At 44.4% G+C, this 144179-nt stretch overlaps 1 protein-coding gene across 5 annotated transcripts; it reads right to left on the minus strand.

The window, feature by feature from the left end:
- Positions 1–18587: 18587 nt before the first annotated feature.
- On the minus strand, positions 18588–98625 carry trub1 (TruB pseudouridine (psi) synthase family member 1). 5 transcript variants are annotated; one of them, XR_011592751.1, is made up of 10 exons: positions 98444–98625; positions 91010–91105; positions 88017–88072; positions 43121–43202; positions 39357–39429; positions 37875–38014; positions 29027–29083; positions 28626–28877; positions 19550–19691; positions 18588–19334 (listed from the first exon to the last, which is right to left on the minus strand). XR_011592751.1 is itself a non-coding variant. In XM_070876577.1 (9 exons), exons 1-8 carry the CDS (start codon positions 98574–98576, stop codon positions 28663–28665), a joined length of 852 nt encoding a protein of 283 aa, XP_070732678.1. In that variant the 5' UTR covers positions 98577–98625; the 3' UTR covers positions 19375–19691; positions 28626–28662. The 5 variants fall into 5 exon arrangements, 3 of the variants coding, with proteins under 3 accessions (XP_070732678.1, XP_070732679.1, XP_070732680.1); XM_070876577.1 differs by lacking the exon at positions 18588–19334 and having other exon boundaries at positions 19375–19691; XR_011592750.1 differs by lacking the exons at positions 18588–19334; positions 19550–19691 and adding an exon at positions 23301–23529 and having other exon boundaries at positions 26954–28877.
- Between the last annotated feature and the right edge of the window lie 45554 nt (positions 98626–144179).

Below are 144179 nucleotides of genomic sequence, written 5' to 3' on the forward strand. Positions count from 1 at the left end.
TGTCATTCACGAAGACGAACCTACCATCCCTGACAGTCCTTTCAGACCGACTGCTCCACAATGCAGCAATGGTCCTAATAACTCACCCAAGCTTGGGTTTGAACTGAAAAGATCAACCAGGGAGCGGAAGGCCCCGGACTGTCTCAACTTGTAAATATAACCTGTACCAAGGACTTTGGGGGGAATGATGTTATGTATGTTAACTGGGTTTTAACTGCCACCGGAGGGCGCGACTGTCGGAGTCCTAATGGTCACTGGCAGACACGTGCAAGCCATGTATGTAATGTTGGCAGCCATGTTGAATCCTCACTTTGAGAATAAATAAACTGGAGTAAGGTCATGCCTGAACTAGCTCACCGTACTTAGCCACGTGGAGTTATTCGATACTTAACAACTGGTTTCTCTAATAAGGAACCCTGCATGCTTTATAATCAGAAGGTTACCTTTATTGCCTAATATCCAGTTATACCACATCTTTGGGATCATGAAAATGAAACCCATGATACATACACTGAACACTATAATCTCACACATCCATTACTCCTATCGCCTGATACATACTGTAGTGAGAATGGACCAGCTGGAAACCAAGAAACTGGATTATTTCACATAAAATACAGGACTAAACAGAACAGAGGTTTCAGTGAAATGCAATCTAATCTCTATTACTCGTCATAACATTGAAAATATCAAATTGCACAAACAGCTCCGTAAACAGGCTTAGCTTCACTTGTACAAATCAGTAATCACTGAGCCAACTGGTTCTAACCTTAAAAAGGCCTTCACCTCTGAGAGTGTTGCCACTCCAAGCTCTTACACATTGTCTCCCTCCTTGTGTGTTTCTGTATATTCTTTCACAACTGCTTAGGAGGCCAAAAACTTAACCTATGACCCACCCTCAGCTCTCCATGCCTGGAGATTGGTTACTTGTGCTACCATTCAAACTGGCTACTGCCCTCACTCAGTGTAAGCATCCGAGGCATAATCCCTTGGTGGGCTGACATAAATGAAGCCAGTCCATCATATCACCTAATTTCTTCTCCTTTGTGCTAACAAATCTCATTGCCTCAGAACGAATGTGGTCGGCGAGAAATACCATCCTGCTGAGACATTTTGATTGGCTCCACTTTCTTGCGTGCTGAATCCTGATCCTTATCATCAGACATTGTATGTCGTGGTTTTAAACTCTGCTGATTGGATTGTAACTTAATCGCAATAGTTAACTATAAATTATCTGAAATTCTTCGAGATTAAATTGCCAGAAAAATCCAGAAACATGTCAGCGTTAAATACACAAAAAGATCATCGACCTAAAACATTAATTGTTTTTCTTCACAAATGCTGCCTCGCCTGCTGAGTATTTCCAGCATTTTCTGTATTTAATTTATATAAATGCACATTTTTTTCTTTGTATCATTCAATCCAATTTTTATTAATCTTTACAAATTGGTGGTACTGCTACTGTACTCACTGTCTTTAGCCTCAATGCTTTCCCCTTGGGTGTCAGTGGTAGTACTCTTGTGTCTGAGTCAGAAAGATGGGGGTCAAACAACACTTTCGAGACTTGAACACATAATCTAGACTGAAGGAGTGCTGTGCTGCACTGTCAGAGTGCTGTCCTTGGATGAGATGTTAAACCAATGCCTTTACATTTGGACATAAAAGATATCATAGTACAATTTGAAGAGGAGCAGGGGCTGTGTTTATTTTCCATTCCTGTCCAGTTTGCAGCCAGGTTTCTGATAATGTTGTTAAATCCGTATCTTTCTGTTTCACAATTGGTTCCATGTCCCCTGCTTTATTTCCCACACGCTGAGCCTCGTTACCTCTAGTTGACTATTCCAACGCACTCCTGGCTGGCCTCACGTGTTCTACCCTATGTAAACCTAAACCTAAAGTCATCCAAAACTCTGCTGCCCGTGTCCTAACTCGCACCAAGTCCTTTTCACCCATCACCCCTGTGTTCGCTGACCTACATTGGCTCCCGGTTGAGCACCGCCTTGATTAAAAAATGTTCATGCTTGTTTTCAAGTCCCTCCATGGCCTTAGCCCTCCCTATATCTGTAATCTCCTCTTGCCTCAGAACCCGCCAAGATATCTGTGCTCCTCTAATTCTGGCCTATTGAGCATTCCTGATTATAATCACTCAACAATTGGTGGCCGTGCCTTCTGTAGCCTAGCGTCTAAGCTCTGGAATTCCCTCACTAAACCTCTCTGCCTCTCTTTCCTCCTTTAAGACGCTCCTTAAAACCTATCTCTTTGATCAAGCTTTGGGTCATCTGCCCTAATTTCCCCTTGTGGCTCGGTGTCAAATTATTGTCTTATAATACTCCTGTGAAGCACCTTGGGATGTTTTACTATGTTAAAGGTGCTATATAAATACAAGTTGTTGTTGTATATGCACCTTGTTTTTGTTTACATTTAAAGCTACTTTGTTTTTTGCAAGCTAATACCTTGCTCCTTGTATTTTTCCAGCTTATAACTGATCAGTTTAAATTGTGTTTTCTACTCGATTTACTCCAACCGCATGCTATTTTGCTAAATTCTTTAACTGTATATTTACCTCATCTATTTCTACATTACCTACTCTTTGATTTCATTTTCCCTCTCTTATTGCTTCTTAGTTTAAATCACTGTCCACCTCCCTATTTATCCATTTTGCCAGTTCATTAGCTCCCTTCCTGTAGCCCATCCTTGCAAAATAGCTTCCATCTCCTCTAGAACTGGTACCAATATCCCATAAAATAGAAACCTTTTCCTGCCACTACCTCTTTAGCTCTGTGTTGAGCTCTCTGATCTTTCCACTCCTCCTTATTCTAGTATGTGGCTGGGGAGTAATTCAGAGATTACCATCCTCGAGTCCTGCTCCGAAACTCCTTTGGGATAACTTTGGAGCCTTTTCTTCCTCACCTAGTCCCCCATGTTCAGACCACAGGCACGACTGTATTGATACACCTCCACCCATGCAACTCTGCTGGTAATCTTTATTGCCGGGTGGTCCTCTCCTCCGAATAGACTGTCAGACCACCAGCATCCAGGTCATTGAGTGATACCAACCTGCACCCATCATTTATAATTGTCCGAGTTGAATTGCAGCTTTAAGGGTAACAAGCAGGCCTTTATCAGCTGTTGGTGCTGAAAATCCTGCCCAGTGACCTCAATGCACTCCCAGCTCGTCATTCACAACATGCTGGGGGAACGCTCTTAAATTACATAAATGAGTGGTCCTTGTATTATGGCGTGAGATCAGTTCATTGAGGTACCAGGATAGGCACTGTCATCCCCACAGTTCACAATGATCTTGGCCCCATCTGTGTCAGGAACACTTTATTGGCCCCTTTCGGTCTCCCTCCTCATCTCCCCGTTTATGTCCCTCACATTTTGTTGTTTCTGTATCTCTGTTTGCACCTATAAGTGTTTGTTCCTGCAGGAGAATACTAACCAGGATTGGAACATGAACTGGGTCACATAGACCCTAGGGCCAGATTTTTCTCTACCTGGTGGGTCCAGTGCAGGTGCTGGACATGGCGGGTCGCGACCCTGTTGCTGGCTCCATCCCACTCCACAGAATGTCTGGATGTTAATAGGGCCTATTAAGCCCGACCTACATGTTATCCGACCCAATTGAATGGTGCGGGTCTGGTGACATCATTCATGACATAACATCTGTGGTTGGGAAAATGTTGGAGTCCATTATTAAAGAAGCAGTAGCAGGACATTTGGAAAAGCAAAATTCAGTCAGGCAGAGTCAACATGGATTTATGAAGGGGAAGTCATGTTTGGCAAATTTGCTGGAATTCTTTGAGGATGTAACAAACAGGATGGATAAAGGGGAACCAGTGGATGTGGTGTATTTGGACTTCCAAGGTGCCACACAAAAGGTTACTGCACAAGATAAAAGTTCACGGGGTTGGAGGTAATATATTAGCATGGATAGAGGATTAGCTAACTAACAGAAAACAGAGTCAGGATAAATGGTTCATTCTCTGGTTGGCAACCAGTAATTAGTGGGGTGCCGCAGGGATCAGATCTGGGACTCCAACTATTTACAATCTATATTCACGAATTGGAAGAAGGGACTGAGTGTAACGTAGCCAAGTCTGCTGATGATACAAAGATGGGAGGAAAAGCAATATGTCAGGGGGACACAAAAAATCTGCAAAAGGACATAGACAGGCTAAGTGAGTGGGCAATAATTTGGCAGATGGAGTATAATGTTGGAAAGTGCGAGGTCATGCACTTTGGCAGAAAAAAAATCAAAGAGCAAGTTATTATTTAAATGGAGAAAGATTGCAAAGTGCTGCAGTACAGCATGACCTGGGGGTACTTGTGCATGAAAGACAAAAGGATAGTATGCAACTACATAAGAACATAAGAATTAGGAACAGGAGTAGGCCATCTTGCCCCTCGAGCCTGCTCCGCCATTCAACAAGATCATGGCTGATCTGGCCGTGGACTCAGCTCCACTTACCCGCCCGCTCCCCGTAACCCTTAATTCCCTTATTGGTTAAAAATCTATCTATCGATGACTTGAATACATTCAATGAGCTAGCCTCAACTGCTTCCTTGGGCAGAGAATTCCACAGATTCACAACCCTCTGGGAGAAGAAATTTCTTCTCAACTCGGTTTTAAATTGGTTCCCCCGTATTTTGAGGCTGTGCACCCTAGTTCAAGTCTCCCCGACCAATGGAAACAACCTCTCTGCCTCTATCTTGTCTATCCCTTTCATTATTTTAAATGTTTCTATAAGATCACCCCTCATCCTTCTGAACTCCAACGAGTAAAGACCCAGTCTACTCAATCTATCATCATAAGGTAACCCCCTCATCTCCGGAATCAGCCTAGTGAATCGTCTCTGTACCCCCTCCAAAGCTAGTATATCCTTCCTTAAGTAAGGTGACCAAAACTGCACGCAGTACTCCAGGTGCGGCCTCACCAATACCCTGTACAGTTGCAGCAGGACCTCCCTGCTTTTGTACTCCATCCCTCTTGCAATGAAGGCCAACATTCCATTCGCCTTCCTGATCACCTGCTGCACCTGCAAACTAACTTTTTGGGATTCATGCACAAGGACCCCCAGGTCCCTCTGCACCGCAGCATGTTGTAATTTCTCCCCATTATAATAATATTCCCTTTTACTGTTTTTTTTCCCCCAAGGTGGATGACCTCACACTTTCCGACATTGTATTCCATCTGCCAAACCTTAGCCCATTCGCTTAACCTATCTAAATCTCTTTGCAGCCTCTCTGTGTCCTCTACACAACCCGCTTTCTCACTAATCTTTGTGTCATCTGCAAATTTTGTTACACTACACTCCGTCCCCTCTTCCAAGTCATCTATGTATATTGTAAACAGTTGTGGTCCCAGCACCAATCCCTGTGGCACACCACTAACCACCGATTTCCAACCCGAAAAGGACCCATTTATCCCGACTCTCTGCTTTCTGTTAGCCAGCCAATTCTCTATCCATGCTAATACATTTCCTCTGACTCCGCGAACCTTTATCTTCTGCAGTAACCTTTTGTGTGGCACCTTATCGAATGCCTTTTGGAAATCTAAATACACATCCATCGGTACACCTCTATCCACCATGCTCGTTATATCCTCAAAGAATTCCAGTAAATTAGTTAAACATGATTTCCCCTTCATGAATCCATGTTGCGTCTGCTTGATTGCACTATTCCTATCTAGATGTCCCGCTATTTCTTCCTTAATGATAGTTTCAAGCATTTTCCCCACTACAGATGTTAAACTAACCGGTCTATAGTTACCTGCCTTTTATCTGCCCCCTTTTTTAAACAGAGGAGTTGCATTAGCTGCTTTCCAATCCGTTGGTACCTCCCCAGAGTCCAGAGAATTTTGGTAGATTATAACTAATGCATCTGCTATAACTTCCGCCATCTCTTTTAATACCCTGGAATGCATTTCATCAGGATCAGGGGACTTGTCTACCTTGAGTCCCATTAGCCTGTCCAGCACTACCCCCCTAGTGATAGTGATTGTCTCAAGGTCCTCCCTTCCCACATTCCTGTGACCAGCAATTTTTGGCATGGTTTTTGTGTCTTTCACTGTGAAGACCGAAGCAAAATAATTATTTAAGGTCTCAGCCATTTCCACATTTCCCATTATTAAATCCCTCTTCTCATCTTCTAAGGGACCAACATTTACTTTAGTCACTCTTTTCCATTTTATATATCTGTAAAAGCTTTTACTATTTGTTTTTATGTTTTGCGCAAGTGATCAGGAAAGCCAACGGAATCTTGGCCTTTATTGCAAAGGGGATAGAGTATAAAAGCAGGGAAGTCTTGCTACAGTTATACAGGGTATTGGTGAGGCCACACCTGGAACACTGCATGCAGTTTTGGTTTCCATATTTATGAAAGGATATACTTGCTGTGGAGGCAGTTCAGAGATGGTTCACAAGGTTGATTCCAGAAATGAGGGGGTTGACTTATCAGGAAATGTTGAGTAGGTTGGGCCTCAACTCATTGGAATTCAGAAGAATGAGAGGTGATCTTATCGAAATGTATAAGATTATGAGGGGGCTTGACAAGGTGGATGCAGAGAGGGTGTTTCCACTGAATGGGAGACTAGAACTAGAGGGCATGATCTTAGAATAAGGGACTGTCCATTTAAAACTATGAGGATAAATTTCTTCTCTGAGGGTTGTAAATCTGTGGAATTCGCTGTCTCAGAGAGCTGTTGAAACTGGGTCATTGAATACATTTAAGATAGAAATAGACAGTTTCTGAAACAATAAGGGGGTAAGGGGTTATGGGGAGCGGGCAGGGAAGTGGAACTGAATTTCGATCAGATTAACTATTATATATGTAAACTTATATTTACTCTGTGCAGCCACCAGAGGGCTCATCCCCTGGAGTCCCAAGGGATCCCATAATGTCTTGGGAGCACAGGTATTTAAGGAGGCCTCACAGGTTGGAGAGGCACTCTGGAGACCTGCAATAAAAGACTAAGGTCACATTTTACTTTGAGCTCACAGTATTCAGTCTGACTCTTTCTCCATACATAACATTAACCATGATCTTATTGAATGGCGGAGCAGGCTCGAGGGGCCGTATGGCCTACTCCTGTTCCTATTTCTTATGTTCTTATGACACGTATTCAGCCAAGATCTTTAAAGGGGACGTGGCCACATTATATTTGAATGTCAATGTAACATAATGCTGTCAGTGTACTACAGCATTGAAGTGCTGTAAACACTGACAATCACTGCACAGAGGCAGAGGGCTGCACCCAGGTTCTCTCATGACTCCCTCCATGTGCAGGGAAGTCCTCTTCCCTTCCAATGGGCGGAAGAGACTTCCCCAGGATACCAAACAGCTTGGTTGGAGATTGCAAAGGGGGTAACCAGCAGGAATGTGGTCAGGAGGACCTGGGTGCAGTGCTGCAAACGTTTCAATTATCTCATTAGATCAGGAAACATGAGTACAAAGCCACACTCAACTTCATCCTACTCTGCCTCTCATCACATCCCCATTACTCTGCCTTCCCTACCCTACCCCTGCACATCCTTACTCACACCAACTTACCTTGCACGTCCACCCATCCCTATCTCACTAGCCACCCCTCACACTCACCCTCATCCTGGAGCAATCATACCAACAACACACAAGGAGGCCATTGGCTTTGGCACCCCACTCCATCATAGTCTCCCTCTAAAGATCTAGCCCATCCATTCCTTACACTCATTCCATCACTCTCCCTGAACCTTCTCTTCTTTCCCTTCTTGCAGGAAAGGAGAACCCAAAATAAGAGGGAGTGGGGGAGAACTGGCAGTGGCCCTCCATCATTTACAAACCTTACATCAGCTGAGGAGGCTGCTTTAGAAATATCTGGAGTCGCCGAGCAGCTGCAGATGGGAGATGGAGAGAGGGAGACATCTCAGCAACCTGGTGACAGAATTACATATCATACAGCTACATGACACACATCAGTCACTCATATGGGGACTGGTGTCAGCAGCCACTGACTGGCCATCATGTGCAAAATGGTATGTGTACCCATTCTTCATATGACATATGCAACTCATCTCTTTACTTTCCCACAGGTCAATCAGGGCCACCCCGCTTGCCTCCACAATCCAGGAGGAAAAGGAAGATTACTCGGAGGAGCCTCCAACCTCTGAGGGCACACAGTCACCATCAGATATGAGCACACCCAGTACCAGCGTAGATATGCACACCTTGGTGGGTGTCATGCGAGATATAGTGTCTCACAATTCATAAGTGAGCAAAAGCAGATGATGAAAACAGGGACAGCAGTCGAGACTCCTCACTGCAGAGAACAGGATGCTCCTAGCTCTGCTCAGCTGCATGCAGATGCCCATCTCCAACATGAGCATCACTGTGTCACAGGTGAAGATGACTGTAGGCTCTTCCATGGAAAGGATGGCCACCTACATGGAACAGCCAGTACGCTTCTCACATGGTCTCTATGGAGGATAGATGGCTATGTATAGAGAATAGATGGCAGAGGCTCACTGATCTCTCTAGGAGGGACATCAGCGTAAACATCGGTCCTAATGTTCCCACTGATGTGCAGCAAGGTGCTGTCCAGCTTCTTGGCAGCAGGGAAGTGAGCAGGCTATCACACCGTTGAAGCATGTGGAAAAAAAATGACATACATATAGATTGTCACTTGGGTGTTTTATCGAATGTTTCTGTAAAGTTTCCGTTAATATGCTGTCAAACATAAAAATCTGTATTTTCAACACTTTCCTGGACACATTTATCTGCACCTTGATAAGTGGTTTAGTGAGTTACAGTGAATGACGAGACACAATAGTATCTCCAGCAATGGTAGTGAGTGTGAAAGGAATGGCTTGGTAATTGCAGAGATGCTTTATGGTGTTGCTGTGCCAACCTGGTGCATCATGTGACAGCAATATGGGTGTACAGCATCGAGTAAATCTGACCATCCCTGGCAGCAATGTGCATGGGTGCTGATGCTCTCTGTCCTTTGCAGCATCAGGTGATTGTTGTTGGTAGTGTTGGTGGTGCTGCTGGTGTGCCTGGTGCTGCTAGTTTTGGGATTCTGAGGACCAAGATGAGACAGTATCAAGGACATCCATGTTGATTTAATAGATGACAGATGAAGGATATAACAGAAGCAATGTAAATGGTGAGAGAGGTTCTTCCAATGAGGTAACACTGGAAGGAAACTTTGCTGTAAAAACTTGCAGCCTGCAGAATCCGTGCTGGGAATACTGCTGCCTGAGGAAAGGGATCTGCTGTCAGGTAGGAGCTTTGAAAGTACATTTCATGCAGTTATCTAATCAGCTGGAGCAATGGCCACTCAACTCCTGCCTCATGTCACAAGCAGCATGGTTCCCATGGCCATCTAGGTAAATTAAAAATATAGGGGGAAAAGGGTGCTTAACAGTCAGAAAACAAGGATATAATTGTTGTGTTCCTAACACAGATGAGACTGCACACAGGGAGGTTAAAGTAAGTGACCTCAGTCTTTATTGAGACACTCCAGATTCAGGAACAGGCTTTAGGGACCGGCTTATATACTGTGCTCCCAAGGGATGCTGGGATCCCTTGGGACTTCAGGGGATGCACTCCCTGGTGGCGGAACATGGGAGTGCATGCTTTACAGATACACAATAATGATTTTAACTCGGTCGTCTCTGCCAGGCGGGTTGCTGCCGCACCAGCAAATGCATTGTAGGGAAAGGAGGACAATGGCGGATTCCCGTCCCGCTCCACCCCCCCAAAAAAAACTCAGCTTTCCCACCCAACCCACCTCCGCAACCACCCCACAAAATTCCAGCTCTGATCGCCCAGATGATGACCCTATTTTTCCTTTCTCGACAAAAAGATTAATTGTTCTTCTGAGATTGCAGAACAGAACTTTCACAGCAACTCATTTTAGTTTGCTTAGGCTAGGTTTGCATTTTCTTCCTTACTATGCATTTTCTCCTGCGCTTTCAAACACACAAGAATGCAATTTTTAGAATAGCATGTTGTGATGATGTAGAATGCACTGCCTTAAATGAGTGATGGAAATATTTTCAATAACTTTCAAAAGGAAATTGGATAAATACTTTAAAAGAGGGGGGGGGGGAAATCGCTGGGCTACGAGGAAAGTGCAGGTGAAAGGGACTAATTGGATAGCTCTTTCAAAGAACTGGCACAGGCACGACAGACTGAATGACACTACATAAATGCAACTTGGTGTTCTTCTCTCTCCCCCTCCAACACTTTTTTTTTGGCTCTCCACTTACTTAAAAACTGCTAAATGCTGTTTCATTCTATGATTCTAGTCCTTGAAAATTTATGCTGATGGAGTGCTGTCTTGCCACACTTACCTGGCAATATAGATGTTAAAATCCATTGGGTCAAAGCTTTCAGAGCGAATTTATTTTCCAATAAATGGTATTGTCCCCAGAAAGAATAGTTTGCATTTACTCAATCCACCCACCAACCCACCCACATACAAACAAAGCCCAGGCAAAACAGCACCCTTTAGAAAGTAGTTAACAGAAAGTACAAGTCTTTAATAAAAGAAGAAAATGCTGGAAACATGCAGGTCAGCAGCATGTGTGGAGCAAGGAGAGAGTTAAGGTTTTAGGTCAATGCCCTTTCATCAGAACTGGAAGAAACGGTTTCTAATCAAGTATGGAGCCTGGGGAAAATGTGCCTGTTTTTGGGAGGGGTTCCAATAACTTGCATCTATAGTAAAATATTCTAAGGCACCTAAAGAGCATTAGCAAGATTTGACACTGAGTCACACAAGGGGATATTAGGGCAGATGAGGTAGGTTTTAAGGAGTGTCTTAAAAGAAGAGGGAGAGACGCAGAAAGATTTAGGGAGGAATTCCAGAGCTCAGGGCATCAGCACCTGAAGGCATGACCCCCAATGGAGTAGTGATTAAAATCAGGAATGCGCAAGAGGTCAGAATTGGAGTGCAGATATCTCGGAGGGTTGTTGGGCTGGAGGAGGTTACAGAGATAGGGAGGGGCAAGGCAATGGAGGGATTTGAAAACTAAGATGAGACAAAGGGAAAGGTCTGTGATAGGAAAGAAGATAGGAGTGATTACATGACAAAATGGTGGTGCAAGGCAAAAGGGGTGGTAATGGGACAAGTAAAGAAACAAAAGAGATATGTCCAGAGGAGGTATAAAATGGTTACCGGAGAACCATTACTAGCACCAGTTGTCCCAGGAAAATAGCAGTGGTTATGATCTAAAGTTATTGAATTCAATGATGAGGCCCAAAGACTGGAATGTGCCCAAGCACCCAATCACATCCATATTGCCCTTTGTTCTTTTCCCCCAATCGCCACCTCCCCCCATCCCAGAAGAGTTTTAGCAGAGGATTCAGATAGTCAGTACAAATCAGAGAATCTCAAAACAGTTCGACTTGACAGATTCAGGAAGCAAATGCTGGTTAAAAAGCGTGAGGAATCACCTTGAACTGTTAGGATTTCAACAGAGATCCTAAAATAAAGGGAGGTAAGGAAGTGGCACAGATGGAAGCATGAAAAACCCCCAAAGTAAATGAATGCAATTTCTAAAAAAATGTCTTGCTGTGACACTGTAAGTAGCACAAAAATTGGAGAAGAAAAAAGGTATACCGCAAATTAAAAAACGACTGCATTAATTCTAGTTTGTGTTCCTTTTTAAAGTGCACTTGCAGGTGCCCCACGTCAACCTTTTAGTTGGAACAAAGCACAAATTTGCCTTCTATTCACAAAACACATTTGCTCACAAGGAACAAATTACATCTTCTTCTCTAAGGCAGTCCCTCAGAGTTGAGGATGACTTGCTTCCATATTAAAAATGAGTCCTCAGGTGACTGAAGAGTCCAATGTGGGACCTACAGCCTCTGTCACAGGTAGGGCAGACGGTGGTTGAAGGAACAGGAGGTTGTCTGGTTTGCCTCGCACTAATTCCCCTGTCGACGCTTGGCTTCAGCTTGCTCTCGGCGAAGAAACACAAGGTGTTCAGCGCCTTCCCGGATGCTTTTCCTCCACTTTGGGCGGTCTTGGGCCAGGGATTCCCAGGTGTCGATGGGGATGTTGTACTTTTTCCAAGGAGGGCATCCTTGATAAGATTCCCCCCAAAATTAAATGCAATCAAGCTCATTAACAAAACAGTCCTCTCTAGACATACTCAGTTCATAGAAACATAAAAAATAGGTGCAGGAGTAGGCCATTCGGCCCTTCGAGTCTGCACCACCATTCAATAAGATCATGGCTGATCATCACCTCAGTATCCCTTCCCTGCTTTCTCTCCATAGCCCTTGATCCCTTTAGCCGTGAGGGCCATATCTAACTTCCTCATTGAATATATCCAACGAACTGGCATCAACTCTTTGCGGCAGAGAATGCCACAGGTTAACAACTCTCTGAGTGAAGAAGTGTCTTCTCAACTCGGTCCTAAAAGGCTTACCCCTTATCATTAGACTGTTCTGGACTTCCTCAATATCGGGAACATTCTTCCTGCATCTAACCTTTCCAGTCCCGTCAGTATTTTATAAATTTCTATGAGATCTCCTCTCATTTTTCTAAACTCCAGTGAATCCAGGCCCAGTCGATCCAGTCTCTCCTCATATGTCAATCCTGCAATCCCAGGAATCAGTCTGGTGAACCTTTGCTGCACTCCCTCAATAGCAAGAATGTCCTTCCTCAGATTAGGAGACCAAAACTGAACACAATATTCCAGGTGAGGCCTCACCAAGGCCCTGTACAACTGCAGTAAGACCTCCCTGCTCCTATACTCAAATCCCCGAGCTATGAAGGCCAACATGCCATTTGCCTTCTTCACCGCCCGCTGTAACTGCATGCCAACTTTCAACGACTGATGTACCATGACACCCAGGTCTCGTTGCCACTCCCCTTTTCCTAATCTGCCGCCATTCAGATAATAGTCTGCCTTCGTGTTTTTGCCACCAAAGTGGATAACCTCACATTTATCCACATTATACTGCATCCGCCATGCATTTGCCCACTCACCAAACCTGTCCAAGTCACCCTGCAGCCTCTTGGCATCCTCCTCGCAGCTCACAGCGCTACCCAGCTAAGTGTCATCTGCAAACTTGGAGATATTACACTCAATTCCTTCATCGAAATCATTGATGTATACTGTAAATAGCTCGGGTCCCAGCACTCAGCCCTGCGGCACCCCACTAGTCACTGCCTGCCATTCTGAAAAGGACCCATTTATCCCGACTCTCTGCTTCCTGTCTGCCAACCAGTTCTCTCCCCACGTCAATACATTACCCCCAATACCATGTGTTTAAATTTGCACACCAATCTCGTGTGGGACCTTGTCAGAAGCCTTTTGAAAATCCAAATACACTGGTTCTCCCTTGTCCACTCTACTAGTTACATCCTCAAAAAATTGTAGAAGATTTGTCAAACATGATTTCCCTTTCATAAATCCATGCGGACTTGGACCGATCCTGTCACTGCTTTCCAAATGCGCTGTTATTTCATCTTTAATAACTGATTCCAACATTTTCCCCACCACTGATGTCAGGCTAACCGGTCTATAATTCCCCGTTTTCTCTCTCCCTCCTTTCTTAAAAAGTGGTGTTACATTAGCTACCCTCCAGTCCATAGGAACTGATCCAGAATCAATCGACTGCTAAAAAATGATCACCAATGCGTCTACTATTTCTAGGGCCACTTCCTTAAGTACTCTGGGATGCAGACTATCAGGCCCTGGGGATTTATCAGAATCAATCCCATCAATTTCCTTAACACGATTTCCCACGTTATAAGGATATCCTTCAATTCCTCCTTCTCACTAGATCCTCGGTCCTCTAGTATTTCCGGAAGGTTATTTGTGTCTTCCTTTATGAAGACAGAACCAAAGTATTTGTTCAATTGGTCTGCCATTTCTTTGTTCCCCATTATAAATTCACCGTGATTCTGACTGCAAGAGACCTACGTTTGTCTTCACTAATCTTTTTCTCTTCACATATCTATAGAAGCATTTGCAGTCAGTTTTAATGTTCCCAGCAAACTTCCTCTCATACTCTATTTTTGCTCTCCTAATTAAACCCTTTGTCCTTCTCTGCTGAATTCTAAATTTGTCCCAGTCCTCAGGTTTGTTGCTTTCTCTGGTCAATTTATATGCCTTTAAGGATTTAACACTATCCTTAATTTCCCTTGTTAGCCACGGTTGAGCCACCTTTCCCGTTTTATTTTTACTCCAGACCGGGATGTACAATTGTTGAAGTTAATCCATGTGATTCTTAAATGTTTGCCATTGCCTATCCACCGTCAACCCTTTAAGTATCATTCACCATTCTATTCTAGCCGATTCACATCTCATACCATTGAAATTACCTTTCCCTAAGTTCAGGACCCTAGTCTCTGAATTAACTGTGTCACTCTCCATCTTAATAAAGAATTCTACCATATTATGGTTACTCTTTCCCAAGGGGCCTCGCACAACAAGATTGCTAATTAGTCCTTTCTCATTACATATCACCCAGTCTAGGATGGCCAGTCCTCTAGTTGGTTCCCCGACATATTCTCCAGGAAATCCTCATCCACCGTACTACTACCAGTTTGATTAGCCCAATCTATATGTAGATTAAAGTCGCCCATGATAACTGCTGTACCCTTATTGCATGCATCCCTAATTTCTTGTTTAATGCTGTCCCCAACCTCACTACTACTGTTTGGTGGTCTGTACACAACTCCCACTAGCGTTTTCTGCCCTTTGGTATTCCGCAGCTCTACCCATACAGATTCCACATCATCCAAGCTAATGTCCTTCCTTACTATTGCGTTAATTTCCTCTTTAACCAGCAAAGCTACCTCACCTCCTTTTCCTTTCTGTCTATCCTTCCTGAATGTTGAATACCCCTGGATGTTGAGTTCCCAGCCTTGGTCACCCTGGAGCTATGTCTCCGTAATACCAATTATATCATATTCATTAATAGCTGCTTGCGCAGTTAATTCATCCACCTTATTACAAATACATCTCGTATTGAGGCACAGAGCCTTCAGGCTTGTCTTTTTAACACACTTGTCCCCTTTAGAATTTTGCTTTGGGTTTCTCTGCCCTCCACTTTTACTTTTCTTCTTTCTATCTTTTGCTTCTGCTCCCATTCTACTTCCCTGTCTCCCTGCATAGGTTCCCATCCCCCTGCCATCTTAGTTTAATCCCTCCCCAACAGCACTAGCAAACAGTCCCCTTTGGACATTGGTTCCGGTCCAGCCCAGGATGCTTCATTACCATGTCAACCTTTTAGTTGGAACAAAGCACAAATTTGCCTTCTATTCACAAAACACATTTGCTCACAAGGAACAAATTACATCTTCTTCTCTAAGGCAGTCCCTCAGAGTCGAGGATGACTTGCTTCCACACTAAAAATGAGTCCTCAGGTGACTGAAGAGTCCAATGTGGGACCTACAGCCTCTGTCACAGGTAGGGCAGACGGTGGTTGAAGGAACAGGAGGTTGGGGTGCCTGGTTTGCCGCGCACTCATTCGCTGTCGATGCTTGGCTTCGGCTTGCTCTCGGCGAAGAGACACAAGGTGTTCAGCGCCTTCAGTGCTTTTCCTCCACTTTGGGCGGTCTTGGGCCAGGGATTCTCAGGTGTCAATGGGGATGTTGTACTTTTTCCGAGGAGGGCATCCTTGATAAACTCCGAAAACAAATTAAATGCAATCAAGCTCATTAACAAAACAGTCCTTTCTAGACATATTCAGTTCAAAGATGCTTTATTACCAGAGAAAAGGTTATAAAATGCAACAGAAAAAGTGGCTGATAAATACTGTATTACAGCTGTATTTCAAATCTGTACATCATACAAATAAGGTAGACGCTCTCCGAGTTTTCAGATGCACAGAAAAACACATTTGAATCAGGTGTGTATAGAGAGGTTATTTTCCAGCTTGGCCCATTTCATCCAAGTCATAGGCCAGAGGAATTTGCAATGGTATTTCTACCATCCAAAAAGGTTGTAGATGGCTGCTCTCAACATAAGGAAGCCATAAACAAAATGCTAGCAAGGACGTGTTGTGCTAAACTAGGAAGATAAGCTTATTTAAAAAAATGCGTCAGAACAAATATTTTTATCTGTACCAACTGTTAAGCAGTTCAAAATAGAAGTGAAGGACACTAACAAAACATAACTGAATAATCTTGTTCAGAATAAATAGGGCTGCATGCCACTCATTCTACTTCATAGTAACTTCAACCACCTCACACCTGCGCCAGCTTAGGTTTTTTATTTGACATTCCAGGTAATATTCCATGGGAATGACACTTCTGAATTTACCGGGAATATGAATATTTCAGTTGCTGCTGAAAGAGTAATTAAAGTGAGCAGACAAGTAGAGTGGACCTTTGCAGTCAGCTACCTTTATCTGAAGAACAATCATGGGTCTTTTGAAGAGCTGGCATCATGTCTTCTTAACACAGAACAGTAACATTACAGTCCTCTTGATGCAGTTTTATTGGGAACCATATCATGCATTACAAGATATGATTTATTGTTCAGTCTGGTTTCAAACAGTTTACAAAGCACTCCACTGCCTTCTTTGCATCCTGAAGAGACAGTGAGAATCCTTGCCGTTTTAAGGCAGTTTACTGTACAGGTAATTTTAACAACGTGGATTATCGGCTAATAAGCAATTGTGTTTCAAAATAATGCAACTGAATTATGTTCGAAAATTGTAATTTTATTGGATTACTGTCTGTCTGCACATCCTTAAGACAATCTGAACTGCTGGATTTTCTGAATCACTTTGCTGAATCATAATAAATGAATAGCTTTTTTCCATTACACCAAACATACAAAAAGCCTCACCATAGCAAGGGATGCCAAAAAAAGTACTCCTGGCTGAAAGGGAACATAAAGTTATGTTCATCAACAGGGAAAGAGGTCCAAAGATTGGGTGGAGCAATGCATTTGAACAAATATCCTCTCACAACAATCAGGATTAAACAAAGTAACTAGATGGATAAAATCACCTCTCTCTGACGACGAATACCTTGTTCAAATGGTTAAATTCAGGAGTTAATTTGTTATGGATATCCCGGTGAATTTGCCAGCATTACTACCTTCCACTAGTTGGTTTCACATGCATGAAGGAAATTGATCCAAGCACATTGTATGTTAAACAGGGCTTGGGAAGTTAGGAGTAAGATGGTGACATTTTTTCATGTAAGGGGCAGCAGAATCATGCCAGAAGTTACCAGATAAGGTCACTGACACACAAAGCATACATAGAAATCAGGCAAATGGATATATTTCTGAAGAAAAGGTGAGTGAGGGATACAGTGGGAATGCGGGAAAATTGGGGTTATTTTCTGCAAATGTGAAAAGCTTTCATGGCAAATTACATTTTCCTGTTGCTAAATATTCTTATGCTCTTTATAAAAATCTCAAATGCAGTTTTGAGGTGGAAGTTCAACCATTTTCTGATGTAGCGTAAGGAAAGTTCTCACATTGCATCTGTACCATTATATCTTTTATCCAAATGTATAGATAGAACTTCTGAAAAATCTTTGAATTTCAAATGGAGATATTACTAAGAAAAACATCTCCAGCTTCAACAATGTTAATATATTGGACCAAAAATTTGCGGTCGGAGGCTTGCGTGCAGATGTCTCCGACCTAAATTTTTTGAACCAAAGTACTCGGTGGTCCCGGGAGGAACGAACACTTGCTAAAATCAAATAAAACACACACAGAAATTTAAAAAACACTTCACTTTTAAAAAAATGAATAGAAATTTTGCATTAAATTAAATGTTTGAGAAAAATTTATGTTTTAATAGTGTTAAAAATAAACTTAGCTTCAAAGACAGGGGTTTTAATATAAAGTGAAATAATATTTATTTTTTCTATCTATTAAAAGATTTCGGGCCCGAAATTCATCATATTACCGCCCACTACCCACCCAGAAATGCGAATTTGATTTAAAAAAAAAATTAATTACTGCCCACATTCCCTCCGGCGGTAAATTCATCAGATATTTACCGCCGGCAGTAGTCGATACTGCCTGCCATCGGTGAAGGCCCAAAAATTCTAATTTGATCACCAAGATCCATTTACCGCCGGGCCTAAATACTGTTCTGAAAAGTAAGGTCTTGCCTGATCTTAAGAGCGGATGGTATGGACGAGGAGGAAGAGGGAGGATGAGGAGCTTCACGATGAACCCATGGCAGCAGCCCCCCCACCCGCCCACTGTATGGAACCCTCATGACTGTTTCCCTTCATTTTCTAAAAGTTAGACACTGTACAAGAATGGTTAAATTCAATAAAAAGATTTATATAAAATTATAAAACAATCAAAACATTTAAAACTGGGAAAACTTTCAAAAATGTAAATATTTAAAACTTCATGAATTATTTTTAACAATTTACAATGAACAATAACATTTTTAATTAAACATATAAAACACCAAGAGCATCATCAACGTGTACAAAAATGGCCAACACCCAACCCTCTAGCCATTCCCACCGCCTCTCTTCTCCCCCCGCTCCCCCTTACTGTCACCCCATTTTCTTCCCGTTTTTCCAATCCCCACGCCCCCCCCCCACTCCCCACCATGTTGGAACCAGGATATTGTGCAGCACTGCATCCCGGAGCGCTGCTGCCATCATTGGATCATTGGTGAGAAGACAATGGCAGCGCCATGATTGGACTCTCAGAAGCAGCTCGGGATGTGAAAGGCGTGCCTGCTATGGCACGGGAGAGGGGCGGGATGGGGGGGGGGGGGGGTGGTGGGGGGAGTTGCGTGCCATATCCCGAGACCATCAATTGCTGCATGACATCGATGGACTCGGTGTTTCGCTCCACAGTGGCAATCAGCCTCGACATAGTCTCCTCATGTCGGTCTGAAAGTCCCGCGATGTGCCCAACTATCGCGGCCATGACCTGGAGGAGCTTTCGACCGATCTCGATGTTCATCCTCGTCAGTTCAATCGTGTCCTGTTGTGCGGCCCAGTCTTGCAGCATTCCCTCTTTGCTACATCAACCACCATGGATGCTGCAGTGCATTGCTGCACAATGCTTGGTCTCGCTTCTTCGGATTCGTTTCCAAACCCATAAAACTCCGACCCCGATGCAGATGTATTCGTGCACACAGGTGCAGAGACAAAGGTAAAAAAAATGGTCTCCTCCTCCCCTCCAGTTGAAGTGGCTCAGACAGTGCCCCTTCTTTCTCTTGTTCCTCCTGTTTTTGGTCTCCCTGAGTGGCGGAGGTGGCGTTGGGTCTGAAGGAGCTTGAGGTGAGGAGTCTGGCAGAGGCTCTTTGGGTGCCAGAGGTCAAGGCGGTTGCTGGTTGGATGCCGGTGGTCAAGGCGGTGGCCAGCTTGGTGTCATGCGAATCAGCATCTAAGTACAAAACATTTCAGTGGTAAGCAGCAGGGGAGGGGGGTCAGGGTGACATGATTACCGTCACATAGCAGAATCTTATTTCAAGGACCACCACTGCTGCATTACTACAGTATATATGGCCGACAGACAATAAATTAAAATGCATGATATTACATTACATGACCCCAACACATTATATTATTTTGAGATGACATTACATGACCGCAACTTACAATGCTGCGGCAAGGGATCAGCACCATCGTGGGTGGTTGCACGATTGTGCCCGCCCACCAAGGCTAAGACACGCTGCTCCAGCACCTGCGGTGGGCCTCCTCCCATGCGCCACTGCTCGGAGACGTTGGTTGACAATTTCTTCTGCAGAAATTAAAGTAGCAATCTTTAACTGATTTGTCCATGCAACACACACAAATAGCCATCAGTTTTATGTCCCATTAAGAAGCATGCGGTTCTTCAGCAAGATCTCCAAGTACAGAACCATCTCCTTAGATCTCAAAAATACATCGTAATAAGATCATTTATTCATTGATGGTAAATATGGTATTACAATGTAAATCTAGGCTTACTGTAAGTAGTAAGGGAGTGCATCAATAAAATCATTACTTACTCTGGCTGCGGCTAAAATGTCATTCCACCTTTTATGACATTGGTCTCCATCCCTTACGATTGTCCCCACTGCGGACATGGCCTCTCCAATTTCCTTCCAGATTCACTGGTACTAGACTGGGGGTGGCTTCCTGTGGCCATTCGTGATAAGGTTCCCATACCGTGCCTCCACCGCAGAGACAAGTGCCTCGTGCTCTTCGTCTGTAAACCGTGGTGCCCTCAGCCTCTGCCCATTTTTGACTTTTTTGAGGCTCCTCTTCTGACTCATGATTTTATTTATGATCGTTACTAAATCTTGAACAATTATTAATTTTTTTTCTTACACTTTACACTCTCTTCTCCCCTATTTATCTATAAACTGACTTTTTCTGCTTTGTCCTTTGTCTTCTCTCTCTCCCTCAAATCTTCTCTCTTTCGAACTCCCTGGCCCTCCCAAGCTGTTCCACGCCTGTGCAGGCGATCTGCAATCGCGGCAAAAGCGACGTCAAAAAAAAAATCGCGCATGCACAGAACTCGTGGCTCAATTTTAGCCAATGACATTTTTTGGCGTATTTGAAGAGTTATGTCTGTTTTTTTGGGGGCCCGACTAGGCCAAAAAAAAAGTTGAAAGTTTCCCCGTTTTAACTTATGTGGCCCGGCATACATTGTCCTTAAGCTCTATGGGTAGAGCCCAAGCTGTGCGCCAAAAAGATCGGGTTGCCAGGGTAACGAGGGACACACTGCGGGCTGAGGCTGGAAACTGAAACATACAAGACATCCTGGCCAGCTCACAGCAACCTGCACAAGCACATTGCAGCTATTTAACGCATCAGCTTACCAACATGAAAATATTAGTGTCTTTGTGCCAAAAGTCTATCACCCCTCCCCCCCCGGTGCTCGGTGCCGCTCCTAGCCCAGGCCAAAAGGCCTCTTCTCCCCCTGGAGCTGGTGCTGCTTCTAGCCCAGGCCGAATGCCCCCACCCCCCACTACTGCTGTCCCAGCCATGGAACTGGATCTTCTGTGCTGATTCTCTTACCTGCGCTGACTTTGTTAATTGCCCAGAAGGTTTTTCAGAGCGGTCACATACACCGTTCTTAAGAAAAACCAGAGTTGTTCAAACGTGCTTAAGTGGCCAGAATTGGCGCGGGTGGCAGGTTACACCCCCAATGAGGTAAAAAAAATTGTATCTAAACTTTGGGGAAACTTGGGAGATTTTAATTTACTCAAAAAAAGTGCACACCAAAAAAATCGGCACAGATAATTGAGCCCTTGATCTCCGATCTTTGCCGAGTCTAATGCCCTCCACACCCCGTTAAATAAGGTTCAAAATCGCACTCTCAATCTCGATGGTATGCGGGCGATAAAAAAAACCAAGGACCACCCAAATACTGCCGAGAAACGGGCAGCAAAGGGTCTTCACAAATTTTGGGCCCCAAGGCCTTACGCCTGTTTTTACTAGGTGTACGAGTTTGAAGAACATTCACTGGGCAAATAGGCCAACTCTCCGCCCGCAAAGGCGCTTTTCCTGGGGATGAGTGCGATTTGTCAAGAGACATTAACAGATCACAAGTGCCGGGTTCAGGCGCATGCGCTTCGCATGCGTAAACCCAGAACTTGCAGGGCCTCTTTGGGCGCGTGCTCACAATGTATGCACCTGGAGGCCGCAATATCAGGGTGATTAATTTATGTTGAGAGGAACATGGATTAAAACAGAATCTTACCTTCTTTACCATCTTGATCTATTTAAACACCGCAAATTGTACTAGCTCCTTTGAAATTAAACTCCTGATCTCCTAGCTTCTGCAGTTTAAAAGATTGCATGAAAATGAATTAATGGTATCGATCTGACCAAAACTTAAAATTGGTTTAATTTTAAATGGAAAGTTAATTTTCAGGGGTCAGGTTATTTATTTGATTATACAGGCAACTCTCGATTATCCGGGTCCCTTGGGGAATGGGCTATGCTGGGTAAACGATTTCTCGGTTAGAGCGATTAACATTCTAAAGTTAAAACGCGATGCCTTCCCGGGTCAAAATTTAAAATCCCGTTACAACGGTTTCCCGTTGGATCAGTGTGCGGATAATCGCGAGTTGCCTGTATTACTAATGGCCCCTTTCCATTACAGTAGTCAGAAACAGCAGCACTAATATTAACGGCAACACGATGAAATAAATTAGGCAAGAGCGCTGAAACTGGTTTGAGGTGGTATAAAAACAATTCCAATGGTGGAGCAGGGCACTATTTTTTTTTCTGGTTGTGTGCGAACCGAGAGCTCAAACCACCCGGTTGATGTGGTTTATTGTTAACCTGCCTGAATCTTCCCCAATAAATCGATGAGGGTCCAGGAGCCAGAAATACAAGTCACAAACCAGCTTACAAATAGCTGCACGTGAATTTCTGCACGTTTACAGTACTTTAACCACTAAAGCTGTAGAATTCATTCTGCAGTATGAATCGTCTGAATCCACAACAATGGCATCCAAAGATGTGACTGAACTACTACAAGTAGAAGGACAGGTTGAACCTCTCTTATCCGGGACTCCCTTATCCAGCACCACCCCTTGTCTGGCACCATTCCCGACCACTGGGTGGCGCATGTGCAGAACTCTGACCCCCCCCTCACCACACCACCGAGGTTTCCTATTCCCTTTTTAGGCATAACGGTGATACCTTTCCTTTATTATTTAATTAAATCATTCACCTAAACAGAAAATCCACACACTTACTAGAAAGTGATCAGCAGTAGCAGAAACCCCCTCAACCGAGAACACCTCGGGGCCTGACGGCCCTCCTACAACTCTGGGCCCGCCAATTCAAGGCCCGCTGGCCCACCAACACCTCGGCCAGACGGCCCGCCAACACCTCGGGGCCTGACGGCCCACCAACACCACACTGATGGAAATTCCAATAAAAATTGTTCAGATAATGTTTTCAAAGTACTTTCCTTTTTAATATTTTGGATCAGCTAACCATTCCATAGATTTTGAGAATATCCTAACTCGAGAATAGTTTGGTCTCCAATGTGAGCGGAGACTGACTGACTGTTGTTCCAGCCAATCAGCGCGCACACACACACTGATAACACGTGACCTCCCCTTATTTGGAAATATCCCTCATTCAGAACAGGCTAGGTCCCGAGCGTTCCGGATAAGGGAGGTTCAGCCTGTCCTAGAATGTGAAGGGGCCACAAGTACTTAATTGGCTGTAAAACATTTTGGGATGTCCTGAAGTTGTGAAAGGTGCTAATATATGCAAGTTTGTCTTTCTTATAAGTAATGTAATTTGGCCACCCAAATGTATACACAGTGCTCTGATCAGAAGTAGAAATATGCAAAGTATGAAATGATAAACACAATGAATAATGCAATTAAAGGAATCATTTCTTTGTTAGTATTGTTCCCCTTTAAAACAGTTCACGATTTTCAGAACAATGCGTGCGTGATTAAAAGTACAGTAGGTAAACACTATGAGGAACTAGCTTCACAGCTTCGTCTTTATGCCACAGCAGTGTGTTGCCATATTGTCCCTTCAGTAGTTTATCATCTCAACTGAGTTGCATTCAGTCTCTTCTCTGGTCATCAGTAATGATGAGGGAACAAAGTTCGAGTCTAGAACCAAGTTCAAAGAACAAATTGCTATAATTACTACCAAATGGTCATGAAGATGGATGGTGTAAGAAATGCAAAGAATTTCATATTGGTTCTTTTGAGATTACGGCACATTACAGGAGCTCTGCATCAAACACAACCTAGTTTACATCTCACTTGACAATGCTCAATGATATGAATGGCTGGAAAGAAAAGAATTACTGTAAAAATGTAAAATAAACCAACAAAAAAAAGACGTCTGATGTTTCTGCAGGCAGCTCCTTGCTTCAATAATCTCATCTGGCAGGGATTGTGGATGCATTGGTTGTAATTTACCAAAATTCCCTGGATTCTCGGGAGGTCCCAGCAGATTGCAAAATTGCAAATGTAACGTCCCTATTCAAAAAAAGGAGGCGACAAAAAGCAGGAAACTATAGACCAGTTAGCCTAACATCTGTGCTTGGGAAAATGTTGCAGTCCATTATTAAAGAAGCAGTAACAGGACATTTGGAAAATCAAAATTTGGCCAGTCAAAGTCAGCATGGATTTATGAAGGGGAAGTCATGTTTGACAAATCTGCTGGAATTCTTTGAGGATGTAACGAACAGGGTGAATAAAGGGGAACCAGTGGATGTGGTGTATTTGGACTTCTAGAAGGCATTTGACAAGATGCCACACAAAAGGTTACTGCACAAGATAAAAGTTCACGGGGTTGGGGGTAATATATTAGCATGGATAGAAGACTGGCTGACAGACAGAAAACAGAGTTGGCATTATTGGTTCATTCTCTGGTTGGCAATCAGTAACAAGTGGGGTGCAGGGATCAGTGCTGAGACCCCAACTATTTACAATCAATATTAACGACTTGGAAGCTGGGATTGAGGGTAATGTAGCCAAGTTTGCTGACGATACAAAGATGGGAGGAAGGGTAATGTGTGAGGAGGGCATAAAGAGGCTGCAGGAGGACATAGACAGGCTAAGTGAGTGGGCAAAAATTTGACACATGGAATATAATGTTGAAAAATGTGAGGTCATGCACTTTGGCAGAAAGAAATCAAAGAGCAATGGAGAAAGATTGCAAAGTGCTGCAGTACAGCAGGACCTGGGGGTACTTGTGCATGAAACACAAAAGGATAGTATGCAGGTACAGCAAGTGATCAGGAAGGCCAATGGAATCTTGGCCTTTATTGCAAAGGGGATGGAGTATAAAAGCAGGGAAGTCTTGCTACAGTTATACAGGGTATTGGTGAGGCCACACCTGGAATACTACGTACAGTTTTGGTTTCCATATTTAAGAAAGGATATACTTGCTTTGGAGGCAGTTCATTAGGTTGATTCCAGAGATGAGGAGGTTGACTTATCAGGAAAAGTTGAGTAGGTTGGGCCTCTACTCATTGGAATTCAGAAGAATGAGAGGTGATCTTATAGAAATGTATAAGATTATGAGGGGGCTTGACAAGGTGGATGCAGAAAGGATGTTTCCACTGATGGGGGTGACTAGAACTAGAGGGCATGATCTTAGAATAAGGGGCCACCCATTTAGAACTGAGATGAGGAGAAATTTCTTCTCTGAGGGTTGTGAATCTATGGATTTCACTGCCTCAGAGAGCTGTGGAAGCTGGAACATTAAATAAATTTAAGACAGAAATAGACAGTTTCTTAAACGATAAGGGGATAAGGGGTTATGGGGAACGGGTGGAGTAGCGGAGCTGAGTCCATGATCAGATCAACCAAGATCTTACTGAATGGTGGAGCAGGCTCGAGGGGCCTTATGGCCTACTCCTGCTCCTATTTCTTATGTTCTTAAGTTCTTATCTGTGGCGAGTTAGTTGATTTCACTCATAGCAGCTACAACGGACCTCACTGCCAAAGCTCATGGGCTATGGAGACTGAGTTCAGCCAGATTCTCACTTCTGCAGCAGCTGAATTGTGCATGTCTGGTATATCAACTGAACAGAATTAACCTGATCTATGATGTCCCCATGGTTAAATAGCCCACCGCACATGAATAATGGCCACTTAGGAAAATCACTGCAGGGCAGTTGGCACCTGTGGAAGTGTACAGCAGGAAAGAGTTGACACCTACAACAAGAACAATTATTTATATAGCACCTTTAACGTAGTGAAATGTCCCAAACCGCTTCATAGAAGTATTATGAGACAAAAACTTTGACATCAAGCCGCATAAGGAGAAATTAGGGCAGGTGACCAAAAGCTTAGTCAAAGAGGTAGGTTTTGAGGAGCATCTTGAAGGAGGAACGAGAGGTAGAGAGGTGGAGAGGTTTAGACAGGGAATTCCAGAGCTTGGGGCCTAGGCAACAGAAGGCACGGCTAACAATGGTTGAGCGAATATAATCAGGGATGCTCAAGAGAGCAGAATTAGAGGTGCGCAGATATCTTGGGGGGACTGTGGGGCTGAAGGAGATTAGAGATCGGGAGGGGCGAGGTCATGGAGGGACTTGAAAACAAGGATGAGAATTTTGAAATCGAGGCATGGCTTAACCGAAAGTCAATGTAGGTCAGCGAGCACAGGGGTGATGCGTAAGCGGGACTTGGTGCAAGTTAGGACAGGGGCAGCCAAGTTTTGGTTCACCTCTAGTTGACTATGAGAAGCGGCTTGAAAAATGTTTTAAAAAAATTACCATAACCATTCCTGCCAAATATTCTACCTACCGGCAACATGCAAACAATTATTTTAGAAGTAGATACCTTACATGGTAGGTAAAACTTGCAATTGTTGTCGAATTGTCTAAAGTGCCGGTCTTTCTAGTTAAGTGAAGCTAACAAATTGCTGATATTGGACCAATTCCCATTCCACACTATGAAAGAGATGTCCCAAAAATAACTATGGAAACATGACTGCAGCAACATCATGTGTCTCAGTAGAAACAGAGTACTGCTTAATAACTGATCTATATAACATACCAAAAGTCTTTTAAAATGTCAATTAAAGGAGGATTAAGTCTGATCACAAGGAATTGTTTACCCACTGGACATATTTCAGTATTTCGGGGTAATTACCCATCACATGCTTTCCTATTTTTGGACATACCAGATTTAACATGTACTACAAGACCCAAGATATAGTGAAAGGCTCCACTATCTAAACAGTCCAAGCCTCAATTTTTTTTTAAAAGTTCAATTTAAAACCTTTAAAGTAATTTTTTTTGAAAACAATTGCAATTTGAATCCCCACCCCCCGAAAGTACCATGTCTTAGACAGAGAAGTATTGGATTAAACTCGTACTTATCGACAGAAATCAATTTCAAGCAAATAAATCAAATTCTTGGCAAACAATTTACACATGTCTGCTTCACATTGCTGTGCAACTGATAGCAACAGCTGCTGAAAGTACACCTGCACACAGTGAATGTTCAGTAACTGGTCTAAAATATAAATGGAGCAGGAAAAAACACACACATTCTTGAGGAAATCGAATCTCACCTGGGTGAGACAGGCAGACCAAGGCCTCACAATGTACTCCTCCTCCTCATCATGATCACAGAGCTTTAGATCGATCAAGGCCAGGACTTCTCCGAAGGGAAGGTCTTTAACAGCCTCGTCACACAGTGGTGATTGAGGTCCTAATACATTACTGTACATTTACTTTCACCAAAATCCAGCTCCCATTTTTCCAATCCATCCATTTAAGTGTTACAGATCCCCTTTGAGTGCTCATTCTACCATATGTGTTATCTGGCTACATAGTTTATCAACAAGTTTTAGACCACCACAATAAATATCCTCCTTCTAACCATTTGTGTGAGTAATTTGAACAGGATATCCAAAATAAAACTCTATGTAATTCCATTAGAAACTGCTCATGCCACAGTGAAACTCCAAGTAGCTAATTTGTTATTTACACTATTAAACTGTTTCTCATATCCATAGAAGCATAAAGATCAATGTATTTTAACAAATGGCAAGCATTATCTCTTTTACTGCAGAAATTAGGTTAGCATACAAGACATACTGCAATACTGGTTATAAATATTTAACTCAAAAGCAGCTGACATCCTGCTCAGATTGCTTGAGGGGTTTCAGCTACTATTCTGAAATAGTAATTCTTCTGTTATGCTGCGGATATTTATAACCTTGCAAGAAATCCAGTTTGGCTGAGCTGATGGTTGCTGTTCTGCATCAGAGCTGGCATTATTTATATTCATTTAAAATATGAATGGTCAGAGAGAATTGCAAAGTTACACATGCAATAGCTCAAAATCTTTTTGAATATCCTCCAAAATATCAGCTGAAAATTCATCACACGACCATTCAATATTTTGAAACAATAAAAGATCTTCCAAAGCCTTACGCAAAAGGTAGACTGGGGTCTGGTTGTAATGTTTAGCTGCGAACCTAGCCTGTCCCTTTAAGGCTAATGCTCTTAAAGCAAAACCAGATAATTGCAATTACACATAAACTGCTGTTGTTACAGGACCGATGTAATGGCTTGTAAATTTTAGGCTTGAGGACAGTTACCAGTTTGCTTTTTAAAAATGTTGTTTTGTAGTTGTAACAAAATGTGATTGTTTGGGTGTGACAGACCCACATTAGACAGTTTGTACATAAAAATAAATATAGTGATGAATTGGCTAAAGGGGTGGAAGGATCATTTATAATGAACGAGGCCATCATTGTTAATGAAGCAGGAGGATATTACAACACACATCTCATACCGGAGGTGCAAAGTTGCAGGAAAAGATCCTGCACACTCACATTCATATTCCAGGGTTATAAATAGCAATGCACAGCAATGAAGAAACATATCCATCATCAAACCTGTTTGTTCACTTAAGTTTCTATTCATTTATTACTTCCTAATTATTAAAGCGAAGGGGAGAATTATGCAGGACAAACATTTCAACAGAGCAAAGTCTCATGGATGTTGATTGGATTTCCCTTGTTGACAAAGTCCACCTCGGGAGCAACAGCTTTTGGAGAGTGTAAAGTAGGTTGCAGTTTATTTGGGCAACACTAAGGGTCCACAGTTTTGGCATTTTCAAAGATAAATATATTCTTTAACATGCTGCTTATTCGGAGCTGTTTAAATCTCAAAATGTGTCGAGATACACAAGAGTACAGGAGAATAATTCAGATTACGTTGTATTTTCCTTACTTTCTGTTTTTTTAACATCAAGAAATGCATCTTGGCATCAATCAGCTTCTTTTTCCTGTTCAGAGTTTTCCAAAGTGTTTGTCTTCAATTTCTTACATCCTGCTTCAGATGGAACTAACTGCGTGCAGGTCTCTATAGCTTTTACTATTTCATCTATTGTCCATTTCTCCTCTCGAAGTGCATGTTCATCCAATGTGAAAGGACCCTGTTTGGTTCTGATCAACTCCTTTACATGGGCACATGAAGAAAGCTCTAACAAAAATAAAATATTTGCATAAATATTTGACATGGCATTTCATGGAAGTTGCTGCAACAGAAAAAAAAACTGCTAATGTTACTAGTCTTCAGATTTCCAGTTTTTTCCTTTTTGCTACAAGACAAGTTTGATTATTTGTTCCTACCTTTGCCAAGGTCATTGACCAAACTACGGACGTAAAAGCCACCTCCACATTCAACATCTGAAATAAAAGCACGGCACTTCAACCAGCTAATATGGAGCATAAAATGTCAGCAGTCCTTTTTCTTCTCCTAGCAACATTTCACAAGCCAGGATCTCTGCATTTTGTATAGTTAAACAGAATGTTATTTATTCAGTGCAAAAAAAGCACAGGAGGACAAATATATAACATCCATATGGGGAAATAAATTTGATACAAAAGACCAAGGGGCCCAGAACTAGTTAACTACTCTGGATCTACTACAGTAGCTTAGTAGAATATATTCTTCGAATTCATCATAAAACAGATACAGTTGAGCAAGGTCATTTGACCTCATCTCATGAATGCAGAAGACTCAAAGTCCTCATAGAATTTACATCTTACACCTTCAGGGCATTTGCCTTCACTCTACTCGAAAGCCCATTACATGTGTTGATTATTCGGTGCAAAGAACAGTTTACTATCAGTACTTGAGTATATTCAAGGCTGAGATAGATAGAGTGTTGGGCTCTAGGGGAATCGAGGGATATGGGGATTGGGCGGGAAAGTGGAGTTAAGGTCGAAGATCAGCCATGATATTGAATGGCGGAGCAGGCTCCAGGGGCCGTATGGCCTGCTCCTAATTCTTGTGTTCGTATATCCTAAATTTGCCTTTTAGTAGTTTTGAACTTTTCCAATCAAGGTTTAGATTGAATGTGTGTTCCAGATCTACTTTTCTACCATTTACTGTATCTGATAAGATCATCTTTCAGTCACTTGCTTCCAAAGCTGAAAAGCCCAAATTTCTCAAGTCTTTCCTCGGAACTCCATCTTCTGATGATAGTGGCCAGTCTTAAGGCACTTTGCTATGTCACCTCCAGGGCTTGATTGTCTGCCTTACATCTCGACACAAAGAACTAGACATGGTACTTGGTATAGTCGGACCAGAGTACAACACAGCACATACATCTGTCCACATACAAATTTGATCCAAGTTCCCCAGGTGCTTCTCAGATTCAACTAATTTGGTACCATTCGTGAATTTGATCAGTTTGTCAAAGCCTGGGACAATCCATTCAGCACTTGCTCCCACTCCAATATTACTCCTTTAACAAGTACCCACTGGTTCCCATCTTTCAACCAATTTCTTATCCATTGTAACCTGAATCCTCACCAGTTTTAGCTTAAATTGTAGGCGTTCATATAAAAAAAAAAATCACATTTTTGGAAGTTGAGACACATCACAGCATTGAGCTGTCCAAAATCCACATGGGATATCACTTCAAAAACATTAGTGAGATTGGTCAAACAGGTTCTACCGCTAATCCAGCTCAACTGCTGTTCACTAAATTATTGAACGGATAATCCTCCAATTTGCTCCCGATAATCGATTCCATTATGTTACATGGTACTGATGCAAGACTAATAGGTCTGTAATTGCCATGCTCCACATGATTTTACAATCTTAAAAGAATAAAAAACAGATGAACAAAAGACATTTTTGTCTTATGCTGACTGGGTATAACTACAACTACAGCTATGCTCCAGAATATGATACCTACTGGTCAGCAGAGCAGCTATGGAAAGGCAGCTAGAGGTGCACGCAGTCACAATAACTACCAACCATACTAAAGAAAAATGGATATAGTTTTGCTGCTGGCATCCTCAGAAACAAACTGGTCATAGCAGATTCCATGGCCATTGCATAACCAATGAAAAAAAAATATCTAGCTCCAGAAGAGATCAGCTGAAACATGGGACTAAAGGCGGCTAAGTCCCTCGGACCTGATGGCTTACATCCTAGGGTCTTAAAAGAGGTGGCTGCAGAGATAGTGGATGCATTGGTTGTAATCTACCAAAATTCCCTGTATTCTGGGGCAGTCCCAGCGGATTGGAAAACCGCAAATGTAACGCCCCTATTTAAAAAAGGAGGCAGACAAAAAGCAGGAAACTATAGACCAGTTAGCCTAACATCTGTCGTTGGGAAAATGCTTGAGTCTATTATTAAGGAAGCAGTAGCGGGACATTTGGAAAAGTATAATTCAATTAAGCAGAGCCAGCATGGTTTTATGAAAGGGAAATCATGTTTGACAAATTTGCTGGAGTTCTTTGAGGATGTAACAAGCAGGGTGGGATAAGGGGGAACCAGTGGATGTGGTGTATTTGGATTTCCAGAAGGCATTTGATAAGGTGCTACATAAAAGGTTACTGCTCAAGATAAAAGTTCACGAGATTGGGGGTAATATATTAGCATGGATAGAGGATTGATTAACTAACAGAAAACAGAGTCAGGATAAATGGGTCATTTTCCTGTTGGCAAACAGTGACTAGTGGGGTGCTGCAGGGATTGATGCTGGGTCCTCAACTATTTACAATCATGACTATTGTTAATGACTTGGATGAAGGGACAGTGTAATGTTGCCAAGTTTGCTGATGATACAAAGATGCGTGGGAAAGGAAGTTGTGAGGAGGATACAAAAAATCTGCAGAGGAATATAGACAGGCTAAGTAAGTGGACAAAAATCTGGCAGATGGAATATAATGTGGGAAAATGTGAGGTTGTCCACTTTGGCAGAAAAAAATTGAAAAGCAAATTACAATTTAAATGGAGAAAAATTGCGAAGTATTGCAGCACAGAGGGACCTGGGAGTCCTTGTGCATGAAACCCAAAAAGTTAATATGCAGGTACAGCAAGTAATCAGGAAGGCAAATTGAATGTTGGCCTTTATTGCAAGGGGGATCGAGTATAAAAGCAGAGAAGTCCTGCTACAATTGTACAGGGTATTGATAAGGCCAACCTAGAGTACTGCGTGCAGTTTTGGTCTCCGTATTTAAGGAAGGATATACCTTGCATTGAAGGCTGTTCAGAGCACTAGGTTGATTCCGGAGATGAGGGGGGGTGACTTATGAAGATAGGTTGAGTAGGTTGGGCCTATACACATTGGAGTTCAGAAGAATGAGAGGTGATCTTATCGAAACATATAAGATAATGAGGGGGAGAAATTACAACATGCTGCGGTGCAGAGGGACCTGGGGGTCCTTGTGCATGAATCCCAAAAGTTAGTTTGCAGGTGCAGCAGGTAATCAGGAAGGCGAATGGAATGTTGGCCTTCATTGCGAGAGGGATGGAGTACAAAAGCAGGGAGATCCTGCTGCAGCTGTACAGGGTATTGGTGAGGCCGCATCTGGAGTACTGCATGCAGTTTTGGTCACCTTACTTCAGGAAGGATATACTAGCTTTGGAGGGGGTACAGAGACGATTCACTAGGCCGATTCCGGAGATGAGGGGGTTACCTTATGATGATAGATTGAGTAGACTGGGTCTTTACTCGTTGGAGTTCAGAAGGATGAGGGGTGATCTTATAGAAACATTTAAAATAATGAAAGGGATAGACAAGATAGAGGCAGAGAGGTTGTTTCCACTGGTCGGGGAGACTAGAACTAGGGGGCACAGCCTCAAAATACGGGGGAGCCAATTTAAAACAGAATTGAGAAGGAATTTCTTCTCCCAGAGGGTTGTGAATCTGTGGAATTCTCTGCCCAAGGAAGCAGTTGAGGCTAGCACATTGAATGTATTCAAATCACAGATAGATAGATTTTTAACCAATAAGGGAATTAAGGGTTATGGGGAGCGGGCGGGTAAGTGGAGCTGAGTCCACGGCCAGATCAGCCATGATCTTGTTGAATGGTGGAGCAGGCTCGAGGGGCTAGATGGCCTTCTCCTGTTCCTAATTCTTATGTTCTTATGTTCGACAAGGTGGATGTAGAAAGGATATTTCCACTCATTGGGGAAACTAAAACTAGGGGACATGGTCTCAGAATAAGGGGCTGCCCATTTAAAACAGAGATGAGGAGGAATTTCTTCTCAGGGTTGTAAATCTATGGAATTCTCTGCCCCAGAGAGCTGTGGAGGCTGGGTCTTTGAATATATTTAAGGTGGAGATTTTTGAGCGATAAGGGAGTAAAGGCTTATGGGGAGCAGGCAGGGAAGTGGAACTGAGTCCATGATCAGATCAGCCATGATCTATTGAATGGCGGAGCAGGCTTGATGGGCCAAGTGGCCTAATACTGTTTCTATTTCTTATGTTCTTATTTCCATTCTCCTGGATACTTTATTTTTGATTCATCACTTTCACCAGTTTGGTCAACAATTATAATCATTGTTAAATTAAGTATTTCATGGTATTATTCTCTATTGATTAATCGCGAAGGAGTCTGCTTTGCAAATAAGTTAGGAATTAGTCTGCATGCACTCACATTTTTTTTAATTGCATTTTTAAAAATTGCAATTAAGAAATTACAGTTCTCGCACTTGAGCTTTGTTCACAAGCACATCAAAATGATCTGCCGAATGTAGACCAACATGTTCGTTTTAAATGCTAACTTCAAATTGATGCAAAAGCTGGTGTCTTTCCCTTTGTGTCAAAATATCGCTTCGTTGATGAATTTAGAACACAGAAAGCAAACGCATTTCAAAAATCGAAATGATTGCATACTTGACTGAGCAGTTCTAACAAATCCAGTTTTGTACCAAGCTAAACATTGATACATCAGCACTCCATATGCCTTTTTAATCCAATTTACATACTTTGCAGTAAGAGATCAATTTCATTTGCATACACACACCCCAAGCTCATCACCATGGTCCCTCGCATACACAGTTGTGAAGCAGACACAGAATTTTACGGTCTGTATGTTGCCACATTCAGCTGACAGAAACCAAATGCTGTCATAGAAAGTGAACAGATACTGCATTCAGGCCAGCTACTTAAAAAAATGTTGGATATTGTGGTTCATCCAGGACTGGATGTTGAACAAGCAGGTTGACAAGAGGCTGTAGAGGGATTGAGGAAGGTAGCGGTGGGGTAGTGCTGGGTGTCATCAGTATACATGTGGAATCAGACAGGTTTTCAAATGATGTCGCCGAGGGGCAATATGTAGAAATAGGAGGGGGCCAAAGATAGAGCCTTGGGGACACCAGATAGCAGTCAGGGCGGGAAGAGAAGTCATTGCAGGAGACTCCCTGGCTATGACTAGATATGCAAGAGTGGAGCCAGGCAAGGGCAGAGCCAGACAACGGCAGTCCCCCGCAGCTGGATTGATGGTGTGGTCAACTGTGTCAGAGGTTGCAAAGGAGTCAAGAAAGACGAGGAGGGATAGTGCACCTCAAATAGGGCCATTTCAGTGCTGGGCAGGGTGGAAACCTGATTGAAGAGATTCAAACATGGAGTTTCGGACAAGGTGGGCGCAGATTTGGAATTCAACATGTTTAAAGATTTTGGAGAGGAAAGGGAGGTTGGATATGGGGCGGTAGTTTGTAAGTACACAGAGGGGTTAAGGGTGTTTTTTTTTTTGAGGATGTGGGTGATGGCAGATTTGAAAGGGAGGGAGACAGTACCTGAGGAAAGGGAACTGTTTTTAATGTCAACTAGCATGGGGACCAAGTAGGGAAGCTGGCTGGTCAGCCATTTAGTGGGAATAGGGTCGAGAAGGTGGGACTAATGGATAAGATGAGCTCAGAGAGGGCATGAGAGGGGAAATAGGAACGAAATTAGAATTCAGAAGTACATCTCAAGTGAATGGTAAAAAATTATTCTGCAATAGTTAGTCAAAACTGGATTAGACTGCTGGTTGATTTAAATTACAATACTGCACTTTGATTTGAGTAATTCAGAGAAAGCTTAGTGACACAGTTCTCTCCAAAGAAAAGATGCATGTTTTAGAGATGCCCGTCTCTGCCTCAGCTCATCTACTGCTGAAACCCTTATCTATGCCCGTTATCCCAACTCGACTATTCCAAAGCTCCCCTGGTCAGCTTCCGACCTTGCACCCCATAAACTTAAGCTCACCCAAAGCTCTGCTGCTTGTAACTTAACTCGCACCAAGTCTCGTTCACCCATCACCTCTGTGCTTGCTGATCTACATTGGCTCCCAGGCCACCAAATAGTGAGGAGGAGATAGAGGAGCAAATTTGCAGGCAAATTACAGAAAGATGCTAGAGCTACAGAAGTAGGCATAATGGGAGACTTCAATTATCCTAATATAGACTGGGATAGCAACAATGTAAAAGATGGAGGGGGAGGAATTCCTGAAATATATACAAGAAAACTTTCTTGATCAGTGTGTTTCTAGCCCAATGAGGAAGGAAGGAAGCTGGATCTAGTTCTGGGGAATGAAGTGGGCCAAATGGAGCGTGTTTCAGCGGAATTGCATTTGGGGAACAGTGAACATAATATCAGGTTTAGAATAGTTATGGAAAAAGATAAGGAACAATCAAGCGTAAAAATGCTTAGCTGGAGGAGGGCTAATATCAGTGAGTTGAAAAGGGGTCCAATCCAGGTGGATTGGAATCAAAAATTGGAAGGCAAACCAGTAATTGAACAATGGGAAGCTTTCAAAAGAGGAGATGGTCTGGGTACAGAACAGACACATTCGCACGAGTGGGAAAGGAAGGGTATCCAAAAGGTAGAGCTCCCTAGATGACAAAAGATAGAGACAGAAAAAGGAGGCTTATGACAAATGTAAGCTTCATAACACAGTAGAGAACAAAGCTGAATGGAGAAAGTACAGAGGAGTTCTGAAAAAGTGAAGAGGGGCAAAGTGAGCATATGAGAATACATTAGTGCCTAATATAAAAGGGAACCCAAAAGTCTTTTATAAATATATAAATAATAAAAGGATGGTCAAAAGAACGGTGGGGCCGATCAAGGACCAAAAAGGAAATATTCTTGTGGAGTCAGAGGGCATGGCTGAGGTACTAAATGTGAGTTCTTTGCATCTGTCTTCACTGGAGAAAAGGATGCTGCCAATATAGCAGTAAAGGAGGTAGTAGTGATATTAGATAGGATAAAAATAGAGGACGTACTTAAAAGATTGACAGTCCTCAAATTAGAAAAGTCCCGGAGGTTACTGAGGGAAGCAAGGGTTGAAATTATGGAGGCTCTGGCCACAATCTTCCAATCCTCCTTAGATATGGGGGAAGTGCCAAAGGACACCCGTTTAATAGTATTAGGCAGTCCCTCGTTTCGAGGATGACCTGCTTCCACACAAAAATAGATGAGTTCACAGGTGTTTTGATGAGGGACCTGGCAATCTAGGTCCCGAACTACATACTAAAAGGTGGAAGATGCCTGTGCATGGATTCTTTTAACGTGGGGTGGCCGTTGCACACCAGCCACTACACGGGCTTGACAGAGTTAGGTCTTGATCCAGTGGCAAGGGTTAACCAAGACGACTAGAGACTAAGTTCTGCTGCACGGACCTAGTGCACACGCATGCTGCTCCTATCCATAGATCGCAGTGTGGGCTGGCCCGTGCTGCCCCTGGGCCCTCGCTTCTTCTGGGCTCCGATCAAAAATGAAGCAGTCAGAAACAGGACATCAATTAGTCTCCTCTTATCTTGGAGACGTCAAATATCAACACTGTTATTGGAAATATCAAAATATTAAACTCCTGCCTAGTTGAAGGCTTATCAGCAGAAACAAACGCCAACTAACAGAATGAACACGATTCAGTAGGATGTGAATAACAGCACCAATTACAGCAGAATCCAAACCCTGCAGTCACTTGTGAACTCGCTGGTGTCTCAGCAGGCTGGAAGATTTTAATAACGGGGAGAGGAATAAACCCACCAACTACAGGCCAGTCAGCTTAACATTGATGATGGGGCAACTTTGAGACACAATAATCCAGGACAAAATTAATTGGCATTTGAAAAAGTATGGGCTAAAAAATGAAATTCAGCATGGATTTGTTAAAGGCAGTATGTTGATGAACTAGCGAAAGGATTGATGCGGGTAATGCAGTTGATGTTGTCGTATGGACTTTCAAAAGATGTTTCACAAAGTGCCACATAATAGACTTGTTAGCAAAATTAAAGCCCATGGGATTAAAGAGACAGTGGCAGTGTGGATACAAAATTGGCAAATGGACAGAAAATGGAGAGTGATGGCAGATCGTTGCTTTTCGAGACTGAAGGAATGTGGAAGCAGAATAGTAACTTTTAAAAGGGAATTCGATTAATACATGGAGAAAACATTTGGAGCGCTTTGGGGAAAGAGCAGGGCGAGTGGGACTGGTTGGCTAGCTCTACCAAAAAGCCAGCAGACACAATGGGCTGATTGGCCACCTCATTCTAGGATTATAACACCTCGATTTTAAAGTTCTCATCCCTGTGTTCAAATCCCTCCATGGCCTCGCCCCTCCAGCCTTACAAAGCTGTCCCCCCAACCAGAGAGAGCTCTGCGTTCCTCCAATATTGGCCATTTGTGCATCCCCGATTTTCTTAGCTGCACAGTAAGCACTGGAATTCACTCATTAAACTTTTCCCCCTCTCTCTTGTCCTTTAAGTCACTCCTTAGAACTTCTCTCTTTGACCAAGCTTTTGGTCACTTGTCTTAATATCTCTTCATGTGGGTCAGTGTCAAATTCTGTTTGATAACGCTCGTGAAGCGCTTTGGGATGTTTTTACTGCCTTAAAAGCACTATATAAACGTAAATTTCAAAACAAATAAAAACAGCTGGTATCTCGTGCCACTGAATTTACAAATTTTATGTTCCTACTAATAACCTGCAAACTCATCTTACTGCCATTCCACTGGATATGCTTCTGAAAAACTAAAAACAAAAATGTGCAATAAAATTATGAACTACTGTTGCCTTCCATTTCCGACTATGAGAAAACCAGCAGCTGCTACTTCCATACGTTAAATTAATTAATCTTTTCTTTCTCCTGACCCAGGTTGATAAGTGAAACATTCTCTTTTTATTAATAATAATAATAAACTGTTGTACTGAGCTTACCTTGCATCATAGAACAAGTGATTTTGCTTACCAAGAGTAAAGAGAGGAGGATTGTAATCCTGTACAGAAAGACCATAAACTATTACGGGTCTGGCAGGTTTAGCTTCCACAGCTTCTCCTTTCTTCACCAAACAGGAAAGCCGTTGCCCATTTTGTTTCAAAGCAGAATATCTGAAAGTAAGATTTTTAAAACTATTAAACAAGTTTTCAAAACAAAAAATTGCCAAATGTAATGGGACTGATGTGATTCGCAACAGGTTGTGAAAATATTAATTATCAACCAGTTGCTAAAGAAGCGTTTAAGTTTGTTTTTTTAAAACTTTTCACTACAAGTTACATCCACAACTTCAGATTTACCTAGCTTCCTTGCTTCTGCTGCCAAGAGTACTGGCATGCAGCCCGCTCCCAGACTACCAAGCACAGCTTCCTGGATACCATCCAGGCACAACTCTACTTTCTGATTTCCAATGTTCAGTCAAGTGCAAGCTCCCCAAAGTACCTGTGCTTTAAAAAGGTGATGAAACATTTACTATTCTACATTTAATTTAATTATCCCACATTGAAAAACTGTAGAAAGTCCTTTCAAATAAAAGTTACATTATTTTAGTCAAATTAAATACAACCAGTAAAAGACTCTGCCACGATTGCATAGTGGCTGCTGATGAATATCAGACATCTGTGAAAGAGACTGTTTTGGAACAAATAATCTGGAGCGAGTTACAAAGGTTGCAATTTAATTAAAGAACTTTGAATAACAACTGCAAAACTCAGACTAAATTACAGCTTTAAGCTTTATGACTTGGAACGCATAATGATGTAATGTTACTTGACCTTTTTTTTTCAAAAAGTTTTTTTTAAAAAAAACAAAAGTTTTTTTTAAAAAACAAGTTACAGAACTCTGTAGTTTGCATGAATTATGTGGGAGAATAATTGTCATCCAGGAGTGATTACAAGGCAGCTATCTTAATCAGTTAAGATGTCAAACCACAAGACAGAAGTTCATGTAGTTCCTTATAGTCCAAAAGAAGATAGCTGCCTTTCAATGACTTGTGCATCAGCTTTCAAAAAAGGAAATTATACTGTGGAGTTTGTGGTAATGATGTTATGTTTTGATCATTTTTTTGTGCCAGCCATGGATTTCATGTCAGACATCAGTCAGGATGATAAAGCTGTTGATGTGTGATGTCCATGCTGAAAGATTAATAAATGTGATCTAATTACTTCAACTTTGTGGAGCGATAACTAACAGTCGAGCCTTCCAAAAATCATCCTAATAGTGCGCATAACGTTTGTGTGGAAAAAAGTATAGACACAAGCACAATCATTCCTACTTCTTACTAAAAGGTGGCTAACATGCAGTGATGGCAATTTATAAAAAGCTGAATTACAGATGTCTTATCTAGAAGTTTTTTTAATTTAGCAAAGCGACAAGTAGATCTGCAGGTTGAAGAATGTAAAATATCAATAGCAATTATCCTCCATCAGCCAAAACATGCAAAAAGTATTAGCTTACAGTGGAGGTGTCTGCATAATGCTTCCTGTAAATTTCTTCAGAGTACTTTCCAGATCTTCCTTTGTTATGTGATCTAGTTAATGGCAAAATAAAACAATCACTCAAACTCTTGCCTTCATGCCAAGGAGAGAAAAATATTTTAATGACTATTTTCATTCAAAACAGTCAAGATAGTGTCACTTTTGCTTGACCTTTTGGATGATACATTGATCCTTGGACACTGTATTCCAAAATATTTTTTAAAATGTCCTTTCTCCCTACCCCTCCTTTCCGCCCAAATATTATTTAATAGGTAGATTAAATGGATTAGCAACCTTGTATCTTTCATTTGTTAAATGTGAAATGAATCTGGGTAGATACAGCTTTGTTCAGAGTCAGCACAATACTATAAATTTCACTTGGAAAGAGCAAGGAGGACTGGTGCGAGATTGGGAGAAAAGTCCATCGGGGTGGTTTCAATTAAGCTATAGCAAACCCTATGAAAGATAGTAATAGACGTCAAGAGGACATAGACAGGCTGGTGGAATGGATGGGCACACATCAGATGAAATTCAATGCAAAAAAGTGAGAGGTGATGCATTTTGGTAGGAAGAATGAGGAGAGACAATACATGCTAAATCTACAATATTAAAGGGGGTGCAAGGAGACACAGACCTGGGGGGTGCTGTGTACAAATCTTTCAAGGTGGCAGGACAGGTTAACAAAGCAGTTAACAACACATATGGGATCCTGGGTTTATAAATAGAGACTGAGTGCAAAAGCCAAGAAGAGGTTATGCTAAGCTTATATAAAACACGAGCTAAGCCCCAGTTGTAGTATTGTGTCCAGTTCTGGGCAGCACACTTTAGGAAGGACATGAAGGCTTAAAAGAGAGTACAGAAGAGATTTACTAGAATGGTTCCAGGGATGAGGAATTACTGTTATGTGGATGGACTTGAAAAGCTGAGGTTGTTCTCCTTAGAGCAGAGAAGCCTGAGGAGATTTGATAGGTGTTTAAAATCATGAAAGGTTTAAATAGAGTAAATAAAGAGAAACAGTTTCTAATGGCTGAAGGGTTGATAATCAGAGGGCACAGATTTAAGGTGATTGACAAAAGAACCAGCGATGACATGAGGAAAATCCTTTTTAAAGCAAGGAGTGGTTATGATGTGGATTGCACTGCCTGATGCGGTGGCGGATACAAATTCAATCGTGGTGTTCAAAAGGGAACTGGATAAATATTTGAAGGAGAAAAAATTGCAAGGATATAGGAACAGAGCAGGGGACTAGGATGAACTGGATTGCTCTTCAAAAAGAGCCAGCGCAGACTTGATGATCCAAATGGCCTCCTCTTGTGCTATACTATTCTATGATTCTTGGAACAGAGCAGTGGACGCCTCACTCTGCATTGGACCCTTACAACAGCAGATCCAGGGTCGCTCAACATTGATGCTGCTTGCCCAAAATAGAAAAAAAATACCTCACCTTAAATGGCTAAATTTAAAAGAAAAAAGCAAATGGGGCAACTTCCACAGTGACTCAGTTACTAAAGGCACGAGTGTAAAACTCTCGCAGCAATCCCTCTGTCTCCCACTATTTACACCATTTCTTGGGGTTTATACCGAAGTTACGGCAGGAGAATGGGTAAACCCAGTTTTCTGTCCCAAATGTAATGTGGAACTGAGCTATACAAAACAGGATGGTCACAGGTTCTATTAATGGCCAGTGCCAAGTTAGTGGATTTCAGCCAGGGTAGGAGTAAAGACATTGGCCTAGATTTTGCAATCAACAATGAAGTGACGGCATTTGCCTCGAAGAAAGCTGCCCACAAAGATCTAGCGATCTCTGTAATGGTAATTTCATTCTGGCATCAAGTCTGGGAATCTCTGGTGTCTAGCAACAGTGATGTCATCAAGCAGGCTAAGCAGCCAATCACATTGAACAATTCTCAGACAGCAAACCAGGAAGTAAAATGTACTGATTATCCTTCACCTCATAACTTTTAGAGCGCGAAATAAAGATTAGAACATTATACATGGGATTAAGATAGAAGCAAAAATATCAAATTATATTAAAAAATATGGAACTTTTATCATAACAGAAACATTTGACATTCCTCAAATATAAAATTACTTTTTCAGGGCCAGAGAGGTTGTTCAGCAGGAATTGTGACTTAGTAGGTCATTAAAAACCCAGTTACACATCATTAAATAAGGCTTTACTTTTTAGATATTACAGCGTAAAAGGGGAAGTTCTTGTCAGTTCAGTGATTTCTCAAAGACAGCTGTCTGCAGGGGCTTCAACAGCTTGCCCTGTGGAGAAACAGGGAATCATTGACAGCAACTTCTGGATTTCCGCGATTAACTGCGCATGCGGGATGCCAAAAATTGCTGTCAGTTTCGGTTTCACAGGGACAACGAACACTGACAGTTGTGCCATCATTGCACCCGCAAAATCCAGCCCATGACAACTGGCCTCAATGTAACCCTCCCTCCCTCCCTGCACCACTCCCCCAGGGGCAATCAACCAAAGTCCATGCTCCTGATATACATATGTGGATTGAAGTCAAGTAAGGACATGGTGAGGCTTCCCAAGTTAGAATAACCAGCTAATACTCAACTGTCTTGGCTCAGACGAAAAACATTTGAGGTACCGGAGGGAGCCCATCACCTACAGAACCCATAACCCCATACGAACTACCACTTTTAGGATTTTGGAAGGGAGAAAGAAAATAGTCCTGGTACAGGACTAGTCTTTGATGATGGTAGATATAAATTTTAAAAATGGCACTCAAACTAACTTTCCAACTAATCTTACAATGGAATGATTTCAGATGGAAAGCTCCACTATTTTCTCTACTCTGTGCATCCACTGTACCCTATTCAGGAAATGACAATTGCAATCTCCTTAGGTAATGTTAAATGCGCTCCAAAGCTGAGCCAACACAAGGAAACCTGCCTCCAGCAAGGAAGGAGGTGTGGGGCTCAAGTACAAACGTCAGTTGAAACTAATTAAGTTTCCCACTTAATTTAACAACTTCTATAGCTAGAACTTTCCTGGGTGCATTAGATTTAATCCATGGCTAAAGTCATCGTCGGGAGTTGCTGAATAGCCTCAATGCAACAGAATCAGCCTAGCAGTCTATTTAGTTATCAACTCGTGTTCTCCTCTAAAGTATATGAGGGGGCATTGGAGACACATACCTATGAAACAATATTGAGGTTAGTGATTCAACAATTATGTTGTAACCTGAAAAAGAGAGAACGAGAGGACATTCCCACTGCAGTCACTACTGTGTGTGTGGACAAATGCAGCAACCAATTTGAGCAAAGTCCCACAAACAGCAATGAGATGAACAGCCAATAAATCGGTTTTGGCAGCGTTGGAAGAAATTTCCCTGCTCTTCTTCGAGAAAGTGGCAGGAGATCTTTTATGTTCATTTTCAGAGACAGACAGGGCTTCAGTTCAATGTCTCATCCACAAGAGAACACCTCTAACAATACAGCACTCACTCAGCACTGCATTGAAGTGTCAGTCTAGGTTATTTGCTCAGCTCAACTGAAGTGCAACTTGAACTCACAAACTTCTGCTTCAGAGATGAGAGTGCTCTGAGCCAAGATTTAATATTTTAAAACATTGCTCTCAATGCATTCCTGAAGTGCATTACTTACTAAACCTATCACATTATAAAAAGTTTAAAAAACAAAGGTAAGAATATTCTGTGGAAAATTCATCTGCAATAAAGAGAATTACTAAAATAAATTAAATTGCTGAAGCTTTCTTACCATACGATTGTTCTTCTGTCACCATCCCTATGGCGTCAAATGTGTCTGTGGCCTTTCCAAGTTCTCCAACTGTTGTATATTTCTGAAAATAAATTGGACAGCTAAATTCTACGAGCTTGCACTGCCAGATATAACCCATGGCACAAGTTCAAGGTAAACCACTTTTTCATTTCCACAGCAGATGTTATAATGAAATTGTGGTGTAGGTAGAAATTGTTCCAGACCCAAATATTTTCACCATCTATTTTCCTTTGCTGGGTTTGATTTTTTTTAATGGTTCTTCATTACTCACATGCAGTCTATGACAACTTACAGGGAGATAAACTAAGAAATACTGAGTGAGTGAGAACATGAACAAAATTAGGTCCTGTGTCTGGCTTGCTTGAACAGGACACTGATTATCCATCACCTCCTCCAGCCTAAACCACCAGCTGATTTGTCAAAGACAGTTAAAAAGACAAGATTATGGAGAATTAGATTAAATCATACTTGAAATTAACTCAAATTTGATTGAAATCAGCCATTGTAAAAATTTACAATCAGTGGGTTTTAACCAATTTATAGTATGATAAAATGAAAAAAGAATTAATAGTTTCTGAATGCTGTGAACGGTAACTGTATTAAAAATGCTGCAGCTCAAGGTAAAAAAACAAGTTAAAAAACAGGCAATTTTTTATTTTCACAACCTCCTCGATGCTAAATGTTAGTCTTGGATGAGGGGGTGAATGGGTGTACATGAACATTTTCTTAGTTTTCAGTGAAGCCAGCAAGACTTGATATGTGGCTCAAGGTGAATCCATGTAAATTTTCCTGCTATTAGCTGGTCTCCTACCTCTTTGAAAGATGCTGTGCCCGACAGGCAAGCAACTGGCAGCGAGCCATCTGCAAAGCCATATGTTAGTGAAGGCTGGGATCAAACTGCTGCCCAGGCAATGGTGCAGCATACTAATACACTATGCCAGTGTCTGCCCACAGAGGCCTGAGTTGCTTTATTAATATAGCAGTAATGAGCATTATTTGGTATATAAAAGGTTTCATGAAAGTTAGAAGCAGGGTGCAACTACACTATCAAATTATAAAATTACCAAGTATTAATTACTCATACCTTCCTTTCCTAGGTCACGATGTATTGAAGCACACGTATCCACATAGCTAGTGGTGATTTATATTCCTACAGTTTTGTTGCGAGTATCTTGACAAACAAACTAAAGCTATGGAGTTCAAACACTGAAGAATGATCAGTCTGCAAAGTGAAATCAAATTCAAGTTTTCAAATCACAACCTTCCAAAAATTAATTCAAATATTTATTTTACTGTGTAGTTATAGCCAATTCTCATCTCACTAATCTTGCCTTGCATCATAATTTAACGAACAATATTACAATAGCACAGAGCAGAACTTAATTTCTACAATTACCAGAGGCTTTAAGATGTGGAACTAGAACGACGAGTACATTTCAAGAGCCCAATTTATCTCTTTCAGTACTTTTTTACTGCTAATGGCAGATAGCCGTAACGAACACACTGATTACTAAAAGGCTGTCATGGGTGTTATCAACAGGGAAGTATGCAATATAGAACTTTAAGTGAAACAAATGCAACATTATAAATGGCATCCGTGCAGAACAGGCCCGATTGTCTCCTTGTGTTTTCAGTTTGAAGCTTTATTGTGCTTACTGTACATTAATGATTTAGACGAGGGGATTAAATGTAGTATTTCCAAATTTGCGGATGACACTAAGTTGGGTGGCAGTGTGAGCTGCAAGGAAGATGCTATGAGGCTGCAGAGCGACTTGGATAGGTTAGGTGAGTGGGCAAATGCATGGCAGATGAAGTATAATGTGGATAAATGTGAGGTTATCCACTTTGGTGGTAAAAACAGAGAGACAGACTATTATCTGAATGGTGACAGATTAGGAAAAGGGGAGGTGCAAAGAGACCTGGGTGTCATGGTACATCAGTCATTGAAGGTTGGCATGCAGATACAGCAGGCGGTTAAGAAAGCAAATGGCATGTTGGCCTTCATAGCGAGGGGATTTGAGTACAGGGGCAGGGAGGTGTTGCTACAATTGTACAGGGCCTTGGTGAGGTCACACCTGGAGTATTGTGTACAGTTTTGGTCTCCTAACCTGAGGAAGGACATTCTTGCTATTGAGGGAGTGCAGCGAAGGTTCACCAGACTGATTCCCGGAATGGCGGGACTGACCTATCAAGAAAGACTGGATCAACTGGGCTTGTATTCACTGGAGTTCAGAAGAATGAGAGGGGACCTCATAGAAACGTTTAAAATTCTGACGGGGTTAGATAGGTTAGATGCAGGAAGAATGTTCCCAATGTTGGGGAAGTCCAGAACCAGGAGACACAGTCTAAGGATAAGGGGGAAGCCATTTAGGACCGAGATGAGGAGGAATTTCTTCACCCAGAGAGAGTGGTGAACCTGTGGAATTCTCTACCACAGAAAGTTGTTGAGGCCAATTCACTAAATATATTCAAAAAGGAGTTAGATGAAGTCCTTACTACTAGGGGAATCAAGGGGTATGGTGAGAAAGCAGGAATGGGGTACTGAAGTTGCATGTTCAGCCATGAACTCATTGAATGGCGGTGTCGGCTAGAAGGGCCGAATGGCCTACTCCTGCACCTATTTTCTATGTTTCTATGTTATAGACTTTAGGAAGTTAGGCATCCAGTACAGCTTCTCTAAAATTATCTACTCACGTTCACAACACCTTTCAAATCACCTTTCACCTTTTAACTAAAAATAAGATACTTAAAGTGGCAAGTAAATGCAAGGCTATCATCACTTGTTAAACACAGGCCTGTTTCTTTTTCATCTGATTTCCCCGCTTTAGCTTCATTTTATATTTAAAAAATTACCTGAACTAAAGGGTGAGCTGGTCACCAACCTCGCTCACTGGGCACGAGATGGCCCACATATTTCCAATTGTCTAAGGCACTGGGCTGGCACAATATGTCTATTGTATACAACACCATTACAGTTGCAATACTTCAATTGCTACCCAAGGTCTCCCATGCAGCACAGCCACTAAGTCTTAAATGTAATCTTTGTTTAACCATTTAGCGTTATTTTAAAAGCATTAAGCATGCTCGGGGGCTGTATGGTTACTCCTGGTCCAATTTATCGTGTACAGCATGCAGTACATTAGTTAATGGTAGTATCATTACTGACCAAGTTAGCAAATGCCTGGAAGAGAGAGCTGCCAAACTTGGACTGTGTCAGGAGGAGAAGCAACCAATGCAAGTAACCTACTTGACCGTGCCCTCACCAAACTACCCATCATAAACATGTCAGTCCACAATAACACTGGTAGGCGATATCACCACACAGTCCATATGAAGACTGCTATGTAAGCAACCCTATGTAACCAGTATTATACTGCCACCAGAGGGCGTACCGGTTGGGAGTCCCAAGGGATTCCAGCATCCCTTGGGAGCACTGTATATAAGCAGGCCTTCCATGCTGTACCAGCACTCTGGAGTTGGAATAAAGGAACCAAGGTCACACTTACTCACGTCTACAGTACTCAGTTATATTACTTTATTATGAACATAACAAAGACAAAGTCTCATCTTCAGAGCGAGGACTATGTCCATTGTGTACTGTGGCACGATCATAATGTTGTGTGGGACTGACTAAGGGCAAAGCTATGGGATAGAAACTATGGGCATCAGCAGTAGAACTTAATACCATAATTTATAAATCGCATGGCCCAACGTTGTTTGCTCCTCAATCATCAAGACAGGAAACCAACCTGATTTAATGTGGAGCGTAAAAACACGTGCCAGGAGCAGCACCAGGCATGCGTTAAAATTAGAGAAGCTACAACACAGGGCTACCAACACGCCATAGAAAGAGCAAAATCCCTACCCAGTTGCCAAATAAATCAGAGCAAAGCGTTGTAGCCTTTTCACATCCAATCGAGAATGGTGGTGAGCAATCAGACAACGAACACGAGACTCCATGTATATCTCCAACTTCAACTCATGTTGGAACCCAGTATACCAACCCATGGTGGAACCCAGTAGACAAGTGCAAGCTCAAGGCTGATGTGTTTGCAAGTTTCTTCAGCCAGAAGTGCTGAGTAGATGATCCTACTCTGCCAAAGTTCCCACGATCAAGGATACCAGTTTCCAGCCAATTTGTTCACTTTTCAAGACATTAAGCAATGGAGTGCATGGGACACAGTCAAGGCTATGGACTCCAACAACATCCAAGCCACTATGCTGAAAACCTGTGCACCAGAATTAGCTGCTCCACTAGCCTAGTTGTGCCAGAACAGCTATGAAACGGATATCTATCCAACAATGTGGAAGATTGCCCAGGTACGTACGTACAAAAAAAGGAAAACTCTAACCCAGCAATTACAGCCCTATCGGCCTCCTCCCAACCATCGGAAAAGTGACAGGAATCATCAATGACCCAGCCTCCACTGCTCTCTGGGGCAGAGAATTCCATTGATTTACAACCCTCAGAAAAAATTCCTCCTCATCTCAGTTTGAAATGGGCGGGCGGCCCCTTATTCTGAGACTATATCCCATTGTTTTAATTTCTCCTATGAGTGGAAATATCCTCTCTGCATTCACCTTGTTGAGCGTCCTCCTTATCTTTTTTGTTCCGATAAGATCACCTCTCATTCTTCTGAACTCCAATGAGTAGAGGTCCAAACTACTCAACCTATCTTCATAAGTCAACCCACTCATCCCCGGATTCAACCTAGTGAACCTTCTCGGAACAGCCTCCAATGCAAGTATGTCCTTCCTGAAATACGGAGACCAAAACTGTACAGAGGGTGGCGGGGGGGAGGGAAGGAGCGAGTGGGAAGGAATGAATGGCTTATTTCTAATTTTCAGATTGGCCTGGAAATCCCGGCCTCCCTGGGTCCGTACAAAGTTTCTACGGACCCGGGAAGACATCGGAAAAGCCGGTTTTCAGCGCACAATACGCATGCGCTGAAAACCGGCTTTTCCGATCTGGAGCTTGATAGACGATCCGCAGATCGGGAGCACAGACATTTGCTTGGGCAAGATTGCGGGATTTACGCCCACCTTGCCCAGCAAATGTCTTCAAAATTCTTGCGCCTGAAAAAGCAGGCACATAGCCTACTTTTACAGGCACAAGTGTTTAAAAGCATACATAAATATAATAAAATTAAATGAAATAAACATTTTATTGTTAAAAACTCTGCTCACTAAGGCAAGTTTACTTTTAAACCGAATTACAAAACTTTTTTTTTTTAAATCAGAAAAACTGTTTTTTTTCCCTATAAGACATTAACTAACTTTAATTTCAATTAATTTTAATTGTGAGGTCTGTTTTTTATTTCTTTTTTTCCCCATTAATAGCAATGGGAACTCGTAGATACGGAGTTTTCATTGCTATTAATGGGAAAGCTGTGGGATACTGTACCTGATTGGCTGAGCAGTCACATGTGACTGCACCTTCTGCGTGGGAACCCTCCGGACAGGGGCACGCTTCGCAGCGTGGGAAGAAAAGGCCCCCCCAACGGAATCCAGGGCGCCTCCGAGGTAGATTCATAAAAATTCTCCGGTCGGAGGCAACTGCCCGTGGAAAGCCTCCGACCAGAACTTCAGGGCCATTATGTCTCCTCGATCTTGATAGCCCCACCAGAGGAAATAGTTTCTCTGTATCTATCCCTATTGAATCCTTTTAACATTTTAAACACCTCAATTAGATCACCCCTCAATCTTCTATACTCAAGGGAATACAAGCCTAGTTTATGCAACCTGTCCTCATAATTTAACCCTTTAAGCCAGTGATAATTCTGGTGAATCTGCTCTATACCCCCATCCAAGGCCAAGATATTCCTTCCCAAGGGGCAGTGCCCAGAAATGCACACCGTACTCCAGATGGGGTCTGATCAAGGCTCTATACAATTGAAGCAGAACTTCCTCTTCTTTATAAAATCTAATTTTAACAAACCACACGATTCAACTCTGACCAGTTATGTCCTAATCAGGATTCACACATCCTGTCAGCTACACAGGAATCATTGGGGTAGAAAATTGGCTGGTTTCTATAATGGACGGCAGATCCGCAATGCCAGTTTTATGCCACGGTGGCAATTTGAAAGTCTATGCCATTGTGTTCTGTAGAGCATCTGCTCATCAACATCAATCTTCGTTCTTCATCTCTAAACTGGTTCTTAATGCATCCAGCACTTTCAAATGATTAAAATCAACGGCTTTAACTAGTAATTTATTCCAACATATCCCCCATTGGGGAGGGGAAGGGTGGCAGAAAAACTTCTTCTCGTCTCTAATTCAATTGAATCTAGTCAATGTTGTACTCGTGCTCTCTCGTTCTGAATCACAATCTGAGTTAAATAATCTGCTTACAGCTACATTAACTCACACTTCTCTAAAATATACACTGAATATTCATGATGATTAATTATTAAACTTAATGAATAAAATATGAACAAAAAACATCTGCCAAAAGCCATGGTCAGAAAGAAGCAGCCTAAATGAATCTTTCAGAGTGGTGACTAAGACAGATAACCCTTTATAAAACTTCTTGTTCAGGAAGTGCATTAACAGGTCAAATCTGCTAAAAATGAGTAGTCATCTTCGGAACTCCCCCTCCCCCATGTAACATACTGCAATGGACTGGCCAAACAGAGTGCCTTTCATCCAATGGGACTAAAACCTAATCAGTAACTCAAATTCTTTTCTGTATATTTAATGGGTCCAAATTGCACCAATTATTAATGCAAGGTATTGGATTTAGGCCTTTTACATTTCTCCCAAGCAATCTGCAAATCAATCTAAATGCATATATGGCACCATAAATATAAAATAGGGCTAATAATCCAGTTTTACATTTCCTACTCAATTTAGCTGCTTACTGATCGACAAGGTGGTGGCTCACTGAGTCCTGTATGTGTGAGTAACGGATGGATAACAGCCTTAATGTATTTCACTTACATGGATGATTTGGGATAAATTATTCGGCTTTTGCAAATACAATTCTGGCATTAATCCCAAGTTGCTCTGCCATCAAACTACCATTACAGTACAATGCACTTCTCAAAATTAGGTGCCAAACAACAAAATGAAGCTGGAAAGAAAATAATGCGAATGACCCTAGTCGCTGCTGGAAACACAGAAAAACTGAAAAACGGTGCAAGGCTTTCATCTGGCATGTCAGAGCTCCAAAAAGAGCCAAATTGTGAGTTAGTATTTTTACAATGTTGTGGCAGCTCTAATTACAAAACAAAGTTGTATTATTTCGCAAACCTGGTTTATTCAGGCAAAACTGAGACAAAACAGCAATATCTACAGGGCGTAAAACTATCTATTCAGGAAGGCACGAAAATGATATGATTTGTGGGAAAAAAATAAGGAAATGCTTAAGGAGCTCTGCCTCAACTCGAACGTGAAAGATAATTACAAAAACTGATATTTGGTGGACAAGAACTTCATGGGTCTAGTCTTATAATGAAATGTACGTACAACTTAGCAAAACAATTGTACATCAGAAATATGTAGATAAATATGTGGGCTTGAAATTCCTCAGCCTGGTTGGGTTGGGCAAAAGAGAGCAAGAAATCAGCAGTTCAAACAGGCTGAGGCAAGCTGCAATTTGGGGCTGTGTTGCACTGGGTCTTTGTCCCCCTTTATTAAAAACCCAAATGGCAAAACCCACCACACATGGGTGTGGGTGCTTCTTGTGGCCATCCCTCTCTGCAAGATCATAAGAAGCAAGATGATATAATTAGAAAACTCACCAGTTCTGCCTCGGGTGGCCCCCAAGGCTAAGTATGTTTGACATGTGTGCCAGGAAAAGATCCCGACAGAAACGGGGCCCATCTTGCAGAAAATGCCAGTTTCATAACAGCAATTGATTGCTGCTGTCAAAAGAATTTTTGACAGATTGCAAGTGCCGGGTTTGGGTGTGATTTCAGGCCCAACATAAGGGGAAAGCTGCAATTTTTAAAATTTGTAATAAAAAATTTTTTTTTCTAAAACTCTTCGGTCAGAACAACCTGAGCTAAGATGTAGTGAGACAAGGTGCCGCAAAAAAACTCCTTGTCCCCCAACTCCAGGAAAGACACCTCAGTAAATGGTGCGAACACCCATGTCCACCCCTTTCCCCTCCCCCACCACCACCCCATGCAAAAGACTCTGACGCGAGGATCTGGCACTGGTCAAAGTCTCAGCAGGCTGACAGAGAAATTTCACACCAGCATTGATGACGAGGAGCTAGGCCATGTAACAGAAGGCAAGATTAAATGTTTAACCCACTAGATGTTTAACCTGCATTGTTACACTAATCCCTAGTGGCTGCACCAGAACGAATGTCGGCCGCAACCAAGAAATCACCAGACTGTTCAGCCCTCCTGGTCATGGATCATAATCCAAGCCAGGATTGTGGGGAGGGGTGAGGAAAGTAAAACACGAGATGAGAATTTGCAAATATAATCAAAAGGCACACAAATGTTGCAACCACTTTTAAATGTTTATTTCATGTACTATATTTCCCAGCTAGGAAGTTATTTAGTGGGATATCCTAATTTCTTCAATTGGTGGTGTTGAGTAGTGTGCAGGCAAGCAGGGGGAAGAGAAGGAACAGATTGATTTACTTATGAGCTGGGAAACTTATATACAGGTGCAGCGCCTAAAATCCAAAACTCTCAGGACCGAGGCCGTTCCGGATTTTGTACTTTTGGTTTGTTTTCTGCTGTCAAGAATCCAGAAACACCCGAGCCCAGGTTCGGGTACTTCCGGATCTTGGAACATCAGAAAGAGGGGCGGGGGAGATTCCCGCCAAAGTTGTCGTCGGGCGGGCCGGCTTGGCAGAGGTTGTCGTCGAACGGGGCCTCGTGGAGGTGGTGTTCGGGCGGGCGGGCCTCGCCAAGGAGGTCGTCGGGCAGGCCGCCGAGGGGGCCCCGAAGTAAGGGCAGTGGCGGTGGGGTGAGGAGAGCAGCAGCAGCGAGACCTCAGGTCGGCAGGGTCATCGGGTCCGGATTCCGGAACATTTTACGGATTCCAGATGACCTTGCCATCGATTGGTCTGGAGTCCGGATTCTGGAACATTCCGGATTCTCGACGCTGCACCTGTATTCCTCAACTGTACACAGCTCAAGTTTAGAAGTTACGTTGGGCCTGCAATCGTGCTCCCCACAGGTTCAGGGTTTAGCCATGCGGAGTGCACGTGCCTAAACCCGGCACTTGCAAAATTCTTTTGACAGATCTAACGCATCCAAAAATAAAAGGCCTCCGCAGGTGGAGAATTGGGCTATTTGCCAAAATCCTACCCAGCGAATGTCCTTCACATTCTTACGACTGACAAAAGCAGCACAAGACTTTTAAAATGCATAAAAATACATTTTTATAAAAGAATGTCAACATTTAAAATCCTGTTAAAAGGTAAGTTTATTTTTAGACCTTTAAAATATGTACATTTATTTTTCAAAAAATTAAATTTTGAGTTATTTTCAGTATGAGTTTTTTGTTGGGGGTGGGGGGGGGGGGGAAATCCCCATTCATACTTATGAGTTCTGTCTACATGGGGATCCCCCTACTCTGATGGCCGTGGGCCGGCCGTGACCCCATTGATGCGTACGAAACCCCAAATGCTCCTGGGATACGTGTGCCCCTATGAAGGCCTTCACGTAGAGGGCCAGGACCGCAAGTCTCCGAACCTCTGAGACCACCAGGTACTTTCGTAGAAATTTTTGCGGTCGGCACCCGCAGGAAGCCATCGACTGCAATTTCGGGGTCATTGTCTCCACAAAAGGGGCGGAAAGTATTGTACTTACAACTCCAAAATATAAATAATTAACAGGGTACCATACTCTGCCCTTCTAAACTTGCCTGGAGCATAGACAGATCAATGACTCTTCTCTCCCAAAAAAACCTTGCCATCTGTCACCATCTTGTCCTGGCGCAAACAAGCATGTTGAGCTCATCTGAATGTGCACTGCCAATTTTCGTACGGTTCATTTGTAAAGTAGAATGTCCTGATAATTCAAAGTCACTTTTGCAATAAAATATATTGAATTGTCCAATTTGAATTAAGCAACATAAATAACAGAGGAATGTAGAAATTTAGTGATCAGATTATTTAGCAACTTTAAATTAAGAGAAAACTGCATACAATTTAGTTTTAACATAACCTGGAGCTATGTACAAAATCTCCTTCCAGCCATTTGCAGACAAGACAGTGACAGCCATGTCAGTGTGCAGTATTTGTTCATCACTTGTCTTCATTATGAAACATAAGATGCCTATTTACATTGGACAGCATAGAAGATGGCCATCTGTCATATAAAAATTATAGAAAACAAAATATATGGGGAAATTAAAGACTACAATTGAGGCAGCCATGTCGTGGCAGAAAATGGAGCAGTGTGGGGATTTTAAAGGTGCTATGTATACAATATACAGATGCAGTGTCCAGAATCTGGAACCCTCGGGACCGAGGCCATTCTGGATTCCACGTTTTTCCGGACTTCGTTGAGTCTTTGACGTCACGAATCCGGAAACACCCGAGCCCAGGTTCGGGTGTTTCCGGATTTCAGAATGTCAGAAAGGGCAGAGGGTGCTCGTCGAGGTGCTGTTCGGGCCGCCAACCCCGTCGCTGAGGTCGTCGAGCAGGGCCCAGCCACCAAGGAGTTGTTCGGGTGGGGCCCAGCCACCAAGGAGTTGTTCGGGTGGGGCCCCGCCGAAGAGGAGCTGGTCGGGCAGGGGTGGTTTTTGGGCAGGCTGGCAAGGAGGCCCCGATGTAGGGGTAGCGGCGACAAGGCAAGGCCCGAGGTCAGGCAGCGGCAGGACCTTGAGGTCAGCAGGGTCAGTGGGTCCAGATTTTGGAACATTTTACGGATTCCGGACGACCATGCCACCAATCGTTCCGGAGTCCAGAACTCCGGATTTTGGGCGTAGCACCTGTACTGGAGTGTAGGAAAAGAAACTGACAGACGAATGCATTTTTTCGCCATTTGCAAGACAGTGGAGAAAAGGGTTTTACCCTTGCAGATGATGGTCATTTCACATGGGATGAATTACTTAAAAACACAAAATATAGATACCAATAGATCATAATATAAAACAGAAGCAGCAAGGGTTGTTCTCTTACACCTCCTACAAAACAATAATCTAGGATTTCAAACTACAGTGTTGAGCAACTCATTAAAATGGAATTATTAGCGTATACTGCTTTCACAATCTTTTGCAGAAGTTGCACTCAAAATGTCAGGACGTATTCATCCCTGTGACAATCTGGATTGTCACAAAATGTGACATTTAAAGCAAAACAGGGTAATATATTCTGAAATCTTTCCAACAATGATAGCCATTTTCTATCATAAAGAAAGCCCAACATACAGCATGCATTTTCTTACACCTCAGAACGCATTTCTATTTGCAAATTTTGCATCACGCTTGCAGCTGATTGGCTTAAATTTTATATTATAAAATAGCACCAAATCACAACTGAAGAGGCAAGTATACCAATGGAACGTGAAGAAATCAGGGAGATAAGCGTCCATTAAAGGAACAAAGACATGAGAACAAGCATGAGCAGACAGTAAAAGCTATCAAGAAAGAAGAAAGGAGGTGAGGGAAACCAATCAAATACCTCAAAATAGTAACAATCCTTTTGGTTATTATCTTGATTTATTATTCAAAATAAGAATTGTAATGTAATAAAAACAAAAAGCTTACACGGCCTGACTCCAGAGAAACAAAAAGAGCGACAGCTTAAGTTTGACACTGTATAAGGTGCAACACCAGTGTGGTGCCAGATTTAAACCCAGGTCCCACAGATGAAAGGACAGTATGCTCCATCACCCAGCCAGTCTGCCTCGTAGGAGATTTTCTAACTGAACTTTTTGTCTTGCAAAAGAGCAAGACTGTTTGAACTCCTATCCTCTTCACTGCTCAGCAGAAATTAGATACCATGAGCCTTGAAGCCAGCATGCCTGTCTATTACAAGATTTTCATTAAAAAACCTGAACAGGAATTAACTTTTATTACTTCGAGGTGACTTGGAGGAATAGATACTGACTAAGAGTGTACTATGGTATAAATTTTACTGAACATAAAAAAATAACAATTGATGACAAGGCTATAAGTGGCTTTTACTGCTCAGACATATCAGCATCTCTCATTTCCACAGGTAACTGATTCTTCCCTAACAGAGGACAGAAACCAATGTCCAATTTTTCCTGGAGACTAATATAGCAACACATGATTGCTACAATAAATATTCACTCTCCTTCTCCTCCCCCACCGTCCCCCACCAAACAGATCGACTATGTTGGATGCGGAGCGAGAATGGGAACTAACTATTTAATAGTTAAGAGTTAATAAACGGAAACTTCAGTTTTAAGAGCAGATATATGGGTAGCTGTGAACAGTTGTCGCGGCACAAAAATGACAGCAACAGTGATCGAACAGTTCAGCAGTTACAAAAATCACAGACGAGTGGATTTCAAATTTTAGACAGACCAAGAGTAGCAGTAACTAGTCAGGTTGGTGAAATGGATTAAAACTCCATAAAGCAAAAAAAAAGTTTGTGATTGACTAAAATGAGGATTTCACCTGTTAAATTACCCAACGTTGCATTGACCATACATAAAAGGAGTAAAAGCAGCTCGACTCAGCTCGCAAGTAGCAATAGGGAACAAGCAAGCAGCAGAAAACTGAGCAACTGAATTTTGTCTCTAGAATTCAGCTCAAAGCTACACCTCTTCTGGGTCTAATGAAAACAACTGCATTTTGGAGCTGGGGAAAATGGGGAGCATTACACACCCAGATCTTTATGACTGACAGAAAGACCGGCCATGCAAAAAATGTACCAGGACTGTGCGTTTGTAAGCCCCACCCAATCCAACCCTCTCTAGTAATACAAAAGGAATGGCAGCACAAGAGAAGATGCAATTATTAGGACTGTAATGAAAATGTTTTAAAATATAACATAAATTTAATCAGAGATAGATTGATGAGAAAAACAAAATAAGGAGTTGTTCATGTAACTACAGCATGATAAATTTGCATATTTGTGCGAGAAGGGAGCAAATCGGTTTACCTACCTGCAGCAGTGAAGAAAACACGGTTGGGTTATTTTCTGGGAACAAATCAAAAACACATGCCTCAGTGTTCTGAGCACATCTCACCTTTCCCAAATTCCTCCAGTGGCCATTCACATCCTCCTCCATTTCCAACGCAGCACATGCCCTTGAAACAGTAACCTCGGACTCACCACGAGCAATGCCACAGCAGATTCATTCATTTTTATTGGGTCGGATTTTAATGTAAAAATAATGGCGAGGCCATCAGCGCTCCAGGTTATTTTTATGCAAATCGGACAGCAATTTCCGGTGACCACACCTGCACTGTCCAAGTCAGCATGGATTTGTGAAAGGGAAATCATGCTTGACAAATCTTCTGGAATTTTTTGAGGATGTTTCCAGTAGAGTGGATAAGGGAGAACCAGTTGATGTGGTATATTTGGACTTTCAGAAGGCGTTCGACAAGGTCCCACACAAGAGATTGATGTGCAAAGTTAGAGCACATGGGATTGGGGGTAGTGTACTGACATGGATTGAGAACTGGTTGTCAGACAGGAAGCAAAGAGTAGGAGTAAATGGGTACTTTTCAGAATGGCAGGCAGTGACTAGTGGGGTACCGCAAGGTTCTGTGCTGGGGCCCCAGCTGTTTACACTGTACATTAATGATTTAGATGAGGGGATTAAATGTAGTATCTCCAAATTTGCGGATGACACTAAGTTGGGTGGCAGTGTGAGCTGCGAGGAGGATGCTGTGAGGCTGCAGAGCGACTTGGATAGGTTAGGTGAGTGGGCAAATGCATGGCAGATGAAGTATAATGTGGATAAATGTGAGGTTATCCACTTTGGTGGTAAAAACAGAGAGACAGACTATTATCTGAATGGTGACAGATTAGGAAAAGGGGAGGTGCAAAGAGACCTGGGTGTCATGGTACATCAGTCATTGAAGGTTGGCATGCAGGTGCAGCAGGCGGTTAAGAAAGCAAATGGCATGTTGGCCTTCATAGCAAGGGGATTTGAGTACAGGGGCAGGGAGGTGTTGCTACAGTTGTACAGGGCATTGGTGAGGCCACACCTGGAGTATTGTGTACAGTTTTGGTCTCCTAACCTGAGGAAGGACATTCTTGCTATTGAGGGAGTGCAGCGAAGGTTCACCAGACTGATTCCCGGGATGGCGGGACTGACCTATCAAGAAAGACTGGATCAACTGGGCTTGTATTCACTGGAGTTCAGAAGAATGAGAGGGGACCTCATAGAAACGTTTAAAATTCTGACGGGGTTAGACAGGTTAGATGCAGGAAGAATGTTCCCAATGTTGGGGAAGTCCAGAACCAGAGGTCACAGTCTAAGGATAAGGGGTAAGCCATTTACGACCGAGATGCGGAGGAACTTCTTCACCCAGAGAGTGGTGAACCTGTGGAATTCTCTACCACAGAAAGTTGTTGAGGCCAATTCACTAAATATATTCAAAAAGGAGTTAGATGAGGTCCTTACTACTAGGGGGATCAAGGGGTATGGCGAGAAAGCAGGAATGGGGTACTGAAGTTGAATGTTCAGCCATGAACTCATTGAATGGCGGTGCAGGCTAGAAGGGCCGAATGGCCTACTCCTGCACCTATTTTCTATGTTTCTATGTTTCTATGTTTTCTAAACACGGAAATCCAGAAATTGCTCTCCAAGATGCCCTCCTCCTCCAAAAGCTTCCCGAAAACAGCATCTCACCATCAGACGCCTCATTCAAATTCAGGTTGTACCTTTCCGGTCCGGGACTCTCTAGTCGGAAACATCCCTGGTCTGGCATCAATCCCGGTGTGGGTGGAGTCCATTGAAAAAAAAAATTCTAGCTTCACGTGTTAAATGTACATACGATGTATTTTGGATGACAAATCTTGCCAGTTTTGCCCTGGACAGCTGGAGGTTTTACACCCTGGCTGGTGCTGTGGTTTAACACGCGCTCCTTGCTGCCAAGGCTGCCTCTCCTTGCCTGATCGGTGGGCGTGCAAGCTCTGAAGACTGCAATTGCAGTGCCGGGCTGAGCCGACATTCTTCCCCCACCCCGCCGGACTCGGGGGGGTGGGGGTGATGTGTGTGTGTCTCGGTGCGAGAAGGCTGCCACTTCCACCAGTCAGGCTCTGCTCGTGGCTTACACACGGACAGACGCCGGGAGTAGGATTGTGGGTAAGGGTCGGCGTCTCTCCTTGACTTTATCCTCCACTTTATCTCCAATCTCTATGTATGTGGTTTTTTGAGGTGTTGGTGTGCATTGAGGTAAGCGGGCCAGGCAAGGAAAGGGAAGGGCAGGCGGCTGACTGAGGCGCTGAAGCTGGGCCTGAGGATTTTTTTTAAAATGGAGTAATTCTGGACGACTAAATGCTACACAGTAGGCTTCTGGTCGTTATTAGCAGCGTTGTCACGAGTTGACCTCCCGTGGTTCGGAAAATTCTCTGGTCCGGCCCCGGTCAGGTTCCAAGGGTGCCGGACCAGAGAGAACCAACTGTACATTGAACGACGTGAAGTTCCTGCACTTACCTCAGATACAAACTAAACTTGCCAGAAAAGGTTAGGGCTTGTCCATTCCAGTACCCTTTTAATAGTGTGGGAAGTCTTAATTATTGCCAAACAACCTCTCTGGCACTGAAAATTAACTTTTACAAGTATGGCACCCCACTCCTTCAGCTTTTAATTATTGTTGGAGAAATAATTTTTAAAAATGTTGAAACTTTTTCTTTGTCTCTTTTTAAAATCTCTCTCTCGCTCTTAATCCAATCTTTCTTTCCCTCTATTTCGCTTCCTGCGCCTGATTTGATATTGAATTCAATATTCCATGTCCCTTTCATGTCATGTCATGAGGTAGGCATCTTTTCCCAGCGGGCCCTGTTAATGTGCCCATTGAGCAAACTGGTATGTGATGCATGACAGCACAGAGTTAAATAACACACCGGCCCCAACAGTCCTCTCTATCTCCCAAAGTTCTGAAACTTGCTGGAAGAGAGAAATCACTTGGCAAAACCTGAACCCTACCATGGAGTCGTACATGAACAAATCAACACATTAAACCAACATGTTACCTCATGAAATAACTGTGGTATCACTATATACAAAATCAATACAAAGGAGTACAAGTGTTCAACTACATGGATATACTACTGGCACAATTGATATCACAACTCAACATTAAAAAAAGTGTGGTTCCTACAAGTATAACATTTACTTCCTTTAACACTGTGATGCTATTTCAAATTATGCATGGCAAATTTAACTAGTTATTTACTTACCTCTGAGAATAGTCACTTCCAAAATAGATAATGCAGCTTTCCACAAGGCCACCCTCCACAGAACTAGGAAAATAGGGCCTCTCACCAATATGTCACCACAGACGACAAGCCACTAATGCTCGATAAGCCCACACATCACCTACCATTACATCTACATCCACCCCCAGCAACCTGAAGATGATCAATGTTACGTTGCAATCAACATCTCATTCACAGTACACATCACTGTTCACTGTAGGAACACAATGGATTTCAGTTTAACAGGATATCTGGGTGGCACCCCATCAAATGCATCCTGGATAAAGAAGTGTCTCCCTAACTGAGGATAGCTGTTCAACTTTTGGCGACGTGAGGAAGTGCATAGGAGGTTGAACAAGGACCAAAAGTCAAGATCAAGGTTTTAAAGCACGAGGCAGTGGTCTCACTGCTTCTCTACAGCTGCGAGATTTTGATGTGACCTCTGTAGACAGTCCAAGACTTGAAAACCCTTCACCCTTGCAACCTCAATGCCATCATAAACATTAGATGGAAAAACATGTCTCCAAACAATTAAATACTGGCTCCTTCTCACTTGTCAGGGATACAGGACCTGCTGATCAAATTTCAGTTGAGATAATCTGGCCATGTTCAGAGGATGTCCGATGATTGAGAGCAAATGGTCCCAAAAAAGAACACTTTATTGAAAAGGAACTTAAACTGTGACATAATTTTGACAGATGACAGAAGGTAGAAACCACTTTTAGAGACACCATGTTGAAGCTGTGTAGGAGAAAAGGAAAAAAGACAAATCTAAACTACGAATCAAGTTGCAGTAAACTCTGAATTCAGCACTGAGTGTAGTCACATCCACTTTTGATGTACCTGACCAGTGTGCCATATGACCACTAACCCTACAATAAAAGGCGCGTTGTAAATGCAAGTTGTGTTTATAGTAATGAAAGAAGGCATGCCATCCAAGACTCTAAACTATGGCCGGAATAGGATGTCACTAAAGAAATCAAGGACGGTATCCAATTAAAAACAAGGGCATACAAAGTGATCAAAACTACTGGGAGGACAGAAGATTGGGAAGCTTCTAAAAGTCAACAAAAAATGACTAAAGAAAATGATTAGAAAAGGGAAGATAGACCACGAAAGTAAATTAGCACAAAATATAAAAACAGATAGCAAGAGTTTCTATAGATATATAAAAAGGAAAAAGAGAGAGTGGCTAAAGTAAATGTTGGTCCCTTAGAGGATGAGACTGGGGAATTAGTCATGGGGAACATGGAGATGACAGAAACTCTGAACAAATATTTTGTATCAGTCTTTACGGTAGGACACAAACACAATCACAATCACTAAGGAGGTGGTACTCAGTAAGATAATGGGACTAAAGGCAGATAAATCCCCTGGACCCGATGGCTTGCATCCTAGGATCTTAAAGAGAAGTAACGGCAGGGATTGTGGATGCATTGGTTGTAATTTACCAAAATTCACTGGATTCTGGAGAGGACCCAGCAGAATGGAAAACTTCAAATGTGATACCCCTATTTAAAAAGGGAGGCAGACAAAAAGCAGGAAACTATAGACCAGTTAGCCTAACATCTGTGGTTGGGAAAATATTGGAGTCCATTATTAAAGAAGCAGTAGCAGGACATTTGGAAAAGCAAAATTTGGTCAGGTAGAGTCAGCATGGATTTATGAAGGGGAAGTCATGTTTGACAAATTTGCTCGAGTTCTTTGAGGATGTAACAAACAGGGTGGATAAAAGGAAACCAGTGGATGTGGTGTATTTGGACTTCCAGAAGGCATTTGACAAGATGCCACATAAAAGATTACTGCACAAGATAAAAGTGCACGGGGTTGGGGGTAATATATTAACATGGATAGAGGATTGACTAATTAACAGAAAACAGAGTCTCGGGATAAATGGTTCATTCTCTGGTTGGCAACCAGTAACTAGTGAGGTGCCGCAGAGATCAGTGCTGGGACCCCAACTATTTACAATCTATATTAACGACTTGGAAGAAGGGACTGAGTGTAACGTAGCCAAGTTTGCTGACAATACAAAGATGGGAGGAAAAGCTGTGTGTGAGGAGGACACAAAAAATCTGCAAAAGGACATAGACAGGCTAAGTGAGTGGGCAAAAATTTGGCAGATGAAGTATAATGTTGGAAAGTGCGAGGTCATGCACTTTGGCAAAAAAATCAAAGAGCAAGTCATTATTTAAATGGAGAAAGATTGCAAAGTGCTGCAGTACAGCAGGACCTGGGGGTACTTGTGCATGAAACATAAAAGGATAATATGCAGGGTCAGCAACTGATCAGGAAGGCCAATGGAATCTTGGCCTTTATTGCAAAGGGGATGGAGCATAAAAGCAGGGAAGTCTTGCTACAGCAAGACAGGGTATTGGTGAGGCCACACCTGAAATACTGCGTGGGGTTTTGGTTTCCATATTTACGAAAGGATATACTTGCTTTGGAGGCAGTTCAGAGAAGGTTCACTAGGTTGATTCTGGAGATGAAGGGGTTGACTTATGAGGAAAGGTTGAGTAGGTTGGGCCTCTACTCATTGGAATTCAGAAGGATGAGAGATGATCTTATCGAAACATATAAGATTATGAGGGGGCTTGACTAAAGGGGATGCAGAGAGGATGTTTCCACTGATATGGGGGGGGGGAGACTAGAACTAGAGGGCATGATCTTAGAATAAGGGGCCACCCATTTAAAACTGAGATGAGGAGAAATTTGTTCGGGTTGTGGATCCGTGGAATTCGCTGCCTCAGAGAGCTGTGGAAGCTGGGACAGTGAATACACTTAAGACAGAAATAGGCAGTTTCTTAAACGATAAAGGGTTAAGGGGTTCTGGGGAGCAGGCAGGGAGGTGGAGCTGAGTCCATGATCAGATCAGCCATGATCTTATTGAATGGTGGAGCAGGCTCGAGGGGCTGCATGGCCTACTCCTGTTCCTATTTCTTATGTTTTTATTGCCAAATTTTCCAAAATATGCAATTGTCAATATTTTAATAATTCAAAATCAGAAAAATCTTTAAATATATGAACCATAACAAACACAGCAGCTTCCGGTGCGTGCATTATGTACACATGGCAAATTAAGTTTTTTTTTTATATTCGTTCATGGAATGTAGGCATCGCTGGCTAGGCTGGCATTTATTTATTATTATTTTTTTTTTCTAATTTTATTCGTAGCCAATCTTTCCAATTCTTTGTCAGATCACAAACGCACATCAAGGATCACCCTGCGCTAATGCTCTTAGCCAAAAGGCCTAGAGCCCAAGCACCGTTCCTGGAAGTACTGCAATACCAGGTTCGTGCCATGGAGGTGGATGGGTCAGCAACCCCACACACCCCGTGGAGGTGGATGGGTCAAGCCACCCCACCCACCTCCTATTTCCAAAAAGCATAGGAGAACCACCTCCTGATCCAGGGAGAACCACGTTGGGGTCATGGTTACTCCCCTGTCAGGTCAGTTACGCATGATCTTAGCCAAAAGGCCGAGCCAGGCTGGCATTTATTGCCCATCCCCAATTGCCCTTGAGAAGGTGATGGTGTGCTGCCTTCTTGAACCTCAGAGGACAGTTAAGAGTCAACCACATTGCTGTATGGGTCTGGAGTCACATATGGGCCAGACCGGGTAAGGGCACCAGATTTCCTTCCCTAAAAGGACATTAGTGAATCAGATGGGTTTTTATAACAATTCAGTAGTTTCATTGTCACCATTACTGATACTAAACTTTAAAAAAAAATGTATTAACTGAATTTAAATTCCCCAGCTGCCATGGTGGTATTTGAACTCGCGTCTCTGGATCATTAGTCCAGGATTACTAGTCCAGTAACATAACCACAATGCTACTGTATGTACTCTTCTGTGGAATGCACTAAAGAACTAAAGATGCACTTCAACCAGTTATTCTTTGTGAAGGCAGATGTAAGCATTCATCATTTGCTTAAAATATTGCATAAGTTCTTTCTGAAATTGCTGATCAAATTGAATGACACAGTTTTGTGGTTACAAACTTGGGTTTGTTTTTGACCTAAAAGAACACGTAATTGCTTATAACTGAATTCATCTGTCATTTTGACTGAAATTCAGAAAAAAAAAACGAAAATTGGAGCTGCATCAATTCAAATCATTTCTTCAAGGAACAGAATTCTATATAACAGACTGCAGAGAAGAGATCTAGAATTGGCTCATACAGTGCCATATTTCTATCAGTCGTGCTCCATATAAAGATTCCTTTTCCTCCCAGTTCACTCATCATGCTATCCAAACAGAATATTTTCAAAGAAATTTGACAGCAAGATACAGTGTCATTAGAAATGCAGCATAAAATTAATTTAGGCTCTGCGTTCAAAGTTGGTACCGACAGAATCAGTGGAGCCACTCCATTTATAACCCTCAACAACTGTACTGAGGAAGGGAAGGGGGAAAATTCCTACACATGTCCCCCAATTCTCTCATTACGAGTTCATCCGGCCACCAAGTAGCTCTCCATCTAACATCACTCTCTAAAGTAATGATCAGAAATGTAAAATAATGGGCCCAAGTTTCCACATGATTCGCGCCTGATTTTTAGGAGCAACTGGTGGAGAACGGACTATTTTAGAAATCGCAATTCTCCACATTTTTTTTTCTGCAGTTCTAGTCAGGTAGAACAGTTCTAGTTTAGAACAGAATTTTTTCTTCAAAAGGGGGCGTGTCCGGCCACTGACGCCTGATTTGAAAGTTTCCACAGTGAAAATGTACTCCAAACTAAAGTAGAATGGAGCCAGAGAAGATTTTTGTAGAACTGAAAAAACCTGTTCTACACATTAAAAAATCAGGCGCAGGTTACAAATTAGGCGTCCAGAACGAGGTGGGGGGGAGGGGAAGGGAACTCATTAAATTCGACAATAAATCCTTATTTATACTTCTACAAATATTATACAAATAAATCCAACCTGAATAAACATTTATAAGCCAAGAAAAGATTAAATAAACCATCTTCCTGCCTGTGTGAAAGTGCTTCAGCCAGGGAGAATTCTGCAGCCGTTCGTGCCGCTGAGCGGGAGGGGGCGGGGGAGAGGGGGGGCGGGGGAGAGAGGGGGCGGGGGAGAGAGAGAGGGAGGGGGGAGAGAGAGAGAGAGGGAGGGGGGAGAGAGAGAGAGAGGGGGCGGGGGAGAGAGAGAGAGAGGGGGCGGGGGAGAGAGAGAGGGAGGGGGGAGAGAGAGAGGGAGGGGGGAGAGAGAGAGAGAGGGGGCGGGGGAGAGAGGGGGCGGGGGAGAGAGGGGGCGGGGGAGAGAGGGGGCGGGGGAGAGAGGGGGCGGGGGAGAGAGGGGGCGGGGGAGAGAGGGGGCGGGGGAGAGAGGGGGCGGGGGAGAGAGGGGGCGGGGGAGAGAGGGGGCGGGGGAGAGAGGGGGCGGGGGAGAGAGGGGGCGGGGGAGAGAGGGGGCGGGGGAGAGAGGGGGCGGGGGAGAGAGGGGGCGGGGGAGAGAGGGGGCGGGGGAGAGAGGGGGCGGGGGAGAGAGGGGGCGGGGGAGAGAGGGGGCGGGGGAGAGAGGGGGCGGGGGAGAGAGGGGGCGGGGGAGAGAGGGGGCGGGGGAGAGAGGGGGCGGGGAGAGAGGGGGCGGGGGAGAGAGGGGGCGGGGGAGAAGGGGCGGGGGAGAGAGGGGGCGGGGGAGAGAGGGGGCGGGGGAGAGAGGGGGCGGGGGAGAGAGGGGGCGGGGGAGAGAGGGGGCGGGGGAGAGAGGGGGCGGGGGAGAGAGGGGGCGGGGGAGAGAGGGGGCGGGGGAGAGAGGGGGCGGGGGAGAGAGGGGGCGGGGGAGAGAGGGGGCGGGGGAGAGAGGGGGCGGGGGAGAGAGGGGGCGGGGGAGAGAGGGGGCGGGGGAGAGAGGGGGCGGGGGAGAGAGGGGGCGGGGGAGAGAGGGGGCGGGGGAGAGAGGGGGCGGGGGAGAGAGGGGGCGGGGGAGAGAGGGGGCGGGGGAGAGAGGGGGCGGGGGAGAGAGGGGGCGGGGGAGAGAGGGGGCGGGGGAGAGAGGGGGCGGGGGAGAGAGGGGGCGGGGGAGAGAGGGGGCGGGGGAGAGAGGGGGCGGGGGAGAGAGGGGGCGGGGGAGAGAGGGGGCGGGGGAGAGAGGGGGCGGGGGAGAGAGGGGGCGGGGGGAGAGAGGGGCGGGGGAGAGAGGGGGCGGGGGAGAGAGGGGGCGGGGGAGAGAGGGGGCGGGGGGGAGAGAGGGGGCGGGGGGGAGAGAGGGGGCGGGGGGGAGAGAGGGGGCGGGGGGAGAGAGGGGGCGGGGGAGAGAGGGGGCGGGGGGAGAGGGGGCGGGGGAGAGAGGGGGCGGGGGAGAGAGGGGGCGGGGGAGAGAGGGAGGGGGGAGAGAGGGAGGGGGAGAGAGGGAGGGGGGGGAGAGAGAGAGGGAGGGGGGAGAGAGAGAGGGAGGGGGAGAGAGAGAGGGGGGCATCGGGTCGGGGAACAGGAGCACGGGTCGGGTCAGTGGGGGGGGGGGGGGCGGGTCTCGGGTCGGGTCGAGGCGGGGGGGGAGCGGGTCTCGGGTCGGGGCGGGGGGAGGAGCGGGTCTCGGGTCGGGGGGGAGCGGGTCTCGGGTCGGTGCGGGGGGGGGGGGGGGTGTCCGGGCCGGGGGGGGGGGGGGGGGTGGAGCGGGTGTCGGGTCGGGGGGGGGGGGGGGAGCGGGTGTCGGGTCAGGTCTGGTCGGCGGGGGGGGGGGGGAGTGTCGGGTCTGGTCGGGCGGGGAGCAGCAGCTGGCCGTGGGAGGAGCCTCATTCACGCAGCTGCAGTGAGGCCATTGGGCCAGGGCTAGGGGCTGCGTGCTTCGGGCCCCTCCCATACAGTTCGGCGCCTGGAGCTACTGCACTTGCGTGCCGACTGTAGCGCGCATGTGCAGAGGTCCCTGCACTGTTTTCAGCGCCGGGACCTGGCTCCGCCCCCCCACAGCTCGTGCTGACTGCGCCCAGGGCCAGAGGACCTGCAAGTAGGTGGAGAATACCAAGGATTTTTTTAGGCGCCGTTTTAGGCGCGAAAAACGGGCGCCCCGCTCAGAGGGGCGCCCGTTTTTTTTCTTGTGGAAACTTGGGCCCATAAGAACTGAGTTTATTACAGGTTGGACCTCTATGGTCCGGCACCCTCGGGATCTGACCGGTGCCGAAAACAGAGAATTTTCCGAAACACAGGAGGTCTGTCTATGACTGTACCGATAAACCCTACATAAGGCATGCACCTAGCCTAGCCTTACCGGTACCTGTAGAGTGCTGCTCACCGCTCTCCTGAGCTATCATCTTCGGGTAAATTAGAGTTAAATAATAGCACAGAACATGGAGAGCCAGGACTGCTGGCCGGACAGAAACAAACTTTGCGGAAGCACGGGAAACCAGGACGCCACTCATGCAAAGAAGCAGTTCCGCAAACTAATGCCGAACCACAGATATTGCCAGACCAGATAGTCCCGGACCAGAGAGGTTCAACCTGTACAAGTAAAAAAAGTAAAAATCAAAGACAGATGACTTCCTCGCTTAGAAAATGTACATCTCAATCCTAGCCCATGTTCTGAGGGCAGGTATCTTGGTAGTCTGTCATATCCAACAAAGATGTTGATGTGCTAATCATCAATGGCATGTGTCTTGAAGTGGCTGTATAGGCCAATTCTGGATGCACATAGTCTCTTGCACGTCGGACAAGGGAAGTGCGATGTGCCTGATGCTGGCAGTACTGCCACCTGATGTCGTCTATCTCTTGTGTCCCGCAGGCGTTGACATTGGCTTTCTTCGAAGGTCTGGCAGGCAGTCCTCGTGAGGGTTCGCCACTGGATTTTATTAGCTGCTGTATTCTCGAGGACCTTTGGTCGGATACCAGAGTACTGGAGGTTAGCCTTGATGCAATCTTTGAAGCGCTTGCGGGGGCGCCCCTGGTGTCTTTGAGCTTCACAGAGCTCGCCGTGAAGCAGCGGACGAGGGATCCTTGACTCATCCATGTGGATGACATGTCTAGCCCACCGGAACTGTGCTCGCATGATCATCACCTCGATGCTAGTTGATTGAGGTGCTGGAGAGAGCACAAAGTTTGACACCCGGTCTTGCCAGCGTATGTGGAGTATAGATCTGTGGCTGCGCATATGGAAAGCTTCCAACTTTTTGATGTGACGCCTGTAGGGTGTCCAGGTCTCACATCCATAAAGGAGAGATGAGAGAACGACTGCTCTATACACCAACAGTTTAGTTGACAGTCGGATGTGGTGGTGACTCAACATCTTAGTGCGCAAGCGACCAAGTACCTGGCTGGCTTTACAGATCCTTGCATCAATCTCCTTGTCCAAGGACCCATCACTTGATATGGTGCTGCCAAGGTACTTGAAGCTGTCCACTGACTTTAGTTGAAAACTGCCGATAAAGACTGTGGGAGCAGGTGCTGTGGTGCCAGGGGCAGGCTGATAGAGAACCTCGGTTTTACTAAGGCTGATGGTTAGGCCAAACAATTCTGTTGCCTCAGCAAATTTGCTGCGTATGAATTGTCGGTCACTCTCCTTGTGGTATACTGGCCACTATAAGGCTGTACTTTTGCCATGCATCACAGGGCCAAAGATTCCATGATTTTCACTCTTGGGATCGTTTAGCCAATCTGCCGGCTTACTACTTCACGTCACACTGCCGGGACACACCATGGATGAATAAGGTGAGCACTATGGACAAACTCACCAGCTGAAACAGCTGACCTGGTGAGAAGAGACAGCACTGCCAACTTTCTCAGCGCGAGCATGCACGTGGCCGACACATGCTCCTCTCCCCCTCCACAGCAGGAATCCATAATCCTGAGGATTCTGGCCTCAGCAGCTTTTTAACGTACAGTACCTCTGCACCCCCCACTGTCTCACTCACCCCTCTCCCATCTTCTCTGCATATAGCAGCATCTCCTCCATTCATTTTCATGAAGCCTGAAACACAGTGACCACTGCACAATACAACAACCGGCACTCCTCACGTCTGCAGCCCATGCAGCAGTAAACCTCAGAACCGACCCACAAAGTGCAGGTCATTTTGGGGCCCACACTGTACAAATATGTAGCTTTATATTTTTTATTTAAAAAAAATACAAACCAAAGTAAGGATAGTTTAGTTACGACTAAATACATTTCTAACTGTTCATTTTTACTCTTTTTCACTTACTTTTGGCATTTTTTAAACATGATAAATCTAGGATTTCCTCAAAAATGTGTAACAAAATTATAACACCTCCCTCCACAAAAAAGTAAGTATATGCAATTGCCATTGGTAATCATATTCATTTCAAACTTAAAACTTTTAATACACAATTACGTGTATCTGAATAGTAGGTGTAGGACGGTGGTATTTTTCCCAAAATACGAGTCTCAACTACAGAGACTGATTGGGTGGGTACTTATTAACACTAAGGCTATTCAAAATGAGAGATGAGTATTTAAAGGAAATGAACTAGAATCATAGAATGTTACAGCACAAGTGGTCATTTGGTTGTCTCGACTGAAAGTTATCCATCTATCGCCATCCCTCTGCCCTTTCCCCATATACCTTGTTACAGCTTAAAAAAAAATGTATCCACTTCCCTCTTAAAACTGGATATGGATTTTACTTCTACTACAGTTTCCGGTAGAGCATTTCATGTCACAACAGCCCCCCCCACCCCTCATCTTAAAAAAAAAAATTGCGACACCTCTCCACTTTGTTCCTGATCTTAAATTTATGCCCGCTTACCAACTCAACAACCAGTTATAACCCCTCCACAAAATAGTTTTTCCATTATCTCAACAAAACCCTCAGAAATCTGAACACTGCTGCCAGATCTTCGCCTGACTGTCTCTGTTCCAGTGAAAAAAAGCCTAGCTTCTTTAGTCTCACCCTGGCCTTTCATCCCTGGCATCAGATTGGTGACTCTTTTCTGCACCATCTCCATGGCCATGACATCCTTTCCTAAAATAAGCCATCCAAACTTGAGCCCAACCAAAGATTTGGAAAGGTTGAGCATTACCTCAATGGTCCCAACACTGACCATACAACACTCCAATTGAAAAGTATGCATTAACCACTATTCTCCATCTTTCTTCCTTCAACTTGCCTTCTATCCATGATGCCACATTCCTTTTAATACCTAGTGCCTTGATTGTGTCAAGAGATATCCCATGTGGCACGTTAGCAAACACCTTTCAAAATCCATTCTTCTTGCACACTTTCAGTCCCACTACCACTCTTCTGTGAAAACCAAGACTTGGGGCTTGGTTTTCGGGAGAAAAACGCAAGCGATACATGAAAATTACCGTTTTCGCTGCCTTACCAATTTAATGCCTAACCTTCGGCCTTTGGGGTCGCAAAGGGAGGCGTTGCACAATTATTCGCGGTGCAAAAAACGCAATCCTCGCCAACTTTATGCAGGGCCGGGGGCGCTGCAAGAGAGGCCATGGGAGAGGGAAAAAAGTTTTTAAAAAACATTCAAACAACATTACCAAGACCCTTAGCGAACAAATTGTTGCAAAATAAATAAAAACTTTAACTTACTTTTTTCGCAGGTTTTCCAACTTACCATTGCCGGCAGGACTGCACCGGTAGGTTTTACCAGTCTGTGTTCGGCTCGTGGGGTACGGGCCAGGTGAGTGCCGAAACTCGGACAGTAACGTAATCAGTCGTTACACGTCCGGCACAGCTCTTGCCGGCGGTGCTTCCAAGCGCCGCCGCAAACAAGGAGGCAGAGGGGCAAAACGTGGCGAAAACTTGGTCACAAACCACCCGAAAATCCAACCCAAAGTACTCATTTAGGGCTCAATTTTGGCAGAGCCCATTTTTCGGCGTACTTACCGGAGTTGCGCCGCTTACGTACGTTCTCAGATGCGCCAAAAAAAAATGTTGGAACTTTGGCTGCTGTCTGGCCTCTTTACTGCAGTCGCGCAGCGTGGCCAGTTGTTCTGCGCTGAAAAATGTGCTGGGACGTCTGCACATGCGCAGTGGTGATCCGTGATGTCCGCGCATGCGCAGTAGTGCTGCGAGTCTGCAACAACAGTCCCAATTGGTGTAGGGCTCTGTCAGTTTGAGAGCGTGGCGATGTTCTTGCTCCCTGTGTTGCTCTTGTTATCTCTCCCTCGCTGAAACTGGGCTCCTTTAGGTAAAATTCTGTATCTCAAATTCTACCTCCTTTGTTGGGCTAGGGGCAGGCAGGAGAACTGATAGAAATCACATGCAGGCAGGCGCACTATCAGTGCCCCTAGCCCTGGTGGAATGGCCTCCTGGTGCATTGTCCCGCTCCTAGCCCAGACCGAGTGCCCTCCCGGTGCATTGTCCCGCCCCTAGCCCAGGCCGAGTAGCCTCCCACACTGGCCCACTGCCTTCCCGGGCTGAGTGCAGAAAGGTGAACTGCAGTTTGAAGATGAAGGTAGGACTTCCAATTTTTTATTTCTTATAGATTGGTTAGTAGTTTTTGTTTGCAAACATTGCTAAGGGTAATAAGGCTTGGTTAGTTTCGGTGCAGGTCCTCTCTGCTTCCTGCCCCTATCCCAGGCCGAATGGCCTCCAGTGTACCTACCAGCTGGCCAAAGTTACCTAAATGGCAGAACTGGTGTAGGTGGCTGGTAACGCCCCCTTTTGAGAAAAAAAAACTAACCGAAAAAAAACATAACTAAGTGTTGGTGCAAATTGATTGGGGAAACTGGGGATTTTTAAGTTATGCCAGAAAAAGCAGGTTACGCCAAAAAAATGGAGCAACTCCTGGCCAAAAATGAGCCCTTAGTATCTGTGCTATTCCTTCATAGGATTTCCTATTTCATCTCTAATTGGCCATATGGCTTTTTTAAATTTCAGAATGGAGTTAATTCCAACCTTTGCAGGTTAATAGTGTGGAGTTAACTCCTGTTTGTAAAAGACAAATCCATCCCCAGTTCTTCCCTTCAGTCACTTGAGCTGTATACCATGGTCTCCAATGAAGAGAATGGCTGTGGGCTTGGATTGTACAATTCTACTCTGTACCTAGCTTGTAAGGGATGTTCAAGTGTGACCAAAGTGGAACGCTTGTTGACATTTCTTCTTTCCCATAACCAATATACTGGAACTCTGCGTGTGAAATTAAATGTTTATTAAGACTGCTTCTACAATACATTAAACTTTCCAGTACAATGGTTCCTCTCAGAAACTTCTGGAGCTGAAAGTGTTCTTTTGTATATCTGTTTATAATTAAACATTTAGACACTGTGCAATGCAACTCCTTAACAGACTGACTGTGCAAGCACATCTCTTTGATGTTCTTGCTGCACAAAATAAAAACCCTACTGACACAATAGTGGGCTTTGCCAACCATGTCAAACTAAAATAAGTCAACAGAAAATTGTTGTGGATTTTTAGATAAGCAAAGATCTTTGTTAAGAACCATAATGCAGAACAAAGTAAAAAGTTGAAAATCAGGTAATGGCCACAGCCACTCTCTTCATTGGAGGCCATGGTATACAACAAGTAATGGCTAGGTGAAGACAAGAGGCAAGGAATTCCAGAGTTTTAAAGGAATGAGTTACAGTATGATGAACCTTGACTTTAACAATATGCAGGGGGAAGATCATTAAGGATGGCATATTTGGAGATCGAGAGGAGCAAGAAGAGAAGGGGGAAAGTTTAACGCACAATACCATAACAGACGGCAACAATGTGAACACAAGCAGATGAATATCACATCCGAAAATCAAAAGGAAGTAGCATAAGCAGACCTTGACACCTGTATTATCCCCCCGATGCATTGGACTTATTGTGCAGAAAAAAAATCTGTGTATAGCCATCAATATACCCGCATCTGAGAATTAGATGATCTACTGATATGTCTAAGGTTTATATACAATGCCTAATTGACTTGCTTCGGACTGCTACACAACCCAGTTTGAAATATATTATGAATTGCCCCAGAGCAGCATTATGGCATTGTATCCATTTTGTGCACTCTATATTGGTCACCAAACTGAAAGGCACAGCTTAAGCAGGTTCAAGAAATCATTCCAAAGCCAGAAAAAAATTACATCACAGCATGTTTGGAAAGAAAACATTTGCCATCATGAAGCAAAAGGGCTCATTTTCAATTCCTTTAAAAAAAGAGCAATATATTGTAATTTTTTTCCAGTGCCTGTACAATTTTTAATAATGTGAAATTATATTCCCTTGTACAATGAGAATTTTCACATATCAGGCATCCCATGTCAGCATTGAGCACTCCCAAGTTACCCATAGGGCAACCAGAGTAAAGTTGTTTTAAATCAATGAAAGCATCAGTTTCCATGGACACAGCAGATTCCACAGGCATAGTAAATTTGTATTATTCAGTGTCCTTTACTCAGAATTAACTTCATCTGGATCATTGGAGAAATAACACATGTTCCCCTAGAGCCGGCAGGGATGATGGGTAAACAAGAAAAACTTGCATTTATATATCTTTCATGTCCTCAGGACATCCAAAAGGTATATCATAGCCAATTAATTGTTTTTGTACTTGTAGGCATTGTTATTTTGCACGGAAACGTGGCAGTCCATTTGCATATCCCTTGGGGAAAAAAAAAAACAGTAAAAGGGAATATTATTTGAATGGGGAGAAATTACAACATGCTGCGGTGCAGAGGGACCTGGATGTCCTTGTGCATGAATCCCAAAAAGTTAGTTTGCAGATGCAGCAGGTAATCAGGAAGGCGAATGGAATGTTGGCCTTCATTGCGAGAGGGATGGAGTACAAAAGCAGGGAGGTCCTGCTGCAACTGTACAGGGTATTGGTGAGGCCGCACCTGGAGTACTGCATGCAGTTTTGGTCACCTTACTTAAGGAAGGATATACTAGCTTTGGAGCGGGTACAGAGACGATTCACTAGGCTGATTCTGGAGATGACGGGGTTACCTTATGATGATAGATTGAGTAGACTGGGTCTTTACTCGTTGGAGTTCAGAAGGATGAGGGGTGATCTTATAGAAACATTTAAAATAATGCAAGGGATAGACAAGATTAAGGCAGAGAGGTTGTTTCCACTGGTCGGGGAGACTAGAACTAGGGGGCACAGCCTCAAAATACAGGGGAGCCAATTTAAAACCGAGTTGAGAAGGAATTTCTTCTCCCAGAGGGTTGTGAATCTGTGGAATTCTCTGCCCAAGGAAGCAGTTGAGGCTAGCTCATTGAATGTATTCAAATCACAGATAGATAGATTTTTAACCAATAAGGGAATTAAGGGTTATGGGGAGCGGGCCGGTAAGTGGAGCTGAGTCCATGGCCAGATCAGCCATGATCTTGTTGAATGGCGGAGCAGGCTCGAGGGGCTAGATGGCCTACTCTTGTTTCTAATTCTTATGTTATGTTCTTATATGGTCTGGAAAACAGCAAATCATGAGTCTTGCTTAAATACTTAAGTGCTCAATTTAAAGATGGCATACCAGGGAGCACAGGAACAACTCCACCCTTGTGCAAGCAATGAGACATGCTATACAGGGACCCAAGCCAATGGGTTACTTTAAGTTGACAGGATTTAAAAAATGATACTTAAGTGTCCATTGATTTAAAAAAATAGTATTGTTCAGTCATATACTGTTTAATGACAGAAGCAGCATACACTTGATTTCTTTGCCTGCATCACAATGTCTATGCAAAGCATGTGTTTTACAGTATTGCAGGTCCTCGGGTATGATTTTATTGAAGAGTCACGCAACCATAAACCAGCAAGTTGAATTTGCTGCATTTCTACAAAGCAATTATTCAGGGACACCAGAAACAATCTGCTACCAATTGTCCAGATGTTTCTATATTCAAAAAGGAGTTAGATGTAGTCCTTACTACTAGGGGGACTCAAGGGGTATGGCAAGAAAGCAGGAATGGGGTACTGAAGTTGCATGTTCAGCCATGAACTCATTGAATGGCGGTGCAGGCTCGAAGGGCTGAATGGCCTACTCCTGCACCTATTTTCTATGTTTCTATGTCCCAGAGAGATTGTGTTTTCAAAAGAAATTCACAAGAAGAAAAGTTCATGCACATAACCAAAAATGATGTGGGCATAAAGTATGGAATCATTTTCTGAGATCGGTGTTAAGATGAATTGCTGGACCAAGAGAGAAATAACTTTACTCTCCATTTAACTACATCAAACCTGGGGATGCTTGTTACAAACAGTAAGTGCCCAGTTAGAGCACTGATAACCAACTCCCTGCTGACAGACACATTCCCAAACATACACATGAAGCAAGGCACATAAAAAAAAAAGTCTATTGAGATTTACTGACTAGGAAGATAGTGATACAACATCATAAGGTTTAAGCGCAAGGCTCAATGATCTGAATAATATTCAACACCGAATTTTGATAGGTTTTATTGCTAACAGAACCAGAGGCTAAATTAAGCACTATATTCGTTTGAACACTACAAGCGGTGAGCGCAAGCAGATTCAACTGCACTACTAATGGGAGCTACCTGGGGATACTGCTTTGATGTTGTATTTTCTGCATTTCATCTCGTGATTGATATTTTGAACTGTATTTGATAGTGCCTAATGGCTGGAGTTCCAGATTCTAAGAAAGAATTGTTTCCAGACAGTCAAGGATTTAAAAAAAATAAACTCCTTTATTTGATTTTCAGTGGACGGACAAAAATGCTGACATCAAACAAATTTGAAACTTTGCTTGCAGTATAATCGCACCATTTTAACAGAAAAAACTGATTGTTTAATGCTTCCAAGCTTAAGTAACAATTAGATTTTTCCTTCATTTCTTTGCAATTTCCAGCTGAATTAGTTGGCAGGGGGGCAGAAACAGAAGTCTAGCTGCATAAATCTTCATTCAAAATGTAGACTTAAAATGAAAAACAAAACCAGCACCAACCAACACTAAAAAGGCACAATTTATGGCAAGAAAAGAAAATTCTATAGATCACAGTAATGAATTTTGTTTCTCACCGGAGGGTAATGTTTTAATTTTTTTGTCAAATCATACCATAAGGAAAACTAAGTTTAAGTGACTCTACGCTGCTCCAATATGCTGCACCACCACCTTATGGGCCCAAGTTTCCACAAGAAAAAAAACAGGCTCCCCTCCAAGTTGGGCGCCCGTTTTTCGCGCCTAAAAAAATCCTCGGTATTCTCCACCTACTTACAGGTCCTCTGGCCCTCGGCGCAGCCAGCACGAGCTGGGGGTGGGGGGTGGGGGCGGAGCCAGGTCCCGGCGCTGAAAACAATGCCGGGACCTCTGCACATGCGCGCTACAGTCGGCACGCAAGTGCAGTAGCTCCAGGCGCCGAACTGTGTGGGAGGGGCCCGAAGCACGCAGCCCCTAGCCCTGGCCGAATGGCCTCACTGGGGCTGCGTGAATAAGGCTCCTCCCACGGCCAGCTCCTGCTCCCCGCCCCCGACAAGACCCGACAACCCCGCCCGCCGACCAGACCCGACCCCCGCTCTCCCCCCCGCCCCGACCAGACACCCGCTCCCCCCCCGACTGACCCGACCCGCGCTCCTGTTCCCCGACCCGCCCCCACCCCCACCACTGGACCCGACTCCCGGACTGGATCCGATCTGACCACTCTCCCTTCCCCACCCACCACCACTCTCCCTCTCTCTCTCCCTCTCTCTCTCCCTCTCTCTCTCCCTCTCTCTCTCCCTCTCTCTCTCCCTCTCTCTCTCCCTCTCTCTCTCCCTCTCTCTCCCCCCTCTCTCTCTCTTCCCCCCCCCCCCTCTCTCTCTCTCTCTCCCTCTACCCCCCCCCTCTCTCTCCCTCTACCCCCCCCCTCTCTCTCCCTCTACCCCCCCCCTCTCTCTCCCTCTACCCCCCCCTCTCTCTCCCTCTACCCCCCCCCTCTCTCTCCCTCTACCCCCCCCTCTCTCTCCCTCTACCCCCCCCCCTCTCTCCCTCTACCCCCCCCGCTCTGCAACATGAACGGCTGCAGAATTCTCCCTGGCTGAAGCACTTTCACACAGATAGGAAGATGGTTTATTTAATCTTTTCTTGGCTTATAAATGTTTATTCAGGTTGGATTTATTTGTATAATATTTGTAGAAGTATAAATAAGGATTTATTGTCGAATTTAATGAGTTCCCTTCCCCCCACCCCACCTCGTTCTGGACGCCTAATTTGTAACCTGCGCCTAATTTTATAATGTGTAGAACAGGTTTTTTCAGTTCTATAAAAATCTTCACTGGCTCCATTCTACTTTAGTTTGGAGTACATTTTCACTGTGGAAACTTTCAAATCAGGCGTCAGTGGCCGGACACGCCCCCTTTTGAAGAAAAAATTCTGTTCCAAAGTCGAACTGTTCTACCTGACTAGAACTGCAGAAAAAAAAATGTGGAGAATTGCGATTTCTAAAATAGTCCGTTCTCCACCAGTTGCTCCTAAAAATCAGGCACGAATCATGTGGAAACTTGGGCCCTATATGTTGGAAAACAAAGTGTTATAAAAATCAAAGTTCAAAAAATGGTGGTGGCGGTGATGGTGATCTGAGCCAGATTTTGTTTTCAAAAGACATCCACATTATGCACACTGTTCAGCCTTCCTCATTACTTTTGCCCCTCCCAAGTCAGAGGTCACTGTGACCCATTGTAGTGGTTCCATCCAACACGACCTCACTCCTTCTTGCTCAGCACACAGACATCAAATCCGGTTTGTACTAATTGCATTTACTTACTGAGGCATCGGAGAAGCCCATTTATGTCATTTCCCCATCACTTTCCTTGTACAGAATGTACTCCCTCAATTGGAGTCTTTTATCATGGTTCAGTGGTTAATGCTGAGACAACTATCAGATTGATTTACGAACAGGCAATGCCAATGGCAAACACTAATAATGCTTTGATATATTTGTCCTCTAATCCCCTCTAAGGGTTCAATTTGAAATGAAGTATGGAAAGACACTAATTATATCAGATCAAAACCGAGAGACAGTAGCTGGCAGCTGAATAAATGTTAGTCTTTGTGGCTCAATCTTTAACCTTACATCAAACCTTTGGAGCTTTGTTTTTCTTAAAATCTGAACATTACATAGAAACATAGAAAATAGGTGGAGTAGGCCGTTCAGCCCTTCGAGCCTGCACCACCATTCGACAAGATCATGGCTGATCATTCCCTCAGTACCCCTTTCCTGCTTTCTCTCCATACCCCTTGATCCCTTTCGCCATAAGGGCCATATCTAACTCCCTCTTGAATATATCCAATGAACTGGCATCAACAACTCTCGGCAGCAGGGAATTCCACAGGTTAACAACTCTCTGGAGTGAAGAAGTTTCTCCTCATCTCAGTCCTAAATGACCTATCCCTTATCCTAAGACTTCCCCAACATCGGGAACAATCTACAAAATGTATTAACCCTTAAGTACAGAATTTACTACAATGCATCAAATAACACTACATATCAAGATTAATTCCTTAGAGATGTATACATTTTCCAACAATGTCTCATCTTGATGCGTGCTGAAATCTGAATTACTTGTGCTGCAGATTTCAGTGTACTGCGCATATTTACATACATGATACACCCACCCCCTCTACGTTCTAGCGACGCTGATGGGAATTTCTTTATCAGTGTCCCCAATGCTTTCAATCATAGAAGAAACCCTACCTTCAAACAGGATATTCAAGTTTTTCTTACCCCTAGGGAACTGCCCCATCAGTCACCACACTTCCTCTAGCATGGGGAAATTAATTTAATGTGCTGCAGAGTGGTGCAGGAGACAGTTGTAGTGGAATGGGAGATCTGTGCTGCAGACAGTGAAACATATATCTATTAATCCAGTGGGTGAGTACTCTGTAGAAGGAGGACTGCCCCGGGTAGTCTTTCCTTCGCTTTATCAGTTATGCTTGCTTTACAACAAAAGGAAACATGTAAGGAGCAAGATTAGAAAATCTTTTTAGTGCTGCATTTGCTGACTGACTTGGTGCAAAGTGAATAGGAGCCAACCACAACGACTCCCAATCACATGAGCACCTGGTACAATGCCAAAAAGGTGTTTTCTGATCTTTCTTCTTGGGTCCTTCTGTTTCAAAGGAAGCATAATTGAAAAGGAAAGGTTACCAGAGAAATACTTTCTGCAGAAAGCACCCTACTACCTGCAACTACATACAAGATAGCACCACTACTTTAATAGGGGCACAAACTTCATCTCATATACTGTAATAATTCCATGTTTTTATATTAAGATAAACATATGTCCACAAGAACATGCAGGAAGTGTAGTTTTACTGCGAGTGTGGAGGCGCTGAGGGCGGGGGGGGGGGGAGGGGGTGGGGGCGGGGGCGGTGGTACTGCCAAGGACTTTCATATTGGTCAAGAGCCAAGTGTTCCAAAAGCTATTTGCAGAAAAACATACATTTGTACTTGAGTTTTTAAAATTAAAATATATAAAAGGCGAGCTTCTCAGTGGCTGTAGTTATGCTGTAGCTGACGTACAGCAAAACTTCTGCAAGTTGATCTTTCAGTGGTAGCACCACTTGCATGGGTGCTGACCAGATGTGGACATGAAAGGAAGACACGAAGGAAAACACAAATAACCTTCCGGAAATACTTGGGGACCGAGGGTCTAACGAGAAGGAGGAACTGAAGGAAATCCTTATTAGTCAGGAAATTGTGCTATGGAAATTGATGGGACTGAAGGCCAATAAATCCCCAGGGCCTGATAGTCTGCATCCCAGAGTACTCAAGGAAGTGGCCCTAGAAATAGTGGATGCATTGGTGATCATTTTCCAACAGGCTATCGATTCTGGATCAGTTCCTATGGACTGGAAGGTAGCTAATGTAACCCCACTTTTTTAAAAAAGGAGGGAGAGAGAAAACAGGGAATTATAGACCGGTTAGCCTGACATCGGTAGTGGGAAAAATGTTGGAATCAATTATTAAAAATGCAATAGCAGCACATTTGGAAAGCAGTGACAGGTTCAGTCCAAGTCAGCAAGTCTCACACAAGAGATTAGTGTGCAAAATTAAAGCACATGGTATTGAGGGTAATGTATTGACATGGATAGAGAACTGGTTGGCAGACTGGAAGCAAAGAGTAGGAATAAATGGGTCCTTTTCAAAATGGCAGGCAGTGACTAGTGGGGTACCGTAAGGTTCAGTGCTGGGACTCCAGCTATTTACAATATACATTAATGATTTAGACGAAGGAATTGAGTGTAATATCTCCAAGTTTGCAGATGACACTAAGCTGGGTGGCAGTGTGAGCTGTGAGGAGGATGCTAAGAGGCTGCAGAGTGACATGGACAGGTTAGGTGAGTGGGCAAATGCATGGCAAATGCAGTATAATGTAGATAAATGTGAGTTTATCCACTTTGGTGGCAAAAACAGGAAGGCAGATTAGCTGAGTGGTGACAGATTAGGAAAAGGGGAGGTGCAACGAGACCTGGGTGTCATGGTACATCAGTCATTGAAAGTTGGCATGCAGGTACAGCAGGCGTGAAGACGGCAAATGGCATGTTGGCCTTCATAGCGAGAGGATTTGAGTATAGGAGCAGGGAGGTCTTACTGTAGTTGTACAGGGCCTTGGTGAGGCCACACCTTGAATATTGTGTGCAGTTTTGGTCTCCTAATCTGAGGAGGGACATTCTTGCTATTGAGGGAGTGCAGCGAAGGTTCACCAGACCGATTCCCAGGATGGCAGGACTGACATATGAAGAAAGACCGGATCGACTAGGCTTATATTCACTGGAATTTAGAAGAATGAGAGGGGATCTCATAAAATTCTGATGCGATTGGACAGGTTAGATGCAGGAAGAATGTTCCCGATGTTGGGGAAGTCCAGAACCAGGGGTCACAGTCTAAGGATAAGGGGTAAGCCATTTAGGACCAAGATAAGGAGAAACTTCTTCACTCAGAGAATTGTGAACCTGTGGAATTCTCTTCTACAGAAAGTTGTTGAGGCCAGTTAGTTAGATATATTCTAAAGGGAATTAGATGTGGCCCTTATGGCTAAAGGGATCAAGGGTTATGGAGAGAAAACAGGAATGGGGTACTAAAGTTGCAAAAATGTTCAGCCATGATCATACTGAATGGTGGTGCAGGCTTGAAGGGCCTGCATCTATTTTCTATGTTTCTGTGAAACACAAAAGGTTAGCATGCAGCTACAGCAAGTAATCAGGAAGGCAAATGGAATTTTGGCCTTTATTGCAAGGGGGAAGGAGTACAAAAGCATGGAAATCCTGCTCCAACTATACAGGGAGTACTGCATACAGTTCTGGTCTCCGTATTTAAGGAGGGACATACTTGCATTGGAAGCAGTTCAGAGAAGGTTCACGAGGTTGATTACTGAGATGAAGGGGTTGTCATATGAAGACAGGTTAAGTAGGTTGGGCCTATACTCATTGGAGTTTAGAAAAATGAGAGGTGATCTTACAGAAACATAAAAGATTCTGAGGGGGCTTGACAAGGTAGATGCAGAGAGGATGTTTCCCCTCGTGGGGGAATCTAGAACTAGGGGGCATAATTTCATAATAAGAGGTCGCCCATTTAAAACACAAATGAAGAGGAATTTCTTCTCTCAGAGGGTCGTGAATCTTTGGAATTCTCTACCCCAGAGAGCTGTGGAGTCTGGGTCTCTGAAAAAATTTCCGGTGGAGATAAAGACAAATTTTTGAATGATAAGGGAGTGAAGGGTTATGGGGGAGCGGGCAGGGAAGTATTGAAGCCAGGACCAGATCAGTCATGATCTTATTGAATGGCAGAGCAGGCTCGAGGGGGCTAAATGGCCGACTCCTGCTCCTATTTCTTATTAGGTCAGCACCAAAAGAATTATGCCCGATGCTTTGGGAAGAAAAAAAGTCATTGCAGCCTCACCATCAAAAATGTAGGCCCATAATCCAGTAGGCACATAATCCAAAATAGTCACATTTTTTTAAATGGGGTATTTAACAGCAATATTACAGAAGAGCTAAAGTTTTCATCAGTTTACTGATTTCACATATTACACGGATTGCCGGCTTTTTGGGGGGGGGGGGGGGGTTGGATCCACAGCGTAGCCAGTGTCAGAGCAGTCAATAACTGAGCACAACTTCAAGATTTCCACATTAGGATGCGCATGTGCTACATCCTGAAGTTGCGGTCAGTTTATAAAGGGGCAATTATTACCCACCGCAAATTCCAGGCTGAAGCAGTGCTTTGTGACTGACAACTTTAGGATGACTAAAATTGAAGGCAATTCTGTAGATTTACAAAAGATAACATGGAACACAATTAGCTAGGTCGTGCAGTGGAATAGATTATATTTTCACCTCTGGAGCCTGGATTTGAACTAAATCAAAACTAGAGATGGAAATCAGCACTTTCAGATAGTTGCAATGGAGATAAGGGGGATGGGTTTGGAAGTCTCAGCCCAGTTCCCAGCCAGTAAAAATGCAGCGCAAAAGTGGCAGTCTCATTCCGATACCATAGAATTGACTATTGCAAGAACACGTGATTGAATGGTGGAGCAGGCTCGAAGGGCCTTATGGCCTACTCCTGCTCCTAATTCTTATGTTCTTACAAATTACTCTTGCAAGACACTAGAAAGGCAAGGCTATTGATAGCTCCACAGAATTCTATGCTCTGTGGAGAAGTTAGCAAATATCCTCATTTTACATTAAGGCTACTAAAACATCCAGTACTAAAATTAACACTTTAAACAGAAGTTTAAAAAGCTTTTTTCCACCTCTTATCCACTTTGGTGGTAAAAACAGAGAGACAGACTATTATCTGAATGGTGACAGATTAGGAAAAGGGGAGGTGCAACGAGACCTGGGTGTCATTGAAGGTTGGCATGCAGGTACAGCAGGCGGTTAAGAAAGCAAATGGCATGTTGGCCTTCATAGCGAGGGGATTTGAGTACAGGGGCAGGAAGGTGTTGCTACAGTTGTACAGGGCCTTGGTGAGGCCACACCTGGAGTATTGTGTACAGTTTTGGTCTCCTAACTTGAGGAAGGACATTCTTGCTATTGAGGGAGTACAGCGAAGGTTCACCAGACTGATTCCCGGGATGGCGGGACTGACCTATCAAGAAAGATTGGATCAACTGGGCTTGTATTCACTGGAGTTCAGAAGAATGAGAGGGGACCTCATAGAAACGTTTAAAATTCTGACGGGTTTAGACAGGTTAGATGCAGGAAGAATGTTCCCAATGTTGGGGAAGTCCAGAACTAGGGGTCACAGTCTGAGGATAAGGGGTAAGCCATTTAGGACCGAGATGAGGAGAAACTTCTTCAACCAGAGAGTGGTGAACCTGTGGAATTCTCTACCACAGAAAGTAGTTGAGGCCAATTCACTAAATATATTTCAAAAGGGAGTTAGATGAAGTCCTTACTACTAGGGGGATCAAGGGGTATGGCGAGAAAGCAGGAATGGGGTACTGAAGTTGCATGTTCAGCCATGAACTCATTGAATGGCGGTGCAGGCTAGAAGGGCTGAATGGCCTACTCCTGCACCTATGTTTCTATGTTTCTATTCCACTATTTTCTCCTTTTTCTATTTTCACTATTTAAAATGTTATATTATGTTTAACATTTGTATTACCTAATTTAAATATTAAACTTGCCTATAATTCTCTGATGTCCCCATTCCAGACTGGAGACCCACATCAATAAAATCTGCACCTCGACTGGCTAAAAAGCCTGCAAACCTGATCAGACATCACACCTCATGCAACATTAAAAGACTGACTTATTCGTGTTAGTGAAATGATTTTTTTTCCAGTGAGATGTCGAGCACTTTGCTGGTTTGAGACAATTCACTGATGGCCCAGGAGAGTAAGTAACTGTCATAAATGAGTTATTTTGTTGGCAGCACCCCAACGGTGTATTGGCATTAATGTTTAGCTAACAGCGTATTCACTGTAATGGCCTTGGCAATTAACCAGCATGCAAGTCATTTTCTGCTTTGTACAAAACTCAAAGAGCAGACACTACTTTCATGTCAACATCAAGATAATCACAAGAGATCTGGCTTGTTATGATGACTGTATCAAAGAGGTATTCAGAACACTAGCCAACAGCCCTAGGAATTTTTTCATTTTTCAATGATGCTGCTCGGTATGTTGCGGCTCTGCAGCATTGCTCAGATTCTGGCAGTGCAATGGTGCAGAATGCAAACATACCTAGTGTGACACTAAGTGCATTTGACGCACTGCTACCAGGGCCTGCTGTTTACAGATCTTAGCGTGCCCACATACACTGTGACTCCTAATTGCCCTTCTCCCCTTCTTTATCACTGGGCTTTGCATCACCCACAGGCCTACTTCCTGATTGGTATAGTGGTGGAATGGAGAGGGTCAGACAGAAAGGAGGAGGGGGAAATGGGAAGTGTAGGAAACGGCTGAGACTTAAAAGGAGACTGAATGATAGAAGGATAGAAAGGGCCTATTCCCCTTAGCAGAAGGGTCAACAACCATAAATTTAAAGTAATTGGTAGAAGGTTTCAAGGGGGAATTTCTTCACCCAGAGGGTTGTGGGGGTCTGGAACTCACTGCCTGAAAGGGTGGTAGAGACAGAAACCCTACCCACCTTTAAAAAGTACTTGGATGTGCACTTGAAGTGCTGTAACCTGCAAGGCTATGGACCTAGAGCTGGAAAGTGGGATTAGCTTGGATAGCCTCTTGTTGGCCGGCATGGACACGATGGGCTGTAATGGCCTCCTTCTGTGCTGTAAATTTCTATGATTCTATGAATGGGGAGTAAGGCGAGGTCATCAGATGCTGAGGCATGGCTTGATGGGAGTGAGTGGAGAGCCTGATTTGAGTTGAGGGGGCCTGGGATAGAGGGCGACAGTCAACGAGGAAATGGAAGGGGGAATAGGGGAAAGAATGAGTTGAGAAAAGAATGGGAGCAAGGGGGTGATATCAATTGTGAACAATAAGCCAGATAATGGCAACAGACTTGGGGGAGGCGGGGGGGGGGGGGGGGGAGAAGAGAAGAGGGAAAGGATGGATGAGCACAAGGGGCAGAATTACTGGATGGGATGAGTGCCACAGAACAAATCAATAAACTGGACATGACAAGGGTGGGGAATCAACAAGGTACAAAGGGACAGGCAGGCGACATAGAGCACAAGCAGATTTGCGGAAGGGGCGATTGGTTGCAATGGCAGGAAGACAGTTGTGCAAAGGGATTTAGGAGGAAAACAGCCTGCAACTCTCCATGTCCCTGCACCACACCCGACCCTGCCGCCCCCCCCCACCAACCCCCCACCGGAAATCCTGTTTGCAGCCCTGGCCACATGCATAATTTGGCTCAAAAGTTGCCTTGCAACCCCCACACCACATTCAGAGTTGCATCCCACCCTCAACCCAGTAGCCACCACCCTACTAAATCCTTCTCATGACTAGAATCCCGCAGCCACCAGTGCGAAAATATGGTTTGCATCACTGATGGCTTCCTCCCCTCTAAAACCACACCACCCGAGAGGCAAAAAGCAGAACAGAAGAGAACAAGAGAAAAGAAAAAGGCAATGTTAGAGACGGACAGTTAGCAATGTCACAGAAAGTTAACTAGTAATACATTAAACATCTTCATCTAGCACACTCTCTCTGTTCATTACATGTTTGCCATCATATCTTGTTGATTGAACAGCAGCAAAGCAGAGCTCAGGAGGTAGTTACTGTATAAATGGACAGCAGAGAGCAGTTGGAAAACTGCCGAGAATCGACCAAAGACTTATGAAAACAAATCAATCCTGAATCACCAGTCAGGAGAACCTGCCAATGAAAAAAAGTGAACCAATTAAATCACTTTTTTCCTCTCGGTAACTGAAATTTCCATCTAAAGTAGTGTTTTAATCAAAATATATACTTTCTTAATTTCACAATAACATGATCAATTTATCCACTGTGCATCTTTTAATAACCTTCAATAAAGTTTTCATTTTAAGGCCTCAGCCTCTTTTAATCGCCTGGGGCTTGGACTTAATACTTTTATCTGGAGATAAAGCTGTGTTAGCTTAAAGCAGATTCTGCAGTCTGAACATTTGCAGTGTGCACAATTCCCTAGTGCATCAGTAAGATCCTTTCATGACCTCAGGACATTCCAATGCGATTTGCAGCCAATGAAGTACTATTTGAAATGGAGTCAATGTTGCAATGTAAGAAATGCAGTGGCCAATTTGTGCACAGCAAGCTCCCACAAACAGCAATGAGATGATGACCAGATAATCTGTTTTTAGTGGCATTAGTTGAGGGATAAATATTGGCCACGACACCGGGGCTATCTCCCCTGTTCTTCTTCGAAATAGGCTGAACTCCAGGGTATAGTCAATGTATTCAGTGAGGCATATGAAAGCATGGGCCTTGTGCTTAACATCCGTAAGACAAAGGTCCTCCACCAGCCTGTCACCGCCGCACAGCACTGCCCTCCAGAACGTGGACCATTTCCCATATCCCAGGAGCCTCTCATCAACAAAGGCAGACATTGATGCGGAAATTCAACATCGCCTCCAGTGCGCCAGCGCAGCCATCGTCCGTCTGAGGAAAAGAATGTTTGAAGACCAGGCCCTCAAATCTACTACCAAGCTAATGGTCTACAGGGCTGTAGTAATACCCACCCTCCTGTATGGATCTGAGGCATGGACGATGTATAGAAGGAACCTCAAGTCGCTGGAGATATATCACCAACGATGTCTGCGCAAGATCCTGCAAATCCCCTGGGAGGTCAGGCGCACCAACATCAGTGTCCTTGACCAGGCTAACATCCCCAGTATTGAAGCACTGACCACACTCGATCAGCTTCGCTGGGCAGGCCACATACTTCGCATGCCAGATACGAGACTCCCTAAGCAAATGCTTTATGCGGAGCTCCTTCATGGTAAATGAGAAAAAGGAGGACAGCGGAAACGTTATAAGGACACCCTCAAAGCCTCCCTGGTAAAGTGCGACATCACCACTGGCACTTGGGAGACCCTGGCCGAAGACGGAGAAAGTGCATCCGGGAGGGCGTTGAGCTCTTCGAGTCTCAACGCAAAGAGCGTGAAGAGGCCAAGCGCAGGCAGCGGAAGGAGCGCACGGCAAACCAGCCCCACCGACCCCTTCCCTCGATGAATGTCTGTCCCACCTGTAACAGGGTCTGTGGTTCTCATATCGGACTGTTCAGCCATCAAAGAACTCACTTTAGGAATGGAAGCAAGTCTTCCTAGATTCCGAGGGACTGCCTATGATCTTCGAAATAGTGCCATGGGATCTTTTACGCCCACCTGAGGGGGAAGACAGGGCTGCGGTTTAACCTCGTTGCCCAACTCCTGGAATGTTTCTCTTCAGCTTGCAATTATAACTACAGCTAAAACGTCCCGAATCCGGAATTCCGAAAACCGGATTTGTCCGAAAACCAGACATTTTTTTTAATAGAAAAGTGCATTGCAGATAGAGTCTTCCGACATGCGATCGGTCAGAGCCTTACCGACTGACCCTCGACTCCGACCCACGTGTGACCCGACCCGACTCACGTGCTCCTCTCGACCAGACCTGCCCTGACTCTCGCGCTGTTTTAATGTCTGACCCGAAATCTGGAAAAATACAAAAACCGACCTAGAGGTTGCCGGATTCGAGACGTCGGATTTTCTTCTCTGAAATCCAGAAAATTACGAAAATTGGCCCCGAGGTTGCCGGATTCGGGAAGTCCGAATTTTCTTCTCCAAATCCAGTAAAACCCGAAAACCAGCATGGCCTTGGTCCTGAGGTTGCCAGATTCGGGACGTTGTACCTGTACTTGGTTGCTTTTCAAAATTATTTGAAGCAAAGTTACAGGTTATATTATAAAACCTTTATTTAAATACAGATGAGTGTTTTTTTGTTAAATAGAGGGTGGTGTGTATAAATTCGAAGCAATGGCACAGTACAAGGGCCGAGTACTCTTGCTTTTAGATCTTTTCCATTTGGTGCTGCAACATCACCTGGTACTGCAACATCACCTGGTACACATTCTATTTTATGACTTATTGGAGTTGAATTTAAAACTAAATGTGAAATTAAACATAATGATGGTGATGAAGTGGTTTCACAAATATGCAGTATTACTATCATCAGAAAGTGTGGTAAATGTGAAAAACCACAAATGCTGTCTGCATCTCAAGTTAAACATGGGCTTGAATTGATGCAGAGAAGAGCCACGTGTTTATGGATCATTTCCTTTGGAACTAAATTTAGATCCAGATCAAAATGAGCATTTCTAAGTATTGTCATGAATTCACTCCTTGCCAAAGCTAAGAATGCAACTCTTTTCTCTCAGCTTTTGTTCAGTCTCACAGATTGAGAGCTCAGAGCTTGCACAGCTTACCTCAAAAGTATTTAAATTGAGGCCTGTACATTGTATGAACAAGAGAAGCAGATGTTGCCGAGGGAAGGAAATGTAGACACATTAGTCTATTATTAAAGCTACAAGAGTAATTCTATAATATGTGAACTATCAAGTAAAGCTTCATTGAGTGATAAATATTCATGGCAAGACTATGTTAAGCAAAACTATATTAGCTGTATTGACATATTTACAGCTTATACTTTCATTAAAGCAGTACAATCAAATGCACTTCAAGTGTACACCAGCTTCTCAGAGGAACACTTTACAGAGAATTAAATGTTGAAGCTCTCGATTCAGTGAAATCAAAAACAAATCATATCGTTCATAAACAATTGCACTTACCTTGGAGCCTGACAACATTCCACTGAGCATTTTGGTCCCTTTTCCAATGCCAACCACTGAAGTCAAATAATAAAGGAAAGCCGTAATTATTTTAATGTGGAGATAAAAAGAAATGTAGCAAATCTGAAATGAAAACAGGAAAGGCTGGAAGTGTGGTGCAGCATGCTGATGAGGAAACAGGTCTCAGGGCTATAATGGATAAATAAATCTATAAAGCATCAGCACAGGGCTCAGCTGCAGTTAACCAAAAGCGAGAGTACAAATCAAGGGAGATTGCATTGCTGCTGTGTTACTCATTGGTTCGACCTCATCTGGACTACTGTGTGCAGTTCTAGTCACAATCGTAGGAAAAATACTATTGCTCGTAACAAGAGGCAAGTGACACAGATGATTCAGATATCAGAAATTTAAATTCTGAGGAAAAATGGTGTGAAATTTTGGGCACTAAACTTAAAAAAAAGTGTGAATTTAAGACCAGGATTATTCAGAAACTTCAGGCAATGGGCTCAAGTTTCGGCCTGAGTTGCTCCTATTTTTTTGGAGCAACTAGTTTAGAATGGAGCATCTTAGAAATTGCAATTCTCGGCATTTAGTTTGCTCCAGTTCTAGTGAGTTAGAATAGTTTCATTTTAGAACAGATTTTTTTTTCCAAAAGGGGACGTTACCAGCCACTTACGCCCATTTTGCAAGTTTAGGCAGTGAAAACTTACTCCAAACTAACTTAGAATGGATTAAGTGTAGATTTTTGTACGCTCAGAAAAACCTTGCCGACACTTATAAATCAGGCTTAGGGAACGAGAGATAGAGGGTTGGGGGGAGGGAAGTTTACAAACATGAAACAGTTCACTTTTACAAATAAAGAACCATCAATAATAAATGATAAACATATCAATAAAAAAAATTATAAAAAATAATTTAAAAAATCGATAAATAAAAAATTACGTTTCTACTCACCTACTGCAGCACGTGGACAACACCCCCCACCCACAGTGTCTCTGTGTTTCTGACAGGGGGGGGGGGGGGGTGGAGGACGGGGGTGGGGAAAAGAGGACGGGGTGGGGGGGGAAAGAGGACGGGGGTGGGGGGGGGGGGGGAAGAGGACGGGGGTGGGGGGGGAGGAAGAGGACGGCGGGGGTGGGGGGAGAGGAAGAGGACGGGGGTGGGGGGGGGGGGGGAAGAGGACGGGGGTGGGGGGGGGGGGGGAAGAGGACGGGGGTGGGGGGGGGGGGGGGGAAGAGGACGGGGGTGGGGGGGGGGGGGGGGAAGAGGACGGGGGTGGGGGGGGGGGGGGGGAAGAGGACGGGGGTGGGGGGGGGAAGAGGACGGGGGTGGGGGGGGGGGAAGAGGACGGGGGTGGGGGGAAGAGGACGGGGGTGGGGGGAAGAGGACGGGGGTGGGGGGAAGAGGACGGGGGTGGGAAGAAGAGGAGGAGGAGGAGGGAAGGAGGAGGAGGAGGAGGGAACGGGAGGGAGGAGGAGGGAACGGGGGGGTGGGGGGAGTTGAACGGGAGGGAGGGGGGAGAGCTGAATGGCTGGGGGGGGCGGGGGGAGCTGAACGGGAGGATGGCCCGAGTCCCGATCTTCGCCCGGGGAGCCCAGTCAGGGCTAGGGCCGGCGTGCTTTGGGCCCCTCCTACTCTAGCGCGCATGTGCAGAGGTCCCGGCACTGTTTTCAGTGATGGGACCTGGCTCCGCCCCCGACCCCTTGTGTTGCACCATGCCGAGCACAATGACGTCCTGAGGAGCTCGCAGAATCACAAGGTAAGTTTTCAGCGCCTTTTTATTCCAGAAAGTAAGGTGCGCCGTTTTTACAGAGAGCGGAAACTTGGGGCCACTGTTCCTACCCACTTACACCCAATGGCCCGGAATCTGTGGTCAGGATGACGGCATACTGGCAGCGTTCGCAGTCATTCCGTCTTTGAAACTGACCGCAAGTTCGTGATTTGGTACGTGCAGAAATCCTGAAGTTATGGTCGGTCATTGACTGCTCCAAAACAGACTGTGCTGTGCCCCCACCCAAAAGAACCATCAACCTGCGTAATCAGCCAAATCAGTGAAAATGAAAACATTGGCTCTTCCACAGTAAGTACACTGTTAAATTCCCCACTTAAAGTTGACCCATAGGAATTAGGTGTAAATGGGGTTTTAACAGCGTTATTACTGCTAAACAAATGTTAAAGGGCTTGGAAAACCAATTTTATTTTTTTGCAGTGTGAAATCTGTCCATTTTAATAAAAAATAAAATTTTTAAGAAACTTTTCCAAAGAAAATTGAATTTTTTCTTAAAGTTTGTCCATCTTTATTTCAGGTTTGCCTTTCCCCATGAGAGCCCCAATCTCTGTTTTGCTCTCCAACATTTTTAAAATGTTAAAATTTTAAGAGCTATCCCACTTCCTTGTTCGTGGTCTGAGTGAATTCTGTCTTTTAATTGGCTGCTGAGACAGCCTGTTGATGTCTCAACAGTTTGCACAAGGAAATCCCCATTAACTTCCACTGATGTGAATTGAAGGTCTGAAAACCCGAAGTTATCGACACAGGGATTGTGAGATCCTTATGCGAAGTGTACTTCGAGGCCAGCAGTGAGCGGCTTTGCTTTGCTGTTGACCACAAATTCCAGGCCAATGTTTCTAAAGGCCTCCCCAGTCATTTCTCCACCCTGTTGCGCCTTAATCAGCAGAATGTTTTAAAGTTCAGCTGCTTTTCACTTCCTCACAGTTAATATTGAAGGGAGTTGTCAGCTGGTCTTACAATGAGCATACATTATGCTGCACTCACTAGCATTGTTTAAAATTAGAGCCCGAATTAAAATGCTGATAAGCATAGCAAGCACGTGTTGACTGCAAGAAGTTAATGTAATCCCCAATTTGTAGTGTGTGTCTTCTGATACAGACATGGTTATTTTTTAACATGGCAAAAAAAGTGGACAACACCAAAGAAGCCAATGCTTATCCATGGCTACAAAATATGTCCCACCCCACCCCCCCCCCCCCCTTACCAAGCACTCCTGATGCTGCACTATCGAGAGTTCCTCCATGTCCCATCTTCAGAACTTGTTTCTTTCTTTTCATTCGATTTTGCTTGATGCCAGCTTCTGTTTGAGCAGTGCAATTAAAATGTCAAGACTACACACTTATGATATATCACTGTTTCATTGAAGATTTTTTTAGAATATCATGGCACCTTGAAAATATAATTTTATAACAGTTTTGACCATTTTGTGTTTTGTTCCATTTGTTGGAATTTACATGGTGCCACCATCAAATGGATTGCAGTGGTTGAAGGTAACATAGAAAAACAGAAAATAGGTGCAGGATTAGGCCATTCAGCCCTTCGAGCCTGCACCACCATTCATATCATGGCTGATCATTCACCTCAGTACCCCTTTCCTGCTTTCTCTCCATACCCCTTGATCCTTTTAGCCGTAAGGGCCATATCTAACTTCCTCTTGAATATATCCAATGAACTGGCATCAACAACTCTATGCAGTAGGGAATTCCACAGGTTAACAACTATGGGTGAAGAAGTTTTTCCTCATCTCTGTCCTAAATGGCTTACCCCGTATCCTTAGACTGTGTCCCCTGGTTCTGGATTTCCCCAACATCGGGAACATTCTTCCTGCATCTAACCTGTCCAGTCCAGTCAGAATTTTATATGTTTCTATGCGATCCCCTCTCATCCTTCTAAACTCCAGTGAGTACAGGCCCAGTCGATCCAGTCTCTCCTCATATGTCAGTCCTGCCATCCTGGGAATCAGTTTGGTGAACCTTCGCTGCACTCCCTCAATAGCAAGATCAGGAGACTAAAACTGAACACAATATTCCAGGTGAGGCCTCACCAAGGCCCTATACAACTGCAGCAAGACCTCCCTGCTCCTATACTCAAATCCTCTAACAATGAAGGCCAACATACCATTTGCCTTCTTCACCGCCTGCTGTACTTGCATGCCAACTTTCAATGACTGATGTACCATGACACCCAGGTCTCGTTGCACCTCCCCTTTTCCTATTCTGCCTTCGTGTTTTTGCCCCCAAAGTGGATAACCTCACATTTATCCACATTATACTGCATCCGCCATGCATTTGCCCACTCACCTAACCTGTCCAAGTCACCCTGCAGCCTCTTAGCGTCCTCATCACAGCTCACACCGCCACCCAGCTTAGTGTCATCTGCAAACTTGGAGATATTACACTCAAGTCCTTCATCTAAATCATTGATGTATACTGTAAATAGCTGGGGACCCAGCACTGAGCCCTGCGGCACCCCACTAGTCACTGCCTGCCATTCTGAAAAGGACCCGTTTATCCCGATTCTCTGCTTCCTATCTGCCAACCAGTTCTCTATCCACGTCAGTACATTACCCATAATACCATGTGCTTTAATTTTGCACACCAATCTCGTGTGGGACCTTGTCAAAAGCCTTTTGAAAGTCCAAATACACCACATCCACTGGTTCTCCCTTGTCCACTCTGCTAGTTACATCCTCAAAAAATTCCAGAAGATTTGTCAAGCATGATTTGCCTTTCATAAATCCATGCCGACTTGGACCGATCCTGTCACTGCTTTCCAAATGCGCTGCTATTTCATCTTTAATAATTGATTCCAACATTTTCCCCACTACTGATGTCAAGCTAACCGGTCTATAATTACCCATTTTCTCTCTCCCTCCTTTTTTGAAAAGTGGTGTTACATTAGCTACCCTCCAGTCCATCGGAACTGATCCAGAGTCGAAAGACTGTTGGAAAATGATCACCAATGCATCCACTATTTCTAGGGCCACTTCCTTAAGTACTCTGGGATGCAGACTATCAGGCCCCGGCGATTTATCGGCCTTCATTCCCATCAATTTCCCCAACAATTTCCCACCTAATAAGGATTTCCTTCAGTACCTCCTTCTCACTCGACCCTCGGTCCCCTCGTATTTCCAGAAGGTTATTTGTGTCTTCCTTCATGAAGACAGAACCAAAGTATTTGTTCAACCGGTCTGTCATTTCTTTGTTCCCCATTATAAATTCACCTGAAGGGACCTACGTTTGTCTTCACTAATCTTTTTCTCTTCACATATCTATAGAAGCTTTTACAGTCAGTTTTTATGTTCCTGGCCCACCATCATCTTCTCATCGTCGTTGCCAGCAATGCCCACACTGAGAATGAATGTGAAAAGAAAAGTGGTCTTGGTGATATCTAGGGTATGGGTTTTAAACTCTGTTCAGGGTTGAAGTAGTAACTGAAGTTTCACATGGTTTGGTTTGGTTCAGTGGAGCAAACAGCAGGAGAGTGGGATCTCATCAATGTCCAGTCTTCATGGTTTTAAATTGCATTAGGTCTGGAAACAGATAGATTCTCTTCAGCCTGCTTATTTGGCGAATAACTAGTTTAGCCATCCATCATCAGATCTGTCTGGACCACATCAAACACTATTGGGCCTTGCTCTCCTCTGCCAAAACTACACACGACTCCAGGATCATTCTGGAGAGAAAAGATAATACCCAACTTATCTTCTCCACTACCAAGTATCTCCTTAAACCCCTCTCCCATTTCCCCATCCACCCTCTATAACAACAAGTGTGAAGAGCTCATGGACTTCTTTATCACTCAGATTGAGACCACCTGAACAGCAGCCTCTGCTGCTTACCCCCGCCCCCCCCCCCCCAGGCTCCTGCTAACTTAGCACTGATTCCTCATTTTTCTCCAGTTTCTCTCCCATCTCTTCTCATGCCTGAGAACATATCTTATCCCTTGACCCCATTCGCATTACACTGATGACTCAGCTCCTCTTCCATGCTAGTTGACTTGGTAAATGGATCTCGCTCTTCAGCTAACATCCCTTTTGTTTTCAAAACCACCATCACTACCCCACCTCAAAAAAAACACCCTTGATCTACAATTGTGATAGTGGTGCAGTATGCCTCCTCGTCCTCTGCAATCTTTGAGACGATCGACCACACTATCTTCCTCCAACGTCTTCCCTCCGTTGTCCTGCTCAGTGGAACTGTCCTCGCTTGGTTCCACTCTTACCAATTCAAATCGCAGCCAGAGCATCTGCAGTCATGGATTATCTTTCCACGGATTATCCTGCACGGTTATCTCCGGAAATCTCCCAAGAATCTCTTCCTCATCCGAATGCTACTCCTTGGCGACATCATCCAAAGACATGGGGTTCGGTTCCATATGTATGCTGATCGAAAGTAGGTGCTGGAGTCAGCCATTCGGCCCTTTGAGCCTGCACCACCATTCAATATGATCATGGTTGATCATGCAACTTCAGTACCCCATTCCTGCTTTCTCTCCATCCCCCTTGATCCCTTTAGCCGTAAGGGCCACATCCCAACATCAATGTTCTCTCCAAGCTGCGCAGCCGCATAGCTCTGCCAGTCCCGCGCGGCCCGCGACCGGATTTTCTAATGTTAAATTTCGCACATGCGCAAAACTGTGAATGGGCCACGCACCCAAAAAGAAATTCGTGAGAACGCTGCTGACAACATCCAGCTCTCCCTCTGCACCAGCTCTCTTGGCATCGTTCTTAAAGCCCGACTCTTTAACCAAGATTTTGGTCACCCAATATCTCCTTTTATGTCTTTTAACATCCATTTTTGTCTGATTTTGCTTCTGTAAAGTGCTTTCGGGTGTTTTCCTACTTTAAAGTTGCCATATAAATGCAAACCACTGTTGTTCCCAATCAGGCTGTAACATTCTATTACTGAATGAGTATAAATTAAAATCGAACACAGGCATTACCGACAATTAAAATTAAGCTTTGAAAAATCCCATTCTGCTACCAATATTTCCAGTCATCTTATTACTTGTTTGCCCCAGGATAAATCAGTTGCAATTACCAAGCCGAGAAACTGAATATTTGTAACTGAACCCTTAGATTCATTCAATTTCCAGTTAGATTAATATACCAATAGACCAATAATATAGCCAACAGTTCTCTTACTTTGTTGGTGGTGTGCTCAGCATTACCATAGCACAGAATTTGTCTATGGATTATCAATTCTGCTAATGTCTATCTTCATTGCTTTGCCACCATTTGTTTCTCTAGATGCAGCTGTAGTTTACGGTGTCCTTAGTAAATGCACCGCTTTTGATGACATCTACCATCTAACAGTGGCACCAAACATAAACGTGAGACCTTTGTTTAAGTACTACGTTGATGAACAGCTTTTTATCATGACCTACTATTTGTATCCTCTGAAGATATCACACACCCACTTCAATACCTCACTGGATGTGCCAGGAAAGGTCAAATTCACAATAAGGAGGAACGCCACCTCCTAACATTGAAATATTAAAGACTACTGCTGATACTCTGTGCTTAATAGGAAAAGTCATTCCATTATCAGGCCAAGATGTGACCAATTTGCTCGGAAATCAATTGGCAACCAGAGAGCAGGTCCTTGCAATTATAATACTCCAATAGCTTTTCATTCACTGTGGTTTCCAATTGCATTGACACAATGGCAGCAGTGCATACCATAAAGAAGCCAATTGTGAGTGCATCACAGCCAAGTTTGATCTTGTCCTGTTGGCGTCCAGATAATACACTCACAAAATACAGACATGGGAGGCCTTTCAACCCTTTTTAGTTCAATCAATACAGGAAACAAGTAGCTCCCTTATCATCTAACTGGAAATTGAATGAATCGAAGGGTTTCACCTTCACCGTCCTAAGATTTCAAGTGTCAATCACTGAAGTTCGTCTTGACATCTGCCTTACATTGCCCTTTCACCAGTTTACCCTCCCTTGTTCCAGTGCTTTGATTTACTTCTTGTACTACAGATTTAATTTCCCTGCTGAAGCCCTCATCCATGCCTTTGTTGCCTCGCGACTTGACTATTCCAACGCTGGCCTCCCACATTCTACCCTATGTAAACTAGAGGCTGCCCGTGTCCTAACTCGCACCAAGTACCAACTCACCCATCAACCCGGTGCTCGCTGACCTACATTAGCTTCCGGTTAAGCAACACCTCGATTTCAAAATTCTCATCCTTGTTTACAAACCCCTCCATGGCCTCGCCCCTCATTATCTCTGTCATCTCCTCCAGCCCCACAACTCCCCGGTATGTCTGCGTTTCTCTAACTCTGCCCTCTTAAGCATCCCCGAGTCCAGAGTATAAATCGCTCAACTATTAGTGGCCGCTTCTGTTGCCTCGGCTCCAAGCTCTGGAACTCCCTGCCTAAACCTCTCCTCCTTCAAGATGCTCCTTAAAACATACCTCTTTGACCAAGCTTTTGCTCACCTGTGCCAATTTCTACTTATGCAGCTCATGTCAAATTTTCTTATCTCGGAGCACTCCTGTGAAGCGCCTTGGGACGTTTCACTACGTTAAAGACACTATATAAATACAAGTTGGTGATGTTATACCAAATATCATCTTTTATACTCCCTATGGTCCCCTCTCAGTCACATCCTTTCAAGAAATAAGAGCCTCAATTTCTCCTCCATTTCTTCGCAACAAATCGTTTCACACCAGAAATCATGCCTCCGTCATGTAAACCTTGTCTTGGAAAGCCAAAACTAAAACACCACATTCATGGTGCAATTTGTACACTGTTTGCATTTATACCCACCAGCTTATATTGTAATTATTTAGCACTATATTAAAGAAAAAACTTGCACTTGTATAGCACCTTTCACAATGTCCCAAAGCCAATGAAGTACTTTTGAACTGATGTAACATAGGGAAATGTGGCAGCCAATTTGCACATAGCAAAGTCCCACAAATAGCCGAGATAAATGAGTAGATAATCTATTTTTTTTAGCCACACTGGTTGAGGGATAAATGTTGGCCAGGATAACATAACTCCCTTGCTCTTCTTCCAATAGTGTGCAACCTACATCATTAAAAACAGATGATCTGTCCATATAGCTCATTGTGGTTTGTGGGACTGTGCACTGCACAAATTGGCTGTCGTGTTTTCCTACATTACAACTTCAAAATTACTTCATTGACTGTAAAGCATTTTGAGACGTTCCAAGATCGTGAAAGGGGCTACATAAATGCAAGTCCTTTCCTTCCTGATTCAAGGGCAGTGCTACCTCTGAATCAAAGCTGTCATAAACAGCGTTGAATCTAAAATTCTCATCCGTGTTCAAATCCCTCCATAACCTCATTCCTTCCTTTCTCTGTAACCTCTTCCAGCCTTAAAACCCTCCATGTTGCACACAATACCCTTTATTTCCCCCCAATGTGAAATACCTTGCACCTTGTCTGTAATGAGTTGCATCTGCCACTGTTCTAACCGTCTGGGGTCACTGGTGATCAAAACCAGCAACTTTGGCCAATTTATGCCGAAGGTTCGTTTCCATATTACTGCTCAATTGAAATCAGCTGACCAAGGCCAAACCTGGGATCTTCCCAGTTTGCATAGCTCAAGTGTCACAACATTTTGCAGTGAATTTACAACTGATCAGCAGCAGCTTACAAATTAAGTTAAATAATTAAAAATGATGAATACATTGCAAAAACTCAACAATACACCGCAGGCAAGCTGCAATATCCCGTACACCAGTTCTGGAACAGTTTTTTTCCAAACAGACAAATATAGGAGCTGAACATATTCAAAAACTCTTGAATAAAGCAACCCTAATCTTTTTTTTTTAAATGGAGCTCCTCCAGTCAGTGGGCAGGAAATATTCAAATTACTGTTTATACATCAGGAGCTGGAAAACAGTATGAAGTACCCAGCCATGCCAACTCCTAAATATGAAATGTGTCAAGATGGATTTGCAGATTTGTTCCATTTCCCCCTTTGTAACATGGATTTTACCCCATCCGGAAAATGTTAATTTTTTTTTTAAAAAGATGCTAACATCAAACACATGTTAGATGACGAAAACAATTCAAAACTCTGAAATGTTTCCAATAGCCTGGTTATGTTAGGGTTTAGTTCCACTCCAGCGGGGAGCTTGTTGAGAGCGAGATGAAGCATCGTCCACATGCCCGACACGAGACTCCCTAAGCAAGTGCTCTACTTAGAACAGCTACACAGCAAGCGAACCCCAGCTGCGCAGAGGCAACGTTTCAAGGATACCCTCAAAGCCTCCTTGATCAAGTGCAACATCCCCACTGGCACCTGGGAATCCCTGGCCCAAGACCGCCCAAAGTGGAGGAAGAGCATCTGGGAGGGCGCTGAGCACCTCGCGTCTCGTCGCTGAGAGCATGCAGAAAACAAGCACAGGCAGCGGAAGAGCGTGCGGCAAACCAGGCTCCTCACCCACCCTTTCCTTCAACCACTGTCTGTCCCACTTGTGACATTGACTGTAATTCCCCCATTGGACTGTACAGCCACCTAAGAATTCACTTTTGGAGTGGAAGCAAGTCTTCCTCGAGTCAGAGGGACTGCCTATGATGATGATGACGACATGTTAGGGTGATGCTGTGATGCCTCACGCTACAAACTAAAAGCTGAAACCCCGTCTGATACCTTTCAAAAGCTTAGTTTTCAGGAGATTGAGCACGTCGGCTGAAGTGGGGCCTTTCTTTTTGTGAACAGCAAAGAGACCGTTGAGGCCCTGCAGTTTTTCAGCCAGTGCAATGGATCCCGAGCTAGCTGCCATGTTGCCTCAGCGACTACACCCCGGCGGCCCACTCCCGCTGCGTCATCGGGGGGCCGCGGCGCCTTCTGGGACCTGTAGTCTCGCCGCGCGCTTTGTTGCGTCATCAGTGCCGCATGGCTTTCTGGGGCTTGTAGTCTCGCCGCCGCGCTTTGGCATTCAGCCCTGGATTGCGCAGCGGCAGCAGAGGTTGTCAACCCTCCAGGATTGGCCTGGCGTCTCCAGGAATTGAAAATTCATCTTCAGGACATGAAGACGTGCAAGCCCAGGAGAAACATCATCGGGGCTTTTTTTTTAAAATGGTGTATTTTTTCCTTTTATCTGAACACTTTTTAGTAGTTATGATAATATTGGAGATTGTAGGGAAAAGGCTGTTTGACTGAGTCAAGAATCAATGGGGTAACCTTCCAATTGAGGATGGATGTTTTACGCGACCAATGGCGGGGGGGTGTGGAGCAGTTGGAGGCACATGATAAAATCTCCAGGGATACATTCAACCAGAGTTGGCGACTCTCGGCAGCAGCCTTAGCAACACGAAGATGTGATTAAAGTGGTTTTAAACATCGATTGGAATATTTAGACAAGTCTAATAATTGTAACAAGACTGAAAATTTGACCCTTGGGGGTAAAGACCATCCATATTCCCCTCAGCACCTCAATTTTCCAGATGTCAAATACCAACACTTGCTGGCATCACCAGAATGCTCAAATACAACAACTTACCTCTCCTGATGGTTCCAACTGATCGCTCACCCACAGAAGCTCCTTTCTTACCTAGCACTTACCTCCTCAGCTTCAGACCATCACATTTTTCACCCTGATCCAAGGCCACCTGACAGTCTAGTCATTTAAGACCCTGCTGAACCCTGCAATGGCTTTCCACTTTGATAACTGGAATCAATGCCCATAAGGCATCCATTTTCAAAGTATATAATACAAAATGCAAAAGATTTGTATTACATTGATCCACCCAATTTTAGTTCTATTTCATGCAATGTTAGCTGTGTATTGGGCCGGACTTTGCTATAGAAATAATGGTGAATCTAACAGCAGTCACTGTTATTAAAGTGTAAATTGGACAGCAACCTCCAGTGATCGCATGTGTGCAGTTAAACATGGAAATCAGAAAGTTGCTGTCTCAGATGCCCTGTTCCTCCAGAAGCTCCACTATAACCGTATCTTGCTGAGAGACTCACCATTGGCATATGTGAAATAGCATCAAGCTGCTGCATTTACTTGATAAATACCCACTAAACTTGCCAGAAAAATTTAGGGCTTGTCCATTCCAGTGTAAGTAATATTTTAAGGGTGTGATAAGTCTTAATTACTGCCAAACAACCTCCTGGCACTGAAAATTAACTTTTACAAGTGTGGAGTCTCATTCCTTCAGATTTTAATTATTGTTGAAGATTTTTAAAAATTAAAACATTTAATTGGTTTTACTTTTTCTTTCTAGGTCTTTTATCTCACTCGCCCTCTTAATCCAATCTTTGTTTTCCTCTCTTTATTTCACTTTCTGTACCTGATTGAATTAAATAGTCTACCTGACACTTCCTGGTTCAGACTCTGTGCTGCTCATTAATGATTCCTCACGTTTGGTTAAGGAAATACAGGTTGCCGTGCTGTTTTGGCTCTCTAGTTTACAGTAAGTTTCAGTGCAAAATCCCATAGAAAGCCTGTGACCAAGTGCAATTGTAATGAACGGCTGGTGCCATTTATTCTCTGCTAAGCGCAAAATGTGGCCCATTATGTTACATTCAGAATTTGTTCAGACTTGGATTAATGTTGTGGCAATTTCAATTTATGAACCCACAGTTCTGGCCTGTTAGGGATCACCTGTTGGCATCCTGATTTATGAAGACTTATCTGGAAATAGGGATTACATTTTTTTCTACCAGAGTTAATGTGTTTTCCCTTTGAACCACTTTCTGCATGCAACCTCAAGGATATACTTGCCATTGAGGGAGTGCAATGAAGGTTCATCAGACTGATTCCTCAGATAGGGGGATTGTCCTATGAGGAGTGATTGAGTAGACTAGGCCTATATTCTCTAGAGTTTCGAAAAATGAAAGGTGATCTCATTGAAACATACAACAGGGCTTGCTTGACAGGGTAGATGCAGGGAGGATCTTTCCTCTGACTGTGGAGTCTAGAACCAGGGGTCACAGTCTCAGAATAAGGGGTCGGCCATTAGGACTGAGAGGAGGAGAAATTTCTTCACTCAGCGGGTGGTGAATCTTTGGAATTCTCTACCCCAGAGGGCTGTGGAGACTCAGCCGTTGAGCATATTCAAGACATAGATCGATAGATTTTTGGAAATTAAGGAAATCAAGGGATATGGGGATAGTGTAGGCAAGTGGAGGTGAGGTAGAAGATCAGACATGATCTCATTGAATGGCGGAGAAGGCTTGAAGGGCCAAATGACCTACTCGTGCTCCTATTTCTTATGTTCTTGGAAAACTGCATTGCTGGTAGCTAATAATATTAAATTCTAACTAAAGAATTAACAAATTTCTGGCTCTCACCACAGACCAATACTTTATTTGTCACCCTGACTGGATACTTAGTGAGAATTTCTCCTAAATTCCTACCAAAGGTTACTTCTCATGATTCTTCTAGGTCAGGAGAGCATTATTCTAGCAATTCATCCTTCTCCCTACAAACCTAGTCAGGAATAATGGCTTTATTGCCTTATTGCTTGGAGTTTCATATTGGTTTTATATTAATTGTAACAAGTAACTCTGCAAAACATTGCAATTGTTTGTTTGCTATGGGTCTTAAGACCTGTAGAAATTATTCTCTAAGCAGCAGATAGCTAAATGAACAGTTAAGTGTATCCTACACTGGCACCATCATTCAATATTTCTAGCAGGCAAATCTTTAAATAATGCAGAAGTGACATTATAATCCTTCCCATGTATTGTATTCCCCAGAATTTAGAAGGTTAAGGGATGATCTGATTGAAGTTTTCAAGATATTAAGGGGGACACAGGGTAGGTAGAGAGAAACTATTTTCACTGGTTGGGAATTCTAGGACTAGGGGCCATTGTCTAAAAATTAGAGCCAGACCTTTCAGGAGTGAAGTTAGGAAACACTTCTACACACTCTGGGCTAGAAATTCCCCAACCTTGCACCCATTTCTTTTGGCGATATTTCGTCGTTTTTGGCAGAAAACGATGATCCGCTAGTTTTGCGGAAGTCTTGCAGTGGCGGTTTTTAAATAGCCTTCTCCGCTGAAAAGCAGCCAGCCAGCGTGCAAGACTGGAAATACCACTATTGCTTTAAATTTGTTTTTTGACGCACCTGAAATCTGGGCACAAAAAAACACCTGAGAAAAAGAAACAGGTTGCAGCCCCAAGGACAGTGGTAGGTATGAAGACCAAAGTTAAAATTTTTATTTTTAAATTCATTTTCAGCGATTCAATAGTTAAGTGTCTTGTGAATGTTTTGTGATCTTTTATTTTTTGTTTTTTGCAATTTTTTGTGTGTTTTTACTCCCTCCCAAGGCCCCTCTCACAGTGGTAATCGGCCTCAGAATAAAGTTGGCGGGGACCACGGTTTCCGCCACAATTCCTCGTACAACACCTATTTTTACCGCTGGGCGCATTTTCTAACGAAACTTAAGCCTTTAAAAAATTGCGGTGTGATTAGCGATATTTTTGGTGAAAAATGCCCCCAAAAATACCACTATCACCAAAAAATACCGCTATCACCGAATTTCCAGCCCAAAGAGTGGTAGAAGTTTGGAACTCTCTTCTGCAAATGCCAATTGATGCTAGATTAATTGTTAATTTTAAATTGGAGGTTGTTAGCTTTCTGTTAATCAAAGCTGTTAAGGGATATGGGCCAAAGGTGAGTATAATGATCTCACTGAATGGCAGAGCAGGCTCGAGGGGCTTAATGGCTTACTCGTGTTTCTATTTTCCTATGTTTTGTCATTTTGCAGCCTCAACCCCAAGCGGGTTAATGAGCACCTGTAACATTTGGACATTAGGGACATTTCCCCCTCTCCCCCGCCACCCCTTCCAGGCACTAAGGATGCAATTTGCAGTATCCCTTGGAAAGCAGGTGTCCGAGAAGTACCGGATGGTATGGGAACCCGTTGCCCCTATTTTACTGTGTTGACCTCTCACTGATCCCGCAAATTTCGGCAGGGTCAGCGCTGGCGGTCAGCATCAGGCATGATATCGGATGCCCATGGGATCGTAGCCCAAGCATTTTCAGACCCTTGATTTTACAGGCTGTAACTTGACCTGTAAAGGCCAGCTGAGACCAATTGCTTTTACAGGAGACCAATTTTGGCAAGGGCTGACAGTGATTTTATATACTCTTTGGGATGGTTCTACTGCAAGTCGTGGTCAATGGGATGTTACTGCTGACAGAAACAGCAGCCACCATTAGAAAATCTATCCCTTTTATAAATTCCCTTCCTCTATTTTGAGCAAGTGCTCAATCTGAGTCTGGCGATCTGTTTGATCCTCACCCACAAAATTTAAAGTGGAAAATCAGCCCCATCGGGTAGAAATCAGTTGCTGATAGAGGATTCGGTTGCAGAGGATGGAATGGGGCTTATCTTCCATACCTTGAAAAAGGTCTGAACAAGTGTGAGACCTTAATCAATTTTCATCAAACCCAGGCACCCATTGGCAACTGTCATTTGCTCTTTTCTTTTAATCAGTTTGGACTTCGCCTAGAAAATAACAGTGCCCAGTAAGAAAGCCATTAAAGTTACTGCTTGCCATCCAGATGTTTGAGGATTTGAGTCCCAGAGCTGTCTGTCACCCAAGATCACCTGATACTGTTGAGAGCAAGTTTTGTTTGTTATTACCAAATCTGTTCTATCTCAGGGGATGGAACATTGATATTGCCAATTAGTTTGTCCTGCTAAAAATGCACTTCATTTCAGAATGTCTTGAAGTGGAATTTTAGCACTTCAATCCAGTTTTATTTTGCCTTTATCTCCCTAGAAGAGAAAGAAAGAAAAGACTTGCATCTTTATAGCACCTTTCAAGACCACCAGATGTCCCAAAGTGCTTTACAACCAATGAAGTATTTTTTAAGTGTAGTCACGGTGTGCAACATCCCGGAGCAAAAATTCAGTTGCGCCCTGTGAGGCTGCCGAGGGCAATGCCCGCGCCAGCTTCACGGGGCACATACCAGGCTTTAGGCCGGTCGCAGGGCAAAAATTAAAGGAAGGTGCGGCGCTAACATTTTAGAAAATGGCCAACTTGCCAGTTGTGGCCTTGCCATCTCCAAATCGCAGGGTGGTGCCGCGATGTTGCAGCCCGGCACTTTGCTTCTGTGCCAGGCTGCTGCCACAACACCCCGCTCCCCAGTGCTGTAGCGGTGGCCCCTTCTCCCCAATGCAGAGTCTGCAGTGTGCCCTCCCCTTTAATGGAAGGGAAAGGCCCACATAGCATTGGAAAATTCCTGAAGGTGTGTGGCCCTGTCCCTCCCCCGGGATGAAGTGGAGCGCGTGACTTTGCTGCCGGGGCGGGATATCTGCGCTTGGCGCAGTAAGTCCCACCTCGCAGCGGTTACCGCCCACAACCGGGACAGTATGCAATTTCGCCCCTTAATTTCCTTCCCTGACCTTCCCTATAAAAAATTAAGCAGTTTTGTTAATATCTCTAACAATCCCACTTCTCTATAGAAGTCATTTTTGACTGTCTTTGGAAAATAAATAAATGGTATTTTCTTTTCCTAATCCAGGTAGATAAATAAATGCATTTCTGGAACATACTTATGTAAGTAAATTAGTCTCTGCATATATATTGAGGGAACAGTTGATTTACATATTTAAATGAATTGATTTTTACAGTGAACACAAAGAGTTAAGTAAAGCTGAAGAAAAGTTTAAACTAATTTGCATCTTCCCTTTTTTACCAAATATATTGCATGAGTATTAGTGACCAGTTCCAGGTAACAAAGAATATGTGCAGCTGCGGAGATAAGCTGCAGCTTATGACATGCCTTTGTGGGTCAGGAAAATGAATTTGGGCCAAAATAAAGTGCACACTCATGCATCGGAGTGACTAAACATAAAGTTGCTGAAAGTACAATTCTATAGAAAAAAACTGCCAAGAAGTTCCAAATATAATGGGATGTAAGACATTGCCTTTTGAAGAATTGGCCCAAACATCTCTGGTGTATAAATTGCAGCTGAGAAAGGTGTTAGACTTCCTGTTATCACATAATTCACACGGGAATGATGTTTGTAACAACCTGCTTTTCTTGCAATTCTGTACTGCCATGTAATTGGCTGTGCATTGTAGTCAGACTCTCATTCGGTAGACAGAAATTCTGTGGTACCCATGGTGTGCGGCAAGATTAAAATTGTTATCACCCCCAGAAATTACTCAACTGAAATAGCTTAATGTTGATGCTGACCTACAGATAACCTAAAACCACTCCCGAAAACATTTGGAATAAAACAAACAACAAAAAATTACATTCTTCAAAAAAGTAAAGTAGAAGCTGGAACATTCTCAACTACAAAATGTCTTTTTTACTTTTTAAGAATAATTCAGTCAGTATTTAAAATGGAAAGGGGGAAATCTAGTTCTAAGGATCTGCAATGTATATATACTGATTTTGTATGATTCAAGTGAACGATGCTTACTGCTTTTTAATTTTATATTTTTAAGTGATGTGGAATTGTATCTAATACATTATATATAAAACTTAAGCAAAATACTGTGGATGCTGGAAATCTGAAATCTCCTCCCTCTCCTTTACCTGGTTCTGTACTTGCTTAAAAACTCTTCTCAGTTCGGATGAAAGGTCATCGACCTGGAACGTTAACCCTGTTTCTCTCTCCAGTGATGCTGCCTGACCTGCTGAGTGTTTCTGACATTTTCTATTTTTATATATAAATATTTGCATTGACATGTGACTTTTTTTCATCATTTGGATGATGACTTGTAATCCAATCTTCACTGGAAACTTACAAAAGGTCTTACTAAAGCGAGTAAAGTTTTCAGTTTTCAGATTTTCATGGCATATTATGTCATCTTGTATTCCTTAAGCATGTTTCTAATTACTAATGTAACAGTTTTAAGAAATGTATGTTATTATTAATCATCTACTAAAATATGTTGTTAAAATTCTCATCCTTGTTTTCAAATCCCTCCATGGCCTCACCCCTCTGTCTCTAATCTCCTCCAGCCCCACAACACGAAACCCACCTCCACACCGAGATATCTGCGCTCCTCTAATTCTGGCCTCTTGAGCATCCCTGATTTTAATCGGTCAACCATTGGTGGCCGTGCCTTCAGCTACCTGGGCTCTAAGCTCTGAAATTCCCTCCCTAAACCACTCTACCTCTCTTTCCTCCTTTAAGATGCTCCTTGAAACCTAGCTGGAACTGGGAGAGTTCGGGGCCAGAAGAGGTGAGGGCCCAGGGGCAGCACGGGCCAGCTCACAATGCAATATGTGTGCGCACTAGGTCCGTGCAGCAGAGCAGGTCTCCAGTCGTCTTGGGTAATCCTTGCAACTGGACCAAGACCTAGCTCTGTCAAGCCTATGTGGTGGCTGATGTGCAACGGCCACCACATATTAAAAAAATCCACGCACAGGCATCTTCCACCCTTCAAGATGTAGTTTGGGATCTGGAATATTAGGTCCTTCATTGAAACGCCTGTGAACTCATCCCTTTTTGACATGGAAGCAAGTCATCCTCGTTTCGAGGGACTGCCTATGATGATGAAAACCTAGCACCATCTGCTCTAATTTCTCCTTATGTGGCTCAGTGTCAAATTTTGTTTCATAATCCTCTTGTGAAGCCTTGGGATGTATTACTATGTTAAAGGTACTATATAAATACAAGTCATTGTTGTTGTTCCATAAGAACATAAGAAATAGGAGCAGTAGGCGGCCACCTGGCCCCTCGAGCCTGCTCCACCATTTAATAAGATCATGGCTGATCTGATCATGGACTCAGCTCCACTTTCCTGCCCACTCCCCATAACCGGTTATTCCCTTATCGTTCAAAAATCTGTCAATCTCCACCTTAAATATATTCAATGACCCAGCCTCCACAGCTCTCTGGGGAAGAGAATTCCATTGATTTACAATCCTCAGAGAAGAAATTCCTCCTCATTTCAGTTTTAAATGGGCGGCCCCTTATTCTGAGACTATGTCCCCTAGTTTTAATTTCCCCTATGAGTGGAAATATCCTCTCTGCATCCACCTTGTCTAGCCCCCTCATTATCCTATATGTTTTGATAAGATCACTTCTCATTCTTCTGAACAATGTGTATAGGCCCAACCTACCTTCATAAGTCAACCCCCTCATCTCCGGAATCAACCTAGTGAACCTTCTCTGAACAGCCTCCAATGCAAGCCTCCAACCCTTCCTTAAATACGGAGACCAAAACTGTACGCAGTATTCCAGATGTGGCCTCACCAATACCCTGTAACGTTGTAGCAGGACTTCTTTGCTTTTATACTCCATCCCCTTTGCACTAAAGGCCAACATTCCATTTGCCTTCCTGATTACTTGCTGTACCTGCATACTAACTTTTTATGTTTCATGTACAAGGACCCCCAGGTCCCTCTGTACTGTAGCATTTTGCAATTTTTCTTCATTTAAATTATAATTTGCTTTTCTATTTTTTTTTGCAAAAATGGATAACCTCATATTTTCTCACATAATACTCCATCTGCCAAACTTTTGCCCACTCACTTAGCCTGTCTATATCCTTTTGCAGATTTTTGGTGTCCTCCTCACAATTTGCTGTTGAGGGGGATGACTCATCAGGGGAGGGCAGCAGCAGCCAAGTTCATAGCACAATGGCTGGCTCTGCTGCACAGGAGGGCAGGAAAAAGAGTGAGAGAGCAATAGTGATAGGGGATTCAATTGTAAGGGGAATAGATAGGTGTTTCTGCGGCCGCAACCGAGACTCCAGGGTGGTATGTTGCCTCCCTGGTGCAAGGGTCAATGGTGTCTCGGAGCGGGTGCAGGACATTCTGAAAAGAGAGGGTGAACAGCCAGTTGTCATGGTGCACATTGGTACCAACGATATAGGTAAAAAATGGGATGAGGTCCTACGAGACGAATTTAAGGAGCTAGATTAAAAAGTAGGACCTCAAAAGTAGTAATCTCAGGATTGCTACCAGTTCCACATGCTAGTCAGAGTAGGAATCGCAGGATAGCTCAGATGAATAAGTGGCTTGAGCAGTGGTGCAGCAGGGAGGGATTCAAATTCCTGGGACATTGGAACCGGTTCTGGGGGAGGTGAGACCAGTACAAACTGGATGGTCTGCACCTAGGCAGGACTAGAACCAATGTCCTAGGAGGAGTGTTTGCTAGTGTTGTTGGGGAGGAGTTAAACTAATATGGCAGGGGAATGGGAACCAATGCAGGGAGACAGAGGGAAACAAAATGGAAACAGAAGCAAAAGACAGAAAGAAGATGAGTAAAAGTGGAGGGCAGAGAAACCCAAGGCAATAAACAAAAAGGGCCACTTTGCAGCAAAATTCTAAAGGGTCAAAGTGTGTTAAAAAGGCAAGCCTGAAGGCTCTGTGCCTCAGTGCGAGGAGTATTCGGAATAAGGTGGACGAATTAACTGTGCAGATAGCAGTTAACGGATACGATGTGGTTGGCATCACGGAGACATGGCTCCAGGGTGACCAAGGCTGGGAACTCAACATCCAAGGGTATTCAACATTTAGGAAGGATAGACAGAAAGGAAAAGGAGGCGGGGTGGCGTTCCTGGTTAAAGAGGAAATTAATGCAATTGTAAGGAAAGACATTCGCTTGGATGATGTGGAATCGGTATGGGTGGAGCTACGGAATACCAAAGGGCAGAAAACGCTAGTGGGAGTTGTGTACAGACCTCCAAACAGTAGTAGTGATGTTGGGGAGGGCATCAAACAGGAAATTAGGGGTGCATGCAATAAAGATGCAGCAGTTATAATGGGTGACTTTAATATGCATATAGATTGGGCTAACCAAACTGGAAACAATACAGTGGAGGAGGATTTCCTGGAGTGCATAAAGGATGGTTTTCTAGACCAATATGTTGAGGAACCAACTAGGAGGGAGGCCATCTTAGACTGGGTGTTGTGTAATGAGAGAGGATTAATTAGCAATCTCGTTGTGTGAGGCCCCTTGGGGAAGTGACACCATTATATGGTGGAATTCTACATTAGGTTGGAGAATGAAACAGTTAATTCAGAGACCATGGTCCAGAACTTAAAGAAGGGTAACTTTGAAGGTATGAGACGTGAATTGGCTAGGATAGATTGGCGAATGATACTTAGGGGGTTGACAGTGGATGGGCAATGGCAGACATTTAGAGACCGCATGGATGAACTACAACAATTGTACATCCCTGTCTGGCGTAAAAATTAAAAAGGGAAGGTGGCTCAACCGTGGCTATCAAGGGAAATCAGGGATGGTACTAAAGCCAAGGAAGTGGCATACAAATTGGCCAGAAATAGCAGCGAACCCAGGGACTGGGAGAAATTTAGAACTCAGCAGAGGAGGACAAAGGGTTTAATTAGAGCAGGAAAAATAGAGTACGAGAGGAAGCTTGCAAGGAACATTAAAATGGACTGCAAAAGCTTCTATAGATATGTAAAGAGAAAAAGGTTAGTAAAGACAAACGTAGGTCCCCTGCAGTCAGAATCAGGGGAAGTCATAACTGGGAACAAAGAAATGGCAGACCAATTGAACAAGTACTTTGGTTTGGTATTCATTAAAGAGGACACAAACAACTTTCCGGATATAAAAGGGGTCAGAGGGTCTAGTACGAAGGAGGAACTGAGGGAAATCCTTATTAGTCGGGAAATTGTGTTGGGGAAATTGATGGGATTGAAGGCCGATCAGGCCCTGGGGTAGTGTGCACATGGGATTGGGGGTAGTGTGCTGACGTGGATTGAGAACTGGTTGGCAGACAGGAAGCAAAGAGTCGGTGTAAATGGGTACTTTTCAGAATGGCAGGCAGTGACTAGTGGGGTACCGCAAGGTTCTGTGCTGGGGCCCTAGCTGTTTACATTGTACATTAATGATTTAGACGAGGGGATTAAATGTAGTATCTCCAAGTTTGCGGATGACACTAAGTTGGGTGGCAGTGTGAGCTGCGAGGAGGATGTTATGAGGCTGCAGAGTGACTTGGATAGGTTAGGTGAGTGGGCAAATGCAGTATAGTGTGGATAAATGTGAGGTTATCCACTTTGGTTGTAAAAACAGAGAGACAGACTATTATCCGAATGGTGATAGATTAGGAAAAGGGGAGGTGCAAAGAGACCTGGGTGTCATGGTACATCAGTCATTGAAGGTTGGCATGCAGGTACAGCAGGCGGTTAAGAAAGCAAATGGCATGTTGGCCTTCATAGCGAGGGGATTTGAGTACAGGGGCAGGGAGGTGTTATTACAGTTGTACAGGGCCTTGGTGAGGCCACACCTGGAGTATTGTGTACAGTTTTGGTCTCCTAACTTGAGGAAGGACATTCTTGCTATTGAGGGAGTGCAGCGAAGGTTCACCAGACTGATTCCCGGGATGGCAGGACTGACATATCAAGAAAGACTGGATCAACTGGGCTTGTATTCACTGGAGTTCAGAAGAATGAGAGGGGATCTCTTAGAAACGTTTAAAATTCTGACGGGTTTAGACAGGTTAAATGCAGGAAGAATGTTCCCAATATTGGGGAAGTCCAGAACCAGGGGTCACAGTCTAAGGATAAGGGGTAAGCCATTTAGGACTGAGATGAGTTCACCCAGAGTGGTGAACCTGTGAAATTCTCTACCACAGAAAGTTGTTGAGGCCAATTCACTAAATATATTCAAAAAGGAATTAGATGTAGTCCTTACTACTAGGGGGATCAAGGGGTATGGCGAGAAAGCAGGAATGGGGTACTGAAGGTGCATATTCAGCCATGAACTCATTGAATGGCGGTGCAGGCTCGAAGGGCTGAATGGCCTACTCCTGCACCTATTTTCTATGTTTTTATGCTTTCCCACCCATCTTTGTATCATCAGCAAACTTGGCAACATTACATTTAGTCCCTTCATCCAAGTCATTAATATAGATTGTAAATAGTTGAGGACACAGCACGATCTCTGCGGCACCCCACTAGTCACTGTTTGAATCAAATCAAATTTAAAAATCAAAGTGTAATGCAGGGCTACTGCCTTCCAGTTGAAGGGTGGCTTACATTCTATCAGTGGAGCACTTGTCACCAAAGGATCTTCTAGGGACCATATAGATGAATCTAAAGTAAAAATCAACAAATTCTGTCTCTTTCAGGAAGCAAAAGTACAAATGGGAAGAACACAAAATGTATCCAATTAGTTTTTGTTCAGGCAGCTGAAATAATCTAATAAATCAAAGGAAAGTATTAAAAGTTAGTTAAGCTAAAGGGGGACAAAGTGTCAGGAAAGCAATAAAGAAAGGAAAGATAGATTACGAAAGTAAACTTGCGCAAAACATAAAAACAGATATTAAAAGCTTTTACCGATATATAAAACGGAAGAGTGACTAAAGTAAATGTTGGTCCTTTAGAAGATGAGAAGGGGGATTTAATAATGGGAAATGTGGAAATGGCTGAGACCGTAAACAATTATTTTGCTTCGGTCTTCACAGTGGAAGACACAAAAACCATGCCAAAAATTGCTGGTCACGGGAATGTGGGAAGGGAGGACCTTGAGATAATCACTATCACTAGGGGGGTAGTGCTGGATAGGCTAATGGGACTCAAGGTAGACAAGTCCCCTGGTCCTGATGAAATGCATCCCAGGGTATTAAAAGAGATGGCGGAAGTTATAGCAGATGCATTCGTTATAATCTACCAAAATTCTCTGGACTCTGGGGAGGTACCAGCGGATTGGAAAGCAGCTAATGTAACGCCTCTGTTTAAAAAAGGGGGGCAGACAAAAGGCAGGTAACTATAGGCCGGTTAGTTTAACATCTGTATTGGGGAAAATGCTTGAAGTTAACATTAAGGAAGAAATAGCGGGATATCTAGATAGGAATAGTGCAATCAAGCAGGCGCAACATCGATTCATGAAGGGGAAATCATGTTTAACTAATTTACTGGAATTCTTTGAGGATATAACGAGCATGGTGGATAGAGGTGTACCGATGGATGTGGTATATTTAGATTTCCAAAAGGCATTCGATAAGGTGCTACACAAAAGGTTACTGCAGAAGATAAAGGTATGCGGAGTCAGAGGAAATGTATTAGCATGGATCGAGAATTGGCTGGCTAACAGAAAACAGAGAGTCAGGATAAATGGGTCCTTTTTGGGTTGGAAATTCGTGGTTAGTGGTGTGCCACAGGGATCGGTGCTGGGACCACAACTGTTTACAATATACATAGATGACCTGGAAGAGGGGACAGAGTGTAGTGTAACAAAATTTGCAGATGACACAAAGATTAGTGGGAAAGCGGGTTGTGTGGAGGACACAGAGAGGCTGCAAAGAGATTTAGATCGGTTAAGCAAATGGGCTAAGGTTTGGCATCTGGAATACAATGTCGGAAAATGTGAGGTCATCCACCTTGGGAAAAAAAAAACAGTAAAAGGGAATATTATTTGAATGGGGAGAAATTACAACATGCTGCGGTGCAGAGGGACCTGGGGACCTGCATGAATCCCAAAAAGTTAGTTTGCAGGTGCAGCAGGTAATCAGGAAGGCGAATGGAATGTTGGCCTTCATTGCGAGAGGGATGGAGTACAAAAGCAGGGAGGTCCTGCTGCAACTGTATAGGGTATTGGTGAGGCCGCACCTGGAGTACTGCATGCAGTTTTGCTCACCTTACTTAAGGAAGGATATACTAGCTTTGGAAGGGGTACAGAGACGATTCACTAGGCTGATTCCGGAGATGAGAGGGTTACCTTATGATGATAGATTGAGCAGACTGGGTCTTTACTCGTTGGAGTTCAGAAGGATGAGGGGTGATCTTATAGAAACATTTAAAATAACGAAAGGGATAGACAAGATAGGGGCAGAGAGGTTGTTTCCACTGGTTGGGGAGACTAGAACTAGGGGGTACAGCCTCAAAATACAGGGGAGCCAATTTAAAACCGAGTTGAGAAAGAATTTCTTCTCCCAGAGGGTTGTGAATCTGTGGAATTCTCTGCCCAAGGAAGCAGTTGAGACTAGCTCATTGAATGTATTCAAATCACAGATAGATAGATTTTTAACCAATAAGGGAATTAAGGGTTACGGGGAGCGGGCGGGTAAGTGGAGCTGAGTCCATGGCCAGATCAGCCATAATCTTGTTGAATGGCGGAGCAGGCTCGAGGGGCTATATGGCCTACTCCTGTTCCTAATTCTTGTGTTCTTATGTCTCTGAGGAGAAATTGGATCGACTGAGCCTGTATTCACTGGAGTTTAGAAGAATGAGAGGGGATCTCATAGAAACATAAAATTCTGATGGGACTGGACAGGTTAGATGCAGGAAGAATGTTCCCGATGTTGGGGAAGTCCAGAACCAGGGATCACAGTCTAAGAACCGAGATGAAGAGAAACTTCTTCACTCAAGAGTTGTTAACCTGTGGAATTCTCTACCTCAGAGTTGTTGATGCCAGTTCATTAGATATATTCAAGAGGGAATTAGATATGGCCCTTACGGCTAAAGGGATCAAAGGGTATGGAGAGAAAGCAGGAAAGGGGTACTGAGGTGAATGATCAGCCATGATCCTATTGAATAGCGGCGCAGGCTCGAAGGGCCGAATGGCCTACTCCTGCACCTGTTTTCTATGTTTCTATGATGTGATTGGATACATCTAAGGATCCTGAGGGAAATGGGGTGGGCAGGTCAGGGGCAGAGAAATAGCAGAAATTATATTTCAGGATTCCACTGAGCCAACGAACTGGAGAGTTGCCAATGTAGTATCCATTTTTAAAAAGGAGACAGAGGTAATCTGGGTAATTGTATACCAGTTAGTTTAACATCTGGAGGTAGGAAAGATTTTAGAATATTTAAGAGTCAAAATTATGGGCGTAGGGCAGGAAAGTGGAGTTGATGTCGATGTTTTTCCATGATCTTAGTGAATGGCAGAGCAGGCTCGAGGGGCTGAATGGCTTACTCCTGTTCTTAATTCTATGTTCTTATTTTCTTATAACCATTTGTCTAAAATATATAATTTTTGGTAATGGCAACCTCTATTGTGAATTGTGAAAAGTAAAATGCTGTACATAAGGCAGTAAGCTGCTATTATATTGCATTATATGATTTGAATGATAGACTACTAATGATATGATCTCATAACTGCTTTGCATGCAGGAATACTCAGGGACAGGATCAGTCAATAACTAGTTCCTTTTAATGTGGCTCATAAAGTGCTCAGAACATTACATTAATAAAAAAGTAATTTCCAGGAAATAATTAAAAAAAACAATGTCATCACCTTTTAGTTGTAAAATGCATTGCATTCTCATTAACAACCATGTTCTTTGATCTAACCAGATAATTTAAAAAGGGATAGCACTCTTCCTAACACTCAGAATAAATTGAGGTATTAGAATTGTGTCAATCAAAAGAGATGAAATTACCAAGCCAACCCTGGAGCCTATTTTGTTGTATTTTCTCCTGGTTCAGGTTTTCATTACTGCCCCCGTCTATCACCATTTCTTTTTCCAATCAGGACACGAGAATGATCTGGTCTGCTATCTTCTTGGCCACTTTCTGATCAGCTGGAACTAAGTGTGATATGTTCCTCTTTTGAGCATTTTTTCCATTCCTTGAAGGAGGGCTCTGTTACTATGCGATGCTCTGTCTAGGGACTTTCTTACTCAGCAAGAAGAGGCGAGTAGGTGGCCTCGATTTTAACTCGGGTATTCATCCGGTTGGGGTGGGGTGGGGGGGTAGTTACAATGGAGTGAGGGACTTAAGCACTTATTTTCCACCCAGAACTGACTGTCTCCAATTTTAAATTGCAGGCAACAAGGGCAATCACCCCAAATCTGCAAGCTCCTCTTTAAATATTCAGGTCGGGCTCCGATGATGTAAGCAGGGCCCGATTTGTCACTTTAACCTGAAGTTTGAGCAGCGGAGCAGTGGTGGCTTCCCCGCAAGACCAAACCCGCCAGGATCATCAGGCGGGGCCAGAAGAGGTTCAGCAAGTAAGTTTCTTTGTGGGCCAGGAGGAGCCGGAGTGGGCCCCACAAGGAAACCCTGGGCCACCTCTGCCCCGATTTCTCCCTTCCCTTCCGATGGACTTACTTTGTTCCAGGGACCATTCCTGCAGGTCCTCGGTGGCGACCTACTGCCACTCAGATTCCTGGTCCACCTGCCGCCCAGTCAATGAAACTGGTCAGGTTCGGGCAGGGGTCTGATCTTGCCTATGTAAATGAGGCCCGGGAGCTAAAACCACATGTGTGTCAGCTGAGCTGAGAGTCAAAGCACAGTTGAGATTTAATTTTCAACTGCTAGGGCTTCTAATTCATTTTAAGATTTCAAGAAGAACTTGCATTTATTCATTGAAGCTGAATGCAACATGAGGCAACATGTCAACGACATATTGTACTCATATCCTAAATGTAAGAGGGCCCTGCGTTTCTTCAAGGGTTCTGTCGGTCTCCCACCATAACTCCCCAGGAAATGGCAGAAACCCATTTGCACCAGGTAATTTCTGCCGTTTCTGGGAATTTCCTAATAGTCTCCGAAGGGGTAGAACCTTAGTCTTCCCCATATAAATCACATAATGGCAAAGGGCAGAGACTGGGTGGGGACTTCTGAGGCTTAATTGGGATCTGGTGCATCATTACTCCCAGGGAGATGAGGCATATGGGCCTCCAAAGTGTAGTTGTGACCCCACCAGTGATTTAAGAACCTCGACCTACCCATAGTGCAAATTAAAAACTGCACAGAACATCTTAAAACTATGAACAGCAGCTCAAATGTTGTTATTTCAGTCCAGTTCCTAATCCATAAATCCACACCAATGGTTGCAAACATCTTGATTTACAACAATGACCCAGGGTCCATAATAGCCGCCTCAGACACAAAAATGTTAAAAGCCGTCAGCTTTTAACTAGTCAAAACATGAAGCCTAAAAAAGGCAATTGCATCTGTAAAAACTGAGCGTAAAATATTGAATTTGATTACTAAATAAAGCACTCCTCTGCCTCTTAGTTAAGTAAAAAAAAAACAGCTGAATATTCACCAGCACAACAGAACTGTGGTGGATTGTGGGGCCTAAATTCACTGACTTCAAGGGATGCTGACCTCATCCCAAATTGTGGGGACAGTGTTGTTAGTATATGTGGGGGACTATATTGTGCCTGTAAGCAGGCATCAGCTGTGACAGAAGTCCAGAACATTGGAGCAGTGTCATGTCACTTCGACACAGTAAAGGCGGCCCGGGGAGGGCCTAATCGAAAAAGAGGTGCACAATGCTTCAGCTACCAAAGGAGTGACTGAAACATGTCTGCAAAGTAATCAATCCCATCCTGGAACAATTATCATTTGCCTGAAGCATTTTGGAGCCGTTGAAATGCCCAGTATTGAACCTACACCTGCTCTCAGCAAGCATCGGTTACCTTGGGCCTGTGCCTGGAATTTCCTGGGTACTCTGTCAGTCATGCCCCTTTGACATGGGGGTTGGAGGGGGTGTGCAGGCAGAAGACCCCCCCCCCCCCATAGTGGAATCCCAGAAGTAAAAGGATGCTCTGCCCTACTTCCAGTTAGGTTTGTGTGTCCGAACAGAAAATCTAAGTTAGTGTGAATAAGTGGGGGAAGGGGGAGACACAATGGGGTCCCCCGGTGTGAACTTCAGGTCGCTAGCTGGCAGAGCTTGCCCGCTGGTCGCTATGACAGTCCCGACTGGATGACCTGGTCCATTTTAAGGGCCGGGCCCCATTTAAATTTTGCAGGCGGGCTGCAGGTGACCTGGAACCTGAAATTTGGAGGGAATATTCTGACCTCTAGTTCACCTCAGAAATGTGAAAGATGTACACGAGCAGTAGCCTTCAAGGATAAATGTTTTTCATGAAATCTAGTGATATATTAATAATATTTGATCAGTGGTGGTCGAGTGTATGTAAGTGACAGATCCTTTCCATGAAGGCTAGTAGGTCTTATATCGCCATTCCTTCATTGTCACTGGGTCAAAATCCTGGAACTCCCTCCCCAATAGCTTTGCGTGCAGTTCTGGTCACCACATTACAGGAAAGATGTGATTGCACTAGAGAGGGTAGAGAGGAGATTTATGAGAATGTTGCCTGGATTGGAGAATTTTAGCTATGAGGAAAGATTGGATAGGCTGGACTTGTTTTCTTTGGAACAGAGGAGGCTGAAGGGAGACCTTATTGAGGTGTATAAAATTATGTAATAGGAAGGACCTATTTCCCTTAACAGAGGGGTCAACAACCAGCGGACATAGATTTATAGTAATTGGTAGGAGGTTTAAAGGGGGTTTGAGGGGAAATCTTTTCACCCAAAGGGTGTTGGGGTCTGAAACTCACTGCCTGAAAGGGTGGTACAGGCAGAAACTCTCAGCATTTAAAAAGCACTTAGAGTGTCGTAACCTACAAGGCTACAGGCCAAGAGCTGCAAAGTGGGATTAGGTCGGATAGCTCTTTGTCAGCCGGCGCGGACACAAAGGGCCGAAATGGCTTCCTTCCATGCTGCAAATTTCTATGATTCTATATGAGCACTGTGGGAGTACCTTCACCATAAGGACTGCAGCGGTTCAAGGCGGCAGTTCGCCACCACCTTCTCAAGGGCTATTAGTGATGGGCAATACCCACATCCCAGGAACAAATAAAAAAAAAGGTCAATGGTTGTGTTTGAAATCTGCAAAATCTGTCAGTGTAGACCATCTGTGGGTAGAAGGAGAAGGTGAGAGGAAGCAGGCTGCAGCTCGCTGATGTCTAGTGGGGAGACGTGTACCCTAGGCTCTCATATGGCCTACTTAGTTATATTTCTTGACAGTCTAGTAGTTTAAAAAAATAGATGCACAACTTAAGTCCTGGCAGCTTAGGAAGTGTTGCTCACCACCTTGTATTGCTTAAGATTGTTCTTCATCTTCGTAAATGTAAACTGTAGTACCTCTGACGTGAAATCGGATACTCACATCCTACTTGCTGCAGCTATAAGGGACTAAACATTTTTTTTACTAAATCACAGGCAAATTCAATAACCAAACATGAAAATACAATAATTCACATATTATCTAAGGTTATGAAACAAATATTTAATGCACTAGGTTGCATTTTTAATGAGGCAGGTGATTAATGTTAGGCTCAGACAGTGCAGCCAGATATTAACGGAAGATAATAGATGTGTTGGGATACAGTTAACACTTCAACTGCCGGCAGCAGAATTAAAGCAGGCAGACAGTAATGCATCCTTATAAATGGCAGGATGTACGATTAAGGACTTCCCTCAGTCTGCGATTTAGTGAACATCAGTAATAATGTGTTTATTTTTTAAGTTCCAAATGATCTCAACTTTCATTACGAGCTCGTCTCTGTAACAATGCCAGGTTTCATCGGTCTAGGTGTGATATATCCACCTTGCATACATACACACATGGGCAGCACATTGTGGTAGAGGCAAGCTTCACTGAAAAGAGGTCAATGGGATTAAAGCATTAATGTGATTAAAGATATGAAAATAAAAGCAACTTGAAATCCTTCTCAACTGATGAATAAGGCGTGACTTTAACCCACCCTATCCCATGTAGACAAGTGGACAATTAAAATCACTGTAGAGGACTTACTGTATGAGGAGAGATTGAATAGAATAGGCCTATATTCTCTAAAGTTTAGAAGAATGAAAGGTGATCTCATTGAAACGTACAACAGTCTTACAGGGCTTGACAGGGTAGATGTAGGGAGGATGTCTGGCTGAGGAGTCTAGAACCAGTCTCAGAATAAGGGGCCGGCCATTCAGGACTGAGATGAGGAGAAATTTCTTCACTCAGAGGGTGGTGAATCTTTGGAATTCTCTACCCTGGAGGGCTGTGGAGGCTCAGTCATTGAGTATATTCAAGACAGGGATCGATAGATTTTTGGATATTAAGGGAATCAAGGGATATGGGAATAGTGCAGGAAAGTGGAGTTGAGGTAAAAGATCAGCCATGATCTTACTGAATGGCGGAGCAGGCTCGTGGAGCCGAATGGCCTACTCCTGCTCCTATTTCTTATGTTCTTGTGTTGCCATTCAGTTCCCGCCAACCACCATTTTAACTGCGCAGTTTTTTACTCAACAGAAGTGCCCTCTGGAGACAAGCGAGGGCCACTTGAATGAATACAAATTGAGGTCCTATAATGCAATATGTCCCTGACGCCATTTTAATGCCAAATCGTGGAAACCCACCTAGCACCCAACCCGCCAGTAAAACCTTGTAGGATTTGTTCCTCAGAGCCACTGAAGGAGTATTTAAAGGGCCGCACACCTGCAGGTAGCTAGATGACAGGATCTGTGTGGCATTGTGCTGTACGGCTTGGCAGAAGAATTTCCAGCTTCCAGATGACTACTTTTCGAGAAGAGAAGAGCTGTGGCTGTGAAAGCGAATCTTGGCAGATACTTAATCAAACACGAGAAGGGAAAGATGATGAACAAGGTAAAAGAGACAAACGGAAAACCCGTCTGAGGGAAGAGCAGAACTTCAAGGTGGGCATTCCTAGAAGAGAACGAAAGGTCATCGACCTGAAATGTTAACTCTGTTTCTCTCTCCACGGATGCTGCCTGACCCGCTGAGATTTCCAGCATTTTCTGGTTTACTTCTTTCCGAGATTCTTCTGCCTTTCTTACCCCCGGTACGCTCTTATCTGCTGATCATGGATGCTATTATTTCCAGTTTCATTTGCAGGAGGAACAGCTGTAGGGAAAAGAGCAGCAGCTGGGCCTATGAGACGACAGCAGGGGAGGACAGACCCCGTACGTAGGGTTGTACAAGCCAAGAGTCAGTTTCTTGGATCTATCCATGGAGCAGTGCATCGGGACGCCGCACTTTTCCAGGCAGGCTGCTGCACACCTTCACAGCCTCCTGTAACAGGACCTACTGCCTTCTGGACCAGAGCGGGGTCATACTGTCCCAGTGGCTGTCAAAGACACCACAGCCCATTAACTTCTTTGTCACTGGTTCATTCCAGTCTGCCAACGGGGGAGCATCTCCTGCTTATCCCAGTCTACAGTTATGCAACTGCATTAAGCAGGCCACCAATGCTCTGATCAGCAGGTCTAACTAGTACATCATCCATTGACATTAACAGTCAACAAGAGGAATTTTCAGCAGCGGCTGGCTTCCATCGCAACCATCATCATCATCATAGGCAGTCCCTCGAAATCGAGGAAGACTTGCTTCCACTCTAAAAGTGAATTGTCAGGTAATTGTACAGTCCAATATGGGCATTACAGTCTCTGTCACAGGTGGGACAGACAGTCGTTGGAGGAAAGGGTGGGTGGGGAGTCTGGTTTGCCGCACGCTCCTTCCGCTTTCTGCGTTTGGTTTCTGTATACTTTCGGTGACGAGATTCAAGGTGCTCAGTATCCTCCCAGATGCTCTTCCTCCACTTTAGGCAGTCTTGGGCCAGGGATTCCCAGGTACCTGTGGGGATATTGCACTTTATCAAGGATCTTTAAGGTTGTCCTTGAAATGTTTCCTCTGCCCACCTGGGGCTCGCTTGCCGCGAAGGAGTTCCGAGTGGAGCATTTGCTTTGAGAGTCTCGTGTCAGTCATGCAGACGATGTGGCCCGCCCAACGGAGCTGGTCGAATGTGGTCAGTGCTTCGATGCTGGCCTGATCGAGAACACTGACATTGCTGTGTCCATCCTCCCAGTGGATTTGCAGGATCTTGCGGAGGCAGCGCTGGTGGTACTTCTCCAGTGCTTTGAGGTGTCTACTGTATATGGTCCAAGTCTCTCAGCCATATAGAAGGGCGGGTATCACTACTGCCCTGTCGACCATAAGCTTGGTGTCAGATTTGAGGTCCTGGTCTTCAAACACTCTCTTCCTCAGGTGACTGAAGTCTGTGCTGGCACACTGGAGGAGGTGTTGGACCTCGTCATCTATGTCTGCCCTTGCTGATGCTAGGCTCCAGAGATATGGAAAATGGTCCACGTTGTCCAAGGCCGCGCATCCAGTGTCACTGACTGAACACATGTTGCCATCAGTGCAACAGAAAACCAGCCAGCAGCCTTCATGAATAGAAAGGGATATCCACTCCATTAAGGCCTAGCTAGGCTCCAATCACTGAAACAGTATATCGCAAGTTTATGTCATCATCATCATCATAAGCACTTCCTTGGAATCTAGGAGGCATGCTTCCACTCCTGAAGTGAGTTCTTTGGTGGCTGAACAGTCCAATAAGAGAGCCACAGACTCTGTCACAGGTGGGACAGATAGTCGTTGAGGGAAGGGGTGGGTGGGATTGGTTTGCCGCACGCTCTTTCCACTGTCTGCGCTTGATTTCTACATGCTCTCGGTGTTGACACTTGAGGTGCTCAGCGTCCTCTCTGATGCACTTCCTCCACTTAGGGCGGTCTTGGGCCAGGGATTCCCAGGTGTCAGTGAGGATGTTGCACTATCAGGGAGGCTTTGAGGGTGTCCTTGTAGCATTTCCGCTGCCCACCTTTGGCTCGTTTACCATGAAGGAGCTCCGCATAAAGCATTTGCTTAGGGAGTCTCGTATCTGGCATGCAAACTATGTGGCCTGCCCAATGGAGCTGATCGAGTATGGTCAGTGCTTCAATGCTGGGGATGTTACCCTGAATGAGGACGCTGATGTTGGTACGCCTGTCCTCCCAGGGGATTTGTAGGATCTTGCAGAGACATCGTTGGTGATATTTCTCCAGCAAATTGAGGTGTCTGCTGTACATGGTCCATGTCTCTGAGCCATAAAGGAGGGCAGGTATTATTACAGCCCTGTAGACCATGAGCTTGGTGGCAAATTTATGTAAGGTACCCAAGGAAGCTGTCACAACACTTATCCTGTGATATTCAACCATCTCCGCCCACACGCCCCACCCCACCCCGCAATAGTCGACCCTTCCACGAACATGACTCTACATACGTGGCTCGTGACACCCCTCTGCAGCCCTACCATGCCTGAGCAACACAGATACAGTTAACGCCATGGGACCACCAGGATGATTATTGGGCACACCATAGAGCTGTGGTTCTCAAACTTTTTGCTTGAAGGACCCCTTTTCAAATGGATTAGTAATCATGAACCCCGCCCCCCATCCCATCTAAATTATAATTCATATTATGAACATTATACGGTAAGTGCTGCATGTAAAGAGTGTTTTAATAATGGTTTTAAGAAAACGGGTATTTACTTACAGATATCAGTGAGCTGGGTTTGCCTGCTTCTCACAGCAGAGTCTGCCTATCCTTGGTGTGATGTTTGCCAATGACACTCCACTTGCAGACGGGACCTGTAGTTCGTCTTCATTGCAGCCATGGCAGAAAATGATATTTTACAAATGTACGTTGTTGGGAAAGGTAGCAACATTTTCATTGCTTCTATCAATTCTGGGTACTGATTGGCAAAAGAACCAGAGGCGACATGAGGAAACTTTTTTTTTAAAAACACAGCTAGTTGTTGCGATCTGGAATGCACTGCCTGAAAGGGTGGTGGAGGCAGATTCACTTTCAATATGGAATTGGAGAAAACATTTGCAGGGCTCTGGAGAAAGAGTGGGGGAGTGGGACAAGTTAGATAGCTCAACCAAAGAGCCGGCACAGGCACAATGGCCTCCTTCTGTGCCGTATCATTCTATGATTCTATGATAATGGAGGTAGGTACTCGTCATGCCTTTAGTCATGAAAGGTACATTGTAAGAAAATGCATTGAGCAGTGATACTTTCCCACCTGCAATTTGGGTTTAATTGAAGTTTTCTCACTGTGGATTGGCTTTAATTGTACATTGGTTTTTCACAAGGAAGATTTAAATATATTTAAAATCATTTGTATCGCTTCAAAGTATCTGTGGGGGCAATTGCCCAGCCCGGGAGGGAATCGTGTACCTGCTCTGCTCGGGAGTGTACCAACTGTACCTGGATCCAACTCGCCTTTTGTTTCTTCAGTGAGGCCGACACACTCTCACTCTGCGCTCACAGCCTCAGGGGCCTGGCCGCAGCAAACGCGAGCCGCCGTCTGCCACTCCAGCTGAGCTACAGCCTGACCTCTGGCCGGCCCGCCGGCTTTAGCCGACTGCCGCAACCAGCCCCCGCCAGGCATCCCGCACCACAGCCTGGGGATGACATCACTTGGCAACCGCACGGTCGTCAGGAAGATGAGCTGCAGGCATCCAAAAGGCACAGGAAGTCAACAGAGTAAAGGATAACACAAATGTGTATTTATCTCAGAAAGGAAGAAGATGTTGTTACTAAATGCTCACTGAGAGAATTTATTAATGAAAAAGAGACCCTTCCACGTTATTTCGCGGACCTCCAGGAGTCCGGGAACCCCAATTTGGGAACTACTGCTATTGACCTGTTCCTTCAGGTGTTTCAACAGGTCTGTGGCCTCCCTGCAAAATGTTGCACAAAGACTCTCCTGCGTCACAATGGTGTGCTGTATCCTACACGATATTGCCACAAGAACATAAGAAATAGGAATAGGCCACCTGGCCCCTCGAGCCTGCTCCGCCATTCAATAAGATCATGGCTGACCTGATCTTGGCCTCAACTCCACTTACCTGCCCTCTTCCCATAATCCTTGACTCCCTTATTGTTCAGAAATCTATCTCCACCTTAAATATATTCAATGACCCAGCCTCCACAGCTCTCTGAGGTAGAGAATTCCAAAGATTCACGGCCCTCTGAGAGAAGAGTATAGGTCCAACCTGCTTAACCTTTCTTCATATGACAATCCCTTCACCTCAGGAATCAACCTCATGAACCTTCTCTGAACTGCCTCAAATGCAAGTATATCTCTCCTAAAATAAGGAGACCAAAACTGTACACAGTATTTCAGGTGTGGTCTCACAAATGCCCTGTACAGTTGTAGGAGGACGTGTCTATTTTTATACTCCATCCCTCTTGCAATAAAGGCCAACATTCCATTTGCCTTCCTGATTACTTGCTGTACCTGCATACTAACTTTTTGTGTTTCATGCACAAGGACCTTTTGCCTTTTATAACTGCTTGCCCAGGGTGTGCAGGTGACCCTTGGGTCTCCCACACGTGTGTCCCCTGGTGGCAAGCCTTACACATTGGTAATGTTTACATACATAACACATTCGATAAGATACCAGATAAAAGGTTACTGCATAAGATAAAAGTTCACGGGGTAAGAGGTAATATATTAGCATGGATAGAAGATTGACTAACACAAAACAGAGAGTCGGGATAAATGGGTCAATTTACAGGTTGGCAAACTGTAACAAGTGGGGTATCACAAGGATCAGTTCTGGGGCCTCAACTATTTACAATCTATATTAATGACTTGGATGAAGGGACTGAGTGTAATGTAACTAAATTTGCTGATGATACAAAGATAGGTGGGAAAGCAAGTTGTGAGGAGGACATAAAGAATCTGAAAAGGGATATAGATAGGTTAAGTGAGTGGGCAAAAAATTGGCAGATTGAGTTAATGTGGGAAAATATGAGGTTATCCACTTTGGTAGGAAAAATAAAAAAGCAAATTATTGGCCGTAAAATCACGACCTTGCCAGGTCTGTACAAACTGTGGACGGACCCAGTGAGGCCTCACAAAAACTGGCTTTCAGCGGCATTGCGCATGCGCTGAAAAACAGCTTTTCCGATCTGTCAAGATCCCCGGGAAAAGGACATTCGCGCAGGCGAGATTGGGCTATTTACTTATTTCTTGCCCAGCGAATGTCCTTAAAACTTTTCCGCCTGGTAAAAGCAGGTGCATAGCCTACTGTTACCAGCATAAGAGTTTTAAAACACATAAAAATTAAATTTAAGCCCATATTTTTAGAGTGGAGTAATCTGTCCATTAAGGTAAGTTTATTTTGGACCCTATTAAAAGACATAAAAAAGAAATCCCCAAAATATATATTTTTTTCATAAAACATTTGATTAACTTTAATTTCAGTTAGTTTTGGAATTGTGAGGTGTTTTTTTGTTATGTTGTGTTTGGATGTTTTTTTTCTCTCATTGATAGTAATAGCAACTCGACGTTACGGAGTTCCCATTTCTATCGATGAGAATACTGTACCATGATTGGTTGTCCAGGCCCCAGTGACTCCAGCTCCAGCTTCTATGTACGAACCTCGAGGACGGAGGTGTGCTCCGATGCACGGGAGAAGAAAGCCTCCCACTGCAATCCAAGGCGCCTCCGGGAGCACCAGGTACTTTCAGGAAAAAAAATTCTGGTTGGAGGCGTTCGTCTGAAGGAAGCCTCTGACCGGAATTTCAGGGCCATTATTTAAATGAGGAGAGATTACAAAATGCTGCTTCCTCACTCTGGAGTTATAATAAAGAGACCAAGGTCACAACAGTTTGAGCTTAAGAGATAAAGTCTTGTGGCGTTATTCTGAACCTAACAATTGGTGACGAGTAACAGATCACAAACTTTCATGCAGTTATGGCTGCCATTGGTATTCTTGAGAGATTTGTTGAGGGTGATGATTGGGAAGCCTTCGTTGAGCATCTTGACCAGTACTTCGTGGCCAACGACCTGGAAAAGGAAGAAACCGCGGTCAAGCGCAGGGCGATTCTTCTCACCGTTTGCGGGTCCACGATATATGGCCTCATCAAAAATCTTCCAGCACCGACGAAACCAACGGAGAAGACATATGAAGAGCTGTGCATGCTGGTTCGGGAACACCTCAAGCCGAAGGAGAGCATCTTAATGGCCAGGTATCGTTTTATACGCACCACCGCTCTGTGAGCCAGGACGTTGCGAGCTATGTCGCCGACCTAAGACGCCTTGCGGGACCATGCATATTTGATGGATTTTTGGGGGAAGTGTTGTGGGGCTTTTTCGTGCTTGGGTCATTCTTCGCAAACTGCTGTCTGCTGAATCACAAGATCTGAGCAAGGCCATCACGATAGCACAGGCTTTTATGTCCACGAACAATAACACGAAACAGATATCATTGCAGCATCGAAACTCACCGGCAAGTACTGTGCATAAAATAATGCCTTCAGCAGGCAGAACTGTACATGGCAGGGCCTACATGCCCGCAGAGGCCAGACCTAGGATTACTCAGAGTCCGCCGTGGGGCGTGAATGCGAATCCATTAGCACCATGTTGGCACTGCGGGGGTAATCATCGAGCCCATCAATGTCGATTCAAGCACTACGTGTGCAAGGGCTGTGGAACAATGGGGCACCTCCAGCGAATGTGCAGAAGTGCTGCGACTCACCACGTGGCAGAGTCGGCAGAAGATGACCGATCCGGCACGGATCACGCTGAACAAGTAAGAGAGGCAACTCAACCTGAGGCTGAAGAGGAAGTGTATGGGGTACACACCTTTACCACCAAAGCCCTCCGATAATGTTAAAAAATCAAATTCAAAGGCATTACAGTTTCCATGGAATTGGACACGGGGACGAGTCAGTCAATTATGAGCCAGAAGGCTTTTGAGAAACTGTGGGGCAACAAGGCACAAAGGCCAAAACAAGGCCCGATCCACACCAAGTTGCACACTTACACCAAAGAGCTCATACCAGTCATTGGCAGTGCGGCAGTGAAGGTATCGTACAATGGAGCTGTTCATGATTTACCACTATGGATTGTACCAGGCAATGGCACAATGCTGTTCGGCAGAAGCTTGCTAGGAAAGATCCGATGGAACTAGGACGACATCAAAGCACTGTCTTCTGTGGATGACGCCTCGTGCGCCCAAGTACCAAACAAATTCCCGTCGTTATTTGAGCCAGGCATCGGCAACTTCACAGGTGCCAAAGTGCAGATCCATCTAGTCCCTGATGCACAGCCTGTTCATCACAAGGCCTGAGCGGTTCCACACATGATGTGAAAGAAAGTCAAGATCGAGCTGGACAGACTTACATAGAAACATAGAAAATAGTTGCAGGAGTAGGCCATTCGGCCCTTCGAACCTGCACCACCATTCAATAAGATCATGGCTGTTCATCGACCTCAGTACCCCTTTCCTGCTTTCGCTCCATACCCCTTGATCCCTTCAGCCGTAAGGGCCATATCTAACTCCCTCTTGAATATATCCAATGAACTGGCATTAACAACTCTCTGCGGTAGGGAATTCCACAGGTTAACAACTCTGAGTGAAGAAGTTTCTCCTCATCTCAGTCCTAAATGGCTTACCCCTTATCCTTATATCACCTGGTTCTGGACTTCCCCAACATCGGGAATATTCGTCCTGTATCTAACCTGTCCAGCCCCGTCAGAATTTTATATGATTCTATGAGATCCCCTCTCATCCTTCTAAACTCCAGTGAATACAGGCCCAGTCGATCCAGTTTCTCCTCATATGTCAGTCCTGCCATCCCGGGAATCAGTCTGGTGAACCTTCGTTGCACTCCCTCAATAGCAAGAACGTCCTTCCTCAGATCAGGAGACCAAAACTGAACACAATATTCCAGGTGAGGCCTCACCAAGGCCCTGTACAACGGCAGTAAGACCTCCCTGCTCCTATACTCAAATCCTCTCGCTATGAAGGCCAACATACCATTTGCCTTCCTCACTGCCTGTTGTACCTGCATGACAACTTTCAATTACTGATGTACCATGACACCCAGGTCTCGTTGCACCCCACCTTTTCCGAATCTGCCGCCATTTAGATAATATTCTGCCTTTGTGTTTTTGCCACCAAAGTGGATAACCTCACATTTATCCATATTATACTGCATCTGCCACTCGTTTGCCCACTCACCTAACCTGTCCAAATCACCCTGCAGCCTTTTAGCATCTTCCTCACAGCTCACACCACCACCCAGCTTGAAGATATTACACTCAATCCCTTCATCCAAATCATTAATGTATATTGTAAATAGCTGGGGTCCCAGCACTGAGCCCTGCGGCACCCCACTAATCACTGCCTGCCATTCTGAAAAGGACCCGTTTATTCCTACTCTTTGCTTCCAGTCTGCCAACCAGTCCTCTATCCAAGTGAGTACATACCCCCAATACCATGAGCTTTAATTTTGCACACCAATCTCTTGTGTGGAACCTTGTCAAAAGCCTTTTGAAAGTCCAAATACACCACATCCACTGGTTCTCCCTTGTCCACTCTACCAGTTATATCCTCAAAAAATTACAGAAGATTTGTCAAGCAGGATTTCCCTTTTATAAATCCATGCTGACTTGGACCGATCCCGTCACTGCTTTCCAAATGAGTTACTATTTCATCTTTAATAATTGATTCCAACATTTTTCCCACTACTGATGTCATGCTAACCGGTCTATAATTACCCATTTTCTCGCTCCATTTCTGAAAAAGTGGTGTTCCATTAGCTACCCTCCAGTCCATAGTAACCGATCCAGAGTCGATAGACTGTTGGAAAATGATCACCAATGCATCCACTATTTCTAAGGCTACTTCCTTAATTACTCTGGGATGCAGACTATCAGGCCCCGGGGATTTATCGGCTTCAATCCCATCCATTTCCCGAACAAATTTCCTGCCTAATAAGGATTTCCTTCAATTCCTCCTTCTCACTAGACTCAATGAGAGGGGATCATATCGCCAGTCGAGTTCAACAAGTGGGCCAGTGTTGAAAAGCGATGGGACGGTCAGAATCTGTGGGGACGACAAAGTAACGATCAACCGAGTCTCGTTACAGGACCAGTACCCACTACCCAAAGTGGATGACCTGGTCGCACGCTAGCAGGGGGAAGCTGGATCTAACCTCTGCTTACATGACACAGGAGCTGGCTGAACCTTCGAAAAAATTGACGTGCATCAACACGCACAGAGGACTGTTCACATACTACAGATGCCCCTTTGGGATTTGCTCAGCGGCGGCCATTTTCCACAGTGTCATGTATCTTACATTATGATATATCCTAACATGCTATACATGACTGTAATAAGATATGACCTGTAATCACCAGCATACCTTTCCACCAGGGGTGCACTTGCAAGAGACAGGTATATAAGGGCAGGTCTCAGGCAAGTGCAGCATTCCAGAGCTGTGAAATAAAGGTGCAGGTCCAGAGTGACCTTGACTTCACTACATGCTTCGTGTGAATCTGTACTGAGGGGACAGGACTTTACAGTGGCGACGGGTTACGGGATTACAGAATCCACAGAATGGCGAACAACGGATCAGATGAAAAGTACAATGCAGGAGACAATTGGGAGGACTTTATAGAAAGGCTCCAGCAAAGCTTTGTAACCAAAGACTGGTTAGGCAACGATAAGGCAGACAAGAGAAGAGCCCATCTCTTGACCAGCTGTGGCTCTCAAACATACGCTTTAATGAAGGATCTGTTGGCACCCAAGAAACCAGCAAGCAAGTCGTTTGAAGAATTGAGCACACTGGTAAGAGACCACCTGAAGCCAGCGAGCAGCCTACACATGGCCAGACACAGATTCTACAACTACAGACGCTGGGTGGGCCAGAGCATACCCGACTTCGTGGCAGAACTTCGGAGGTTGGCTAGTTTATGTGAGTTCTCCGATGAACTGAGGAGAGAAATGCTGAGACACTTTTTCATTGAAGGAATAGGCCACGCAGGCATATTCCGAAAGCTCATAGAGACCAAGAACCTGACCTTAGAGGCAGCAGCACTGGTTGCACAGACATTATCGGTAGGGGAAGAAGAAACGAGGTTGATTTACAATGCAGGTATGACAACTAACGAAATATTGGAACAAGAAGTTCACAGCACTAAACAAGCTGCTACCCCCACACACAGACAAAACCGGGAGAACAGGCTCTAGACAGCAGGCAGAAGCCATCAAGGGCCACAGGAACGGCGTTCACACTTCATCAACCCACAATGTGAGCAATCAACTACAAACTGAGAGAAGCTCAAGAGAGATCAGCCAGCTCATTCTTTGGAAACTCTTTGAACAATAGAACAGGTCTGTGCTGGAGGTGTGGGGGTGGGCACTCGGCAAGGGGATGTCGATTTCAGCAGGCTGTTTGCAGAAATTGTGAATATACAGGGCATTTGGCCCGCATGTGCAAAAAAATGGCAGCTCGGCTGGTATACAAATCGGATGGGTCGGAAAGCGGACCAGAAGATGGTGGGGACAGTATCCGGGACACCTGTGTACAGCAGGTCAATGGCCGCTGCTCCTACAACAGGACGCCTCCTATAATGATGAGGGTCCGACTCAACGGGATATCTGTCAACATGGAGCTGGATACGGGAGCGAGTCAATCTCTCATGGGCGCTCAACAATTTGAATAACTGTGGCTGCATAAAAGAGACAGACCAAAACTCACAAGGGTCGACACCACACTAAGGACCTATACCAAAGAAATCGTACCAGTCCTCGGCAGCGCCATGCTCTCTGTCACACACAAAGGGACAGTGAACCAACTTCCCCTGTGGATTGTCCCCAGAGACCCCCCCAGCACTGCTGGGGAGAAGCTGGCTGGCAAAACTAAACTGGAAATAGGGTGATGTCCATGCCATGTCATTAGAGGAACGGACCTCCTGCTCAACAGTTAGAAAGCGATTTGAACATCTCTTTCAGCCAGGTGTGGGCACTTTCAAAGGGGCAAAAGTCAAAATTTACATCACACAGGATGCTAGACCGGTCCATCACAAGGCCAGAGCTGTAACCTATGTGATGAAAGAAAAGATTGAACACGAACTAGACAGGCTTCTGCGGGAAGGCATTATATCACCTGTAGAATTTAGCGACTGGGCAAGTCCCATTGTCCCAGTCACGAAGCCTGATGGATCTGTACGAATCTGTAGGGACTACAAATCTACCATAAACAGAGTCTCCCTACAGGACCAGTACCCGCTGCCCAGAGCGGAGGACTTATTTGCCACATTGGCTGGAGGTAAACTTTTCTCAAAATTAGACCTCACATCTGCGGAAATGACGCAAGAATTGACCGAGGAATTCAAGCTACTCATCACCATCAACACACATCGAGGCCTTTTCACGTACAATCGATGCCCATTCGGCATCAGGTCGGCAGCTGCCATATTCCAGCGCAACATGGAGAGTCTGCTCAAGTCCATCCCGGGAACGGTTGTATTTCAAGACGACATACTTATCACGGGCAGGGACACCGACTCCCATCTCCGTAATTTGGAGGAAGTACGAAAGCGGTTGGATCGGGTAGGCCTACGAGTCAAGAAATCAAAGTGCCTGTTTCTCGCACCCGAGGTTGACTTTTTGGGCAGAAGGATTGCCGCTGATGGAATCCGCCCAACAGAGTCCAAAACAGAAGCAATTCGCCTGGCACCCAGGCCCCGGAATGTCTCAGAACTGCGCGCCTTTCTCGGGCTACTCAATTACTTTGGGAACTTTATGCAGAACTTAAGCATGCTGTTGGAGCCTCTCCACATGCTACTCAGAAAGGGGTGCGATTGGTTTTGGGATACGCCCAGGAATGCGCCTTCAATAAGGCACGCAACCTTCTGTGTTCCAACAGTGTTTTGACTTTCTTTGACCCAGGTAAAAAGCTCGTTCTCACATGCGATGCGTCAGCGTATGGGGTCGGGTGCGTTTTGTAACATGTCAATAGTGCGGGCAAATTACAACCCATAGCTTATGCCTCCAGGTCACGTTCGCGGGCGGAGCGCGGTACGGAATGGTAGAGAAGGAGGCACTCGCGTGCGTGTATGGTGTCAAAAAGATGCACCAATACCTTTTCAAGGCCAAGTTCGCGTTAGAAACTGACCACAAGCCCCACAAGTCCCTCCTATCCGAGAGCAAGGCAATAAACGCCAACGCCTCGGCACGAATTCAACAGTGGGCACTCATGCTGGCGTTCTACGACGATACCATAAGGCACAGACCAGGCATAGACAATTGTGCCGACGCGCTCAGCAGACTACCCCTGGCGACCACGGAAGGGTCTGACGAACAGGACTGTGAGATAGTCATGGCAATCAATGCCTTTGAGTCCACAGGTTCGCCCATGACGGCTCGCCAAATCAGAGCCTGGATGGCCAGCGACCCCACGTTATCCTTAGTAAAAAGATGTGTCCTAACCGGTGACTGGGCAGAGGCTTGCGATGCCTGCCCCGAGGAATTAAAATCCTTTCACAGGCGCATGCATGAGCTATCACTACAAGCAGACTGCCTGATGTGGGGCAGCCGAGTAGTCATGCCTCTGTGAGGCAGAAAGGCATTTGTCCAGGAGCTCCACCGCGAGCACCCGGGGATCGTTCTCATGAAGGCCATAGCCAGATCCCACGTCTGGTGGCCTGGTATTGACGCAGACCTGGAACTCTGCATCCGAAGGTACACCATTTGTGTCCAACTCAGCAATGCACCCAGGGAGGCTCCACTGAGCCCCTGGCCCTGGCCTACCAAACCGTGGTCGCGGGTGCACGTAGACTATGCGGGCCCATTCATGGGAAAAATGTTCCTCGTAGTTGTAGATGCATTTTCAAAGTGGATCGAATGCACCATTTGAAACGCGAGCACAACCTCCACCACTGTGGAGAGCCTCGCAACCATGTTTACAACGCATGGAATCCCTGACATATTGGTCAGTGACAATGGTCTGTGCTTCACCAGCGCAGAATTCCAAGACTTTATAATTGACCACGGCATAAATCACGTCAAGACGGCACCGTTCAAGCCGGCCTCCAATGGCCAGGTGGAGAGAGCAGTGCAAATCATTAAACAAGGCAAGCTTAAAGTCCAAGGTCCCACGCTGCAGGGTCGCCTGTCGCAACTGCTGCTGGCATGCAGATCTCGTCCGCACTCATTGACTGGGATCCCCCCCGCGCAACTGTTGATGAAAAGGACTTTAAAAACAAGGCTCTCATTAATCCTCCCAGACAAGCACGAAATCGTTGAGGCAAAGCGCCGTAAGCTGACTGAGTACCATGACAGAAATTCAAGGGAGCAATGGAATGAGATGGGGGACAAAGTGTTTGTACTAAACTATGGCAGGGGTCCCAAATGGCTTGCAGGGACAGTAACGGGCAAGGAAGGAAACAGGCTACTGGTAGAACAAATGGACAATGGCAAAACCTGCCGGAGGCATGTAGACCAAGTCAAAAGTAGATTTACCAACAACACTGCGGAACCAGAGGCAGACTACAATGTGGAACTCGCACCACACCTGGTGGACAGACAGAGGGAACAACCTGAGGAAAGGGCAATCCCAACAGACAGCCCAGGCGAGTCAACAACAATCACACCAATCGAAACAGACAGCCCCAGGTGAGATACCAGCAACCACACCCAAAGAAAAACAGACACCAAGGCAAACAACTGAACCACAACTCAGACGCTCCATGCGAGAGCATAGACCACCTGAGAGACTGAACCTATAAAGACAATAAGACCTTGGGGGAGGGTGATGTCATATATCTTACATTATTATATATAACTGTATCCTAACATGCTATACATGACTGTAATAAGATATAACCTGTAACCACCAGCATACCTTACCACCAGGGGTGCACTTGCAAGAGACAGGTATATAAGGGCAGGTCTCAGGCAAGTGCAGCATTCCAGAGCTGTGAAATAAAGATGCAGGTCCAGAGTGACCTTGACTTCACTACATGCCTCATGTGAATCTGTACTGAGGGGACAGGACTTTACACACAGGAACATGGAGAGTCTGCTGAAATTGTTCCGCACACCGTGGTGTTCCAAGACGACATCTTGATCACTGGCCGCAACACCACTGAACACTTGCACAACCTGGAAGAGGTTCTCAAGCGACCAGACAGGGTGAGACCCAGGCTGAAATGCTCCAAGTGTGTTTTCCTGGCGCCAGAGGTTGAATTTCTGGGGAGAAAGATTGCAGCGGATAGCATCAGACCCACGGACTCCAAGACGGAGGCCATCAAGAATCCACCCAGACTACAGAATGTGATGGAGCTGCGTTCGTTCCTGAGACTCAACTATTTTGGTAACTTTCTACCGGGGTTGAGCACTTTGCTGGAACCATTGCATTTATTGCTACGCAAGGGTGACGACTGGGTTTGGGGTAAATCTCAAGAGACAGCCTTTAACAAGGCCAGAAACCTGCTAAGCTCTAACAAGTTACTTGTATTGTATGACCCGTGTAAATGTTTAGTACTAGCTTGTGATGCATCTTCGTACGGGGTCGGTTATGTGTTACACCAAGCCAATGGGTCAGGCAAACTGCAATCCGTTGCATATGCTTATCTAAGGCTGAAAGAGCCTACAATATGGTTGAGAAAAAAGCATTAGCATGCATATATGGGGTTAAGAAAATGCACCAATACCTATTTAGGCTCCAGTTCGAGCTCGAAATCGACCACAAACCGCTCATTTCGCTGTTCTCAGAAAGCAAATGTATTAACAACAATGCTTCGTCCCGCATCCAAAGATGAGCACTATCGTTATCTGCGTATGACTATGTAATCCGCCACAGACCAGGCACTGAGAATTGTGCGGATACTCTCAGTCGGCTACCATTGCCCACCACCGGGGTGGAAATGGCGCAACCCGCAGACTTGCTTTTTGTAATGGAATCTTTTGAGAGCAAGGGGTCACCCGTCACGGCTCGCCAGATCAGGACCTGGACTAGCCAGGACCCGCTGCTAACACTAGCAAGAAGTTGCGTCCTCAATGGGAGCTGGTCGGCGGTCCCAGGGGAAATTAAGCCATTCCACCGACGCAAGGATGCAATGTCCATCCATTCGGACTGCCTCCTATGGGGAAATCATGTAATTTTGCCAAAAAAAGGCAGGGAAACGTTTATAAGGGACCTTCTCAGTACCCACTCAGGCATAGTCATGATGAAGGCTATCGGCAGGTCGAACGTTTGGTGGCCCGGCATTGACTCGGAATTGGAGTCATGCGTACGCCAATGTAACACTCAGCAATGCACCAAGGGAGGCCCCACTCAGTCTGTAGTCATGGCGCTCCAAACCGTGGTCAAGGTTCAACATAGATTCTGCTGGCCACTTTCTAGGAAAGATGTTTCAGTAGCAGTGGACGCTTACTCTAAATGGATTGAATGTATAATAATGTCATGTACGTCCACTGCCACCATTGAAAGCCTCCGGGCCATGTTCGCCACCCATGGTTTGCCCGACGACCTTGTTAGTGACAATGGACCATGCTTCACCAACTCGGAATTCAACGAATTCATGACCCGCAATGGTATCAAGCATGTCAGGTCTGCGCCGTTTAAGCCCGCATCCAATGGTCAAGTGGAACAGGCAGTCCAACCATCAAGCAGAGCTTGAAACGCGTGACAGATGGTTCCCTGCAGACCCAGTTATCTCAGATTCTGCTCAGCTACCGCACGTGACCCCACTCGCTTACCAGGGTTCCCCCTGCAGAATTGTGAATGAAGAGAGCACTCAAAACCAGGCTCTCCTTAATCCACCCGGATCTCAATGATCATAGAAACATAGAAAATAGGTGCAGGAGTAGGCCATTCGGTCCTTCGAGCCTGCACCGCCATTCAGTAAGATCATGGCTGATCACTCCCTCAGTACCCCTTTCCTGCTTTCTCTCCATACCCTTTGATCCCCTTAGCTGTAAGGGCCATATCTAACTCCCTCTTGAATATATCCAATGAACTGGCATCAACACCTCTCTGCGGCAGAGAATTCCACAGGTTACCAACTTTCTGAGTGAAGAAGTTTCTCCTCATCTCAGTCCTAAATGGCCTACCCTTAATCCTAAGACTATGTCCCCTGGTTCTGGACTTCCCCAACGTCGGGAACATTCTTCCCGCATCCAACCTGTCCAGTCCCATCAGAATCTTATAGGTTTCTATGAGATCCCCTCTCATCCTTCTAAACTCCAGTGAATAAAGGCCCAGTTGATTCATTCTCTCCTCATATGACAGTCCAGCCATCCCTGGAATTAGTCTGGTGAACCTTCGCTGCACTCCCTCAATAGCAAGAATGTCCTTCCTCAGACTAGGAGACCAAAACTGAACACAGTATTCCAGGTGAGGCCTCACTAAGGCCCTGTGCAACTGCAGTAAATCCTCCCTGCTCCTATACTCAAATCCCCTCGCTATGAAGGGGAACATACCATTTGCCTTCTTCACCGTCTGTTGTACCTGCATGCCAACCTTCAATGACTAATGAACCATGACACCCAGGTCTCGTCGCACCTCCCCTTTTCCTAATCTGCTGCCATTCAGATAATATTCTGCCTTCGTGTTTTCGCCCCCAAAATGGATAACCTCACATTTATCCACATTATACTGCATCTGCCATGCATTTGCCCACTCACCGAACCTGTCCAAGTCACCCTGTAGCCTCTTAGCCTCCCCCTCACAGCTCACACCGCCACCCAGTTTAGTTTCATCTGCAAACTTGGAGATATTACACTCAATTCCTTCATCCAAATCGTTAATGTATATTGTAAAGAGCTGGGGTCCCAGTACTGAGCCCTGCGGCACCCCACTAGTCACTGTCTGCCATTCTGAAAAGGACCCGTTTATCCCGACTCTCTGCTTCCTGTCTGCCAACCAGTTCTCTGTCCACGTCAGTACATTACCCCCAATACCATGTGCTTTGACTTTGCACACCAATCTCTTGTACGGGACCTTGTCAAAAGCCTTATGAAAGTCCAAATACACCACATCCACTGGTTCTCCCTTGTCCATTCTGCTAGTTACTGATACGTCCTTACTCTTTGATGTCATGTATTCAACCAGCATTGTAACCCATGTATAATCTGACCTAAGTTGTACACTGTGAGAACAATGACCACTAGGTGGTGAACTTGTGGGAGACACTCCTAACCTGGACCGGTTAGAAGTGTCTCCCACAAGTTCACCACCTAGTGGTCATTGTTCTCACAGTGTACAACTTAGGTCAGATTATACATGGGTTACAATGCTGGTTGAATACATGACAGTTACATCCTCAAAAAATTCCAGAAGATTCGTCAAGCATGATTTCCCTTACATAAATCCATACTGACTTGGACCGATCCTGTCACTGCTTTCCAAATGCACTGCTATTTCATCCTTAATGATTGATTCCAACATTTTCCCCACTACTGATGTCAGGTTAACCGGTCTATAATTACCCATTTTCTCTCTCCCTCCTTTTTTAAAAAAGTGGTGTTATATTAGCTACCCTCCAGTCCATAGGAACTGATCCAGAGTCGATAGAGTGTTGCAAAATGATCACCAATGCATCCACCATTTCTCGGGCCACTTCCTTAAGTACTCTGGGATTTATCGGCCTTCAATCCCATCAATTTTTCCAACACAATTTCCCGCCTAATAAGGATTTCCTTCAGTTCCTCTTTCACACTAGACCCACTGTCCCCTAGTACATTCGGAAGGTTATTTGTGTCTTCCTTCGTGAAGACAGAACCAAAGTATTTGTTCAATTGGTCTGCCATTTCTTTGTTCCCCATTATAAATTCACCTGAATCCGACCGCAAAGGACCTACATTTGTCTTCACTAATCTTTTTCTCTTCGCATATTTATAGAAGCTTTTGCAGTCAGTTTTTATATTCCCTGCAAGCTTCCTCTCGTACTCTATTTTCCCCTTCTTAATTAAACCCTTAGTCCTCCTATGTTGAATTCTAAATTTCTCTCAGTCCTCAGGTTTGTTACTTTTTCTAGCCAATTTATATGCCTCTTCCTTGGTTTTAACACTATCCTTAATTTCCCTCGTCGAGTCACGGTTGAGCCACCCTCCCCGTTTTATTTTTACTCTAGACAGGGATGTACAATTGCTGAAGTTCATCCATGTGATCTTTAAATGTTTGCCATTGCTTATCCACCGTCAACCCTTTAAGTATCATTTGCCAGTCTATTCTAGCCAATTCACGCCTCATACCATCGAAGTTACCTTTCCTTAAGTTCAGGATCCTCGTTTCCGAATTAACTGTGTCACTCTCCATCTTAATAAAGAATTCTACCATATTATGGTCACTCTTCCCCAAGGGGTCTCGCACAATAAGATTGCTAATTAGTCCCTTCTCATTACACATCACCCCGTCTAGGATGGCCAGCTCTCCAGTTGGTTCCTTGACATATTGGTCGAGAAAACCATCCCGAATACACTCCAGGAAATCCTCCTCCACCGCATTACTACCAGTTTGGTTAGCCCAATCAATATGTAGATTAAAGTCGCCGATGACAACTGCTGTACCTTTATTGCACGCATCCCTTATTTCTTGTTTGATGCTGTCTCCAACCTCACTATTACTGTTTGGTGGTCTGTACACAACTCCCACTTGCGTTTTCTGCCCTTTGGTATTCCGCAGCTCCACCCATACAGATTCCACATCATCCAGGCTAATGTCCCTCCTTACTATTGCATTAATTTCCTCTTTAACCAGCAATGCCACCCCGCCTTCTTTTCTTCTCTGCGTATCCTTCCTAAATGTTAAATACCCCTGGATGTTGAGTTCCCAGCCTTGGTCACCCTGGAGCCATGTCTCCGTGATGCCAATTACATCATATTCGTTAACTGCTGTTTGCGCAGTTAATTCGTCAACCTTATTCCGAATACTCCTTGCTTTGAGGCGCAGAGCCTTCAGGCTTGTCTTTTTAACACACTTTGCTCTTTTAGAATTTTTCTGTAATGTGGCCCTTTTTGTTTTTTGCCTTGGGTTTCTCTGCCCTCCACTTTTACTATTCTCCTTTCTATCTTTTGCTTCTGCCTCCATTTTATTTCCCTCTGTCTCCTTGCATAGGTTCCCATCCCCCTGCCATGTTAGTTTAACTCCTCCCCAACAGCACTAGCAAACACTCCCCCCCTAGGACATTGGTTCCGGTCCTGCCCAGGTGCAGACTGTCCGGTTTGTACTGGTCCCACCTCCCCAGAACCGGTTCCAATGTCACAGGAATTTGAATCCCTCCCTGCTGCACCACTGCTCAAGCCACGTATTCATCTGCGCTATCCTGCAATTTCTGCTCTGACTAGCACGTGGCACTGGTGGCAATCCTGAGATTACTACTTTTGAGGTCCTACTTTTTAATTTAGCTTCTAGTTCACTAAATCCGTCTCGCAGGACCTCATCCCGTTTTTTTATCTATATCGTTGGTACCTATGTGCACCACGACAACTGGCTGTTCACCCTCCCTTTTCAGAATGTACTGCACCCGCTCCGAGACATCCTTGACCCTTGCACCAGGGAGGCAACATACCATCCTGGAGTCTCGGTTGCGGCCGCAGAAATGCCTATCTATTCCCCTTATAATCGAATCTCCTATCAGTAGAGCTCTCCCACTCTTTTTCATGCCCTCCTGTGCAGCAGAGCCACCCACGATGCCATGAACTTGGCTGCTGCTGCCCTCCCCTGATGAGTCATCCCCCTCAACAGTATCCAAAGCGGTGTATATGTTTTGCAGGGGGATGACCGCAGGGGACCCATGCACTACCTTCCTTCCACTGCTCTTCCTGTTGGTCACCCATTTACTATCTGGCCTTTTCCTGCTGTAAGACCAACTCGCTAAACGTGCTATTCACGTCATTCTCAGCATCGTGCATGCTCCAGAGTGAATCCACCTGCAGCTCCAGTGCCACAATGCGGTCCGTCAGGAGCTGGAGGCGGATACACTTCCCGCACACGTAGTCGTCAGGGACACCGGAAGCGTCCCTGACTTCCCACATAGTACAGGAGGAGCATAACACGTGTCCGAGCTGTCCTGCCATGTCTTAACCCTTAGATTAACTTAAATTGGCAACAATGCTAAATGTTACTTACTGATATAGAAAAGAAAAAGAAAAACTACTTACCAATCACTAGCCAATCACTTACCCCCTTGGCTGAGACGGCACCTTTCGATTTCATTCTACTTCGTTTTGCCTCCCTGCTGCAGCTGCACCAGTAGGCCTCAGACGTTCCCGGACTCCCTGCTGCTCGCACTCCCGCCTCTCCGACGTCCCCGGACTCCCTGCTGCTCGCACTCCCGCCTCTCCGACGCGTTGGGCCTTTTGTAGGCCTCCGACGTCCCCGGACTCCCTGCTGCTCGCACTCCCGCCTCCCCGACGCGTTGGGCCTTTTGTCGGCCTCCGATGTCCCCGGACTCCCTGCTGCTCGCAGAAACCCGGCATCACTGGCATAACATGTACCACGATTGCACAGCTGTATCACGTGACATTGAGGTTAATGACCCTGTATTTGTTCTTAATTATGGTCATGGTCCCAAATGGGTTGCTGGCACTGTGTTAGCCAAGGAGGGGAATAGAGTGTTTGTTGTCAAATTTTTGATTGGACAAACGTGCAGAAAGCACTTGGATCAGACCAAACTGCAGTTCATTGACAACCAAGAACAGTTTGAAGAGGACATTACCATCATTGATCCAGTCACACACACCCAACCAGCAATCAACCTCGCGGTCAACCACGAGGATGAACCCACCATGCCTGTCAGTCCGATCAGACCAGCCACACCGCAGTGCAGCAATGATCCGACTGACTCACCCATGCCAGAACTTCAATTCAGGCAATCAACCCAGGAATGCAGAGCCCTGGATCGCCTCAACTTGTAATTAACTTGTACGTAAGACTTTGGGGCCGGGGGGGGAGGGAATTATGTTAAGTATGTAAACATTACCAATGTGTAAGACTTGCCACAAGGGGGCACACCTGTGGGAGATCCAAGGGTCACCTGCACACCTTGGGCAAGCAGATATAAAAGGCAGTCTACCATGCTGCTTCCTCACTCTGGAGTTACAATAAAAAGACCAAGGTCACCACAGTTTGAGCTTAAGATATACAGTCTTGTGGAGTTATTCTGAACCTAACAGAATGCTTTCTGGAAATCTAAATACACGCCATCGACTGGTTCCCCTTTATCCACCCTGCTTGTTACATCCTCAAAGAACTCCAGCAAATTTGTCAAACATGATTTCCCTTTCAAAAAACCATGCTGACTCTGCTTGACTGCATTACGATTTTCTAAATGTCCTGCTACTACTTCCTTAATAATGAACTCCAGCATTTTCCCAATGACAGATGTTAGGCTAACTGGTCTATAATTTCCTGCTTTCTGTCTCCCTCCTTTCTTAAATAGGGGTGTTACATTTGCGGTTTGCCAATCCGTTGGGACCTCTCCAGAATCCAGGGAATTTTGGTAGATTACAAGTCATAAAGGGAGGCCTGTATTTGGAGGGTGCAACCACCCTTTAAGATGTGCATTCCCGCTTTAAATAGACTTCGGGCAGCCTGCCGGATATTGCGCAGTGACAATGGGCAGGCTGCCAGTTTCCCGATACGATCGGTGGGAAGCCCGTCAATCATACTAAAATGAGGCCTGGGAGTTTATAATTGCCCGGGCGTCATCCTGGCGACATCATGAGGGCTCGCCGCTCACCCCCACCCCTCTGCCCAGAGTTAAAATCAAGGCTATGAATGAGTTATTCTGTTCCAGAATTCAGTCTACAGTCATGAGATGAAAAATCACCGTCGGCGACAGCAAGATGTGAATGGACTGACATGAAGCCTGACATAGGAACATAAGAAATAGGAGCAGGAGTAGGCCATTCGAAAGACACTTTTATCAAAAGTTGTTTACTCCTCTATTAGTGGCAGTATTTTTAGGCACAATTTCATATCAAGAGATGTTACATTATAGATGCCTCTCATAGGCACACAGCATTCTCTATACTGTCAGTGATTAACGCTGCTTGCAGAAGTTCAATAAATTATCTTAATGCACACGTTTCATCTGCATTTATTTCTAAGTAATGCCATATCTCAGATAATCTGCTGCCGACAAGTTCTATATATTTAAATAGTTCACTTCAGTGCACTCGAAATAAAAATAATTTCCTCTGTCTCTTAGGGCAACTTCCTGATAAGGCAGGCTCGTGGATCCATTTAAATACAATGCATTCTTTAATTTAGTTTAAGTTGTACTGCAGATTCAATTCTTTGAAATATTTAAGGCAATATATATCTGGGGATGCAGCCTTGGTGTCTGCTAGATTAGTGCATTAATTTATCTGACTCCCTGCAGGATCACAATTCTCAACCTACGTGGATACAAGATTTTCAAGAAGTTATTCATCAGTTTGTATTCTGCATATCGAAGGCTGTTGCCCCATGCTGTCACCGATTTAAAATAAAACTAACAACATTTCACGACATAGTAAGGCTGATTGCTGCTGTTCACAGAGCAAACTATACTTCTCCAAAAGTGTTAGCTAAAATAATTTGAACTTTGGTCCATCCGCTACTCTCCACGTATCTTTCAAAGAACAATGCAAGTACTTGAGCTGCCCTAGTCCTGACACTAATATATATTTTAGAAAAAATTGGTGATGTGTAAGGCTCCCCAATGGCTCTTTGCTAAATCACACTGCAGTCTATGCCTGTGCACCTTCCAGAGATTATCTCATAACTTTTAAAATTGCCAAGTGCCCTTGGGTCGTTCGACAAATTCATTGGGCTAAGAATCTGACAAACTCAATACAAGTCCAACAAGGAACTACAACATTCATCCCCAAGATATTTGTTGATCCTTTCCGAAGAACATATAAGGGGGAAAAAAAGGAAAGGACTTGCATTTATATAGAACATCTTTCGTGACATCACAAAGCGCTTTACTGACAATGAATTACTTTTGAAGTGCAGTCACTGTTGTAATGTCGGGATTCCAACTTGTGCACAGCAAGGTCCCATAAGCAGCATTGAGATATATTGCTAGATAATCTACTTTAGTGATGTTAGTTGAGATATAAATATTAGCCAGGACACCGGGGGAACTCCCCTGCGATTCTTCGAAGTAGTGCCATGGGATCTTTTACGCCAACCTTAAAGAGCAGACAGGGTCTCGGTTTAACATCTCATCTAAAAGGCAGAGCCTCCAACTGTCCATCACTCCCTCAGTACTGCATTAAAGTATCAGCTTGGATTATGTACTCAAGTTTCTGGACTGGGCCTTGAACCTTCTGATTCTGAACCAAACTGAGACCACTGCCATGCCCAGAAACATAGAAACATAGAAACATAGAAAATAGGTGCAGGAGTAGGCCATTCGGCCCTTCTAGCCTGCACCGCCATTCAATGAGTTCATGGCTGAACATGCAACTTCAGTACCCCATTCCTGCTTTCTCACCATACCCCTTGATTCCCCTAGTAGTAAGGACTTCATCTAACTCCTTTTTGAATATATTTAGTGAATTGGCCTCAACAACTTTCTGTGGTAGAGAATTCCACAGGTTCACCACTCTCTGGGTGAAGAAATTCCTCCTCATCTCGGTCCTAAATGGCTTCCCCCTTATCCTTAGACTGTGTCCCCTGGTTCTGGACTTCCCCAACATTGGGAACATTCTTCCTGCATCTAACCTGTCTAACCCCGTCAGAATTTTAAACGTTTCTATGAGGTCCCCTCTCATTCTTCTGAACTCCAGTGAATACAAGCCCAGTTGATCCAGTCTTTCTTGATAGGTCAGTCCCGCCATCCCGGGAATCAGTCTGGTGAACCTTCGCTGCACTCCCTCAATAGCAAGAATGTCCTTCCTCAGGTTAGGAGACCAAAACTGTACACAATACTCCAGGTGTGGCCTCACCAAGGCCCTGTACAATTGTAGCAACACCTCCCTGCCCTTGTACTCAAATCCCCTCGCTATGAAGGCCAACATGCCATTTGCTTTCTTAACCGCCTGCTGTACCTGCATGCCAACCTTCAATGACTGATGTACCATGACACCCAGGTCTCTTTGCACCTCCCCTTTTCCTAATCTGTCACCATTCAGATAATAGTCTGTTTCTCTGTTTTTACCACCAAAGTGGATAACCTCACATTTATCCACATTATACTTCATCTGCCATGCATTTGCCCACTCACCTAACCTATCCAAGTCGCTCTGCAGCCTCATAGAATCCTCCTTGCAGTTCACACTGCCACCCAACTTAGTGTCATCCGCAAATTTGGAGATACTGCATTTAATCCCCTCGTCTAAATCATTAATGTACAGTGTAAACAGCTGGGGCCCCAGCACAGAACCTTGCGGTACCCCACTAGTCACTGCCTGCCATTCTGAAAAGTCCCCATTTACTCCTACTCTTTGCTTCCTGTCTGACAACCAGTTCTCAATCCATGTCAGCACACTACCCCCAATCCCATGTGCTTTAACTTTGCACATTAATCTCTTGTGTGGGACCTTGTCGAAAGCCTTCTGAAAGTCCAAATATACCACATCAACTGGTTCTCCCTTGTCCACTCTACTGGAAACATCCTCAAAAAATTCCAGAAGATTTGTCAAGCATGATTTCCCTTTCACAAATCCATGCTGACTTGGACCTATCATATTACCTCTTTCCAAATGCACTGTTATGACATCCTTAATAATTGATTCCATCATTTTACCCACTACCGATGTCAGGCTGACCGGTCTGTAATTCCGTGTTTTCTCTCTCCCTCCTTTTTTAAAAAGTGGGGTTACATTGGCTACCCTCCACTCCATAGGAACTGATCCAGAGTCAATGGAATGTTGGAAAATGACTGTCAATGCATCCACTATTTCCAAGGCCACCTCCTTAAGTACTCTGGGATGCTGTCCATCAGGCCCTGGGGATTTATCGGCCTTCAATCCCATCAATTTCCCCAACACAATTTCCCGACTAATAAGGATTTCCCTCAGTTCCTCCTCCTTACTAGACCCTCCGACCCCTTTTATATCCGGAAGGTTGTTTGTGTCCTCCTCAGTGAATAACGAACCAAA

Source organism: Pristiophorus japonicus, chromosome 3 (genome assembly GCF_044704955.1).
Source record: "Pristiophorus japonicus isolate sPriJap1 chromosome 3, sPriJap1.hap1, whole genome shotgun sequence".
NCBI lineage: Eukaryota > Metazoa > Chordata > Chondrichthyes > Pristiophoridae > Pristiophorus > Pristiophorus japonicus.

Excerpts from the sequence above, each read along its gene's own strand:
- trub1 (XM_070876577.1), bottom strand. The coding sequence starts at position 98,576 with ATGGCAGCTAGCTCGGGATCCATTGCACTGGCTGAAAAACTGCAGGGC. Across the intron at positions 91,106-98,443 it reads GAAAACTAAGCTTTTGAAAG|AAGCTGGCATCAAGCAAAAT; the intron begins GTATCAGACGGG and ends CTGCTCAAACAG. Across the intron at positions 88,073-91,009 it reads TGCAGCATCAGGAGTGCTTG|TGGTTGGCATTGGAAAAGGG; the intron begins GTAAGGGGGGGG and ends ATTTGACTTCAG.